This window comes from Lissotriton vulgaris, chromosome 12 (assembly GCF_964263255.1).
Source record: "Lissotriton vulgaris chromosome 12, aLisVul1.2, whole genome shotgun sequence".
In the NCBI taxonomy this organism is placed as follows: Eukaryota; Metazoa; Chordata; class Amphibia; order Caudata; family Salamandridae; genus Lissotriton; species Lissotriton vulgaris.
The window spans coordinates 738,557,133-738,679,028 of NC_141700.1; the positions used below are offsets into that span (position 1 = coordinate 738,557,133).

General features: G+C 43.0%; 1 protein-coding gene across 1 annotated transcript; it reads right to left on the minus strand.

Moving 5' to 3' along the window:
• Positions 1–22,979: 22,979 nt before the first annotated feature.
• Positions 22,980–100,357, minus strand: LOC147678467 (vomeronasal type-2 receptor 1-like). The gene is made up of 9 exons (XM_086945646.1): positions 99,578–100,357; positions 95,404–95,445; positions 95,245–95,305; positions 74,002–74,980; positions 53,544–53,835; positions 51,290–52,126; positions 41,457–41,684; positions 36,688–36,811; positions 22,980–23,930 (listed from the first exon to the last, which is right to left on the minus strand). Exons 1-9 carry the CDS (start codon positions 100,355–100,357, stop codon positions 23,017–23,019), a joined length of 4,257 nt encoding a protein of 1,418 aa, XP_086801772.1. The 3' UTR covers positions 22,980–23,016.
• Between the last annotated feature and the right edge of the window lie 21,539 nt (positions 100,358–121,896).

Here is a 121,896-nt window from a genome sequence, read left to right on the forward strand (position 1 = left end):
TGATATCCAAATCTAAAACGGTGTAAATGCAGTTTTAACATAATAACTGCATGAGTCCAAAAACAGGGTCTACATGTTTCAGCCAAGTGGATATATATATATATATAATCCAGGCCTTCCTCAGGATCTCAATCATATTTGCTACTGCGTGGTGACAAAATGAAAGTAACGAAATTAAGAACTCTAGGTTGGAACACATACAACCTTATAACCTGGTTTCTAGGTCCTTTGTGAATTGCATAGTGCTGATGGCACCTGCAAGAAAAAAGTGATGTTAAAAAAACAGATAAAAAGTCTAGTGCTGATGATGAATGTTAGTATAAAATGTGCTCCAAAAATGACCAGCATTGTAGGTATCTAAATAGTATACAGCTTACTTACATATACTCAATTATGTCTACCTGTAATTCATGAGGAAACAACCCCACCTCACCTGGCACTTGCTCAGGAAATGAGGCCCGCTCTATAAAAAGGAGGAGAAGGCAAGGTATGTTGAAAAGAACATAGAGCTTTGCATGCAACCTATGATGCCCAAAATTTCTCCACATTTAACAATTAGTTCCAAAGTATGTGCAACTCTTGACAGAACACATGGGCGTGACAATAGCAAGAAGATAGAAATAAAACAACCAGACAGTTTCTCAGAAGTAATTCTATCTAGGCAAGCTTGCCCTATCATTACCTTGTAACGAAGGTTAGAACAGCTAACAGAAAGAAAAATGAGAGTCAAGCTAACAAACAAATCTAGCATGTCTGTAGTATGTCAAAACAAATATATGAGGGTCATAATTCACATTGCAGTTTAGATTTTTGAACCTAAAATATACTAAGTATGCAGTATTTATCATGATGATAATGATAATGCTATATGCGTGTTAGCATAATCACACTGGTATAAAATGAATTTGTCATTCTTGATTGGCATTGCATGTGTATGAGAACCCAAATGTTAAAGTGCAGTACATATGTATCACTTAAACATGCGTATTGCAAAGAATGTAATAGATGACAACACAAACGCTTGATGCAAGAATATTTGTCCCTTCTAAATAACAACTTAAAGTTCTACAGCTGGTATAGTGCATTCCAGCTACTCTGACGGATCACTGAATATCTCCCATGTGTTGCAGGGACTCTAATGTGTAACAAAGGGAATCAAATTAATGTAAAGATATGTTCCTTCTTGGCCACCGCTCAGTATTTTTGTACAGCCGGCTTGGTGATCAGAAGGCCTGTTTACTATGCACCGTGGTGCTGAGAACAGTGCAGAATGTGCCCAGTTCATATGGCTGAGATACCCGCCACCCCCTCTCAACACAATCCCCAAAGGAGGGAAACCGGAAACAGTTCTTGAAGTTTTTGGAAGTGGGAGGGAGTGACCCTCCCGGCCGTATTTATTAAAACAAAAAATTATAAACATTTAAACATTAATGTACAATTTCATACCACATTGCGATGTTTGGCTAACCTTAACAGATTCTCTAATACAGAGGTTCTCCTAGCCGAACTATCATCCTACAAAACATTTACTTGAAATATTGAAATTGTACATCCTAACGTTTAAGGGCCAACGGCAAGGTCGTAACCGGTGTCAAGATCCCTAACCAGACATACCCCCCCCACTTGGAGGGGCGACAGCACTGAGGCGTACTCAAGTGCAACTACTACCAATTTCCCTTGACTTGACGGGGGCACTTATCAACTCGACGCCAGTTAAAGGTCGTTCGAAGACTCGTGTGAGGTATCTAGAAGGTATCGTAGACCTCCCCCCAACCCCACACAACTTACCGCATCTGCCGTCGCAGATGTCACTGGCCCCGGGAAATTCCCCAGGAGGGGGCTGTAACCCCTCCTACACAGGAAGGGGCCTTGACCGCCTTTCCTCTTCTTTCGGCGACCCATCCTTAGAAGGGACCGCCTCCCCGTTGAGGGGCCAAAGGCCACCTCCCCCGAGCGCTCCCATCCGTGTTGGGTGACGCCCACTCATAGGGATCTTCCAATTAGTGCTCACCGATCATGACCTTACCGCCCGACCAAAATAAATACGACAAATGCTAACTAAACGAAACTACATTGGCCACTATGACCGAAAAAACCTGTTTATAAATGGACCTTACATCCGAAGTTCTTTAATCGCAAACTTGTAAAATTAGACCAATCTTTATTACACATTTCAACATCAACACAACACTACAATAACCTGTAAACGAAATAGAATAATTGATCAAATTTATTAAAAACCACTGGCTGTCCTCAGGGGCTGGTGGGTGGGTCAAAATTGGCTCTTCGTTCCGTCTCGAGCTCACGTGCAGCGAGGAGGTGCAGCTTCAGAGCACAGGAACAAGAGGATGTCTTCTGGTCTTGCGTCCCTTTTTATCCATCTTCAGGGCGGGCGTAAACCCGCCCCTGCCTGCCCCGAGGGCGTGGCCCGCCGCGTCAGTGTCTAGGCCAGCCCACTCTAGGGCGGGAAAAAGCGCGCCCCGGCTACGCCGCTTCGGGCATACCAGCCGAGACGCGCCTCCCGCCCAAAATGGCTTCCCGGGGGGATCGAGGCACTCTGCCATACGTTCGGGGGGACCGAGTGGTCGCCCCTTTCCATATGGCTGAGATACCCGCCACCCCCTCTCAACACAATCCCCAAAGGAGGGAAACCGGAAACAGTTCTTGAAGTTTTTGGAAGTGGGAGGGAGTGACCCTCCCGGCCGTATTTATTAAAACAAAAAATTATAAACATTTAAACATTAATGTACAATTTCATACCACATTGCGATGTTTGGCTAACCTTAACAGATTCTCTAATACAGAGGTTCTCCTAGCCGAACTATCATCCTACAAAACATTTACTTGAAATATTGAAATTGTACATCCTAACGTTTAAGGGCCAACGGCAAGGTCGTAACCGGTGTCAAGATCCCTAACCAGACATACCCCCCCCACTTGGAGGGGCGACAGCACTGAGGCGTACTCAAGTGCAACTACTACCAATTTCCCTTGACTTGACGGGGGCACTTATCAACTCGACGCCAGTTAAAGGTCGTTCGAAGACTCGTGTGAGGTATCTAGAAGGTATCGTAGACCTCCCCCCAACCCCACACAACTTACCGCATCTGCCGTCGCAGATGTCACTGGCCCCGGGAAATTCCCCAGGAGGGGGCTGTAACCCCTCCTACACAGGAAGGGGCCTTGACCGCCTTTCCTCTTCTTTCGGCGACCCATCCTTAGAAGGGACCGCCTCCCCGTTGAGGGGCCAAAGGCCACCTCCCCCGAGCGCTCCCATCCGTGTTGGGTGACGCCCACTCATAGGGATCTTCCAATTAGTGCTCACCGATCATGACCTTACCGCCACAGGCCGGATAGTTGACCGGCTATCCGGACCCCCCACACAACTCCTACCTAAAGGTCATGTTTCAACGATTTTAACCATGCTAAGAAGTCTCCTAAGAGTAACTCATTCCCCACCCAAGACAAATGCACACCATCCCCCGAATACATACTGTCATCATTAATACAGCTATGAGAAATAGAATGCAATGCCCTGGAACGGAACAACCTACTCATTTTATTGTTAAGCCTTCTAACAGAATGGTTCAAAGCAGGAATAGAGATAGCCCCCCGCCACACCTTTCGTGGAATCAAATGGGACCATGCAATCGTGCACCCCGGAACTCTCCTCGCCAACCAACTTACGGTGGAAAGCATTGCCTCCAGGAGTAGTCGTCTACCGATGGTGACCAAATCATTACCCCCAACATGCACTATAACTATAGACGGCGGTGACCTTGTCCGCCCTAACAAACCCTCGAAAAATGTTTGAAACTGGTCAATACAGAGACCGCCCCTTCCGTAGAAGGACATCCTGTACCCGTATTCCCCAGCTACGTGAATCATGTCACCTGCTTTGAATACGTCTGCGGCACGCCTCACGTATGAGTGGCCCACGACCCACACCTCCTTTTTCACAGCCGGTGATGTCTGACCGCTGGCCCGGTGTAGGGTCGACTGCATAGTCCGCCCCGCCTCGTAGGCTTGCGTAACTGAAAACCAAACAAAAACAAGAAGCGTGAGTACATTATTACAGCTTCACAACATGTGCAACCGCACGTATCTTTTGTAACAATTGGAGGACCAACGCCCCACTCGTTTCACTTGCTCAACATTAAGACCCCTGGCTGTAGCTTCCGTAGCAGCACCTATCCGAAAGGAATGGGTCCCAAATTCGCCCGGGTTCAAGCCCGCAGCGGCAATTGACATCGCAAGCACCCGCTGAAACTGAAATTTCGTCAGTGGGGTGGCGTCAGCGTGTCTTAACAAAGTCCCCCCCCATGATGCCACCCTTCGTGCTAGGTAATCCTCTAAACACTTTACCGGACACATGGAGGACCCAGGAATCCTGCGTATGATGACGCAGTCACCCATCCCATCTTGATCAGTCTTGGATTTTACAAAGGAGACAGTCATTGTTTCTCCCCTGATCTGAACGTGTTCCTGGCACAAACCCCCTGCCACATCCAGTTTGTTCCTTGCAACTAGTTCGCTTACCCGCATTGCTCCGTGAAATGCTAGCGTAAAAGCGGCTCGGAACAGCACCGCCTCAAACTGAGATGAACATTTGGCCGGGAGTGTGGCCAACAACTGGGACAATCTATCCAAACCTATCGGGCGCCTTTCATCTACTCTGCGACCCTCAAGGCGTTGCCACCCACGCAGCGCTTTCTGTACAACGAAAGATGCTGTTGGGTCCTGGATAGCGTGTGCTCTGGCAACAAAGGAAATGGCAGCACGATGCCTCTGGGCCGTAGCCACCGATTTCCCAGCCCTACGTAAGGACATCAGGAAATTCACTACCCCTTCCTCGTGACCCCAAAGTCGCTCTCTATCACTCCCCAAAAAGGCTAAATAGGCCCGAAACGCCCCTTCGTATGCCTTCCTCGTCCTTGGTGCTAGACTCTCTCCCACGAGGTGACGAAGTTCGGGGCACCGAGAGACCAGAGAGCTTCGGGAAAGGGTGCCGGCTCTGGGTCCGCTGAGGGGAGGAAACCCGAAAAAGCCTGCATTTGAAAACGAGACAGTGCGTCAGCCGCCTGATTCATCACCCCTGGAACATGTTTTGCTCTGAATAGCACGTTCAATTGCATACATAGTAAAACAATTTCCTTAAGCAGTCTTAAAACCAGTTTACAACGTGCTGCCTGACTATTGATGCACTCGACCACGGTCATATTGTCAGACCAAAATATGACAGAGTGATCCTTGAACCCATCGGGCCATGTTCTCAAGGCCACCAAGATGGGGAACAGTTCCAGGAAAGCAATATTACTAGTTAGACCATTCTCATGCCACCATGTCGGCCATCTTTGTGCCGACCATTTCGTGCCGAAGATGGCACCAAAACCTATGCTTCCTGCTGAATCTGTCCACAGCCCCAGCTCCTCAGAAGACACGGCTGGTTCATTCCAGACGATTCTACCATTGAAGTCCGCCAGAAATGCTAACCAAATACGCATGTCCTGGCGGATCTCGGCCGATAGTCTCGTGCGATGATGGCACTCTTTAAGGCCGACCATCGCTTGGGCAATTGAACGGGAAAAGGGGCGGGCCATTGGCATTACCCTCAGGGCAAAATTCAACTGTCCCACCAACTGCTGTAATTGTTGCAGCGTAACTTTTGATGCATTTATACACGCTTGCAGCGCAGCCCTGAACTTCAACACTTTCTCAGCTGGCAAACGGAAACACCCTTCAATGGAGTCCAACTCGATCCCCAGAAACTCGAGGCAAGTCGTAGGACCCACTGTTTTACCCGGCGCCAATGGCACACCAAACTGTTTCATTAACACACAAAATTCGGCCAAGGCCCGGCCACATTCAAGATCCCCGGCTGCCCCAAGAAACAGAAAATCATCAAGGTAGTGCATTACATCTTGGAAACCCGTTTTCTTTGTGAAGACCCATTGTAGAAAACTACTGAATTTCTCGAAATAAGCACAGGATATAGAGCACCCCATTGGCATACACCTATCCATGTAATAACAACCCTGAAACATGAATCCTAGGAGACGCTGGTCGTCTGGGTGTACCGGGAGCAATCGGAACGCTGACTCGATATCTGACTTCGCCATCAGCGCCCCGGGCCCCAGGCGATTTAAAATGGCTACGGCCTCATCGAAGGATGCGTACCGCACCGAACACACTGCTGGATCGATTGCATCATTTACGGAAAGACCTCGTGGAGCTGATAAATTATGAATCAGTCGGAACTCACCGGGGTCTTTCTTGGGGACTACCCCTAAGGGAGAACAAACAAAATTCCGGACCGGGGGAACACTAAACGGGCCGGCGACCCGACCTCGAGTCACCTCTTTCCGGATCTTATCCTGTACTACGGTCGTATGCTGCAAGACGGAAAGTTGATTTTTACACTTTTCCACACCATGAAAGTCCCCCACCGGGATGCGGAAACCATACGAAAAACCGTTCCGCAGCACCCCAGCAGAAGTACGATCCGGGTAGTCACTGAGCCAGGGAATCATCGCCAGGGTATCAACTGGGGTAGGTAAAGGCGCCCCTCGGACTATATTAGACCTGTTTGGCACCTCCTCTCCCCCCATTATCACCCGTTCTGGCTCTGCACGAGGACTCAGGATGGGACGACCCACAACCACTACATTCATGTTTGAATTTACACGATCCCTGGGGTCTAGTACATTTACCTCTGTTGTAATTAAAGCAGAAACCCCTTTTCCCGGTATTGCCGGCAGGTTTCGAGTAATCGTCGGCACCCGTACTTGATCGAAAGGGCGTCCCCGCATATTGTCGGGAGGATTCGCAAACATTACTTCCCACCAACGGCATTTTCAACATTCCTGACTCCTTCATTTTATCCCAAGTCAAGGCATCATAACAATCCCAGGTTAAACTTTTATTATGCTCTTTTTCCTTTCTGAACAGATTATCGTAACAGAACCAATGATTACCCTGGTGCGATGTCGAGTACCCCATGATTCGTGATTGATAGATTGGGAACTCGGAAAGCAACTCAGGTCTACGTTCCCCCAAGATTGATGTAAAGATTCCCCAAGCATTGCCCCAATTGCCGATATTCTCATTCACTTTAAAGGCGGCCATTTTTGCGCGCCAAACACTCGGATGCATGAGATCCTTCTGACTCTTTACATGCTCCACCTCATAATGATCAACAAGCAGTGAGAAAATGTTCACATACTCCCCCGCCCAAATCTTTTCCTTAATTGCCAAAGGAACATGTTGCCCCAACTTTTCTCTCCGAGAGGGTGTTGACTCATCCCTCGCGATCGGCAATGGCCGCTTACCTGCACCTGACGCTGCCTCTGTGGTCGCAATCGTCCCTGGTGTCTTGTCCCCTACTGCAGCCGGCACGGGCACCTTGGCTGCTTCCCGTTTCTCACGCAATTGCTTTATCAGCGCCTGCGCATCGACAGCCGTGGCGCCCTCGTTACCTTTTCCCAACCACGCTGCCAATTGTGCTGCCAGCTCGGGCGGCATATCATCCTCGGACACGGGGGTGACCACAACGGGAATTGGATTCCCCTCCTCCGGCACGGGAGTTGGAGCCTCGAGCGGGGCACTGGGACCCGGGATGTCTTCACCCGCTGCCCCCCTCCTGGGCCTCTTGTTTTTTCCTTGCGGGGCTGCTCCCGCCAAAGGACGTTTTGGACCCCCTTCCTCATTCTTGTCCACCCGCTTCTTTAGCTCGGACATCTCCTTCATGAGAACACGCAGCATCTGGTCAGTAGTCATGCGTTTTCCCATCTTCTTCGGCATTCTCCAACAAAGTAACTGTAAAACAAACAAGAACGATTAAAACGCTCAAAATTGGCTCTTCGTTCCGTCTCGAGCTCACGTGCAGCGAGGAGGTGCAGCTTCAGAGCACAGGAACAAGAGGATGTCTTCTGGTCTTGCGTCCCTTTTTATCCATCTTCAGGGCGGGCGTAAACCCGCCCCTGCCTGCCCCGAGGGCGTGGCCCGCCGCGTCAGTGTCTAGGCCAGCCCACTCTAGGGCGGGAAAAAGCGCGCCCCGGCTACGCCGCTTCGGGCATGCCAGCCGAGACGCGCCTCCCGCCCAAAATGGCTTCCCGGGGGGATCGAGGCACTCTGCCATACGTTCGGGGGGACCGAGTGGTCGCCCCTTTCCAAGAAATAAGCATAAACAAATGCGAGGAGAGAAACAGTAGCACTCCAATGGCTGCACACCGAGAACTGTGTTCAAGGAACGGTAGACTACCCTCAACAAAGACTACACTGAGCAAAAGGACTCACCTGTCCTACAGTACCTTGGGCCGCTTCTGAGCCAAGATGAGAGGTAACCGATGGCATGGAAATCCCAGCTTTTATGTTGAGAAAATGCTCTCCAGGTGAAATCAGTTTACAGCGTTGTAACGCTAACTGATGATGTCATCCAAAGGGACCCACTATCTTATAGCACCATGGGAAGTGTGGTTTTCCCAGCGCGAATAGTGCATTTTTTGGTTAAGCTCGATTACAGGAAACCTATGTGAATGATATAACCCTTTGTAGTATATAAACATTAAGTATATCAACATTGGATGTGTGTGGCTTCATCCCAATGAAGAACAAATAGCCTGCAATATGTGTTGTGATAATGTGCTAACCAGTGACATTGCCTTCAAGACAACTACACCAACTCCCATTGCATCTTGGGGAGTGTAGTATTTGCAGCTAAAATAGCGTGTTCCATAGATGTAATGATTTAAGGCAACTAGAGAAGTCGGTATCTATCAGATAGTGATTCATGCTTCTGCATAGTGCAATCTATAATTATGCCCAAACCCTAAAGTATGTCCCGACAGGACAACACTCAGAGTTATTATAAATAACATTAACTAAAATCCTCACCAACAGGTTTTTATATATGGTTCTTATTGCATTCCTGAATTTATTGCCAACCTATTTTGTCCTATGACTGCATGTAAGAAGGGCCAGCTCACTCTATCAAATGCCTTTTAGGCATCTACTGTCGTAATGATTAACGGAAAATCTTTATCTGTGGCCACATATATTGTGCAAACCAAGTCATGAACTAGCACATGTAGTTGTTTATTCATCATGAAAACTTTCTGGGATTTATTAACCAGATCTACCATCACTTTATCTAATCTTTTGGCTACTATATATCTAAAACATTTATAATTGTTATTGAGTAAAGATATGGGCCTGTATGATTCATTTTTTTTTGGGTGGGGGAGTTGTTTGGCGATAAGGCTTCATTCCATGTTACTGGGACAGGGAGTTCATCTATTTATGTTACATTCAGTAAAATGGTCATTATGGGGTAGAGTTCGTCTACCAGGGCTTTGTATAGTTCATTTGGTACACCATCTGGACCTGGGGCCTTCCCTTTATTTAACCCTTTGATGGCATTATATACTTCTGCAAGATTTATCTGTTTTTTAAGATACTCTTGTTTATCCTGCGCTAATTTCAGGAGGGTATCATGTTTTAACCTGTTATTATTTGTTCACCTGTGGCTGTGGTGACATTTGTAAATTTAGAAAACAATGAACAAAAGCTCTCCCAATGTTTAGATCATCCCAACATCATTCACTAGTTTCACCAATTACAAGATCTTTGATTACATTCATAGCATTATCTACCCTTGTTCTCAGGCCAACAGCTTCCCACAACCCTCACCATATTCATAATGTGCCAGTTTGCTAGCATTCCATTCTCTCCGTACCAACTCTTCTTGATGTTCGCTTAGGGAACTCTCAGCTTCTATGATCTGATTTTGAAGTTGTTTCCTTTTAACAGGATCAATAGAGATGGTCAGTTCCTCATATATTTCAACTATTTTCCTTCCTACTTCTTTAACTCTGTTGTTCTTTTCTCTCCTCCTATGTGTTGCATAGCTGATTAGCCTCCCTCTAAAATACTTCTAAATGAATTTATCAAAACATTTTTACAATAATAAATACAGATTAAAACCCACATCCCGCTCCAAAAAATATAAATCAACATTTAAAAAAATATATTTCCTAAAAATAATTAAATAAAAATATAAAATAACTACAAATACCGTCAACAAAATAAACTTCTATATTACACATCAAAAAAGAATTAGTAAAAAATCAATATTATAAACAACTATGGGCCCAATGTAGGAGCCCTAATTTTCCGACCGGTATTAGGGTTTTCTAATGTAGGAGCATGCTTTACAGAATCGGTATTTTACCGAATCTGTATTTACAGATTCGGTAAAATTACCGAATCGGTAAATACAGACTCGGTAAAAATACCGATTCTGTAAAAGCACATGTAGGTAGCACATCTTTGAGTGCCGCAGACCTTTCAGATTCGGTATTTTACCACCCAATCCAATTGGGTGGTAAAATACCCAATCCAGGTGTACATGCACATCTGTGCATGCACACCTGTTCAATGTGACACACAGACATGCTTAGGGCATGTGTGTGTGCCACATGGCACACAAGTCCGGAATTGGGGTGCCAGAGGGTGTCAAAGTGACACCCCCTGCACCCTTGCAAAAATCGGTATTTACCGAATCTGTAAATACCGATTCGGTATTCACCATTGATTCCTATGGGCTTCAAGGCCCTTAGGAATCAATGGGGGATACCGATTCTGTATTTACCGAATGGGTAAATACCGAATCTTACAGATTCGGTATTTACCGATTCTGAAATACCTACATGTGCCCCCTTCTATTTTACCACTTCTTAAATACCGAATCGGTAAAATTCGGTATTTTAGAAGTGGTAAAATAGAATTACCTACATCTAGCCCTATATTTTTAACATAAATATTTTCAAAATCAATATTTCATACTCACACAAATTTTGATATTTTCAACATTGGTATTACTTGCCTCGATATTCTTCTTCCACAACATTCTTGACTAGATATCCATGTCTGTCGACAATTCTGCTTTGATATTCTGTCTCCACACAGTATGAGCATCTTTACCCTTTGATATCTCCTGTTCTTGCTCTTGATCAGTATAAATATATTATTTGCAGTGAGGGTTCAGATCAACCTGCTATTTGTTCTAAGCAAAGATACTCAGTGGCATGTGCCATAGTTATTTATGTTATGTTGGATGGTGTGTTCCAATATCAAACAACTCACACGCAGGCTTTATGAGACTGCACTGCACAGTTGGCTGAACTGAGGCTTTGCTTCTTGCACTTACTGATCTTGAAGTTCCCACTCTTATTGTGTGTGATTCATATTACTGTTTACGATCCTTTTATAATAATAATCAACATTATTGGCAACAAAAGCAAGGGGTAGCAGAATCAAGAATAATCTGCTTTGGTTTAAATTGGCAGACCTTAAAGATAGGTTTTCACAAGCTCATGTAATACATTCTCGGATTCTTCAGGATGTGGGGACTGTAGGAAATTCTCTGGTGAATGAAGCAGCCAATTCTGCAGTCGCCACAGCTACTGTATCACTGTATCAGTAGTTACATGCTCTAAAACTTGCAGAGATAACAATATCTTGGATGCAGTGAATGCAATTAAAAATTGCCATTCCTTTACCAAAAGGCTTTCCATCTAAATACTCTCATCATTTAACTGACCAGAATGTTAATTTTGTAACAAATCCTGGGGTTTGCGATCGTTTGATTCACAGCCAAAAATAAGTTTGGCTGTAGATGCGCACAAAGGTGATGCTTCTGTGTATGCTGGAGTGTCAGCCACAATTTTGCATCTACAGCAATGTTATTGGAGGCAACACCTACACCAGCAGGCCAAAAATATATCCTGTGTTGTGACATTTGTCAATAAATTAAAGGCTGTGGGGTGGCTTGTCCACCCCAAACTCACCTCTTATTTTCCAATAAGCCTTTTGGCTGTATTTATTTAGATCCTTGTGGTCCACTGATTTCAGATACTGTGCTCAAATTAATTTTGGTTGCCGTGCATTCTTGCTCTAGATTACTCTCTGTCTGGCTAAAGCGTTTGGCTGATGCTCGAACTGTAATTAAAGAATTGCAAGTCTTTTTCACTACTTATGCGTGCGGCTTCAGTTTCCGGCTTCCGCTTCTAAAGCATACCGAAATTCAATGACATTCCTGGGTGTACAAGTGCATTATTCTTCTCCATATAGGCCTGAGGGCAATTCTGTTGTAGAAATAATGAACTGTGACTTAAAGCAGTTCTTAACAGCTGAACTATTAGGTACTGTGTGTAATTTGTTCATCCACCTTTATGTAGCCCAACAGGCTCTAAGTAACCTCCTTAAAAGATCGCTGGTGTGGCAGACCCCATGCAAAGTACTTTTTGTATGTTCTAGACCCTAACAGCCCAGATATTCTGGTGGTTGCCGCAACCTTTGACATAAATAAGCACTGTGGTGTCTTACAGGACCTCCAAAATTTCCTTGAAGCTCAATCAAACAAACATTTGCACACGTTTCTCTCTCCAAACGCAAATACAAAGCCTGAAGTTTCTGGCTGGATTCTACAGTTTGGAGATCTCATTTAAGAGAAGGTGATATCTACTGCTGTGTCTTCTAAAGTTGAAGGTGGATTCTACTACTGCGTCTTCTGCAGCTGAAGTCTTTTAAAATGATCCACCGTTTTTTTAACTAATTACCACCGGGAATTACATGGATCATGATGATGTTCTTCTGATATGCATTTGCCTCCAGCATGGATTTTCTTTTTATTTCATGGTTGAAACACATTTATCTATTACCACCTTGTATGTATGTCTGGATAATACTCTACTTGACTTTCTTGTTCATGGGGATTAGACTTGCGACTGTTTTAGTTTCTGTGAATTAATGGCCACTACCTCCCAGAACGTTCTGCTATAGAAATGGTCAATGGGGTTGTGATCCCCCATTCTTCTTTGCATAAGCTGGAAAGAAACTTAACTTATCCCTCGTCAACATTTCCTCCATTCCAGTGTCTGATGGGATTGTTTGGGATAAAGTTCCTTTCAATATATTTGGCCCTACTGAGATCCTGCAGATACCAAATGTGTTTAAAGTTTCTATGGGTGATGTAATAGTACCTGTATTACATTCAGATGATCAGGATGTTGAAACGTAAAAGTCTATGGTTTCAGAGCTGGAATATTATACTGTTTTTGAATCAGAAGACCTACACATGAATTCTACTAACTATGCTGATATGTTCTGTTATCACCATTATGGGCATCATTTTTTACACAGAGCCAATACTCAATGTGCATCTTTTAATTATACACAATGGGAACATTGTCTGACTCCCCCACTAGGGAGTTAAAAAAATCATAAAGAAAGATTCACATATTTCACAGGATATGACACTATAGACCCCACACTTTTGAATTAGTTGCTACCCTACCAAACAATATATGCTTACACATACCAAGTTCAATATACAGATTTGTTTTTCAACCAGTTAGCTTGTAAAGGTTATGATTACTGAAAACATACTACTGATTTGAAATCAATTTGGGAAATGAAATCTTGGCTGGTTCAGGGAATAGAAACCTTATTTCGGGGCTGCTTAATTCCTACACATATGATATTCTTGAATGACACCGTCCAGCAGACTACATGTCTGGGATTGGGAAAAGATAAAGAAATAATGCCCACAAAGTTCCCTTTATTGACCCCTTTGATAATTGGCGAAGTTTCACAAATTACACTAAAGAACAACTCAATAGCATGGTGCAGAATAGTACATTTAAATAATGTGGCCAGTAGTCACTTATAGGTGTCATGCTTGTTTTCTCCAGTTCGTACCTGGGTTCAAATCAAGCAGATCTGATTCCTGATATTCTCAATCACAACATTCTGGTATTGTTACCACCTTTTCAGTGGGACAATTGTGTCAACAACGGTTGGAACATTCCACACTGTCTGCAGTGATACAACATCTTTCCCTCCTGTCATTAGACATGGATTTGTCAGAATTTCTTTTGAGTCCCAAATCATCATGTTCTAAATGATTTATTTATGCTGCAAATAATGAAATTGTAAATTGTCCCAACTGGAAGCTGCCGCAGGATTAAGAAAAATTGACCGGGATAATTTGGTTAAAGTGCGTGCTTTTGTTGCTAATACTATTATTTGCTGTCTTCTCGTATTTATCATTTAAATAACATTGTGTTGTCTGTTATTGATATTATGGAAAGTGACATGTCAACATTGTATCATGTGCAAAGCCAACTTAGATCTATTCTAAATTTTAGCTGGAAACTTCAAACCCCTAAAAATGTGCGCAAACCCTGGCGCTATTTGGAGAAAAGTGTTCTTGCCCTTTAATTTAACACAAAGACGGCAACTAATGGCAATGAAAGATGCATCCTGCACAATGCTACATTTAGAGAAGTTAAAAAAAACTTCAATTCGCTATAGCTGAAACACCCATGGCTGTGTGGTTAATAGAAGGCATTATTTCTTTACCTATTCTGCTATTTCAATTCCCAGCTTGCGTGAAACATTTTCCAGTTGGCTTCATTCATAAGTTATGGCCACTTCCCTTCTCCTATCATTGTGAACATGCTAATAGGGAAGTTTCCATACTGGAGAGGAATACAACTCGTCTGTGAGACATTCACTCATTTTCAAACAATGTTAACAACCATGGTGCATGTAATGCTTCAGCGCATAATCTGGGCTGTTATTTTAAAGGAATACCAGTTCCTGCAATTCTTCCACTTAATATGGTTCTTTAAAATGTGAGTTAAAAAATGCTAATCAATAAATATTGTTGCATTATGGGAGCTGGAGTTCTGTACATGTTGTCGGATTCACAGCTCGTCACTTGTTGTAACAACGTCCTGTTACCCTTTATGCATGGGATTATAGATAGCATGTTGTAGCCTTCATTTCCAATTTTTAAACCAGATTTCAACAAGGTAAACTGACCCAAAGCATTATTGTTTCAAAAGAGGTAGCTCTCACATCTTCTCACTAAACATTTGTATTGCAGGGGGCTAGAACAGCTGGTGAAATACAGTCATTGTTAAATACAAACCAACTCCTACATTTCAGTAAATTACTGCATAACATTTCTAATGCTTCTAACAACACCAAGTCTCACACACTTTTTTTAAGTTGTCAGTTCCAGCCTTGTTGGTTTTATTGTATTTATTCAATTTTTTCCATTGTGTTCTGAGGGTTTCCACTGCTGTTATTCCTCATTTGTGGCATTCTTATGTTCTCATCCTCTTTTTGCTTCTCTGCAATGGATGTTCCTTTTGAAAGCCTTCTGGAACTATAACAACTCTGATACTACCTTGAGCGTATGCTTCAGTATTTTGGAATATTTGTACTACAAGAGCTGGATCTTTATTGGTCATTAATATTACAGCCTGCCTTGTTTATCCTTTTTGGAGGCCCATGACACAATGTATTCATCTGAAGCACCATAATTTGAATATTTTTCTAAATTGACAATTCTTTCTTTAGCTTTCCAAATCTACTTTAACGAATTATGCTTTGAGTTTGTCTTTCAATTATATTTACTTTTGTCAATATTTTATCATGCTCTTATCCTGACCAAAGAGTGGGTATTGTGTGTTTCTTGTATGGCTCATTATCGTTTTCCATTTGTTAGCCTAATTGTGCTCATTGTAGGCAACTTCTATTTTGAGCACATTACTAAATATCATGCTTGCTTTTTTGTTACATTGTATTTTCATATAGAACCATCACATGTGTTTGCATTATATTCTTTTCCTGGGATTGAATCTGGACAACCTAGACAAGGTCAAACAATATTGTCCCTTGTTATTATCTCTGGTCAGACATTAGCACCTAGACATGAATAAAGGAATGCAGCTGCTGTTTTGAATACAGATATCTTGTCATATAACTGAGGACAGGGATTCTGAAAAAAAAATGCACACACAGAGCAAAGGTCCTGAGATAAGAGTGCTGCATCAGCTGCTATGTAGAACATTCAACTCTGTATGCTAAGGTACTGGGACCATCACTAAATTCAGAGATCTATAATATATACCACTAAGCTTTAGTAGTACAAGATGGTTTCAGCAGACCTGTCAGTTACCATGACAGGTCTCTTTATTGTATATGGTTTATTAACCATTCTGATGATGGTATTGGCATGTACTTGCTTTTAATTTGTAGTGCAATTATTGCATATTAGAGCACAATAGTTTAAATAATCATTGTAAACGTCCTTGTGTCGCTTTTTCATCTAACTGTGGACAGGTATGAGTGAGAGAGCGAAAGAGTGTATCCTATTACCGCAATCCCTGAGAGGGTCGGAAGTGTTGTGTTCTGGGGTGCATAATAACTTGACTCTCTAGAAAGGTTAGGAGAGCAATTGAGGCATTGTAGCTAGTCGGGCTTGGGCTCATCGATACTGAGGAGGTATGGTGACTTAGTCCCTACACACTGATGTTCTATAGTCCCAAGCATAGTTCTGTTCCTGAGCAGAATCCCTGCGACACTAAACCTGAAAGTAGAATTCTTAATTGGGCAAAGGCAGAAAAAGTATTGACTGGTGATGGACATTCTCTGGGTCCAAAATTAAATTTTCAAATGCCCGCCAGATGTCCACAACTTCACTGAGACCTCGTCCAGCAGCTACTCTATGACTTGGTACCCTTTTCGGCCACAGCATGCTGCAATGCCCCACTCACGTATAATGACTTTCATTCCATAAACTAAGTCCAAAGGTAAAACTCTGACCTGTGCTTCATCGTGGTCAATCTTAACTTATGCATTAGCACAGTTCAAGTGCAAACAGATGATGGTGTTTGATGCTTAACTATTTTTGGTGCTGTTTTTGAATTTAAATAAAAAGAATCTTTACTCTGGTTTTGCTTATTAGATTTTTGTTGGTTTGGTGTTATGTTATTTATTAAAATCCACTCTATTTTTAATTTGTTTGCAATGTTTCTTTTTTTTGTTTTGACTTGACTATTGTTTTAGTTCTGCATAGATACTTTCCACATTGCCTCTAAATTAAGCCAGTCTGCTCTGTGCCACACGTACCAGGGGGGGATCTCAGGATAGTTTAGTGACTTTAACGGTTTACCCAGACAAGGAGTTGGGGTTAATATTTGAAGTGGGGCTCACAACCCTTAACTAATAGCACCAATGCCTTACACATATACTACATGTTATCATACATGTCTACATGTACCATTACCCTCCTTCACTTGGGAGGTTCATGAGAGGTTATTTAATGTTTTGGTTGCGCTCCTGCTTCATCAAACATGCAGTCCCCACACTCCCTTTAGTGGTAGAGGAAGCACTGACAGACTGCTAATACAGCTTCCACCAGCTTCACTGGCAGTCAGTCAATGGCAGTGGCCTGTGCTACACTGGGCAACTGCCTTTGATTCTTTAGGGGGTTGTGCCATCCATATTGTGGACCTCTTGATGCATATTATTCCTATTTGGGTTAGCCATTGAAGGCATGGTAAAACCAGGTTGTTATAATCAAGAGAGCCCCCAAATTCAGAGAGAAATATATTTGTTTTCTAAAAAACACCCCCCTGATTTGGAGATTTGTTCCTGAAAAACAATAAAACGCTGTTTGGACTTCCCCAACATGGGGACCTGTTTAGTGTTCAGGTCATTGAAAGAGTTTCCACTCCAATGGTAGAACATTTTTAGCAAAATGAACTAGCCTGCAGGCAAGGGTTACTAAAAACATCTTCTTTGAGCATCCTCTGTTTGAAGATAGGCCGCAAAAATAACAACTCAATTTGCGAAAAATAACACTGCAATATGAATCATGTCATTATTTGGAGATACATATTGGAAACATTAATTTGTATGTCACTTTCTAAGCCACTTTTGGATTAAAATGTTTCATAACCTGCAGATAAATTCCCACCATTTTAATGACCTACCTGAATTTTCGTGGAGTTAATTCACCTCGTATGGAATTGCTGAACAAAAAAATAATGCATACTTTTATGCCTTAATTTTGTTACACCTCATTACTACTGGTTAGGTTTTTCCAGGCAGTGATTTACCAAGAGTGGAAGAACCTAAAATGACGTCAGCAGCCAGGGCTCAATCAGGTTTTCTTCATAATGGGGGAAGCACACAATGTTGGAAATACGTTTTCTTCTCTCTCATACTCCACCCACATTCCCTTCCAGACCTGCTTAGAACAAGGGGTACATATGAAATGAATGAAATGGATGATTATTTTGAGAGATGATGACCAGAAATATCAGATCCAATATGGTAATTCTCCATTACTTGGAGTTCACTCATAATTGTATGGTGTTGGGACAATTTTACAAGGTGGAAATGGTATTGATTAAACTAGGCAAAGTCACCCTGTGTGATTCTGCGTGACTTAGTAAATCCAGAGTAACGCAAGGCAACTCAAATCACTGCCTTGCATTATTTTGCGTTGAGGAGATTTTTCATGGGTGGAGTATGGTCATTCAAATGCACCCACCAATGGATTCTGATGGTATACAGTCATAATATCGAGTACAAAATAAAGAATGGGCAAACTATTGAGTTAAAAATATAGAATGGGCAGTATATAGAATGGACGGAATATTGACTACAAAAATATCAAATAGAATAGCAGTAATATCAAATCCAAAATATAGAATGGACAAAAATTCGAATGGACAGAATATAGACAACAAAAATATCGATGGACAGAATATAGACAACAAAAATATCGAATTTTAGGTAAGTAAGTTAATATTTATTTTTTAATAATATGTGTTTTTATGTTAGTATATATGTTAAAAGAGTATTTTTATTTTATACTTTATTTTAATTAATAAATTTTACGGTATTTAATTTTTGGGTAATATAATTCTGGAGCGGGTTATGGGTTTATAGGGGAATAGGGTGGGAAGTAATTTAAATATAATGAATTAAATATTTTAATTTATTTATTGGTATTTACTTTGAATTAATTGTTAATTAATTTTAATTGGTAATTAAATAAAATATAATTGGTAATTAATTTTTATTAATGGATTAATTGATAATTATGTTAATTTTATGTATTTCTTTTCTGTAGCGGGCTGTGGGTTTATAGGGGAATAGGGTGGGAAGTAATTTAAATATAATTAATTAAATATTTTAATGTATTTATTTGTATTTATTTTGAATTATTGTTAAATAATTTTTAATTGGCAATTATTTATAATATAATTGATAATTCATGTTTATTAATTGATTAATTGATAAGTGTGTTAATTGTATTAATTTATTTTCTGTAGCAGGTTATGGGTGTATAGAGGAATAGGGTGGGAAGTAATTGAATTATAATTAATTAAATATTTTAATTTATTTATTGGTACCTATTTTGAATTAATTGTTAATTAATTTTTAATTGGTAATTAATTAAAATATAATTGGTAATTATTTTTTATTAATTGATTAATTGATAATTATGTTCATTTTATTAATTTATTTTCTGTAGCGGGTTGTGGGTTTATAGGGGAATTGGGTGTAATTTAATTGTACTTAATTACATTTTTCAATTTATTAATTGGTATTTATTTTGAATTAATTGTTCATTATTTTTCAATTGTTAATTAATTAATGGTTATTGGTAATCAATTTGTATTAATTGAAAATAATTTTTTAGTAATTCATTTTTTAAATTATTTTTAATTGATTAATGATTATATTATATTAAATTGGTAATTCATATTAATTAATTTGTAATTGGTATTAATATTTAATTTCTTTTTATTTTAATCATATATGAAGTATTTTACGAATTTCGTAGCGCACCCTGCATCGTAAAATGTGATGCAGGGCGCGCTACGAAATTCGTTTTATTTATTAAATTGTTTACTTACCTTCAATTATCCATACTCCGGATTTTAGCACCCCCCACCTTGCCCCTCCCCCGCCCGCCTCTCCGCCCCACCAAAACTCCCTCCACGGGCCGTGGCTGAATCCTACCTGCAAAGCAGGCAGCCTTTCACTGTGGTGCAAAGCTGCCTAAATTGGTGTTAGCCTTCACACAGCGTGGCAGAGCAATGAATATGCAGAAATGCTCTGTATTTTTGAAAATATGGAGCATTTCTGCTGTGTCCCTTTCATGCTTTCCACATAGTAGGAGCTATTTTGTCGAACTCTCCTTTCCTTAGTCTGCAGAAGGGGGACTCCACCAATCAGTCCTGGAAGAAGAAACATGGTGGGAGGATAGCGGGCTAATCAACCAAGCAAGGAGAATGCCTGGCTATACAAACAGTGGTGAACATTTCATATGTTCTAGAATGACACGAGATTAACTGGTAGCCAGGGGAGTGCTCATAGTGCTCATTGTGGTAAATACGCTGGGTCGAGATTCCAGGCTACATAAAGAGAACAGGCAGTGCTGTTATGAATCATTTGTACCTTAACCCCTTCGATGCTGTTGACGGAACGGTTCCGTCATGCACGTCGGTTGAGCTGTGCGGATGACGGAACCGCTCCGTCATGACTCCGCCCGCGCAAGGCGGAGTCAGCATGGGCGGGGAATTTGTGCCGCAGCGATGCGGTTAAGTATAATTCTAGCCCAAAAAAGAGCCTTCCTATGATTTAATCTAGAGCCACAAATTATCCAGTGAGAGTTTATCCTAGAACACTTCAACTTCACAGCTTTCTTAAATTGGGGGTATCTCAAAGGAGTAAGGTTCGCTAGGACCACTGGGCGTACAACAGATGGTACGCTCCCTCTGCTGGGCATGAGACAAACGTTATGCTTGGACCACTGGGAGTGACACAGATGCTTGGACACTGGGAGTGACACAGAGGCATATAAACTAGCCTCCTCTAGATACAATCTCAAGACCAAAGGTGGTAGAGCATTCTCGGTTTTCCTGCCACGGATCTGGAACGACCTACCTGAGTCCTTGCGCAGGGAATCAGCCTTGCTCCCCTTTAGAAAGTTGTTAAAAACCCACCTGTTCAGAGAAACACTGACATCTGTTTAATCCTCTGTCCAGCAGTTATGCAGGGCCCTGCTCCTTCTTTAAGCGCTTAGAGACCAGTGGTAATTTGTGCTATATAAAAATAAAATAACATAACATAACATATCAGATGGCACGCTTGGCTCCTGGGTGTGATACTGGGTATGATTCAGACATTAGGGGAAAAGATTTGTACCTGGGAAACTAGGTGAACTTTGGGTTTGGCCAAGAGTGTTCACTGTGGTTTCAAGTTATTCCTTTTTATGCATCTGTTACTGTTACCTTTGTCCTAGAGCAGATATTTGCAGACTAGCAGGCCCATTTAGTACTTTGTACCGTACATAGCTTCCACTGTCTACAGGATAGTATGCACTAGGATTAGGCTAAAAATCTTTATAAAAGCAATAGATTTTTCTGTCAACCTTTGTTAATTTGGAGTAATGTCCATGTGATGTTATGGTGCTGTTATTCATTGCAAACTGTATTTTGTACAAGAGTTGATTAGAGGCTGTCCCAAATATTATATTTTCTCATCTATGTCTCAATGCTTCATATGAGGGTGCTGTTATTTCTTGCAAACTGTATTTGGCGCAAAAAGTTGATATTGTTCAGATACTGTTTTTGTACAATTGCACTTTTTTACCTATGTTGCAACCCTTCATATGCATTGTTTTTAAATACATTTTTTTAAAATATATCTTTAACATTACAAGATCAGTTTGTATGGTCTTGTGAACATGTATGAGGAGCATCAAAGCATAATAAACATAGATTGAGCAGTTTGGTTGCCTCATATACATATACTTGAATTCAATCATAGTAAATAAACGCCCCATTTCCATACATGTTACTTTATCCCATCCCAACCCCGCAGGTTGTCCTTCATGGTCATATTGTTTGAGTATTAGGGGCAAACCAGTGTCTGTGTAATCCCCCCTCCAACTCCCTCCCACCCTCAACTACAAACACCCCTCCCCCGCCATGTCTGGTCTGTTTCCTTTCATTATAATGTCTTTTAGCCATACAGTCCATGCCCATTCATTGTCCAGTAGGTCCTCAGTGGGCCGTCTCCCTTATCTCCTGCGTACCCTTTGGTTCATTTCCTACATGTGCATTCACACCATCCTCCTTGTGTATTGTCTGCTCTGTCACTTGTCAGCTCTCCCATTCAATCAATCAATCAGCAATTTGTAGAGCGCACTAATCACCCGTGAGGGTCTCAAGGTGCTGAGGGGTGGGGGGGCAGCTACTGCTCTAATAGCCAGGTCTTGAAAAGCCTCCTGAAGGTCAGCAGGTCCTGGGTCTGTTGCAGCTGTGTGGGGAGGGTGTTCAATGTCTTGTCAGTGAGGTAGGAGAAGGATCTGCCGGCGGTGGAGGTCCTGTGGATGCGTGTGACGGTGTCGAGGGCTAGGTCAACGGAGCAAAGCTGGCGGTTCTGGGTGTAGAAGGTGAGACGTTTGTTGATGAATGCTTGTCCGGCATTGTGGGGTGCTTCGTGAGCGTAGGTGAGGAGCTTGAAGGTGATCCTCTTGTTGACGGGGAGCCAGTGCAGGTCTTTCAGGTGGGCAGTGATGTGATTGTGGTGGGGTACCAGTGGTACCAGTGAAAGATCGGCCTTCAGGGCCAAACATAGGGGCCCATTAGGATGGCGGGCGGATTGCCCCCGCCAGGCTGGCGGTAGCCACCGCCGGCCTGGCGGGGGCAATCCGCCCACCATCCGTACTGAAATGACCTCCTGCCACATTAGGATGGCAGGGGGGTCCACGGCGTACTGAAAGACCGTCCGCCGCTTTTCCGCCCCAGTCGCTTTGCGGCAGGGGCGGAAAAGGATGGATATGGTGGCGGTGTCTATTAGACACCGCCAGCCATATTATGATGGACCAAAACAGATGCTTTTCTGTGGTGGCGGCGAGGCATGCGGTCTTCACTTCGGGGGACTGATTAGCTCCACATCCTGCTTAACCAGTAGGCTGCACACCTCCAGTGATATCCAGCATTAGATCACACTTTTTCATTACAGGGTTAGAAACTAAGGCGAACAATTAGCAGATGGGCTGAATTTGAGTTGAACAATTGAAATGCCTGAAAATGAGTGACATTGGGCTGAAGTGCAGTCATCATAGAAGTCTGTCTATGTTTTTGTTCTTTGAATTTTCCTTAACAGATGATCTCTTGTATTCATTTCAGGCCTGAACAATATAATAAAACACTTGGGAAGAAATATACAGATCAGTATTCCTGCACTAGAAGAGATGATTGCAAAGATTTCCATGGCAGTTGTATATTGCCCTTGTGTGCTCAGGTATCCGGGAACGAAAGACACCCACACACTAAGGAAGACAAGCATGCTGAAGGTTATCCATTTGGCCTCATTGAAAGTGTCAGGCAAATTTCGTGATAGAAAGGCCAGAACAAAGCTGCCACCGGCCAACATCCCCATGTAGCTCAGCATGCACCAGAAGGCAGTCTCTGAACATTCATTACACTGCAGAATGATTGTCCCAGTCTTTATTTTCATTTTGTTTTCCGGGAAAGGAGGGCAGAGGAGCAACCAAGTAGTGCAAATAATGACTTGAACAAGTGTGCAACCAGAGACTGTAAAGAGGGAGACCCAAGGACCCAACCACTTCCTCATGTTACTGCCAGGCTTTGTGGCATTAAAGGCAATGACCACCATGATAGTTTTTGACAAAATACAAGAGATACAGGCAGCAAATATAACACCAAAAGCAGGTTGGCGGAGCACACAGGTGATTTTCTCAGGTTTCCCAATGAAGAAAAAGGAGCAGAGAAAACTGAGCATCAGACCACCAAGGAGAATGTAGGTGAGTACTCGGTTGTTCGCTTTAGCGACAGGAGTATCTGCATACTTAATAAAGATAACGAAAATGAACAATGTCTTCAATGAACAAATGATTCCTACTAAGGCCAAAACAATTCCCAAAAGACTGTGATAGGAGAGGAATTCTGTTTGCTTAGAGACACAGGTGTTACGTTTGTCATTGGACCACTGATCTGATGGGCATTGATGGCATCCTCTTGCATCTGAAAGACAAGGTCAACAAATGTAATAGATGGCAAAAAAAAAATAACATTATTCTTCATGACATCTGCTCTGAATGCTTATGCTTCTGGTATGTTAAGTCGCTTAGGGCCAGATGTAGGTACAAAACATTTACCGATTTTAAAATACCGAATTGTACCGATTCGGTATTTCAAAATCGGTAAATGGTATGTAGGTCCCAACATCTGGATTCGTTACCGAATCCTTAACAATTCTTTAATTACCGATTCGGTAAATACCGAATCGGTAATGCCCATTCATTCCTATGGGCTTTGAAGCCCATAGGAATGATTAGGCATTACCGATTCGGTATTTACCGAATCGGTAATTAAAGAATTCACAAGGGTGCAGGGGGTGTCACTTTGACACCCTCTGGCACCCCCAAAACAGGCACAGGTGCCATGTGGCAGGCATACCTGCCCTAAGGGCAGGTCTGCCTGTCACATGACATAGATGTGCATGCACACATGTGCATGCACACCGGAATCGGTATTTTACCATGAAGTTGGATTTCATGGTAAAATACTGATTCGTTAAGGCCTTTGGGACTCAGAAGAGTCCCACCTACATATGGAATTTACAGAATCGGTAAAATTACCGATTCGGTATTTTACCGAATCGGTAATTTTACCGATTCTGTAAATGTAGATTTACCTACATGTGGCCTTGGATTTAGGCCCCTACATACCGATTGGCCATTTACCGGTCGGAAACGGCCGAAATCGGCCGTAACCGGTCGGTAAATGGCCTGAAACGGCCACCTACATCGGGCCCTTAGCATCTCTAGATTCTGTGTAAATTGCAGTTTTCTACATTTTCTTCTTCCATTAACCAGCCACAGACCAAATTATTTATTGGTCATTTCAGAAAATACAGCCACATCCCAGAGTTGTCTAAGTGGCACTAAAGTACTTTAAAAAATCCTCTCTTCTTTATGCACTTTGATGACAAATCAGGTATATCTGAAAAAGATAGCAACAATGAACCATTGGGACTGTGGGCAATTCATCTACTTCAGGCTCTTCTAACAAACAATTGTGTGCTACTGGTAGCTCTCCAGCTACCTGTATGCAGCTCCCGTTTGTCCAGTCTAGCCTACTAAATTATAAGCTTTTCCCTGAATGAATAGACAAAAATGTGTGCATTTTCAGAAAGGATAAGCTGATGCTTAAATTTCCAAAATCTATTTAAAGCTGAAATTTGAGTGATAAATCATGCCGTGTTTGGAAAGCTTTTTGCTAATACTTTTACCTTGGAGCCATGGTAATTTCATGTTACCCCAGTATAGTCAATGCAAACTGACAAAACCTTATTTTATTCTTTTACAATATTACTGGCAGTCCTGTCTGATGCACTGAGGTGATCACTGTAGGTAATTTTACATAGGGTGGCCACTAACGTAATCTCCTATGATGTGATCAATATTACAACACTAATGATATTAGAAGCTGTGCATAAGAGCTCTTATTTTAGAGAAGGTTGGAGACACCTGATCTACTTTATTGTGACAATTCCTTATGAATTGCCCTGCTCATTAACAATTTTCTAATTAGTTACTGGAGACAGAATCTTCTTATAAGAGCTTTTATTCTAAAATAAAACCAAAAAGAATATACCAAACATCTTCATGATGATTTTAATTTGTCAGAGTTTGTCTCACAGTTTCTTTGAATATTGCGCTTGTGGATTGAGTGTGGCTCATCTGCTACTGATGCTATACATGGATTACATCATAAATAGACCAGAACAAATATTCCACAGAGCAGAGGCATATTGTATGGAATGTTGACTGCTAGGGATATGGTCACTTTTAAAGAGGCATGGGTAAGAATGTCAGCAATGTCTGCAAAAAGAGAGTTTGCTAAGTTAATAACTCGCTTGTCTCACCCAATTAAGAATTCCTATGTCTCTCTAGACAAAATGTATTGTGAAAAGTGATTTATCAAAATAGAATTAAAACTCATCTAATTCCTAGTGGAAGCTTGCTTGTTTAATGCTATGCACTTGTTCACAAACCACATTTTGTAGTACTTTAGAATTACCAAATGGCATTAACAATCCTATAAGTGTAAATCTTCACCTCCACATCTCCTATGATTTGCGTGGGGACATCCTCACACATGTAAGTTAACTACTTGTTACTAAATGTGGTTAGACTGACCAGAAAGAAAGGCTGGAAAGGGGCATACCTACTACAATATAGGGGTGTTAGGGAGGAGTAAAGAGGTATTTACGGAGAGGTTGGAGGAAGTTTAGGGAATGAAATGCATCCAACCACAAACGAGTAAGCCAAATGCTATTCACAAAATGCTAAACTTACTACAGCAAAAAAATGATCCACAGCAGTATTAAATTACTCTAGTTCAAAGATGGAATAAGTCCAGCATTACATATGGCCAACCACTGGGACTGCAACACACACTATTGACAATAGTGGAGGTAGGGACTTAAAATAAATCTGTTTAGGAAATTAGGTATATTTTCCCAGGGGCCAAAAAGTTTGGTCCGTAATCTGTCTGAGGGCCGCACTGATGCCAGCAGGCTGGCGGTCAGGCGAGGGGTGGTATACTTTGTGGGCTTTCTGGGAGGCAGTAAGGTGGGTGTAGGGGGAGAGAAGCATATACATATACTGGCCTAATTGCACAACAGAAAACCTGGGATTAATCCTGGCTTCCACTTTCACCAAGTTATGTAATCCTATCCATTTTTTTTATTTCACTTTTCCTCCTTTTTCTTCACTATCACCTGTAAGAGGACCTCAAAATACATGTCTTTAGAATGTGGGCTATACAAAACCTTGTACTGTGTTTGATTTCAAAAACTATAATGTTTGTCATGTATAATTTTAAATTCATGTTTGAAACTATCAGTTTAAAAAAGAGCATTTCTACATACACTGATATCATCTAATGTACTAGGGGTAAAATGTTCTGCTTGTTAATGAAACACACTTTCTGAATTTTAAAGAGACGTTATCATATTTCATACTTTTGCTGCACAATTTCTTTAAAAATGAAGGTGGTCCTAAAGTTAAGCACAATAGAGGGCAACCTAGTTACTTCCGTTCTTTAACTTCAAATAACCTTTAAATAAATGCTTGTCTGATTATTTAAAATCCTTTTATAGTTAGTGTTGATTCGAGTAAACAGCAGACCAGTGCTGCTGTTGTCCAGAGGACCACACATAAAGGACAGAAGAGATGCATGCTGCCCCAAGGCCGTACTTTGATCTTCACTGCTATAGGGAATATTTATAAAATAAATATTTGAAATAGTAGAAAATATTAAAAAAATATAATTCAATGTTTGAAAATATATACATTTAACATGTATTTATCATTTAATGACATTGTAAGGAATGTTTGTTAATGTACAAATTATTGTATTATTACTTTTTAATAAAATGTTATCAAAGTACTTATGCATGAATTTAAATAATTATTAATGCATGATAAAATATGTTTGTACTTTAGGTTGGAACATATGTTTTTATTTAATTCAGTATATTTAAATGAAAACATATTTAATACAAAATTAAGTTATTGTTGCTGAAGTATTGTTTTATTTTGTTTGATATTTGAAATAAATATAAAACGGATTTACGATAATATTTTAATATTACACAATTTTTACAATTTTATTCAGTTAAATAAATGTTTTTTTTCCTTGAACTTTACCGAAGGAAAACGTTTGCGGTAGAGATATCCAACTTTATTATATTGGGGGAAGGAATTTAGCTCAGGGGATACAGACAATTCTTTGTAAAAGGTGGTTTCAGTTTGGCTGAAAGAAGATGATTTTTCTGTATTAGGCTACTTACAGACATAGAACAGGTAGAGGGAAAGCATGAGGAGTGGATAGCTTGACTAATACATTGTTTGAGCCTATTTGCTATTAAATTGGTCTCCTTTGTGAAACACTATTCCATTAAATGGAAATCCTAAATAAAAGAAGTCCTCACAGTAGGAGATCTTCTCAATACATGTTAAAACTCATAGTGATACAAGTAAGAATGCAACAATTGTCAACACATACTAAAAAAGAATTGCCTCAAGTGTGATGATAATTGCAAAATGATCGTAATGGAATATGCAAGTTTTATTTTGGATTTTTACATGTACCCCAAAACTAATTTATGATAGTTTTAATTGGCAGAAAGGGGCCCATTAGGATGTAGAGCGGATCGCCACCACCCGCATGGCGGTGGCAATCCGCCCTACATCTTAGCCTGCCCGCCACCCATTTCCCCAGCCATATTAGTATGGCGGGGGTACCACAGCGGGCGGGAAGACCGTCCACTGCTTTTCTGCCCGGTCGACAAGTTGACCAGGCGGAAAAGTGTTTAATATGGTGGCAGTGTCTGCTAGACACCGCCATCCATATCAGGATGCATGCGGGGACAGCTACGAAAAGGCATGAAGATTTCGAGGTTGGGGCATGTTGCGGGCTCCCAGGATGTTGGGGGGTGGGGGGCACATGGGGTTACCTATGGTACTCCCCTGCATTTGCATGCGCAACATGGCAGGCACCGCGCAGGGCCTGCACGTTGTGCATGCATATCTACAACATGCATTTTTGGCATTGAGGCGGGTGCTGTTGAGACCACCACCCGCCGCAATGTTAAAATTGCAGGATTTGCCCACCAGTGTGGCAGGTGCATCCTAATCTCCCCCATGGGACCCCCGCACATAAGGCGGACGGTCCCTTTATACGTCAGGATGGCGGGCGAACGAAGTCCGCCCGAAATCCTAATGATGCCCTAAGTGTGGTCGAGACTTTGGATTAATTTTGATCTGCTTCTGAATATTGAGGTAATAGTTGTAAAACAGAGATGATTCAGAACCCATTTGAAACAAATTGATGCTTTTACATTCAAAAGCTAAGGAGCTTGAAACATTTTGTATCAAGTCCATTCACCACATTCTTTAAAAGGAGTTAATAATTACCCAGACATTGAGAAAATTGCAGTATACATACATTTACCTTGATTAGAGAAGGTTGGCATGTTAGTAATATTTACTAATTGATACATATTGATACGCTGTCCCATTTCTGCCTAGTAGATAGACTGCACCGGGCTGGTTTGAGGAACACTGCTTTGGCCCTGATGGAGTCCTTTCTCTCTAATAGATCTTACGTTGTGATTTGTGGTTAGATTAGGTCAGGCTCCTTCCAGCTACCTTAAGGGGTGCCAGAGGGTTCCTCACTTAGCCGCTCTTGCTAAATCTATTCAATCCTACGGCATCCAAGTATTATTGCATGTGGAAGATACGAAAATTATGGTATCCATTTCCAACGATGTTCCTTTGGTGGAATAGAGGTTTAAACATAGTATAGTGAACATTAACAAGTGGCTTAAATTAAAGACCAGCAAAACACACAAGGTGATGGACTGAATGTTGCACATTGGCAAAACATTCACACCCAGTCACAGATATGGGTTTAGTCCATCGTTATTTTGCTCACCACGCCACCCCAGTTCAGACATGGCCATATGCAAATCAGTCTTGACCCTGTTCCTCATGGGAAACGTCCAGCCCAAACTGCCAAGCCATGTCTTCCCTGGACCAGAATCAAGCATCCTAGGACCAGTTTCTGGCTATCAGCCGTCATCAGCCGGTATAGCTTGACTCCAGTGGCTTAGTGAGCACGGGATCCACATCTGGGCATACCCTTCCCACATAGGGCGAACAGCAAAACACACAAGGTGATGGACGGAATGTTGCACATTGGCAAAACATTCACCCCCAGTCACAGATCTGGGTTTAATCCATCGTTATTTTGCTCACCACACCACCCCAGTTCAGACATGGCCATATGCAAATCAGCCTTGACTCTGTGCCTCATGGAAACAGTTCAGCCCGAACTGCCAAGCCATGTCTTCCCTGGACCGGAATCAAGCAAAGCATCCTAAGACCAGTTTCTGGCTATCAGCTGTCATCAGCCAGGATAGCTTGACTCCAGTGGGGTAGTGAGCACGGGACCCACATCTGGACATGCCCTCCCCACATAGGGCAAACAGCAAAACACACACGGTGGTGGACGGAATGTTGCACATTGGCAAAACATTCAACCCCAGTCACAGATCTGGCATGGTGAGCAAAAAAACAATGGATTTAGGCCAATATCTCTGTACTGGGGTGAATGTATGACATTGTTCTGCATTCTGTCCATCAATTGCTCTTTTTGCATATGTCAAACCGAGTGGGACGGGTATGCTCAGACATGGGTCCCGTGCTCTCCATGCCACTGGAGTCAAGCTATCCTGGCTGATTTGGGCTGAAAGCCAGAAACCGGTCCTAGGATGCTTGTTTCCAGTCCAGGGAGGACCTGGCCTGGCAGTTCGTGCTGAACTATTCCCATTTGCTGCAGGGTCAAGCCTGATTTGCATATGGCTGGGTCCAAACTGGAATGCATGGTGAGCAAAAAAGCGATGGATTTAGGCCCAGATCTATGTACTGAGGTGAATGTATGACATTGTTCTGCATTCTGTCCATCAATTGTTCTTTTTGCATTTGTCACCTCGAGTGGGACGGGCATGCTCAGACATGAGTCCCGTGCTCTCCATGCCTCTGGAGTCAAGCTATCCTGGCTGATGAGGGCTGAAAGCCCGAAACCGGTCCTAGGATGCTTGTTTCCAGTCCAGGGAGGACCTGGCCTGGCAGTTCGCGCTGTACTGTTCCATTGGGTGCAGGGTCAACACTGATTTGCATATGGCTGGGTCCAAACTGGAATGGCATGGTGAGCAAAAACACTACGTATTTAGGCCCAGATCTCTGTACTGGGGTGAATGCATGACATTGTTCTGCATTCTGTCCATCAATTGTTGTTTTTGCATTTACATTAAATACCAACAAGACTGAAATCTTGTTTTTTGGTGAGCAAAGTTCGTGTGGTCAGAGATGTGGGGGCCAGAGGTCTCCGACCTGCTCCGCCGCCTGTCTCTGAGGCTTCAATATTTGGGTTGATCTTTGGCATTTCCCTTTCCTTTGACACTGGGACTAAGGGAATTGTCAGTTCTTGTTTTTTTACCAATAAAATTTCGAGAAAGGTCTTTCCTTTCATTCCTGTTGAACTTAGAGTTGATGTGGTCAATCCGCACATCTGGTCCTGATTGTCCCTAAATGGCTGTCAATCAGAGAAGGCATCCACTCTTTTCACTAGCTGCCAGTAACAAGTCTTGTGAAGTTTAAAGTGCTTTGTCTAGTTCACACTACTCTCCATTGCCAGTGGCCAATACATTTGAGAATGGCCTTGCAATTGAACAAGTCCAACAGACAGTTGAGGTCTGCCTCTCTTAAAAAAGTAGAGGTACAGAGAGTTCAGAAAAACTATGGAGGGGGGCGCATCCCTTTCCCTTGGCTGCTGCCGGGCTCTGAAACTCCCTTCCCATCTGCATTGGAAGTCTTTCCTCTCATGCTGCTTTTCTTAAGCACTTGAAAACCTGGCTCTTTTCCTGCTGTGATAAATAGGTTTTGCTGTTTTTCTTGTAGGGGTTTCTCTGGTAAACTAGCATTTTGACACCTTTAGGTATAACACACTCTACAAAACAAATATAAATACTACTGAGAGATGTGGTGGCAGAGACTCACTAAGTATAATATTAATTAAAGTTCACAGATTTTCAAATAGTAATATAATTATTTGTAAGTCAAACCAAGCACAATTAAATCTCTAAAATGTATTGTTCATTTATTAGCCCTGGCAATGTTTTTTGAAATAACCGATTTGGAACTATTACTTGTTCAGTCTTTGAAAAAATAACTTAAAAGTATGAGAAGCATATCGACATAAACATTATATGCAGCTTACATGTTTATATTCTTTCATAAAAATCTACAAATACTTCAAAGATACATTTTAATCCGATTCAAAAAAGTATATTATGTGAAGTCATTCCATTTTATAATAAGAGGTTAAGATTTCTGACAAGATAACTTTTTTTATACATCTCTCGCAGTATACTTTGCAAATCTTAAAAAATATGTTTCTCTAGATTAACAACTTATTTTTGCAGTTCAGATAGTTACAGAGGTTGGATCATGTGGTTTACCTTCACGACACAACAGGATATGATGTTTCTCAGAAGAACTATTGTTCAAAAACTTTAATTCTCTTCCAGTCATGTAAAGAGATCCGTTATGTGTACTGCAGATTTGAAAATTTTTGTTAGTCAGTCTTAGAGACAGAACATAGCTCTAGGATGCTGGTTAGTTTCCCTGAAAAATGGATTTTTAAAGAAAAAATGTAGCCAAATTATGACTGTATATGTTTGCTAGTGACATCAACAGTATATTACATTCAGGGGAACATTTACTGGCCAAAAAGGGAAAGAAATTCAATAGACAATTATCTCTGCAGACTATTATCTTAGGTGTGTAAACCTGGAAGTAAAATGCATGCTTTATCAAAGTTTGTAAATTTTATTTTGGGAATCTAGTTTGAGTGATCAAATCATATGATCAAAACAACAAATTATCAACCTCTAAATCTGAACTATAACCATTTCCCCATAAAAAAGTATTCTTATAGGGTGAGGTTTTCTTGAATATACTTTTATGTTTATTCCTTTTCACCAACATTGCCACTGTTACAACTGGAAAGCTGTACAAGGCACAGATTTGTATGTGGCACTAGTGAGCATATCATATGAAATTTGGTCTGGTCTGGTGTCTCTTCCTGCCATCCACAATCCTCCATATTGTGGGTATTAGAAATGTCAGTCTTTGGATTGCCTATGCCTCAAATTTTTGCCTCTCCTTCTCCATTTTGCTAAACTCATTTTAGCTGACCTTAGTTATTCACCATTGCTAACCAGTGCTTATGTTCACTCTCCTAAAAGCCTGAATGGCATTAACGTGTAGGAACCTTCTAGAGTGCTATACGATATACCCGGGGACTGTAAATTAAATGCTACCAGTGGACATGCAGCACGTATTGTGCCGCCTACAGAAGTATCATCTTAAAACATTTCAAGGCCTGCAACTGCAACCGGAATGCAGTTTTACCCCGCCATGTTGACTTGGCTCTAAAACCCCTTGCCAAGACATTAACTCATCTTTTATTACATATGTCACCCCTAAGGAAGGCTCTAGGTAGCCCATGGGGCAGGGTGCTGTGTATTTAAAAGGTTGGACATGTAAGTTTAAGTTTTATACGTCCTGATAGTGTAAGACTCCTGACCTAGTTTCACACTATCCCTTCCATAGGATAACATTGGGGATTCCCTATTACATTAAATAAGCTGTCATTTCAAACTGGGAGTAAGTGGCTATATCATGTTTGGTGTCTTTGGAATTGTAATGAAACAACCAATGTAATGGTTAAGTTGTTTTTTATTACAAGTTTGGCCAATTTTAGAAAGTTAGCATTTTCCTGCGCTTAGCTCTGTTACGCCTGAAGCCTTGCTTGTGTCACATGACTTGAAATAACTGACAGTTAGACATTGTGAATTCTACCCAGACAGTCACACATTAGAGGGATTAGGTATGCATTGCCTGGATAGGCCATATTCTAGCAGGATGGGGCGGGGCTGAGCAGAGCCCTACTTGCATTGAATAGGGAGTGCTCTGCTTTTACAAAAACAACATATCACCTCCACATTGTCACTGCAGCGACAACATATCACCTCCACATTGTCACTGCAGCCAGGTTGAGGAAAGGGTAGGCGGAGTCATGTAATTCCATGTTCTTCAAAGCCACTTTCTAGAAGCTTCTCCACCTTCCAGAAGGAGGGCACCAGGGTATAAAAATACGGCCACCGACATCAGCTCTTTAGTACACTCCTGGACCTGTTGATACTCTGCCAGAAAAAAAGGACTGCTGTGCTGCTGAAAGGAATTCCACTCAGCTGGACAGCTGCCTTGCTGCTGTGCTGCATGGTGCTCTGCTGCCCTCCTGCCTGAGTCCGAGGGATTTAGACCTGCACCTGAGCCCAGGACTCACAAAGTGACTCCAAGGTATAATCTTCCTGTTCTGTGCCACAGGGACATAACAGACTCACAACTACCTGCATACGCACCCAGAAACTGCTGGAGCAGGATCCAGACCCCAAAGTGGTGCCTCTCAGGTCCTGGGCCCTAGGTGTGGCCACCAAAAACCTAAATAGAAGCTTTTAGGCTCTTTTTGATTGCAGATGGGCCTGTTGGCACGTACCATTGACATTCACACAGCCCGGCAAAGCAAACTTCTGTCAGCCTGATCCTTCACACTACAGCATCGATCACATGCTGGGAGAACCACCATAAAGCACTGTCACAACCCTCCGTGATGACAACAGAATCTTTGCGCTACAGCCACAGCTGCTTGTGACACCAGGCCTGCTAATTGCGCTATATCAAAGATGATTCAATGTGCTTTCCTACTCCACGTGGACCCCCTCCACCATGAATTGGACACTTGATCCTTGGTTGAGTACGTCACTCTTTAGCAGGAATTACCTGGTCCCTGTAACCGGCCCACACTCCATCACGGTCACCTAAACTTTGGCCTTTCTCCTGGTCTCACACAACCAGATAGCCACATTTGGTGCTTTTTTACACTTAAATCTTTATAAATTCATAACTCTGGTTCTACTGATTGGAAGTTTGTTGTTTAGGTGGCAAATAAATTTTTTAAATGTACTCTATTTTTCTAAATTGGTGTGGGATTTTTCTTGTGTTGTGTTTTCAATTTATTACTTTTTGAGTACTGCATAAATACTTTATACATTGTGTCTAAGTTAAGCCTGACTGCTTTTTGCGGCAAGCTACCCAGAGTTAAGCCCAGGTTAGCTTCACAACTTTTTGTGGTTCATACTGCATGAGCTTGTGGCTGTTGCTTGACCAGGGCTCACACCCTAGTCGACCAACAACCCAATTTCCCACAGTAGGTTTCCAGGCAGGCAAACCCAAGCTGCCTGTTAGAAGCCAAGCTATTTTATTTTGCGGGGAAAGCATTTTCCTCTGTAAAACAATAATTTCCATTCCCTGCCATCAAATCTGTCACAGCTGAAGGTTTTCTTCCAACATCTTTAAAATAAAAAGGATTGGGGTTGAAGTTTATGAATTTCCATAAATGCACTTGTTTGCAAGCATTAGTAAAGCTTACAAGCACGCATTTGTAGCAGAAAATAATCACAGTGATCAATGCTTTTAGACATGTCAATATCCCATTTGTGAATGCTTGACTGGTGTGTAACTAAGGAGTTTTTGGACAAAAACATACTTGACAGCATACATGGCATTTCATATGCAAATTCTGTTTAGATACCAAGAGTATGACACTGACTACAATTGTTTGGATTAATTCCCAGTCAAACTCCATGAATTTAGCAATTCTTCTGATGATTGTTCAGCTTCTATTTTGAATACTTAACTTCCTGGGATGGTTCTCTAACCTGAAGCCCCCAGTCAATGCTTTGTCTGAAGACATGAAGGGTGATATTACACCACCTAGGACCCTATTTAGAGTTTTATAGCTAGGATACCTCTGCCACAAATGTGACGGATATCCCATTCAGTGTAATAGAAGTACCCAAGAAAATATTACACTTGCAATACAGTGTACAGGATATTGTCCCGTTTGTGATGGAGTATCATATTTGCCAAACTCTAAATTAGCCCTAAAATTTGTTTTCTTCTGCTAAAGACCCAAAGGAATAGATTGAGTCGAGGAAGTGTTAACATCTGTTGTTCTCATGTATTGGCTATTGCCATTTTTGCACCATTTTATGTACATGTATATTTACTCATATAAACATGAAAAAAACAGCTATTTTGTTTTCTCTTGATCAAACCAAAGGCTCTTTTGATATCATTCAATATGCCCCTTTGCACTCCTGCACTTAAGTTGCCACCTCCTTGTCAAATAACAACATCACTATGCCTTTGCTAATGTAGCATATGTTGTCTGTCTTTTTGCTCATGGTCTATTGAGCAAGTTAAAAGGCTGATTTAAACATCTGCTTTTCCTGGACCTTCAAATTTATTTCCCAACAAACAAAATGATCGGGTGAAAGAAACTTATTGAATTGGATTTTACATTAAAAAACTCAAAATTATTGACAATCATTTCAAATAAGTACTGTTTGTTTTTGATTGCACATGCCCAGGTTCCTTCACAAGATTGCAGTATAGACCAATATATTTTTTATCTTTATCTTAGGTTTGCAGGAAATAAAAACTAGTATGGTCACATCCAGTCAAGTCAAGAATAACTTTATTTCAGCTCAAAGAACCATTAAAAGATCTACAGATTAAAAAGTTAAAATACAATGCATAAAAATTCCCAATAAAATATAAAACTTTTACAAAATGACAATGTAGATACCTGACTGTGACCCTAGAAGACTCTATACAGATTTTACTCATATCACTTTCTGATCACAAAGGAACCTCTTACATAATTAAGGGCGAATATTCCTCAGTAATGGGAGCAAAAAACTTGTTCCAATTTATACAATGTTAAAAAAAATACAAAGTGCTTAATGTTCAAATGTTTTGCCTATGCAATTGTTTTGATAGAGTGTTAGTATTATTATTATTAGTAGTAGTAGTAGTATTAGTAGTAGTAGAAGTAATGGTAGTAGCAGTAGTAATATTTATAGTACTGACAGGGGTAGGGTAGTATTAGTATTAGCAGCATGAGTTGTAGTAATATGAACAGTGATAGAAAAATTAGCACTTATAATAATTATAGTAGTAATAATAAAATGATAATGAAAATGTTTTTATCATTATAACTCTTCAGATTTCCATACCTTTCTCATTGGAAATTTCCCCTTCAGAACATTGGATGCAGTCGAAGCAGCATGTGGGCTGTCCATTGCGAGCAGCTTTCCTATACCCAGGGACACAGCTCTCACTGCACACAGAGCGGGGAATCTGAGAATGATAAAGGAAAAAAAAGGGCAATTGTATTTGAAGGACAAGCACATTACACCAGTTAGGATAAGAAAATGGGAATATAATGGAACATATTTACTAAGTCTGGGCGAAATTTATATTCTCAAGCATAATTCAGAATTTTCAGAATGTTACCTTATTCATGTTACGCTAAACTCCTGAAATTACGTCATTATGCCACTTGATGTAATTACACTCCACTGACAGTAAAAATCTATGGGAAATTCTCCATTTGCAGTGAATACACAGGAGTTACAGTACAGGAAACTGCAGTGCTTTAGTTTTTTTGCACAATTTTTTCAGCATGAAGATATTGCGTGAATGACAGATTTATAATTCATAAAAATACCCCTAAAATCTATTTGAAAGTACACAGATGATAATATTCAGTATTTAACATTATGTTTTAATAGCGCTTGTAATGATACTGAAAATAATTATATCTCCAAATACAAAGTAGTCCTCAATATTTTGTCCCTATTACTTTAATCCTATTTGCAATTTAAAGGTATAGGGGGTCAAATGTGTGAGGCAGAAACAGTAGAAGACTCCAGAAATCCTTGCAGGCTAGTAGATCACATCGCGAAGACCCCAACAGGTCCCAAATGAGATTAAAAGTCTCAGAATATTTAATATTTAATATTTCTAGGCAATGTATAATTTTAGGAGAAAAGTCACACTTGAAGTAATACTGAATTTAGTTTGACATTTCTTTGCTTTTTTCAGTGCCATAAACATTTATAGTGGGATGGAAGTGTGTAAAACACAGAAAAGGATAGAAAATGCTATTTTTATCTTTTGTCATTTTTTTCTCCAAACTCTGTGACAGAGTGTCCAGTGGTGTTTAAGACATACATCTAATTTGCTGCTTTCATTTGTATTACTTTGTTTTGAATTTTAGTTTTGTACCAATCAGATGACACTGCACCGGATTAGCAAATTGGCAGGGTGCTTACTGCATTCGATTAATCTAAATGTACTATCTTATCCTGCAGAGAGCTCTAAGTTTAAAGTGCAGAATACATTAGATAGATTTTTAAAGTCAATTAACAATGAGTCAAGGTTTAAGTCTGTTAGCAGTGAGTCAGTTTAACAATGATATATCTCACCAACACTGTTTTATTCAGTTCATTTGTAAAAAACATTATTATGTTTAACATCAGAAGTTAGAAAAGGACCTTTTTAAAGGTCTCAATTTAATCAAATTTAATGTGTTCTTTGAGACTGCATTTGATGATTTGTTGGGTTAATAGTCTTATATGTTCACCTTTAAAATGTAAATCAGAAAAAAACCTAGGGTCTTCCCATGAGTCCATTGTAATAAACTGGAAAGCCTAACCTTAAAAACTTGGTGGAGTTTTGTTCCTATTTATCACAGAAAGGCAAACCTTACTGGAGGCTGGAAGTGGCAGCTTGGTTATTCCACTTTTTAAGAAAGGCTGATAGTTAAATCCCTTTAATCGCAGGCTGTTAACATTAGTAGTTGCCTGTGGTAATGTCTTTTCTATGACTTTGTCTAAAACATTGCACAAATAGGCATCTTTAAACAACATAATCTAATTTTAGCAGTAAGGCTTTATCAGGAATGCATCCACAAGTTATAGTACGGTTGAGATCTGCACCCCCCCTCCCCCGATTCCTGTCCTTTGGTCTGACCATTATTTAATAAACTTTTCTATTTTTCCAGTCATCACTACCTCTCCTAGATCGTTGGAAGGTTCTAGAGGGACTGCTAGGGCTTTTCACCGGGTGTCCTCTGAAACGCTGGTAGCTGCACTCTACTCATACCTTTGTCAACTATCTGGTTGTTTAGAGGAGGATCTGGATCTGCTACACAGGTGGCTAGTAGATAGATTTGTGGAGCTAGCTCCCTTGGCAATCTCTAGTAAATCCTGTAGCCGCGCCTCTGTCCCGTGGTTCACTTCTTTTCTCGGCGAGTTGCGCCGAGAGTCTAAAAAAGCTGAAAGGGCTTGGTGTCGCATGTACGATCCCAATGATAAAAATAAATATAGGGAACTAACTAATCGCTATCACCGCCATATTATGGCTGGGAAAAAGCCTACTTTGATAAAAGAATAGAGGACACGGCAAATATGAGCAAGGAAATATTCCGCAAAAGATTTCATTTCTCCCACCTTGATTTTGCCATCCCACTCCCATACAGAAGCATGGGTTTGTCAACTTGCAATCTTTTTCGCATCAAAAATTAAAGCTATTCAAGATACTTTTTCCCCTTTGAGCCTAGTAACTGTACCTGAGACTAGGCTTTCCTGGTCCCCATCCCTGGCAGTGGACGGCCCTTCTCTTTCTGAGTTTCTATCTTTGTCCCTCCCTGCCTCTCTGGACCTTCTTACCCAGCTTAAATCTGGCTCTCCGCAGGATCCTTGTCCTGTAAAATGCCTTGGAAAAGTAGCTCCTGCCTTAAATTCCCTGCTCAACCCGGTGCTCAATATGTCCTTAAGCACGGGAGTGGTTCCCCAGGCCTGGAAGCATGCCTTGATCTTGCCGCTTGTCAAGAAGCCCAACTTGGACCGTTTGGTCCATGCTAACTATAGGCCGATCTCCCTTCTCCCGGCCTTGGCAAAGGTGGTGGAGAAGCATGTTCACATCTCCCTCTCTAACTTCATCGAGAGTAACGATATTCTACACGACACTCAGTCGGGCTTCCGCACCAACATGAGTCTTCTTGAAGTTACTGATGCCATCAGGGAAGTACTAGATACTGGAGGGAAGGCCACATTAGTTATGCTGGACTTGTCGGTGGCCTTCGACACCATTCCCCACGACTGTCTCCTTTTAAGACTCTGGGAGATCGGATTGCGTGGAGCGGTGTTGAAGTGGTTTGAGTCTTTCCTCGCCGGCCGCCGGCAAACGGTCTGGGTGCCACCTTTCTCCGCCGACATGCCGCCATTGGAGGTGGGGGTGCCTCAGGGCTCCATTCTGAACCCCACCCTCTTTAATATCTACATGGCACCTCTGGCGGCAGTGGCGGAGTCGTTTGGTGCCCAGATCATATCCTTCGCTGATGTCACCCAGCTCCTTTTTACCTGCACTAAGGGCTCTGACTTTGACGGCATGCAGATCAGAGACTGTCTGGGGGCGGTCTTTGACTGGTTTAAACAGCACAGTTTGAAATGTAATTCCGATAAATCGGAATTGCTTTTCTTCGGATGTTCTCCTGATCCGAGATGGAAGGCCTGGTGGCCTCCTGATATGTACCCTCCAGCAGATGTCTCTGCCAAGGCGAAGAACCTTGGTTTCCAGATTGATGATGGCCTTTCCTTTGGGCCTCAGATTCGTGAGCTCACAGGGAAATGTTTTGGCATTTTGAAAATGCTAAGAAAATGTCTTCCTATTTTGTCCCTGGAGCATAGAAAGATTACTGTACATGCTCTGATAGGCTCACGCCTAGATTATGCGAATGTACTCTATCTTGGATTGCCAAAGTTTCTTCTTGAGCGCCTTCAGCAGGTTCAGAATTCCGCCGCAAGGGCCATTTATGGCCTTCAGCGAAGAGTGAGTGCTTCAAAGTTGCTTAAAATGCATCACTGGATTCCTCATTTCAAAACGGATTACTTTTAAGGCATTGACTCTTGCCTTTAAGGCACTCCATCTTGTAGGGGCCAGATACATCAGGAGGCGTCTAGCTTTCTATCTGCCTTCTAGAACTCTGAGATCGGCGTCCTTGGCTATGGTTCGGTTCCTTCCATCAGGCGGGCTAGAATTGGAGGTCGCTCTTTTCGATACTTGGCACCTCGATGTTGGAACTCTTTGCCCGTCTCTCTTAGGAAGATCAGCAACTTACTGGTTTTTAAGAAGGAGCTGAAGACATGGCTTTTCACTCAGTAATTTTCTTTTGCCCTGCATTTGCCCTGGATTTCTTTCTTTCTCGGGTCTTTGTCAAAGCGCCGGGACACTCCTAGGAGTAGCTATGCGCTATAAAAGAGCTGTATTAACATAACATAACATAACATACCATAATGTATCAAAATCACAAAATTAGTCCAAGAAACAAGTAATAAGCAAGAAGCAACCACTTATTTTTTAACATGAATTGACTTATGTATATAAGGCTGTTCTTCAATGTAAATAAAGTCACTGGCTAATTTCCCCCATTTTATTAAAGTGTTGATTGAGTTGTGAGGCAGACCTGGGGTTGCAGGTACTAGTGGGATCTGTAACTGATTATATAAAATGTATCCCCAAACCTATAGTATTTAGACAATGTTTTGGTTAATCTTGCCTTGTTCTTTCTGGCCTCAAGATGTAATGCAAATATTGTTTTATCTCCAACCCAACCTGAACTGATAAAATAATTCAATCCATTTTTCTCAAAACATAGTTTTGAGTAGTTAAAACGGCTACTACTGGCTATTGAATGCTGCCTTTGATATGACAATGTTTTTAGGCCTAAACGTTTCCGGACAAAAGGTCCGTAAGAAGAAATGTTACGTGTTCAATTATCAATTCAGTCATTTAATAAAGTCTCCTAAAATTCCATGTTCATGTTTTAAGGAACAATCTCACCTCTTCTTTGCATTTTTTCAATAACAGTCTTAAACTGCTGTCAAAAAACCACATATTTTAACAATCACTATCTTCAGGATGTAAAAAGGTGCTATACCTCAGTTCCTGCCATGTTCCATTTTATGGCGCTAAAGTTGATGAACATTTCTTGACCCTTGGGTGCCCTGCTGTTAAAACTGCCAACTTTCACATGCAGGATGGTGCCTTCCTGGCTGCTTTGCCAGTTGACAATGTCGTACACAGCAGGAGGGTCTCCATGGCTGTCAAAGGACATCTCCTCCCCAAGCTTGTTCCGAAAGCTAACACTCTTGAGGTAATGTAATATCTGTTGAGGGAGAGCAGAGAGACACACAATTGATCTTATTTTGGCTTTCAAAAGAATGGTAAAATAATCCTGCCACCAATCTGTCTAAAATAGTATTTTCATAGGAGCTGGTCCTTGCACAGTACACTGTAAGTGGTAACAGGAATTTTATTTTTTAGTCAAAACGTCTGCATGCCAGTAGACTTTTCTTTTTCAAAATGGTTCTACATTTTAAAAGATAAAAGTTTTCCTTTTTGGGAACCGTCCTGTGGACAGTAACCAATTGCTAGAGTTCTCTAAATAACTATTCTACAATGAAAAAGTAGGTATTCAAAAAGTGCCATTGCTTTTTGAAAGTTAAATAGACGTTTTTAATTTTAAAAAGCTGTTATTGAAGAAACCAGATTGTTGAACCATGGGGGAGAGAGTCTTCACTTAGGTACATGAGCTTCCACTAAGTGAAAACATATTACGTATACATATTAAGTATACACCTTTCCGTGAACAGGTCTCAGAGATAATTATTACATGATCAACACCCATCCAATATTAGATTTAAAACTCAGTTAGTTAAAGTTTCAGCACTGTGCACTTTTTTACATTTGGGAACGCTTGTACTGAAGTTGTCAACTTGTATACCTTTTGTGAATAAATTGTTACTTTTTGGGAAATATTTCAAAACAATTCTGTGGAGGAATGAGCGTTCTTCTCTAAAAAATAACAATCAACTAATGGTTTGCTGTCTGACGATCAATCTTTTTCTCACTTTGAGAAAAAAAGAAGACCGAAAATATTTTTTGTACCACGTTTGGACCATGCTGGTAAATTTGGCAGTTTATTGTGGTATCTATCTGTGTGTATTATGTGGGTGATATTTATGATATACTCAAGGATGAACCCAAATATTTTTACAAAAATATTTTTGCAAAAAGAGTTTCCTCATAAAAATAAGCCAAAGATTTTCTGAAACTGATAGTAGCAAATTTCCTAACATCTAGTGTTTCCACTGTTCTCTTGTTAAAATCTGTACCTCACATATGAGGGTCGGCCTGTCGAAAGGTCCATCATGCAGCCTTTTGTGGATCCTGTCAGCAAAACTTGACAATGAAACTGAGTGACTGGCAGAAAACTCTTTATGAATAAAGGTCACCACTCACCCCCCCCCCCCCCCACCTTGGGAGTTTACTCCTGCAGAACAATATAGAATGGCAAGTGTGATGTAACAGGCAAATGGTGAAAAGCAACTATTCAGTTTTATGACAATTATGATATACCCGAGGATGAACTCAAACCCAAAGCCAAAGATTTTCTGAAACTGATAGTAGCAAATTTCCTAACATTTAGTGTTTTCACTCTTCTCTTGCAAACAGCTGTGCCTCACAATTGTGGGCAAGCCTGTCAAAAGGTCCATCATGCAGCACTTCAAGGATCCTGTCAGCAAAACTTGACAATGAAACTGAGCAACATGTTGACAAGCAACTATTCAGTTTTATGCCATTTCTTCATCTGGACATACAAAGCACTTTCTGCAAAATATACTCCTACTGGCATGGGTGTCTTTATTGGGCAGGTGGATATCTGCCTGGGAGTGGAGGCCAGCCACCTGTTTTTTTATAAATGTGCTCTTGAATTTCAAAATTGCAGTGGGGTGCCTGCAGTTTTTGTGGCTAGGTTCAGCTGACACCGAAATCAAACCTAGTAATTAGAACATTTATGAAAACTACAGACAGAGAAATCCAGGGAGGAAAGGACTGTATGAATCCCACAACTTTTTCTCACATAGAATTTGTTTGATGCACGAGCGCACGATTCAAGATGGCAGCCCGCTGCTGATCCTCCGGCACACCCTTCCTAACGACGAGGTTTTATATGCCGAATTTACAGGAATATTTTTACTTCCTGTTGTGTACCCTTACCTGATCATAAGGAAGTGCTTTCTGCAGGTTTTTGGTGGGGCGGACGACTTCTGGACTCCTTTGGCTCCCATCTCTCCTTTACCATGGCTTCCCTCAGCTTGGCTCTGGAGATCCTGTTAGGAAGGCGGAGTTCTGTATCTGGAAAGGGTGCAGCTTTGGCCTTGGTATCCTTCCACTGCTGGTTTAGCATATTTATCTGCATTTATATTTGTCATATACCATTTTCCCTATATTTATTTAATTTGATTGATTATGGAAAGCGAAGCATCAACTTCGTCAACACATAAACGTAAACAGATAGTTTCTCCTCCATCTGATAAGTCAAAAGTGGTAGATACATCGGAACCATCCCTTATTACTATTTTGGAGGAATTGCAGGCTGTTAGATCAAATACAGATAATATTGCAATGGAAGGTTGTGGATATTGAGATTAAATTAAAAGATGTTATAACAAAAACAGATAAACTAATGCCTCTTGTTACAAATATTCCTTCCATCAGTACTAGATTGCTTGAGTTAGAAAATAGAAATATGCAATATAACTTGCGCATTGTTAATTTGCCTGAAGATTTAGAAGGGAATGACAGCAGACGCTACCTTAAGAACTTAATGACTAATTTAATAAACTTAAAGTTTTCAGAAAAATTTGAGATTGATAAAGCACATTTTATTCCATCTCATCATAAACCAGTCCAAAACTAAACCTTGTCAAGCCATTTGTAAGGTTCTTCGCCATCACTATGTCATCTTTATCCAGAAATCAGGTAGAGAAATTCTCTCTCTTCTGGTTAATGGCACTAAAATCATCATTCATCAAGCTTTCCAACCCCAGCGCAGGAAACAACGACATCACCCCATCGCAAGACCTCTGCAACCCCCTCGCTTCATACTTCCACAACAAGATCGCGGACATACACAACAGCTTCAACAACCAACCAACGCACACCATGACCGAACAACCACCCCCCACCACCACCCTCCACGCCTGGACCCCGATCAGCACCGAAGACACCATCCGCACGATGAACTTCATCCACTCCGGATCACCGACCGACCCCTGCCCTCACCACGTCTTCAACAAGGCCGACGCTGTCATCGCACCCCACCTGCGAGACATCATCAACACATCCTTCAACACCGCCACCTTCCCTGAGAGCTGGAAGCACGCCAAACTCAGCGCTCTACTCAAGAAACCAACAGCGGACCCCACCGAACTCAAGAACTACCGCCCCATCTCGCTCCTCCCGTTTCCAGCCAAAGTCATCGAGAAGACCGTCAACAAGCAGATGGCCGCCTTCCTCGAGACAAATGGATCCCTCGACCCCTCACAGTCCGGCTTCCGAGCCAATCACAGCACCGAGACCGCCCTCATCGCCGCCACCGATGACATCCGAGCCCTGATGGACAATGGAGAAACAGCGGCCCTCATCCTCCTAGACCTCTCCGCGGCATTCGACACTGTCTGCCACCGCACCCTAGTACAGCGCCTCAGCAACATCGGAATCCAGGACAAGGCGCTGGAATGGATCATCTCCTTCCTCGACGGAAGAACACAGAGAGTCCGCCTACCACCGTACAAGTCAGAGGCCTCCGAAGTCATCTGCGGCGTCCCTCAAGGATCATCTCTGAGCCCCACCCTCTTCAACGTCTACATGAGCCCCCTCGCGGCCATCGCACGCAAACACAACCTCAGCATAATCTCTTACGCCGACGACACCCAGCTGATCCTCTCCCTGACCAACGACCCCGCCTCCGCCAGAGCCAACCTGCATGAAGGGATGAAAGAGGTAGCCGAGTGGATGACGACCAGCCGCCTGAAACTGAACTCTGACAAGACGGAGGTCCTCATCCTCGGCTCTTCACCCTCCGCCTGGGACGACTCCTGGTGGCCTCCCGCCCTGGGCACCGCACCCAAACCGACAGACCATGCACGCAACCTGGGCTTCATCCTGGACTCCTCCCTCTCCATGACCAGGCAAGTCAACAACGTCTCCTCGGCGCGCTTCAACATCCTACGCATGCTACGGAAGATCTTCTGGTGGATCCCCACCGAGACCAGGAAGACCGTCACCCAGGCCCTCGTCACCAGCCGACTGGACTACGGCAACGCCCTCTACGCCGGTACCACCGCCAAGCTCCAGAAGAGACTCCAGCGGATCCAGAACGCCTCAGCCAGACTCATCCTCGACATCCCACGAACCAGCCACATCTCCGGACATCTGAGAGACCTTCACTGGCTCCCCGTCAACAAAAGAATCACCTTCCGCCTCCTCACCCACGCACACAAAGCCCTACACGACCAAGGCCCGAGCTACCTTAACAGCCGGATCAACTTCTACGCTCCCAAACGCCACCTCCGATCAGCCAACCACGCGCTCGCCGCCGTCCCCCGCATCCGAAGAGCGACTATAGGAGGAAGGTCCTTCTCCTACCTGGCCGCCAAGACCTGGAACTCCCTCCCGACCGACCTGCGCCTGACCCAAGACCACCTCTCCTTCAGGAAGAAGCTGAAGACCTGGCTGTTCGAGCAGTAGCGGCACCCCCCCCCCAGCGCCTTGAGACCCTACGGGTATGTAGCGCGCTCTATAAGTGTCATTGATTGATTGATTGATTGATTTTGCTAAGGAGACCATTCCCATACGATGAGATTTTGCAGCTTTGGGATCACGATTGAAAACTCTGGCTTCAAATATAGACTCTTCGATCCATCCACCATGCTTACCTGGAAAGACATTTCCAAATAACTTCACCTTCCGGAAGACCCTCAAGCTTTTCTTGATAACCATTTTCCTCTCTCAATGGATACACATGATTGTTCAATTTGAGAATGTTTAGACTGTATTATAGCTTATTATCTTAATTGCTTAAATGGGAGTTCATATTTGACACACATTTTAGGTCTTTACTATTACTGCTGCTATATTTGATATTCTTTTAAGTACGGGTGTACCTCTCTCTTCTCTTTTCTCTCTTATTATAGGCACGTGTGAGTCTCATTAATATCTATGTATGTTCTTTACTGTTTTATATTTACTTGTATCCTTTGTTTTATGTTTTCTCTGTTTATAAGGCTACTTCTTTGGTCTCTTTTACTGCTTCTTTCAAATCTTATATATCTGTTCATTCTTTTCTTTCTCTATCTTTCATCTTTATTTCATTTCTTAGTATATGAATATTACTCATAAGATTAAAATTGCCTCCTTGAATATTAGGGGTTTAAGACATGCAGTTAAACGTTTTAGATTATTTATATAGGCAAAATTCGGATATTTGTTTATTGAAAGAAACACACATTGATGACAACATCTTAGCGTACATGCAAAGGAAATGGGTTGGTCAGATTATATCCACCCCAGCATTAGTCAAAAAGAATGTTGTGGCTATTAATATTTTTTTTAAATCTTCAATTGCAAATTTTAGATAAACAATCTGATTTTGAGGGCAGATTTCTCTTGGTTAAAGTGAAACTTGGTAATACAATTTTGCATGTAATTAATATTTATGGACCTACGGCAGATGACCCTAATATCTGGTCTTGTATTGCTACTGAAATTCTTCAACTTGTGAAAGTTTTCTTGATTGTGGGTGGAGATTTTAATTTAATTTGTGACCCCCTTTTATATAGATTATCTTCAACTAAATGTACACCTCCCAAATCTTTTCACTCCCTCAAAGCTTTATTTAAAAACACTAAGCTTGTTCAAATGTGAAGACTACATTTCCCCACTCAGAGAGAATTCATCTTTTTCTCTATTCCCCATAACTCTCACTCACGCTTAGACTATTTGTTAGTGTCTAGAGATTTAGTGGTCTATAACTCAACCTTCCATAGAAAACATTGAAATGTCAGACCATGCAGTAATTTCCCTTCATTTACAAGGTATTCATTTTTCTGTCTCTCATGCCCCTTGGCACAGGAATGTAGATGTTGTCCTTCAAAATGTTCATAAAGACACAATTTTAACAGCTATTCAAGAGTATTTCTCACATAATCCTGATGGTGTTACCTCCCCTATTATAAAATGGGATGCTTTTAAGGCATACGTAAGAGGAGTGGTTATTTCTATAATGGCCCATGAAAATAAGTCATTTAACACCAAATTATGACATTTAGAAAAACAGATTGAAAAATGTGAACGATTATTTATATCTTCCCAAAATATTGTTATTTAAACGATGTTGCAAAAACTCAAATATGAATATAATTTAATGCTAACCAAAAGAGCTGGTAATCAAATTGCTAAGCAGAAAGCTAAATTTGCTTTTAATGCAAACAAGTCGGGGAAAGTTTTAGCTAACTCTCTTCGCATCAAAAAAGATAGAACTCAAATTCATGCTAAGCACAAAGATAAAGGTACCATTGCTGTGTTTACTTCAGATATTCTTGATGAATTCCTTAAATTTCATTCCTCATTATACAGTGGCCAAATCTTCTTGATCCTCAAGTCATTGACAATGCTTTAATTTCTGCTCATTTACCCCAACTTTCCCAGTCTGATAAAGCCAAATTAGATAGCCCTACCACTACAGAAGAACTTGTAATTGTTCTTCAATCGCCCAAACCCCAAAGTCCCCTGGTCCTGATGACATTCCTGCAGAATTTTATAACATTTTTGCTGATATTCTCACCCCTCATTTATGTCATTTATTCTCTACATTCACCCAATCTGGATTATTCAGAGGTTCCTTAACGGAAGCTTTATTTATAGTTTTGCCTAAACCAGATAAAGATCACAATAAGGTTTCAAATAATTGTCCTATCTCCCTAATAAATCAGGATTGTAAAAATCCTAGCTACTTGGTTAGCTTGTATTTTGTCTGGTTTTTATGTAAAAAAATGCTCTGTCAATAACACACAATTCCTATTCCATGTTATAGTAAAAGCTTCTACCATACCTCTCCCGTGGGCCTTCTTGCTCTAGATGCGAAGAAAGCATTTGATAAAGTTCATTGGCAATTTCTTTTTCAAATTAAATCTTCTTTTAATTTTGGTAATAATTTTATCAAATTGGTTTCAACATTATATGGCTCCCCTTCTGCTCGTCTTTTTATTAATGGTCAATTTTCAAATCCCTTTTCTCTCTATAAAGGAACCCGACAAGGTTGCCTATTGTCAACTCTTCTTTTTATATTAGCAATTGAACCTTTTCTCTCATTTTCGGAATGCCATTGATATTGTAGGAATAAAGTTAACTAACATTAACCTTAAAATGTCTGCTTATGAGGATGATGTCCTACTATACCATAGTAATCCAGCCACATCTATACATGCAGTTTTAAATGTTATACGTGAATGCTCTATTGTTTCTGGTTACGCCTTGAATACCCATAAAACAGAATTATTTCCCCTAAATGTCCATTGCACACGTTCAATGCTGGATTCTACTGAAATTGTTTGGCAAAAAGAGAAATTTTAATATTTGGTTATACTTTTTGACATTCCTTAAAACATTCCATTACTCTCAATTGTGATATTTGAATTACAATTATCACAAATAATATTTGCCAGTGGTTCCCACTACATTTATCTTGGGGGCGCGGGGGGTACTTGAAACCGTCAAAATGGTTCTAGCCTCAATTAGCTTACAGTTACCGCTCTTATTTTATAGAAAAAATTATAAACTTATTTCCAAAATTGTTTGTAATCATAAACCACCTTCTATTTGTCATACCAACTTTAAACTTTCCAAACTTAATGGAGGATTTGGGCTGCCTGATTTTTTCAAATATCATAAAGCGTTCACTTTGGTTTACTTGTACTGACCCTAGATATACCCCTAAATGGTTACTGATAGAATAAAATTTAGTTTTGCCCATTCCTCTTCCTTCACTTTTGCCTATGTCCAATTCAAAGAAATCTTTTAAAATCCTCCCCCACCATACCATGCTTTAAATTGATTATTACTGACTCTGATGCTTTTTTCTCGTTACATATTTCAGAATTTGCTATGATTGCCCTTTGGAACAATCCTATACAAAAGTTTAATAGCACTATCACATTTTGGAAATTATAGATATTAGCTGGTATTTTCTTCCTTCAGGATATTTATGAAAAAGGGGGATTGTTATCATTCTCTGAATTACAAGCTAAAATCATGCTACTGAATGTCGAAGCTTTTAATTATGAAATTATTTGTAATGTTCTACTTAACACCTTCCCAAATCTGCTACCCCAATTTAAAACCCCTGATTCTGTAACTTGCAATAACGTTTGTTTTAGCCTCCCAACATGCTGTCTTTCGATTTTACAAACAGATAATTTGTACAAGTGTTACCAATCTAACTTTTTTAACCCCTTTTTGGAATGTAGAACTCTCAATGAATTTTTCGTTAAATGAGTGGTGACAAATATGGACCACTGATAAAAAGGTGTTTTTCTGTATAGTTATCTCAAACTAATGCTTTAATTTTATTCAATTGTCTATGGACTCCTTATAAATTATATGAGGCTAAACAAGTTGATTTCCCACTATGTTAGCATTGCAAATGTTATGAGGATACTTTAAAGCATGTTCTTTATAAGTGTGCAGTAATATTTCAATTTTGGAGAAATGTTTGGGATATTATTGTTAAAATTCTTCCTATTTCTGAGGCCCTTACTTACAGCATCCTTATTTGTAAATCACATGTTTTATCGTCTACCTTACTGGACTCCTGTTCTAAACTTTTTGATCTTCTAATTTCTATCTCCTCTTATTGGAAGTCAGCTGAGGCAATTTCAGTTCAGGCTTGGTGGTCTTATGTTACTTTTGTTAGATCTGGTGCTGAATTGTCTTATAAGCAAACTTGTGAAATACATCTTCATTTCAACAGATATGGAGACCAATTGATAATTACATAAACACTAACCTATAAATTATTTAGTAATTCCATTTCTTATTTTATAGACATTGTTGTATGATTATTGCTTTGGGAAGGAGCCTTGTTTGTTTTCTGTTCACTCCTTATAATGTTATTACTTCTATGACAAGTGTTAACTTTTGGTATATTGATGCTGTTATGACAATGTTTTTGACATTAGCATAAATCTGTTATATATACCAACACTGTATTATTCTTTGCTTTGTATTTGTTTGCAAAAACCAATAAAATATTTTGATCGAAAACAGAATTAGTTGTTGTTGCTAAAATCTATCCCTTGAAAACGGCTTAAGGCCTGTGTTGCTATGGTGGGGGTCAGAGGACTTCCATGCCCTATGCAGGTACAGAAACCATAAAAAAAGAAATCTATCCGACCATGAACAGCTTCATTGCACTAATGCAGGGAGTTCTGCAGGGCTCCTCTCTCAGTCCTACCATGTTTAATATATGCATCCAGTCTCTCATCAAACTCATATGTGGGCTTGAAAGGAACCTAATCAATTATGCATATGACATACAACTGACAGTCTTATTTAACCCAGGCTCTATGGGGTCCTAGGAATGTTTTAACCAGTGCATGGAGGGAATAGCCTATTGGCTTAGAAATTACTCACTGCAGTTTAATGCTAGCAAGACGGAGATCATGCTCTGCCAGGTGGAATGGACAGGCGCCAGTCATCTAAATGATTTCTGGCCAACAGAAGATGGATGAATTACTGTATAGGCAGGCTCCGTATGAGATCTGGGGGTAGAACTAGACTCCACCCTCCTGTTAGTACATTACTTACATTATTAACATTAAAAAAACAGTTGACTTCCACTTTTCGCTCTTTATTTGCCAGTCTCACCTTCCATGGTTCAATGTTCCATATGTTGGCACAGGTATTATTCGTAAAAGGTCCCTGTCCTGGTATACAAGACCAAATGTTTTTTAATGTGTGAGCCACAGCATACACTGCATTGTAAATGTTATAACTGATTCTCAAGTCAGAGGCAATGAAGTATCGGTCCGGAATAGCCAGTGGGTTCTCATAGCCAGTGCAAATAGTTTCTGATGTCTTATTTAGATGTGAATCAACCATGATGGCAGTGCCTGGCCATTGACATTGGAATGCATGTTCCCAAAATAGTTTCAAAAATGGATCATGTGGGTAGGACAGAGGATGAAGCTGGAGAAGGAACTCTGTGAACCCAGGCATTTCTCCTTCATGGATGGCAAACCCAATGGTACCACTCAGCATATTTGCAAGTTCTACAGTGGAAACAAAAGGGGAGGTTGACCAACCCTCGGAGGCAATCCAAACTTTCCTTGCACCGTTCAGTCTGGATAGTTTCTCCATTATGGGGCATATATAAGGATCAGAAGAGAAGACGAGGATGGCTGTTGCTGTAGACCTCTGGACCTCCTCCACTATGTGGTTGATCTTGCTGTCTTGAGCAATAAGAGGGACGGTTTTGTGGAATGCAATGCACACTCCAAACTTGGAGAGCTCTGCTTTTAAAATCTGAGAGCCCAGCTGGCCATAATCATTATCAGTTGACAGAAGTCCCACCCAAGTCCACCCGAAGTGGACCACAAGTTGTGCGAGGCCTCTGGCTTGGAAGTCATCACTAGGAATAGTTCGGAAGAAGGACGGGAACTGGACCTTGTCACTTAGCACAGCGCTGCTTGCAAAGTAACTAATCTGTGAATAAAGAGACAGGGCAGGAGCATTGAGCAGAGTTCAGTGTCAATCCATGCCTTGAAAAGACATGCACTTAAATTACGAGATTTAAATTAATTGAGCCAGGATAATGCTGCAATCCCTAATGTTTCAGGACAGAACTCTGAAGCAATTAAGATTATGGGTACAATGTACTATAAGACTTGTCACAGAAATTGCATGCAAATTGCGCATCAACTATTTGTGACCAGTCTTTAAATTTTAAATGTCACCTATGGTCTATTATGTTGCATTGCAAAATCTCCAGTCACCGATTATCACAGAGCAACTCGCCAAATGAATATCAATCAATCAGGTGGCAACTCCCTGTGCTTAGCTACATACACAGAGATTTTGGACGGCAGGGAACACCAAACCACCATTCCTGTGTTTGCGTTCCCAAACAGGAAGCTTTTTTTTTAAAAGCTGTTCCTGTGCTTCAAAGGAACACATGCTGCTTTTTTTTAAACTCCTTCCATGCTCATGACGAGCTGAGCTCGTCATGAGCTCGTCATGAGCAACGGCGCTCCGGTGCTCATGACGAGCTGAGCTCGTCATGAGCCGTGGAACGCTCGCTTGCGGGGATAATTCCCCTGCTGTGCTGAGCGTTCCATGGGAACGGGTGTGTCCATGACGAGCTGAGCTCGTCATGAGCACAGGAGCGCCGTGCCTCATGACGAGCTCAACTGGTCATGAGCATGCGGGCGCCGTGTGCGCCCCCCTCCCCCCCAGCACAGCGGGAAAATAACCCCCGCAGCGAAGGGGTTAAAGCCATTGGTAAAAAACATCAAGCAGGTGGCAGTGGTTTCTTCAACCATTGTCTATTTCACCCCAGGTGACTGACAACATTCACAAAACGGAAGTCGTCCTGAGTAAACCAACCCCTTTGAAAATCAGTTACCACCTCCTTTTAGGTATAGGTAACTGGTCAATGGTTTATGAACACTATTGCAGTTGCAAACCATGCATACATACATTGAAACATGGAACTCCAACTTGCATTTATGAGGGGGCGCCTCTTTAATGTCTCATCAAACTGGGATTTGGAATGGATTGCAAACCACATTTTAGAAGTAAGAAAGACTTTTACAACTTTATAAATGGGTTTAGTATGTAGAAAAAAGGTATCTTGTTGTTGCATATTCCAAACCCCGTGATTTTGCAAATCACGGGGTCTGCTATCGTAAAATGTCTTTGTACATCTGCCCCTCAAGTGTTTAGTCCAAAAAGATTGTCCTAGCTCCTTAGAGTTAAGAGAATTCATATTTATAGAATATGCAATATTTATATATGATTTATTAATTGAAGTGTCTTAATCTGATTAATGTTCTATAACCTATCCTTCAAAACTTCTTTTCTCTTTGTTGCACTCCTAACATGTTTGACTCTCTGACATTACCTGTGGATACCTGTGTAGCCCCAGCCACCTGCCGATGGCAATTGACTTTGTGGTGCCTGAGTCTGCAATGATGACTGCCAGTGGGGGCTTGTCCGGGTAGCGGTAGTTTGGCAGGCCTTTGTCATCCCCTGCCAACAGCTTGGTGAGTCCTCTGAGAGACTTCGTCAAAGACAGACAGACGTCGAAGATCCGCAGACCCAATGTGACATTGGGGAGGAATGTTCTATCTTGATTAATTTCGTGTACAGCAAAGTCTATGGTTCGTGCCCAATGGTAAGAACGGATGTTGAAACTGCATAGGTGGCATGACAAAGAGATGCTGTGTGATTAAGATGGAGAGTTGGCAAACAGCGTAAAAGTGTTGAGCGAAACAGTTCTTTTAACTCATATCCATGTAGAATATCCACACACATAGCATCCTGTGGATTTTCTTCATATAAACAGTGCTCAAAGATCATATATTGTTATATTATGTGCATTTGTAAAGTGCACTATCACCCACAGGGTTATTCTGCTACTATGTGACGGTAAGTATTAACTTTATTTAAACTACCCAAACCTCCATAAGGCATCTCCTTAGCTCATATTTAAGGCTGTCTCAATCTGCACACAATCTTGGAAGGGAATGGGATATATTTAACATAGAGATCTGGAGCAGACCCAGGGTCACAGCTATAGGAACTTGTTTCAAAACCATTGTTTTTCAGATGCCTGGAACAAAATGGCAACACCTCTGCAAAGATGCAATCAAACTTAATTGTGAAAGGTAGTCCCTCTATAATAGCACAAAAAACAGTTATCCGCCCAGACCCTGTAATAATTGGCATTCTGCATATAGACCCCTTTAAGGATTTCTTTGGAGGTGGGCACTGACATGCAGGGCTTTGGGCCTGTGCTCGTGAATAGCCGTCACTGGGACAAGTGTGCAATTCTGTCTGCCCATTCTTGACCTTTCTCCAATGCTTCTTTGTTGTTGGAGGGGCAAAAGCAATACACAGAGTAACATATTGATAAAGTGGTACACTGGGGTAGTGGTCATAATGTGGATAGGTCAATGCATTTTTAGGTATATTGTAATGGCCAGAAGGGTGAAATGGGTGGGGTGACAGCAGAAGTGTGAGCCAGGAGCCTGTGGTGGTAAATAGAGAGTTGATTGGTAATTTAGTCTCCAATTTAGCCCAGCTCTGAATGGGTGGCTCTCAAATCTATGAGCCCCCTTTTAGACTTTTTCTATCCTCCTGTGGTTGGTTGTCCAGCTCCTATCCTGTCACACATACCTGTAATACATGAGCCGCTATGGACCAGTTTGGAGTGTTGAAAGCCAAGAGATTTACAGCCTTAGAATCTCTTGTGGGGGTGGATTGACTCGCCCTGTCTTCATTGGATCCTAGTTTACAGGGTTCCTATGTTGCAGGGAGCTCTTCCTCATTAGACCTGGTTAAGAGGTGAGAAAGTGATAAGGTGGCCAGTTGGAGTATTGCAGGGTTGGCTGGGAAATTATCTGACCCTAAGTGAGTTGAGTAGTAACTAAATTTTAATATTATTATTATTATTATTAATTTTATTAAGCGCACAGCTACCCAAAGGTTTCCCGGCGCTGACCAACAAGGTATGGAAATTACAACAATTACTGGTTGAATAGCCATGTTTTCAAATTCCAGCGGAACTTCAGATAGTTGGGCTCAGTCCGAAGACAGAGCGGAAGAGAGTTCCACAGGGACGGACCTAAAAAGAAAAATGAGCGGCCACCCATTCTTGCTCTCTTGATCCTAGGAATCAGAAGCTTGGATTGGAAGGATGATCTGAGAGTACGGGAAGGGACATAAGAAATGATAAAAGATTTAAGGTATTGTGGGGCATTGCCCGCAATGATTCTGTGTATAAAACACAGAGCCTTAAACTTAACCCGACTCTCAATACGGAGCCAGTGAAGACTACGTAGAAAGGGAGAGATGGGAGACCTGCTAGGGAGTTTGCCAAGAAGGCGAGCTGCCATGTTTTGAACAGTCTGAAGTTTCCGGACAATATCCTTGCCGGCACCCAGAAAAAGAACATTCCCATAGTCCAGGCGGGAGGTGATTAGTGCCTGGACTACGGTTCTCTGGGTGTCAGGAGGGAGCATATCATATATTATCAGGAAACATGGGACATACCTAATGTCCTTTATACTGATGGCTCTACCTCCTTTTTTTCCGGGTACCCCCATCAACTTTTGGAATGTCAAGAGGGGTTCTGGCTACAGAAACGCTCTCAGAAACGGTCGCTCCCTGCTCCTGCTGGTATCGTTAATATTCTCGCTGCTTTGCCTGCAATACTTTTATTTACATCTTGCTACTTGCCTTGTCATTGCATCCACTGAAGCCACAAGCCTGTGCATATTATTTAATTTAAAGCGCTCTGCCGATTGAAGCCACGAGCGTGTGCTTTGTATTCTATTAATAGCGCTCTGCAGATTGAAGCCACGAGCGTGCGCTTTGTATTCTATTTATAGCGCTCTGCCGAGTAAAGCCATAAGCGTGGGTATATTAACCCATTCATAGCGCTCTCCCGATTTCTGCATTTCCCCTGACTCAGATGCGCATACCCAGCTGTTGTGTGCGCCAGCTGCTACTTAACGTAGCGCCTGTGTAAACATTACATTGCCGAGTGCTCCTCATTAATTTTAAAAAAGCATTGGAACCACCATTCACTCGGTGTGCCCCTTCCTGTTGCAATTTGGACTCGGATTCCATTTTGTTTGTTGTTTGTGCCTCAGAGCCCGTCCTGTCCGCTCGATCCCGCCTCCCTGCTGACCCTCCCTCGCCCCTCCCCCCCACCAACCATTTATGACAGATGCTTTCTCGCGCAGCGTTCACGCGCAGCGGCCACGCCCCAGTTGCGCCGAAGGTGCGCCAAAGGTAAGCCCGTCTACGCCTGTCCGCGCCTGGACCGCGCCCAGCGCCAGACCCCCTGCCCCTCGCGCTGCCCAGCCCCCCTGCATTACCTACGATGCCGCCGCCCTCCTAGCCCTTAACCCCGGTCGCGCCCCCAACTGCGTTCAAGCCGCTCCTGGACGCACCCATGGACCTTTCTCATGCTACTCCTGCAAATTCAGCGGCACCGACAACATCTCCGCTACAACCACACATCAGACTCCCGACCCCAACCACTTACAATGCATCCTTCTCAACACCCGATCGGTCCACAGGCACGCCATTGACCTATGGAATCTACTAGACACCATTTCTCCGGACATCGCCTTCCTTACGGAAACATGGATGAACGCTTCCTCCGCACCAGACATCATCATTGCCATCCCTGAAGACTATAAGATCACTCGCAAAGACCGTACCAGCCACACAGGAGGAGGAATCGCTATCGTCCATAAGAAATCCATCCGCATCTCAACCAGCTCTGACGCCAACCTCGCCAACTCCGAACACCTTCACTTCCAGATCCACATCGACCCCAAAACCACACTCCGAGGCACTCTCCTCTACAGACCACCAGGACCCCGCGCAAAATTCAGTGAAGACATCACGGACTTCATCACTCCACACGCGCTCCCCTCCAAAGAATACATCCTTCTGGGAGACCTCAACTTTCACCTTGAAAATATCAACGACCGCAACACCGCCACCCTCGTGGACAACCTCGCCAACCTCGGACTTAAACAACTAGTCACTACCCCCACCCACATCGCAGGTCACACACTCGACCCCATCTTCACATCCAGCAATCATGTCTCCTTCGGCCACACCACGGACCTCCTCTGGACTGACCACAGCTGCGTTCACTTCACCTACAACAAACCAAAACCCAACATCCACCTCCAACCTACCCTGCAAAGAAACTGGAACAAAATCACCACGGACCAAATCTCCGCATCGCTCCTTCAAAACTCCCCAGCCCCCTCTTCTAATGCCAACGAAGCCGCCGCTAACCTCACCCTATGGTTATCCAACACCGCCGACACCTTAGCACCACTGAAAAAACGGCAAAGCAAACCTGGCAGCAAGAAGGCCTCATGGTTCAACGATGATCTCAAGAAGTCCAAGAAACTCTGCCGCTCCCTTGAAAAGGCCTGGAAAAAAGACCCAACCACCAGCACCAAGGACGCCTTCAAAAACGCCACCCGCACTCACCACCAACTGATCCGAAAAGCCAAGAAAACAGCATTCAAGGATCGACTTGACAACAACGCCCACAACAGCAAGGAACTTTTCAACATCGTCAAGGAATTTTCCAATCCCTCGGCCAACTCCAACGACATCACCCCCTCTCAAACCCTCTGCGACTCCCTAGCATCATTTTTCCACAACAAGATTGCAGACATCCACAACAGCTTTGACAACCAACCCGGAAATCAACCCACCCTACCATTTGCTGATCATCTTCCCCCCGTGAACATTCTCAACGACTGGAACCCAATCTCCACTGAGGACACCATCCGCCTGATGAATTCAATCCACTCAGGATCCCCCACAGACCCATGCCCTCACCACATCTTCAACAAAGCAGACTCCGTCATAGCTCCGCACCTCAGAGACGTCATCAACTGCTCCTTCAACTCCGCCACCTTCCCGGAAGACTGGAAACACGCTGAACTCACCGCCCTTCTGAAAAAACCAACAGTGGACCCCACCGAACTCAAAAATTACCGCCCCATCTCGCTTCTCCCATTCCCGGCCAAAGTCATCGAGAAAGCTGTCAACAACCAGCTCGCCACCTTCCTCGAAGCCAACAAATCCCTCGACCCCTCACAATCTGGCTTCCGAGCAAAACACAGCACTGAGACCGCCCTCATCGCAGCAACAGACGACATTCGAACGCTACTAGACAATGGAGACACAGTAGCCCTCATCCTCCTCGACCTCTCCGCAGCCTTTGACACAGTCTGCCACAGCACCCTCCTACAACGCCTCTATAACATCGGAATCCAAGGAAAAGCACTTGAATGGATCACCTTGTTCCTCACCGGAAGAACCCAGAGAGTCCGCCTTCCTCCATTCAAGTCCGAGGCCTCTGAAGTCATCTGCGGCGTACCACAAGGATCCTCACTCAGTCCCACCCTCTTCAACGTATACATGAGCCCCCTCACGGCCATCGCACGCCAACACAACCTCAACATCATCTCTTACGCGGACGACACTCAACTGATCCTCTCTCTCACCAATGACCCCAGCACCGCCAAAACTAACCTACACGAAGGAATGAAAGAAGTTGCCGAATGGATGAAACAAAGCCGTCTGAAACTGAACTCAGACAAAACAGAAGTCCTCATCTTAGGTACATCCCCCTCTGCATGGGACGACTCCTGGTGGCCGGAAGCCCTCGGAAAAGCACCCATCCCGACAGACCACGCACGGAACCTAGGCGTCATCCTGGATTCTTCACTCTCAATGAACAGACAAGTCAGCGCCGTATCCTCTTCCTGCTTCAACATTCTTCGCATGCTCAGAAAAACATTTCGCTGGATCCCCTCCGATACAAGGAAAACAGTCACCCACGCTCTGGTCACGAGCCGACTGGACTACGGAAACACCCTCTACGCGGGTACTGCCGCAAAACTCCAGAAGAAACTCCAACGAATCCAAAACGCCTCAGCCAGGCTCATATTAGACCTCCCACGCAACGAACACATCTCTGGTCACCTTAAAGACCTCCACTGGCTACCCGTCAATAAGAGGATCACTTTCCGACTGCTTACCCACGCACACAAATCACTCTACGACATCGGACCAGACTGCCTCAACTCACGACTGTCCTTCTACACCCCCTCCCGCCAACTACGTTCTTCCAACCAAGCCCTCGCCACTGTACCTCGCATCAACAAGACCACCATGGGAGGCAGATCCTTTTCATACCTTGCTGCTAAAACATGGAACTCACTCCCCGCTTACCTTCGCCTTACCCAGAACCACCTAGCGTTCAGAAAGCAACTTAAAACTTGGATATTTGACAAGTAATCCTCCTCCCCTTCCTAAGCGCCTTGAAACCCTCTGGGTATGTAGTGCGCTATACAAATCCTATGACTTGACTTGACTTGACATGATATAGGCTGTGTTACTAACTCTTGTGATACAGGTTCAGCATACATTTTGAGGGTAAAAGTTAGTGTTCCCTAAATTGAACATCGTTCTACTTTTCAATCTTTATAATCCCAATGCATACACCGAAACATCCACTCAGTTGGTTGTGTTATTACCCTTTTAAAATCATCTGAGAAAGGATTCTAATCTTTTATTCCATTGGGTATTATGGGAATTTAATTTGTACTTATGTGAGGAAAACTGTGGGGTGGAAAGGATTAGACCACATGAGTATGATGGTCACTATTTACATTTTGAGCATAGCTTCTTGGGAGAGAGCTGCTTTTGATGGAGCATTTTAGGGGGCAAGCTACGACTTTAATTCCCTCATTTCCAAGAAGGGGGGTTGATGAGATGATTGATTTTGTCCTACGTTTTGCATCATTAAGCCCAATAAAAACGAACTATGCCATTTTGAGTCAAGTTTGGAGTGATCATAACTCGATTCATATTGCCATCGGCTGGGTTATTGAGAGTGACCCATTTTGCCACATGTTGTTAAATAGCAGTGATGTGGCATTAGCTGCCCAAACAAGAAGGATTTGGTTATAGAATAGGGTTTGTTTTGAGGTTTTTTTAATAGAGCTGATCTGTCATTGTATTAGGGCTGTGGAGACATGTCTATCAAGAGACTTGCCTTTTGAGTGCATGGTGACAGCATTTATGAATATTAGCTCTAGGGTGAAAACTATGCTAACCCAAAAAGGGAATAAAGGGAACAGAACCCAGCCCAGCTGGTTTGATCAGGCTTGCTCAAGAGCTCATGAAGATTTGTTTCAGGCCCTCCAATGCAAATCAAGAGTGGCAGCGGATGTGTCAATTGTAGGCAGACCTATAAATTACCCATTAAAAATATGAAGGATGCTTTGAGGCATGAATCCTGGACTAATTTTTTCAGATGCGTGTTCTCTGAAATGTAGTTCCACATTTTAGAAAATTGTCAACCATCCTGTTGTTTCTAGTAATGATTCACCGATTTGTATGCTCCTAATGCCCCTAAAAAATGGGTGGCCCACTTTAGCTGTATTTATGGATATGTGGCCAATGAGGCAATTCGGTATGAATCTTTCATAGTGCTGGATTACTTTAATCTACAGTTTGATTTGAGGGAAGTTAGAGTGTAATGGTTATGCAGCAATAAAGCTCCCAGCCCTGATGTTTCAAATGCTTTGTTTTAATCTGATGCTACTTTGTGGGCCCCACTGTAAGCTATGTACTTCAATGCAGTGACCAAGACAGACCTTTCTGCGTCATCATCAGACTCTGTTATTATCCCCATCTTTAAAAAGGCTCCGACCCCAAATTACTTACTTGCGTCATCCATTAAGGGTATTGGGAGGGTTATCCTGGCCCGATTTCATGGGCAAAGCAAAACACATGCTCAATATGGCTTTAAGCAAGGTACATGTACCATCCACCAGGCCTTGAACCTATATTTACTCATTAATAATTTTACTGGGGCAAGATTGAGTAGTATTCACTTAGATTTCATGGATCATACATCTGCTTTCGACAGTGTGAACAGGAATACATTATTGCTATTAATAATCTCCCTTGGTGTTGATACTGTCATCATACGGGCAAGATGGCGGCTGAGCACTCGGCTGTGTGAGCTGGTGTTGTTTCTCTCCTGGTTGACTCACCCTCTCTAAGTTCTCAAAGCCACTGGGACGCTAGAATTTCGAAATTCTGGAGCAAGATTTGCAAGCTACTGTGGAACCGCAAGTCATTGACTGTCATGTTTAGGATTGTTTCGTATCTATCGGACACTTTCTTCGGTAATACATTTAGGCTTTTGCTCGGATCGGTCTGACACCGCAGTTGCATATTCCTGCTCTCGCAGCTCTTTGAGACATTGCTGTGGCAACATGGCTTCAAAGATCCCCGGTAAAAATGTTTCAGCAAAGGCTCGATCCACTGCAACTCGAGGTAACAGCCCCACAAATCCTTCTAGCGCGAGCAAGGTACCACAACCAGCCCGCAGAGGAGACGTCACTGCAGCGGGAGAACTGGGCATCAACCAAGCGGGCCCGTTGTGAGTGGTAAGTCAAAACAGACTTTACCCGCTAATTTTCAAAACTCAGGCTGGAAAGGCGAAGACCTTTTCCGATACAGGGACTGGCAAGCGCTAGCATTCGAACGCCACCAAAGCAGTTAACGATGTGCCTTTGCAGTTGGTAGGCGTTGTTCCCATTCTCCCTGACCCTGTGTGTACCTCTGGTGTTTCTGCCCCATGCGGGGGTGATGCTCTGGCTTCCTCGTCTGAGCGTGGTCAATTTCCCCATCAGGGGCTCAGTACGCTTAGCACTGCAGTCGTCAGTGATGGTGATGGCCCAGCAACCAGAGAGCTCCAACCTGCGCTTTGTCTCCCAGTGAATGGGATTATGGGAGCTGTAGTTCAACAAGCTCAGAGTACCTCTATCTCCACTCAGCCTTTAACTGAGATGGTTGTCCAAATTGATGCTGCCGCTGCTGTAAGCATGCCTGAAGAAATGGTTCTTCCTGTCTGTCCTGTTGAAATGAATGAGTCCTCTAGGGAGCTTGAAGGGGGGGACACATTTTATTCTCTATCTGAATATACTGGCTCATCAGCGGATGAGGATGAAGACCAAGATAGAGAATGGACTGATGATGATAGCGACATTGGGGACTGGAAAACTCAATGAAGTTCTTAAGGATGAGGTTTCACCCCATGGCTCTCGCAATGTTCGCAAGGCTATTAGCTCAAAAGATCAATGGGGCCTTAAGCAAGGACTCAGGCTCATCCAGGATCGTTGTCCTGGGACTATTATTTTTCTACGCAGCCTGGCTTAGTGGACAACGCCTCAGCCAAAGGCCCTGTTCCCTCTGCCAATCCCCAGGAGGTGCTCCCTGGAGAAATCACACTCACAGTTACTTACCAGACCATCATGGCTCATCGTGAAGAATCTCGTCAGGAGAGCGTTCGTACGCAGGGGAAGTTGCAGGGTCCAAAATTCAATTCGCAGAGTCACCAAAACATGTTCTGATATTGCTGCCAGAATCAGAGAGGCGGAGGAGAGGATCTCTAATTTAGAAGATGTCCTGGCAACTCAGAAGGGCTTGACCGACACGATTGGCGCACAAAAGGATGATATACTTTGGAAGCTGACTGATCTTGAGAACAGGGCCAGGAGGAACAATCTTAGGATCCTAGGGATCCCGGAAGGCCGCGAGCTGGGAGACGCCAGGCAGTTTGTCATCAAACTCTTTTCTGAGGCTTTCCCAGAAGTAAAGCAGTGGGACTGACAACTTGAGGTTCAACGAGCACATCACTTTCCCTTCAAGGAGAGACAAACATCTGGAACAGCTGGGGATAAGCCCCAGGGAATATTGATTTGTCTTAACAATTTCTTGGCAATGGAGAAGATCGATGATTTAGCCAGACCTGACAGAAAAAGAGTAGGGAAAGATTGCAAGTTCTTTGTGAGGCCAGATTTTTACCCAGCAACAGTTGAGCGGAGGTGGTAGCTTCGCCAGCTAGTTTATCCGTTTCAGGCAAAGGTTGCTCAAGCCTTCCTGCTTTTTCCTTCTAAATTGAAAATAATTTATCAGGGACAGACTAGATTTTTCCTCTCAGAGATTTAGGCGAAGGAGATTCTGAGCTCCATATAGTCAAGAAGGCTTGGGTTTTTTGCTGTTTTTTCTTCTACTTCTTTTCTTCTCTCTCTTCTTTCTCATTATCCCAGAGAGTTACTGGTCTAAAGATGGGGGCATTGTCAATTGCTAGGGGTGTTAACCCCCATTAGCTACCTTTTTTTCTCTCTCTTTTAGGTTGCAATCAATCGGCTCTAACCCTCAGATATCAATTACGATGGGGTGAGGGATCCAGGGGAGAACGGGTGAACTAGCTCATTCCATCACAAGGACCTAGGTCCTGTTGCCGCACAAGGGTGTTGTAGGGGATGGGCGGGCTGGGGGGGATTCCAGGGGTTAAGGTAGTTGTGGGGTTTGGTAGAAGGGATGGGGGGATTACTAAGGTTCTGGATTTATACTATGGTCGTGGTATCAATATTGGTAAATTTTGTTACATTTCAGAGTATGTGATTAAAAAGCTAAAAGGTGCACAGTGGAGATTACATTATTTGTTAAGCTCTGATGGGGCATCGTAAACTTTGCTTAAGCTCATGGAACATATGTGGCTTGGGGGAAGCTGGAGTGTTTGAAATTACCTGGATATGATCTAATTGCTTGCACTAGACAGACCTCTGTAATTAGAGGGGTGGCCATCCTGTTGAAGGGAGGGGTAGGGGTCTGTAATAAGGTACGAGAGGATAGTGCGGGTAGATGGCTCTTAGCTGAAATAGTGGTAGATATCAGACCTTTAACAATCTGTACGATATATAGGTCAAATTTAGATGATCCAGAAGTGCTGAAATATCTAAATGTAGAATTAACAGCCTGGCCATATCCTAAGTTTGTGTGTGGGGACAAGAATATTAATCTGCCTGGGAATTTTAACTTGGCAGGGGATCAACTGTACTCTGGTAGAAAACCTAGAGTCTTTAAGGCTCTTCAGACTCTAGTTCAAGAACATGGTTTGACTGATCTTTGGTTCCGGCACAACAAACATAATGATGGGTTCACATACTATTCTGCCCCCCATATTAAAATGGTCCGTTTGGACTATTTTTTTGTATCTGATCAGGCGGCCGAAGTAGCCTCTATCTCTGCTCCACCAAGAATACTATCAGATCATAATCCGCTGATTGTGGTTTGTCCTTGGTCTCGTTCAGGCAGTGCCTATAGGGCATGGACGTTTGAAAGAAATCTCTTGTTGGACCAGGCCTATCAGACCCATATGTGAAAGTGGCTAACTGAATTTTTAAATATCAATAGGGGGACTGCACCTGACCCTACAGTCTGGGATGCGTTAGAGGCCGCAGTGCGTGGTGAGACCAAGAATCTTGCATCTTTTCGGTGGAAGACAGGGCAGGAGCAGGTGAAGGGCCGCGTTCAGAAGCTTAGGCTCGCAGAGCTGAAACTGATACGACTAATTAAGGACGGCCTTAACATTGATGAGATTCAGCAGACGGTTGCTATAATTAAGTCCAAACTCCTGGAATCTTTTTGGCAGGACCTCGCTGCCAAGTATCTCCAATATCGCACAATGATGTAAATATGGTGAAAACTCGGGCAGAGTATTAGCTAAGAGGCTCCAACAGAAAGGCCTACAGAATCATATCCTTAAAATCCAGGATCAACACGGGGCGGTCCTGGGCACACAGGAGGGAGTTATGGATGTGTTCCAAAAGTTTTATACGGTGCTCTACACCGCAGACAATCGGGACACCCTGACTTAGGCCTTGCTTGAGGACTTTTTTCTGGACATCGATATGTCTAAGATTACAATTGAACAGAATGAGGTTTTATCTGCCCCTATTATGTGGGAGGAGGTTGAGTTGGCAATAAAATCTTTAGCTAACGGAAAGGCTGCTGGTCCAGATGCTATTCCTTTAGAATTTTACAGGACGTTCCTCGCAGAAATTCATCAGGAATTTTTATCTGTCCTCAGGGGTGCACAGGGCGGTCTCGCACCCGATTCATGGCGCCAAACCACAAGTGTTCTGTTAAAAAAAAGGATAAGCCCATGTTAAATCCCTCATCTTTTCGACCAATTTCATTGATAAATAGTGATGGCAAAATATACTCAAACATACTAGCATCTAGGCTCATGGAGGTGATCACCCCACTGGTTTCCCTGCATCAGCACAGGTTTATCCCCCGTAGGGACACCGCGGACCACGTCCGGCGGGTCATTGCCCTATTGGACTGGGCTCAGGTTACTTCCTCCCCCCTCGGTGTGATCCTGTTGGACGCCGAGAAGGCGATGAACAGGGTCTCCTGGGAGTTCTTGTGGGCAGTGCTTTGCTGGAAGGGCTTCAGTATTAAATATATTCAGGCCATTCAAGCACTGTATATCTCCCCAGCTGCAGCATTATGCATCTCTGGTCGGGAGTCAGGGTATTTTAATTTCAGTAGAGTCACCAGGCAGGGGTGCCCCTGCTCACCCTTGCTTTTTGCTCTGTACATCGATCCGTTCTTTAGTAAAATCAAAGGAAATTTGGATATATTACCGTTAAGGATCAATGGTATCGGACCCTGGCCTATGCGGATGATATTGTTGTGTTAACGTCTTATGTTGCTTCTGCCTTCTCTGCCTTAAAGGTCAGTGCTGAACAATTCGGTCGGCTTTCAGGCTACAAGTTGAACGTTGCAAAAACGCAGGTCGTTCAATCAACTAATATGCAACCCTCTGACGCTCCAGTTGTCAGTGAAGCAATCTATCTAGGGGTCAAAAATACTGCCTCTGTCGACACCATTCCGGATCTGAATAACCTTCTGTAGTCCTTATGGTAGCCACTTGTAGGGCTACTTGGACTGTTTATCCTCTTAAACATCAGTGAAGTTGAGAATTTTCTCAAACGTATGCTTACTTTGCCACTGGTATGTTATCCTTTATTGTCCAGGAGAAATTCGGAAAGGGATATATTGTTGATACAATAGACCTTCGACCCTTAAGTAAAAATTTCTTTAAATCTTGTTTAATCCAAATCAGGAGATTGACAGGCTTTTTGAAGGGATAGGCTTTCTTTGTTTCATGCAAAAAAAAGCTTGCCTCAATAATGTCCTAGCAGGATTTTAACCATTTGGTCGTCTGTACTTGTTTTCGAATTCTAAGTCGCTCACAAAACATGATTTAGCCTGGACTAAGGACCTCATTGAGAAAGTCCAAAAGAGAGGTTTTTTAAATGCAAACTGGGTCTGTTTGTGCATATTTTATTCCTAAAGCAACTCTGTATATGGAGCCCTATCTAACTCGTTTAACCGATTATTATCAATGTTATCTTTTAACTAGATTACGTCTCAGGATGTTTGATCATTTATTGGCTGTACCCAAGGGCTGGTCCCCAGTGGAGAAATTTTAACTCTGCAGCTGTGATAAATTTTCAAAACAAGATACCCTTCATTTTATTGTGTTTTGTGATAATTATTTTGATTTGTGTCGCAAATGTATCACTTCCCTTCTCAAAGGTATGAATTTTATAAAAGCAAGTCCTCCTCTAGTGTTCTTACAATCACTATCCTTAGAATGTATCTGTTTTTATATAGCTGGGTTCTTAAAGAGTGCCTTAAAGAAAAGGATGAGTTGGGGTATTTAATTTATAAATGTGTATTATTTCGCTAGAGTTGTTATTTAGGTTTCTATCATTTTATTCTGGATTTTTATATTGCTGATGTGCATGCCATATACTGTGTGTTTTTATGTTTCTGTATATTTTATGGGACTCGTTCTCCAAAATAAACATTTATGATGATGATAACACTATGTTATTTCTATCTCAATATTTCCTGGAACAGGCTCAAGACAAATTTACACAGACTAACCTTAGCCCACTCTAATGCCAACTGTAACAGTTCAGAATGTAAGAACACCTATATTAAATATTGAATCCAATAAGTACAGATACTCAGGGATTCATTATTTATCACATGCAATAAATATGTGCAGGTATAAGTTTTGCCCTCAAAATGAGGCATAATCAGCATGTGATGATAGTTACTGCGCAAAATGGATCTTACCTGTTCCACCCACCAAATCTGAATGGATAGGTTCAGTTCAACGTATCTCAGCTCTTGATCGAGCAAGCAAAAGGGTAAAAAAAACAAAATTCTGGGATCTATGGGATGGTTTATAGTTTTTGCCTCAACCCCTTTGTGCTTATTTAATGTGTATTAATCTATTTATTTTATTCTGGGACCAACACACTTAGAGGTATTTCTTATTGTTATGTGTTTTTTTATTTTTGAATTGTATCTCATGTTTTCTCACTTTTTCTTTATATGGACACACTTGGTTTCAAGAAATACAACCAATATACTTATTGGTCCAATGATTACGAATTGGCTCGCTTGGCCGAAATGATGGGAAACTAGCTAAGGCTAGGTGTGAAAGGCCTATTAAAGTTGAAGAGCCCTGGTTATCCCCGATAAGCCCTGAAGAAAGTAGTGCCTGGGGGTCTAATCCACCCATCCGTCAGTGAGAAGAGACCGAGTTTCTCTTTTCTTTCCTCATTAGGCTGCGGCAATCAGTTAGACCAGCATTATATTCTTGAACTAAGAGCATGCTTTTGTAAAATGAGGACCAAAAAAAATTTGCATTTCCTATTTTTTGCCAGGTCTTTTTTGCCTGGTAATTTTTGGCAGTTTGACCTATTGAGAGGTTTTATGTGAAAAATCCAGCTGTTGGAAATATTTGAAATATTTGTAATTACAAAACCCCGATGAGTGGTTTGGACTAGTGTCCAAAATTAATCAGGCACTCATAAGTAAGGCTTAAAACTTTAACATGACCAACTCATCTTCTACTGACCTACAAAGTTAAAAAACAATATTGCTAATTAAAATACATGAACATTAAAACATCATCACTACCAGCTCAGCATACCCTGATGTTAGACCACCAATATTACTAAACTATTCCAACATAAAAACCCCAAATCCTTCAATCTCAACACACTAACTGAATTAACTAACATTTATCTGTTGTTTTAGAAACGATATGTCCCTTTAAGTAGAGGGTTGGTTATGATCACCTCTGGTGTCACAATTGTCACAGCTTTTTCTCTTTTTATCAGAAATACAAACCTTATGAAATAATTCTTTTGCATTGTATTTGTATAAAAACTTGTGTGATATGATGTGTCTGAAACTAATCAAGAAATGTATTACTCATTTCTGCTAAACTGAGTGTAAATTATCACATCCTTTGGGCTACTTTCTTCTCAGAATAAAATAATCAAAATGTATTGCTGTAATTGATTACAGGTAGATGGACTCTACCTTATCATTAATGCAATACATTTTTTTGTCTGTGACTAAATCACTGCAAAGTAAGAGGTTGTGAAAAAAACGTTTTATTTAAAAATGAGTTCCATGTGTACAATTGTTTTTTTTTTTTTGCAGACTGTCATATAGCAGGAACTTGACCCAAATCGGGTATCAGAGAGCTTTACATAGAACCAGTTACATTAAATGAGGACACACATTCATTTTTGTGAGGCACAGGGAGATTAAGTGATTTGCCCAGAATCACAGGATGTTCAGCGTGATTGCTGAAACTCTAATCCAGTTCCCCAAAATTGTATGCACTGCTTATTCTTTCTTGAATTAGCAGGCACAGGCTCATCCTCGTGCTACAAGTGCTTCCTTGAACGCTCACTCATGGAGGCTTGGGGCAAGGATCTCTTGCAGCAGGTATTCAAAAAGCTTAGAGCAGCTACAGCAAAAAAGTTATGTTATGAGGTTTTATATAGCGCATAGCTACCCCAGCGAAGGGGCGTCACAGCGCTGAATAGCAGACGGGAAGAGAGGCAAGTGATCGAAGGAGGCTCAAATTGAAGGAAAGAGGTGGGCCTTGACAGCGTTACAGAAAGCCAGGTAATTATTGATGCTACAAATGTGTATCGTAAGTGAATTCCAGAGTTTAACTGCCAGTGTGCGGGAAGAGCGCCCACCAGCTCGTACCCTCATTACCCGGGGAACAACCACTAAGTGATGACCTATCCAGCAGAGTTGGCGAGAGGGGGTGTATGATGAGAGCAGATTAACCAAGATGCCAGGAGAGGAAAAATTCAAGATCTTAAACGCAATGAAGAGAGACTTAAACTTCACCCATCTGGCCACTGGCGGCCACTGAAGCCGACGAATAGCGCCGGTGGTGGGGCAGGTTCTAAGAAGATCAAGGAGAGTTCTGGCAGCTGCATTTTGGACCCTCTGCAGCCTCAAAATCTCACACTTGATAGCCCCCAGGTAGAGCGAGCTGGCGAAATCCAGTCTTGACAAAACAGAAGCCTGGACAATAACCTGCCCTATGGATGGATGAAAAATAACGAACAGCGGTTTGAGCGTCTGTAGTATACCAAAACATGTCCCTGCCACCTTCTTAGTTTGGGCCTAGAAGCAGAGAGCTAAGTCGACCCAAACACCTAGATTTTTCACTACCAGTTTAGGGGCGGGTGCACAGCCCAAGAAAGCAGGCCACCAGTATTCACTCCACAGCTGTGTGCCGGAAACTGGCCGGGTGACTGCCGGGGGGCGGTGGGGTTCTCTGGCGAGGAACTGCCCCCCCCCTCTTTCCTACGAAAGACTCCCCTGCGCTCCCGGGTCTGACAAGCATCATTCTGTGGGTCCGCAAGGGTCCCGACGGGGGTGGAAAGGAACCGGCCGTGAGCGGTGGATTACATTCGGCCCCACGGAGGCTACCCAATAAATTACAGCGGGACTACAGCACACGACCCTTGCAGGTATTCTCTTCAATACAAAAGCACCTCCAGTGCACTCATTGATGGATGGCACCGACCATGGGCAGACTCTTGTCCACCATAAGCGTGGAAGGGTATACTCAGATGTGAGTCCCTTGCTCATTGCACCATCAGGATTCAAGCAAGCCGGGCCAAAGAAGGCTGAAATGCCAGAAACCGGTCCCCGGAAGCTTGTTTCCTTCCCAGTATAAGAATTGGCTTGGTAGTTTGGTCTGCCCTGTTCCCATGATGCACTGGGCCAGGGTCAGACTAATTTGCATGTAGCCAGGTTCTGAGCTGGGATGGTGCAGTGAGCTAAAAAACGGTGATGGATCAAGCCCTGATCTTTGGACTGGGTAAGAGTGGTCTGCTTAATTCAGACACTCTGTTCATCACCACCCCCTTTTCTGAATCGTTTTTGTCCACCATAAGCGTGGAATGGTATACTCAGATGTGAGTCCCTTGCTCATTGCACCATCAGGATTGAAGCAAGCCGGGCCGAAGACGGCTGAAATGCCAGAAACCGGTCCCCGGAAGCTTGATTCCTTCCCAGTATAAGAATTGGCTTGGTAGTTTGGTCTGCCCTGTTCCATGATGCACTGGGTCAGGGTCAGACTAATTTGCATGTAGCCAGGTTCTGAGCTGGGATGGTGCAGTGAGCTAAAAAACAGTGATGGATCAAGCCCTGATCTTCGGACTGGGTAAGAGTGGTCTGCTTAATTCAGACACTCTGTTCATCACCACCCCCTTTTCTGAATCGTTTTTGTCCACCATAAGCGTGGAATGGTATACTCAGATGTGAGTCCCTTGCTCATTGCACCATCAGGATTGAAGCAAGCCGGGCCGAAGACGGCTGAAATGCCAGAAACCGGTCCCCGGAAGCTTGATTCCTTCCCAGTATAAGAATTGGCTTGGTAGTTTGGTCTGCCCTGTTCCCATGATGCATTGGGCCAGGGTCAGACTAATTTGCATGTAGCCAGGTTCTGAGCTGGGATGGTGCAGTGAGCTAAAAAACGGTGATGGATCAAGCCCTGATCTTTGGACTGGGTAAGAGTGGTCTGCTTAATTTAGACACTCTGTTCATCACCACCCCCTTATCTGAATCGTTTTTGTCCACCATAAGCGTGGAAGGGTATACTCAGATGTGAGTCCCTTGCTCATTGCACCATCAGGATTCAAGCAAGCCGGGCCGAAGACGGCTGAAATGCCAGAAACCGGTCCCCGGAAGCTTGTTTCCTTCCCAGTATAAGAATTGGCTTGGTAGTTTGGTCTGCCCTGTTCCCATGATGCACTGGGCCAGGGTCAGACTAATTTGCATGTAGCCAGGTTCTGAGCTGGGATGGTGCAGTGAGCTAAAAAACGGTGATGGATCAAGCCCTGATCTTTGGACTGGGTAAGAGTGGTCTGCTTAATTCAGACACTCTGTTCATCACCACCCCCTTTTAAGAATCGTTTTTGTACACCATAAGCGTGGAAGGGTATACTCAGATGTGAGTCCCTTGCTCATTGCACCATCAGAATTCAAGCAAGCCGGGCCGAAGACGGCTGAAATGCCAGAAACCGGTCCCCGGAAGCTTGTTTCCTTCCCAGTATAAGAATTGGCTTGGTAGTTTGGTCTGCCCTGTTCCCATGATGCACTGGGCCAGGGTCAGACTAATTTGCATGTAGCCAGGTTCTGAGCTGGGATGGTGCAGTGAGCTAAAAAACGGTGATGGATCAAGCCCTGATCCTTGGACTGGGTAAGAGTGGTCTGCTTAATTCAGACACTCTGTTCATCACCACCCCCTTTTCTGAATCATGGGCAGACTCTAAGCAAGATACTAACGTGGCGGTGCCACGACTTTGGAGAGCGCTTCACACTCAACAATGCAGCTCTAAATGTGAGTCCCTGCCTTGGAATAAACGGATAAAGCAGCGCATACAGTGTGGAATGCAGTAGCATGCTAGAGTTCTGCTCCTAGCAATAACTGCGATGGCAACAAGAAGTGCACACGCTCAACAGCTAGCCTTGCTTGGCTGTGTAACTGGGGCGGCTGTTCCTAGATTGTCTCTGCAGCTTTGGATCACTGTCTACTGCCCCGATCGGGCGGCCGTGGATGAGTGCCACTGCACTCAACCCCAACAAAGCCTCTGTTGTGAGGCACTTCCTGCTACCTTATCCTCCGGCTGCCTCATCGCGACACCTCTGCTGTGGCACCTGCCGGGACTCTCAGCCTCAAGATGGCCCGGTTGCGCAAGGTGGGGGACTTGTAATCTGGCGCTACTGTGGTGAGCCTGCTCAGAAGTGTGGGAAATGGTGCGACTGTTCCCTGTCGGGATCGGCTACTCAGGAGCCTCTGCCAGCTACACCGATAGTGCGGCTGTTGATGAAGTTGCAGTCTGAGGAGTGCTCCCCACTTTGAAGTGCTGCAAGGGGTTACCGCAGGGCACAGGTGACTCTTGCGTCCTCTCTAACTGAGACGTGCTTGTAGCGTGGGGCCCGCAGTTCTGTGTGCTGGTGATCTGGTTGCGGCGGCTATGATTCCCACACCTGACTATATTGTGGTGGCTCGTGCAGGCCAATTCTGCAGTGATCTGTCCCTGTGGTCCTTGGTGTGCATGAGCGGACCTCCGACTCTTTTACTGCCCTGTTATTAAACCTCAGTGTGGCTGGAGAACTACTGACCCCATAGTCTCTCTCAGTCTCTGGCTTCTGGTCTGTGAAAGGTCCAGGGGTCGGTCACTTGACTCGGAGACACTCAACAGGGGGTGATCCCCTGATAATAGCTTCACCCGCACCTCACCTGTGAAGTGACTGCTAACACCGGGACTTCTTTTGGGCTGAAGTGTGCATTCATGAATGCCCTTTTTGTATGTTTATTGCCTGTTGCTATAATTAGACTACCATTATGTCCTCCTACCACTGACCCCGAAGATGGCACGGTGTGCTTTATGTCCTGGATGGCAAAGGTTCTAGAATGGCCTGTGCTAGGTTGTTTTTCCTTAGTGATGGGGCGAACTCATGGCCACAGAGAGAAAACAGTCCGTCCCCCTAACTGATGCTGTCTGTTCCCATTTAGTACTCTTTCTTTCTTTGTCTACTTCCTCTGCTCCTATCCCCTCTCACCTGAATCTCCTCCCTTGCCCTCTACACCGCATAGCCACCTGTCCGTTTGTGCCCATTGACTAAGCACTCCTTCTCCTCTTGTTGGGGAAAGATCCAATTCTTATACTCTGGAGTCTCAGCGCACCCGCTGAGAGAGTCCACCAGGCCAAGGGAGCCACTCACAGTTGAGGTATGGTTTGGCACACCTTGCCAAAGCACTTTCTCTCCCCTTTTTGGGGAAGTATCCAGTATGTAGGCCTTGGAGTCTCAGAGACCCCTCTGAAGAAGTCCACTGCGCTTAGGGAGCCTCTCGCAACAGAGATGGGGAAATGATACCACTCCCCCGGGATCACAGCTTACTGGACTTTGGACGCAGCTTTTACTCGTCTACCGGTTTGTGTCCCCGCCATCCTCCCCCTCCTCTTTCCATGCTGTGTCTCTAACCCTCCCCTCCTCTTTCCCTCCTCCACTCTCTCTCTTCTTCCCCCTGCTTCCAACCCCCTCCCCTGGATCTCTCCCCTTCCCTGCTTTTCCCCTTACCTATATGCCCTTTTTTGTTTGTCTCGACCTTACATGTAACTATGTTTGCCAAGCTCTAATAATTGTGTAACCTTGTAAAGATGTAACCTGCAACTATATTCTGATACTCATGTAAAGTGCTCTGATACCTCCGGGTCTAGCCAGCGCTATATAAAACCTTTACAATAAATAAATAAATAAATAAAATAAAATATGGCAAGAGCGGTCAACTTCGGAGCTGGGGAACCGGGTTCGAGTCTCGGCAACGACGCTCAACATCCTGGGATTCTGGGCAAATCACTTAATCTCCCCGTGCCTACCAAAAAAAATAATAATCATTCATGTGTTCTTCTGTAATGACACTGGTGCTAATGTAAAGCGCTCTGATACTCAATGTCTTGGGTCTAGTTCGGGCTATATAAAACTCTAATAAAAATTCATTTTAAAAAAAGACCTCAGACTTGCTGGACTTGCTGGCATTGAGCCGGAGGCAGTTGGCAGTCATCCACCCCACGACAGCTGTAAGATCGCTCCGAAACTTATGAGCGACCTGCACACAGTCATCGGAGAGTGAAAATACCAGCTGCGTATCATCTTCATATAATACTTCTGTGAGCCCTCTGCTCCGGGCCCCCGCTGCTAATGGTTGGACATATAGGTTGAAAAGCGTTGGGCTCAGCGCTAAGCCCTGTGGCATGCCCTGTTTAATAGCAAGAAAAGAGGCAAACAAGGCCAGTGCAGTGCCCACAATGCCTGCTTCTTCCAACCTCTGCAGTACGATCTTGTGAGAGACTGTGTCGAACACTGCACTGAGATCCAGTAAAATCAGTGCCGAAGTACGTCCCACATCCAGTGTAACCCTCAGATGTTTGGTCACCGCTAGTAGGGCCGACTCCGTGCTGTGGTCCGGGTGGAAGCCATTCTGAGAGGGGTCAAGTACGTTATTCTCTTCCAGAAAGCCTGTCAAGATGGAGTTTATGTAGGACTCAGAGATCTTAGATGCCCACAGCAGGAGTGAGATAGGACGATAGTTCTCAGGATTGGCTGAATCAAGGGAAGGATATTTTAGCAGGAGGACAACCCTCGCCTGCTTCAAAGTCCTGGGAACAACTAACATAGACACGGACATGTTGTTCACGTGGCCCAGGGGTGTAAAAAGCACAGGTAGCAGTTTCATAAATTGATCTGGCTTCATGGGTTCAGCAGGAGAGCCAGATTTGACCTTGCTGCATAGTGAGCGCATCACATCCTGGAAGATCGGTGGGAAGGCAGCAAGCATGTGAGTGGGATGGGGTATCCCCAAATGGTCAGGGCACATATCCACTTGAGGAAAGGTTTCATAGATTTTTTTCACCTTGTTGACAAAGAAGGTGGCGAGAGCCTCACATTGCACATTCGACATCATAGAGGGCGTTGCAGAGACCCCAGGTGGTTTAAGATCTTTAAGTATGGAGAAAATTATTGGTGGGGTTACTGCTGTTCCTGATCTCGACTGCAAAAAAGGCTGCCCATTCTTTCTGGATAGCCCTGTGAAATTTCTTGGTGGTATCTTGGTAACACCCTTTCAGGGCAGGGTCATAATCTCGTCTCCACGCCCGCTACAACCTCTTACAGGATTTTCGCATTTTAGAGAGCCTGTCATTATACCAAGGAGTAGATTTGGTGTTACGGCACTTAGACCGTTTAACTGGAATAAGTGTGTCCAGAGGGCGGAGGATCCAGAACAATATCGCTTTGTCTGCAGGTGTCAAGGCTGGAAGATATGGCAACAATGAGCACGCGCTCCCATGCCTGGTCAGTAATCAACTACCCGCCCCACCCACCTCCAACCACGGAACTATATTGTCTGCACATACCCACTGTGGATAAAGGCTAGGCTAGTTGCACTTAGACTGGAGGAATGGAATTACCAGGCCCACCTTACAGCATGGCGCCGCTCAGAAACCCACGATGTAATGTGCGTACTCTGCAGATTGGAAAAAGAAACCATCATTCATGTTCTATGCATCTGGCCATTCTTGCTGTAGCAAAGAAAAATCTTCCTTCCCAGTGAATTTATTTGCCTAGGAATTTTGAACTTGCTGCCAGGTGGTAATAACTTGTCCTGTTAATACTATACAGAATGTTAAAACTGTTAAGCTCCTCCGAATGGCCGCAGTTTTTGACATAAGTTTTTACTTTCACGTCCTTTGGTAGGGTGGGCCTTAGCGTGTCCATACCACCGGGGTTTAGTTCACCATAGGTCCTGACGAATGCCAGGTAAATTAACACCAACATTGGCAGAAACATGTTGACCAGCACGTACATCTATAGGAAACAAGCCATTCAATCTATTTGGCTCAGTTTTCCTACACATATTTTAATATGTCTTATTGATCAGGCAATAAAGGACATTTTTGATACAATTAAGACATTTTTAACCTCACCACTTACACTTCCTTTATTCACCTATACAACCACCTAGCCACTCACGACTTCACATTACCCGCTCCGCAGTAAATCTGGCGTTGAAGCACACTGGGGTGGCACTCGGCCACTCCCAGTGGGGCCCAATGATGAAGCATGTCACCGACTAGGTCGGTGAGTGAGGGCTTTCTATAACACCAAATGGGTGTTGTTTTTCTCTTAGTGCTCTGAATCTGGCCTTCCCGATGAGCTACGAACACTCTTTTGTTGTTGTTTTTGATTGGAAAAAGAAATTATCATTCATGTTCTATGCATCTGTCCATTCTTGCTGTAGCAAAGAAAAATCTTCCTTCCCAGTGACTTTATTTGCCTAGGAATTTTGAACTTGCTGCCAGGTGGTAATAACTTGTCCTGTTAATACTATACAGAATGTTAAAACTGTTAAGCTCCTCCGGATGGCCGCAGTTAAACTGGGCTCTGCAAATTGTACTTTTTCTACAAAAACGTGTCCTCAAAAATCTCATTATTCCAGCCACTGTATAACATCCGAAGCACTTCCCGGGTTCCATTTAACCCCTCTTCATATTTGCCAGTCCCCAAGTAGTTTCTGAGTGGCAAATGTTTGTAGCAGCTGCCACTTGACCTTAGGATAATCTGCATTTCGCACAAGCACTTTAAGCACTTTCTGTGTGAACTGCTGCTCTATTCTCAGAGGCAATACACCAGTAACTTTGGGACTTTCTGTGTATCTGCCTTTCAATCCTGAGGCAAGCGCCTGGCCAGCACCAGCCATGCTCGCCTGTATTCTGAAAAGATATTCTTGTGGATGTTCCAAGGCTATACCAGAAGCGATCATAAGACATTGCCTTTCTTTCTCTGCACACTGCCCTTCGTTTAATGCTTAGAGAGCTCAGCCGAGGCAGTCCTGGGATCCGCCTACTTTTTTGCTCATTTTCACAATGCAGTTCTTTCCTTGTGCACCTAAATGACTGCTGTAATGCTCCTGTTAATCTGGAAAGGGGCGACCATTCGGTCCCCCCGAACGTATGGTGGAGTACCACGATCCCCCCGGGAAGCCATCTTGGGCGGGAGGCGAGCCTCGGCTGGTATGCCCGAAGCGGCATAGCCGGGGCGCGCCTTTTTCCCGCCCTGGAGTGGGCTGGCCTAGACACTGACGCGGCCGGCCACGCCCTTTGGGGCAGGCAGGGGCGGGTGTACGCCCGCCCTGAAGACGGATAAAAGGAGCAACAAGCCAAGAAAGCATCCTCTTGTTCCTGTGCTCTGAAGCTGCACCTCCTCGCTGCACGTGAGCTCGAGACGGAACGAAGAGCCAATTTTGAGCGTTATAATCTTCTTGTTTGTTTTGCAGATACTCTGTCGGAGAATGCCTAAGAAGGTGGGAAAACGATTGACTACCGAACAGATGCTGCGAGTTCTAATGAAAGAGGTAACCGACCTAAAGAAGCGAATGGCGGAGAAAGACGAGGAAGGGGGGCCGAAACGTCCTCTGGCGGGAACAGCTCCAGGGGGAAAAGGCAAGAGGCCCAGGAGGGGAACAGCGGGGGGAGACGTCCCAGTTCCCTGTACTCCGCTCGAAGCACCCACTCCGGTCCCGGGGGAAGGAAATCCGATTCCCGTAGTGGTCACCCCCGTGTCCGGGGAGGATATGCCGCCCGAGCTGGCGGCACAATTAGCAGCGTGGTTGGGTGAAGGTAGCAAGGGCGCCACGGCTGATGACGCGCAGGTGTTGATGAAACAGCTGCGGGAAACAAGGGAAGCGACGAAGGCACCATCGCCGGCTGCGGCAGTTGAGAAACCATCTGGATCAGGTCCAGTCGCAGATACAGCTTCCGGTTCAGGTAAGCGGCCATTGCCGATTGCGAGGGATGAGTCGGCACCCTCTCGAAGGGAAAGGTTGGGTCAACATGTCCCTTTGGCTATCAAGGAGAAGATATGGGCAGGGGAGTATATAAACATTTTCTCGTTGCTTACCAATCATTATGAGATGGAGCATGTTAAGAGTCAAAAGGAGCTCATGCATCCGAGTGTTTGGCGCGCAAAGATGGCCGCCTTTAAGGTAAAGGAAAACATTGGTAATTGGGGCAAAGCATGGGGGGTTTTTTACATCCATCTTAGGTGAACGTAGGCCCGAATTGCTGCCCGAATTGCCGATTTATCAGTCACGGATCATGGGGTATTCAGTGTCTCATGAGGGCAACCATTGGTTTTGTTACGACAATGTTTTCAGAAAAGCAAAAGAGCACGATAAAAACTTAACTTGGGATTGTTATGATTCTGTGTCCTGGTCCAAAATGGAGGATTCTGGTATGTTGAAGGTGCCATTGGTAGGGAGTTACGTGGGTGAATCCCCCCGCCAATATGCGGGGACGCCCTTTCGATCGGGTACGAGTAACGACAATCACTCGAGGCCGACCGGCAACGCAGGTAAAAGGGGGGTTTGTTGGAACTTTAACAGGGGGAAATGTACTAGGCCCCAGGGGTCATGCAAATTTAGGCACGAATGTGGGGGGTGCGGGCAATCATCCCATCCTGAGTCCATGTGCAGAGCCAAAACGGGTGATAACGGGGGTAGAGGAGGCGCCAAACAGGTCTGACATAGTCCGAGGGGCGCCTTTACCTACTCCGATTGATACCATGGCAATGATTCCCTGGCTCAGTGAATACCCGGATCACGCTTCCGCTGGGGTGTTACGGGACGGATTTTCGTATAGTTTCCGCATCCCAGTGAGGGAGTTCCGGGGTATAGCAAAATGTAAAAACCAGATATCGGTCTTACAGCATACGACCGTGGTACAGGAAAAGATCGGGAAAGAGGTGGCTCGAGGTCGAGTCGCCGGTCCATTTAATGTGCCACCAGTTGCTAACTTTGTTTGTTCCCCTTTAGGGGTGGTCCCCAAGAAGGACCCGGGTGAGTTTCGGCTGATACATAACTTATCAGCCCCACGTGGTCTTTCCGTAAACGAGGCAATAGACCCGGAAGTGTGTTCGGTGCGGTACGCATCCTTCGATGAGGCCGTAGCCATATTGAATCGCCTGGGGCCCGGAGCGCTGATGGCAAAATGTGATATCGAGTCAGCGTTCCGGTTGCTCCCGGTACATCCAGACGATCAGCGTCTCCTTGGTTTCATGTTTCAGGGTCACTACTACATGGATAGGTGCATGCCGATGGGGTGCTCTATATCGTGTGCCTATTTCGAAAAGTTCAGTTGCTTCCTGCAATGGGTCTTCACAAGGAAGACGGGGTTTAAACATGTTATGCATTATCTCGATGACTTTTTGTTTCTGGGGGCAGCCGGTGATCCAGAATGTGGACAGGCTTTGACTGCATTTAGTGTCTTGATGAATCAATTTGGCGTGCCATTGGCACCAGGTAAGACTGTGGGTCCCTCGACTTGCCTTGAGTTTCTGGGGATCGAGCTCGATTCCAAAGAAGGTTGTTTTCGTTTACCAGATGACAAAGTGTTAAGATTCAGGGCATCCTTGCAGATGTGTATAAGTGAGTCTAAGGTGAAGCTACATCAATTACAGCAATTGGTGGGACAGTTGAATTTTGCCCTGAGAGTTATACCGATGGCCCGCCCCTTTTCTCGCTCGATCGCTCAAGCCATGGTCGGCTTGAGGGAGGGTCATCATCGCACAAGGCTCTCGGCAGAGGTTCGCCAGGACATGCGCATTTGGCTGGCATTTCTGGCGGATTTCAATGGTCGAATTGTCTGGAACAAAACGGCCGTGTCCTCTGAGGAGCTAGGGCTGTGGACGGATTCGGCAGGGAGCATTGGTTTTGGTGCCATATTCGGCACACAGTGGTCGGCACAAAAATGGCCGTCATGGTGGCATGATAGTGGTCTGACGAGCAATATTGCTTTCCTAGAACTTTTTCCCATACTGGTGGCCTTGAGAACTTGGCCTGAGGGGTTCAGAGATCACTCGGTGGTATTCTGGTCTGATAACATGACCGTTGTTGAGTGTATCAATAGCCAGGCAGCACGATGCAAATGGATTCTGAGATTGCTCAAAGAAATTGTGTTATTGTGTATGCAATTGAATGTACTATTTAGGGCACGACATGTCCCGGGGGTGATGAACCAAGCGGCTGATGCGCTTTCTCGTTTTCATATGCAGGCCTTCTGGGGTTTTCTGCCCACAGCGGACCCGGTGGCAGCACCCTTTCCCGAAGCTCTCTGGTCTCTCGGTGCCCAGAACTACAGGACCTCGTGGGAGAGAGTTTAGCACCCAGGACGAGGAAGGCATATGAAGGGGCGTTCCGTTCCTATTGGGCCTTTTTGGGGGCGGCTAGAGGGGAGCTTTGGGGTCAGGAGGAGTTGGTAGTGAAATTCCTGCTGTCGTTACGTCACGCAGGCAAATCAGTGGCTACGGCCCAGAGGCATCGGGCCGCCATTTCCTTTGTGGCTAGGGCTCATGGGATCCAGGACCCGACAGCGTCTTTCGTTGTACAAAAAGCGCTACGTGGGTGGCAACGCCTTGAGGGTCGCAGAGTAGATGAAAGGCGCCCGATAGGTTTGGATAGGTTGGCCCTGTTATTATCTAAACTCCCTGCAACATGTTCATCCCAGTATGAAACGGTGTTATTTCGAGCCGCTTTTACGCTGGCATTGCATGGGGCTATGCGAGTAAGCGAACTAGTGGCAAGGAACAAGCAGGATGTGATGGGGGGACTGTGCCGAGAGCACGTTCAGATCGGAGGGGGGACGATGACTCTCTCGTTCGTCAGGTCCAAGACCGATCAGGGTGCAAGGGGTGATTGCATAATCATACAAAGGATACCTGGGTCCTCCATGTGCCCGGTGAGTTGTGTAGAGGAATATTTGGCACACAGAGTGGCATCATGGGGGGGGACCTTGTTGAGACACGCTGACACCACCCCACTGACGAGGTTTCAGTTTCAGCGGGTGCTTGCGATGTCGATTACTGCTGCGGGCTTGAACCCGGGCGAGTTTGGGACCCATTCCTTTCGGATAGGGGCTGCTACAGAGGCTACAGCCAGGGGTCTGAATGTCGAACAAGTTAAACGTGTGGGGCGTTGGTCCTCCAATTGTTATAAGAGGTATGTGCGGTTGCACATGTTGTGAAGCTGTAATGATGTACTCACGCTTCTTGTTTTTGTTTGGTTTCAGTTGCGCAAGCCTACGAGGCGGGCCGACTATGCAGTCGACCCAACACCGGGCCAGCGGTCAGACATCACCGGCTGTGAAAGAGGAGGTGTGGGTCGTGGGCCACTCATACGTGAGGCGTGCCGCGGACGTATTCAAAGCAGGTGATATGATTCACGTGGCTGGGGAATACGGGTACAGGGTGTCCTTCTACGGAAGGGGCGGACTCTGTATTGACCAGTTTCAATCATTTTTCGAGGGTTTGCTAGGGCGGACGAGGTCACCGCCGTCTATAGTCATAGTACATCTTGGGGGTAATGATTTGGTCACCACTGGTAGACGACTTCTTCTTGAGGCGATGCTTTCCACTGTAAGTTGGTTGGCGAGGAGAGTTCCAGAGTGCACGATTGCATGGTCCCATATGATCCCACGAAAAGTATGGCGGGGGGCTATTTCTGTTTCTGCTCTGAATCATTCAGTAAGAAAAATCAATAACAAAGTGAGTAGATTGTTCCGTTCCAATACACTGCATTCGATTTCGCATGGTTGTATTACTGGTGACAGTATGTATTTGGGGGATGGTGTTCACTTGTCCCGGGTGGGGAACGAGTTACTCATAGGAGACGTGGTAGCTTGGCTAAAGACTTTAAGACATGACCTTTAGGTAGGAGTTTTGTGGGGGGTCCGGATAGCCGGTCAACTATCCGGCCTGTGGCGGTAAGGTCATGATCGGTGAGCACTAATTGGTAGATCCCTATGAGTGGGCGTCACCCATTACGGATGGGAGCGCTCGAGGGAGGTGGCCATTGGCCCCTCAACGGGGAGGCGGTTCCTTCTAAGGATGGGCCGCCGAAAGGAAAGGAAAGGCGGTCAAGGCCCCTTCCTGGGTAGGAGGGGTTACAGCCCCCTCCTGGAGAATTTCCCGGGGCCAGGTCATCTGCGACGGCAGATGTGGTAAGTTGTGTGGGGTTTGGGAGGGGGGTCTACGCTACCTTCTAGATACCTCACACGAGTCCTCGAACGACCTTTAAGTGGCGTCGAGTTTAATGGGGCCCCCGTCAAGTCAAGGGAAATTGGTAGTGGCACTTGAGGTACGCCTCTGTGCGGTCGCCCCTCACAAGTGAGGGGGTCATTTCTGGTTTAGGGATCTTGACACCGGTTACGACCTTGCCGTTGGCCCTTAAACGTTAGGATGTACAATTTCAAATTACAAGTTAATATTTTGTAGGATGTTAGTTCGGCTAGGAGAACCTTTGTATTAGAGCATATGTTAAGGTTAGCCAAACATCGCAAATGTGGAAATGAAATTGTACATAATATGAAACTGTTATTTTCATGTTTTTAATTTTGTTTCATATTTTAATAAATACGGCCGGGAGGGTCACTCCCTCCCGTCTTCCAAAAGTTCAGAACTGTTTCCGGTTTCCCATCCTTGGGGATTGTGTTGCGAGGGGGTGGCGGGTATCTCGGCCATATGGAAAGGGGCGACCATTCGGTCCCCCCGAACGTATGGTGGAGTACCACGATCCCCCCGGGAAGCCATCTTGGGCGGGAGGCGAGCCTCGGCTGGTATGCCCGAAGCGGCGTAGCCGGGGCGCGCCTTTTTCCCGCCCTGGAGTGGGCTGGCCTAGACACTGACGCGGCCGGCCACGCCCTTTGGGGCAGGCAGGGGCGGGTGTACGCCCGCCCTGAAGACGGATAAAAGGAGCAACAAGCCAAGAAAGCATCCTCTTGTTCCTGTGCTCTGAAGCTGCACCTCCTCGCTGCACGTGAGCTCGAGACGGAACGAAGAGCCAATTTTGACCCACCCACCAGCCCCTGAGGACAGCTACTTGTTGTGAATAAAGTTTTGATGTGGTGACTCTATTTTCTTTCAGGTTGTGACGACTGTCGTGATATTTTGAATCTGCAATAAAGATGGTCATGTATTGGATATTTTCAAATAAAGTATTTGCACTAGTGTTGATCAATAATCATGCTTATAATATATAATTCTTTAGTAAGTTAGTTTTAGATAGTTTGTCGTATTTATTGTCGGGCGGTAAGGGCATGATCGGTGAGCACTAATTGGTAGATCCCTATGAGTGGGCGTCACCCATTACGGATGGGAGCGCTCGAGGGAGGTGGCCATTGGCCCCTCAACGGGGAGGCGGTTCCTTCTAAGGATGGGCCGCCGAAAGGAAAGGAAAGGCGGTCAAGGCCCCTTCCTGGGTAGGACGGGTTACAGCCCCCTCCTGGAGAATTTCCCGGGGCCAGGTCATCTGCGACGGCAGATGTGGTAAGTTGTGTGGGGTTTGGGAGGGGGGTCTACGCTACCTTCTAGATACCTCACACGAGTCCTCGAACGACCTTTAAGTGGCGTCGAGTTTAATGGGGCCCCCGTCAAGTCAAGGGAAATTGGTAGTGGCACTTGAGGTACGCCTCTGTGCGGTCGCCCCTCACAAGTGAGGGGGTCATTTCTGGTTTAGGGATCTTGACACCGGTTACGACCTTGCCGTTGGCCCTTAAACGTTAGGATGTACAATTTCAAATTACAAGTTAATATTTTGTAGGATGTTAGTTCGGCTAGGAGAACCTTTGTATTAGAGCATATGTTAAGGTTAGCCAAACATCGCAAATGTGGAAATGAAATTGTACATAATATGAAACTGTTATTTTCATGTTTTTAATTTTGTTTCATATTTTAATAAATACGGCCGGGAGGGTCACTCCCTCCCGTCTTCCAAAAGTTCAGAACTGTTTCCGGTTTCCCATCCTTGGGGATTGTGTTGCGAGGGGGTGGCGGGTATCTCGGCCATAATGTTATGCGCTGTAACTAGGGGTTATTCCTTTATTGTTTTTTGCACATTGCACTTTCCTTTTAGCACATTACAAGTGCATGTCAGAATATTTCTGGCATACATGTCATGTTATGTGTCTGTTACATTGGGACTCTCCATGCTTGATTGTAGTCCGATGGCAGGTGGCAGGCTGGGGTTGGACACGGAGGGGTTGCGGGGGGGGGGGGGTAGCTGAGGGTGTCACGGCAGTGGGGGTGCGCAACATAAAAGAAATAAATAAACGTATATGGCCGCCGGGTCCCTTGTCTGTGCTCCTGCTCTCCTCATTGAACTAGTGGAAAAGGAAGCACAGCCAGGCCCCACTGACCAATCACAATGCTGCAATGCAGCGTTGTGATTGGTAAGCATCCAGGCTCACCTGACCAATCACAACACTGCAGTGCAACATTGTGATTGGTAAGCATGCAGGCTCCCCTGACCAATCACAACACTACAGTGCAACGTTGTGATTGTAATGCAGCTTGCATGGAGAAAAGGGGAAAGTGCGCATGACTGTTTTGGGTGGCCCGAGAGAGCAAACCACTCTTCCTCTGCCCTGCTTTGAAAGCACAGCAGCCCCTCCCACCTGTCCGCCAACCCGCAATGCAGCACAAGCATAAAATGTTAATAACTGAAAGTTATTATCATTTTATGGTTCCACTTCGCACTGCATAAAAGCAGACTGTTCTGCAGTCCTTTTCCATGTCATTCCATACCATAACATAACATGGTATAACATAACGTAACATAACATAACATAACATAACATAACATAACATAACATAACATAACATAACATAACATAACATAACATACCATAACATAGCATGACATGACATGACATAACATAATTTATAACATAACATGACCTACCACTCTATACCTTAGCCTAGCATATCATACATTTACATAGACTAACATTAAATAAAATAGCATTTTATAGCACAACGTACCATAACTTAACACAATGTAACATACCATATACCGAGGCTAGAACATTAACATAGTAGCACATTGTAACATGCCAGCATTACCTAATAAAAAAGAAATAGAGGGTAGGACACATGCAGTTCTGGATGAACTCATTACATGGCTACACAAAGATGTGTTGGACGGTATGTGTTTCCTTGATATTCTGACTCTAGTACAGGTGTGTTCACATGCTTTCCGACCGCGGATCAGCCCCAATGTCTTCCAGAAGCCCCAGCGTCACGTTCTGCACGTGGAATGGCACTGTGGTGCTATCCACAAACATGTGTGCGGCTTCCTCTGCTGTGGTGAGTTCAGGCTGGGAAGGATCAATGCACACTGTCCGATGGCAGGTGGCAGGCTGGGGTTGGACACGGAGGGGTTGCAGGGGGGTAGCTGAGGGTGTCACGGCAGTGTCACACATGGGGGTGCGCAACATAAAAGAAATAAATAAACGTATATGGCCGCCGGGTCCCTTGTCTGTGCTCCTGCTCTCCTCATTGAACTAGTGGAAAAGGAAGCACAGCCAGGCCCCACTGACCAATCACAATGCTGCAATGCAGCGTTGTGATTGGTAAGCATCCAGGCTCACCTGACCAATCACAACACTGCAGTGCAACATTGTGATTGGTAAGCATGCAGGCTCCCCTGACCAATCACAACACTACAGTGCAACGTTGTGATTGTAATGCAGCCTGCATGGAGAAAAGGGGAAAGTGCGCATGACTGTTTTGGGTGGCCCGAGAGAGCAAACCACTCTTCCTCTGCCCTGCTCTGAAAGCACAGCAGCCCCTCCCACCTGTCCGCCAACCCGCAATGCAGCACAAGCATAAAATGTTAATAACTGAAAGTTATTATCATTTTATGGTTCCACTTCGCACTGCATAAAAGCAGTGGGGCGGTGCTCCTCCGCCATCGCAGAGGAACCAAACTGTTGTAGTCCCTAAAAATATATTTTGCTGAGTATTTTGTGACAGCCTTTGAACAATTTTGAAAAGATATCTATTTTTGGTACTGTATACTCTACTTTGTGTTACGACAGGAGTCAGTTTCTGAGGTAGCCTTGGGCTATCCAGCCATTCCTCTTCTCTTTTTTGGCGCTAAAATGAGTGTTATGAAATACTTGTTATAAAAAAATGCTACTCTGCTCCCGGCACTTTCTACTGTGTGATTAAGTTTTTAGTTAATTGTACAATATAAATACAATGTAATACCGCACTCAAATAGTAAAACCCCACCAATGCCAATGCACTGCCTTCTGATAACAGTTTAATCATACCCAAGCTACAAACTTCCCGCAGTTACCACAACAAGAGGAGTTACACGAAACATACTAACATTAGCACGCGAACAGCAATAAATAAAATGTGCAATTAAAACACCAACATTTATCTGCGCCGTGCAGAGACCAGTCAGAAAGAGAAAACACAAACTGATGAGTGGAAGAAACTCACTGTCATAGATTCAGGCTGGGTATTGCACTAACTAGTCCGAGTGGGAGCAGCCCCCCCCTCCTCCTCCCACCCCTTGGGCTACCTCTCTCCAGGCTACCATCATTCAAACAACTTCAGGGTGCCCTTGGAAACTGTCAAGGCAGCCCTACATATACATTTAGCAGAATGACATAGTGTAAAATAACATAGCATACTGTACAGTACTACACCATATAGGTTATACAGGGCCATACCAAACAAATTCATGCCATGGCATAACATAACATAACTATTCCATGTCATTCCATAACATCACATAACACTCTGTACTGTTATGTAGTACTATTCCATGTAATTCCATAACATAACATATCACTCCGTACTGTTCTGCAGTCCTTTTCCATGTCATTCCATACCATAACATAACATGGTATAACATAACGTAACATAACATAACATAACATAACATAACATAACATAACATAACATACCATAACATAGCATGACATGACATGACATAATTTATAACATAACATGACCTACCACTCTATACCTTAGCTTAGCATATCATACATTTACATAGACTAACATAAAATAAAATAGCATTTTATAGCACAACGTACCATAACTTAACACAATGTAACATACCATATACCGAGGCTAGAACATTAACATAGTAGCACATTGTAACATGCCAGCATTACCTAATAAAAAAGAAATAGAGGGTAGGACACATGCAGTTCTGGATGAACTCATTACATGGCTACACAAAGATGTGTTGGACGGTATGTGTTTCCTTGATATTCTGACTCTAGTACAGGTGTGTTCACATGCTTTCCGACCGCGGATCAGCCCCAATGTCTTCCAGAAGCCCCAGCGTCACGTTCTGCACGTGGAATGGCACTGTGGTGCTATCCACAAACATGTGTGCGGCTTCCTCTGCTGTGGTGAGTTCAGGCTGGGAAGGATCAATGCACACTGTCCGATGGCAGGTGGCAGGCTGGGGTTGGACACGGAGGGGTTGCAGGGGGGTAGCTGAGGGTGTCACGGCAGTGTCACACATGGGGGTGCGCAACATAAAAGAAATAAATAAACGTATATGGCCGCCGGGTCCCTTGTCTGTGCTCCTGCTCTCCTCATTGAACTAGTGGAAAAGGAAGCACAGCCAGGCCCCACTGACCAATCACAATGCTGTAATGCAGTGTTGTGATTGGTAAGCATCCAGGCTCACCTGACCAATCACAACACTGCAGTGCAACATTGTGATTGGTAAGCATGCAGGCTCCCCTGACCAATCACAACACTACAGTGCAACGTTGTGATTGTAATGCAGCCTGCATGGAGAAAAGGGGAAAGTGCGCATGACTGTTTTGGGTGGCCCGAGAGAGCAAACCACTCTTCCTCTGCCCTGCTCTGAAAGCACAGCAGCCCCTCCCACCTGTCCGCCAACCCGCAATGCAGCACAAGCATAAAATGTTAATAACTGAAAGTTATTATCATTTTATGGTTCCACTTCGCACTGCATAAAAGCAGTGGGGCGGTGCTCCTCCGCCATCGCAGAGGAACCAAACTGTTGTAGTCCCTAAAAATATATTTTGCTGAGTATTTTGTGACAGCCTTTGAACAATTTTGAAAATATATCTATTTTTGGTACTGTATACTCTACTTTGTGTTACGACAGGAGACAGTTTCTGAGGTAGCCTTGGGCTATCCAGCCATTCCTCTTCTCTTTTTTGGCGCTAAAATGAGTGTTATGAAATACTTGTTATAAAAAAATGCTACTCTGCTCCCGGCACTTTCTACTGTGTGATTAAGTTTTTAGTTAATTGTACAATATAAATACAATGTAATACCGCACTCAAATAGTAAAACCCCACCAATGCCAGCGCACTGCCTTCTGATACCAGTTTAATCATACCCAAGCTACAAACTTCCCGCAGTTACCACAACAAGAGGAGTTACACGAAACATACTAACATTAGCACGCGAACAGCAATAAATAAAATGTGCAATTAAAACACCAACATTTATCTGCGCCGTGCAGAGACCAGTCAGAAAGAGAAAACACAAACTGATGAGTGGAAGAAACTCACTGTCATAGATTCAGGCTGGGTATTGCACTAACTAGTCCGAGTGGGAGCAGCCCCCCCCTCCTCCTCCCACCCCTTGGGCTACCTCTCTCCAGGCTACCATCATTCAAACAACTTCAGGGTGCTCTTGGAAACTGTCAAGGCAGCCCTACATATACATTTAGCAGAATGACATAGTGTAAAATAACATAGCATACTGTACAGTACTACACCATATAGGTTATACAGGGCCATACCAAACTAATTCATGCCATGGCATAACATAACAGAACTATTCCATGTCATTCCATAACATCACATAACACTCTGTACTGTTATGTAGTACTATTCCATGTAATTCCATAACATAACATATCACTCCGTACTGTTCTGCAGTCCTTTTCCATGTCATTCCATACCATAACATAACATGGTACAACATAACATAACATAACATAACATAACATAACATAAAATAACATAACATAACATAACATAGCATGACATGACATAACATAACATAACATAACATAACATAACATAACGTAACATAACATAACATAACATAACATAACATAACATAACATAACATAACATAGCATGACATAACATAACATAACATATAACATAACATGACCTACCACTCTATACCTTAGCCTAGCATATCATACATTTACATAGATTAACATAAAATAAAATAGCATTTTATAGCACAACGTACCATAACTTAACACAATGTAACATACCATATACCGAGGCTAGAACATTAACATAGTAGCACATTGTAACATGCCAGCATTACCTAATAAAAAAGAAATAGAGGGTAGGACACATGCAGTTCTGGATGAACTCATTACATGGCTACACAAAGATGTGTTGGACGTTATGTGTTTCCTTGATATTCTGACTCTAGTACAGGTGTGTTCACAGGCTTTCCGACCGCGGATCAGCCCCAATGTCTTCCAGAAGCCCCAGCGTCACGTTCTGCACGTGGAATGGCACTGTGGTGCTATCCACAAACATGTGTGCAGCTTCCTTTGCTGTGGTGAGTTCAGGCTGAGAAGGATCAATTCACACTGGGAAAAGATGAACAAACTATCATGGGGTGGAAGGCTCAAAAAGTTGGGCTTATGCTCTCTGAACCTGCATGGGGTCTACATTCATGAATTGCCGTAATTCACAAAAAATCCCAAGGGCCTCATTTATGAGGCTGTGTGTCACTTTTACGCCGCCGGTGCTTTACTTTTTGTGACACACCAGTGGCATAACAAAATGCACCTTGTTGCCCCATATTTACAAAGTGACACATCTAAGTAGATGGGTCACTTTGTAAACCCCTGCGCCACATTATACCTGTGCCAGATATCATGTATGCAAGGGGGGCGTTCTGACGCAAGAAAGGGTCATGGAAGTGACGCAGTGAAATCTATAAGATTTCAATTTGCCACTTCTAGGACACAAATGCGTCAATTTCTTACGCCTGCCTCACAGCAGGCGTAAGACTGACGCAGGCCCTTTCACATGGGGCTTGCCCCATGTGAAAGGACACATTGCTGGAGTTGCGTCACTTTTGTGACTCACTCAAGCAATGTGTCACTTTTGCGTCATACAGATACGTCAGAAATACTGATGTATCTGTAACTCCTTGCGCCATGATGCGTCATACTGTAAATATGACGCATCATTGTTGTCGCAAGGAGGGCGCAGTGAAAAGTGACGCATCGCTGTTTTCATGCAGCGATGCGTCACTTTTCATAAATGAGGCCCCAGGAGTTCCCCCAGAAATGTGTGACATTCAAGGGGTTGCCAGCAATACTCTTGAAATTGTTTTATTAATTATGACTACGCAAGGGATTTATGTGCGTGTAACTGCACATCATGTGCCGCGGTATGTGGGGAAATGCCATCACCCATGCACAGTGGCATCTTTTTTTTATAGTGTCTCCTTTGGGGAAATATTCTTCCCATTGAGAAACCCCTTCCCTTATATTCCCACCAATAGCGGGTGAGTTCTGATCCTTCTGCCATCCCAAAAAGGGAATCTGTCCCTTAGTGATTTTTATGACCATATCCAAATTGGTGATTGGTGCAAAACAAGTTTGAGAAAGTCCACAATTCAAAAGGACCTACCCATCTTCGAAGGAGCACACTCCACTCCTGCAGTAGGATTTACTTTTTATCAATATTACACCGTTATGGAATAATATTGCACACTAGTAAATGTATTTACAAATGAAAGTAGGTCTTGTGTAAAAACCCTATGCTTGTAATTTTGTGTGTAGGTTGAACTTCGACTCTCAAATGGATTTGGGAATGGGGCTCATATAATCTGCAGAAAAAGATGGAGAGACGGTGTTATGGAGCAAGGTACAAAATAAAGGTCCAGCCAGAGATGGAGAGCGGTGTTATGGAACAAGGTATAAAATAAAGGTGCAACCTGAGATAGAAAGGGGTTTTATGGAGCAAGGTATAAAATAAAAGTACAACCAGAGATGAAGAGGGGTGTTATGGAGCAAGGTATACAATGAAGGTACAACCAGAGATGAAGAAGGGTGTTATGGAGCAAGGTATAAAATAAATGTACAACCAGAGACAGAGAGACAGTGTTATGAAGCAAGATATGGAATAAAGGTACAACCAGAGATAGAAAGGGGTGTTATGAGGTAAGGTATAAAATAAAGGTACAACCAGAGATTGAAAGGGGTGTTATGGAGCAAGGTATAAAATGAAGGTACAGCCAGAGATTGAAAGGGGTGTTATGGAGCAAGGTATAAAATGAAGGTACAACCAGAGATTGAAAGGGGTGTTATGGAGCAAGGTATAAAATGAAGGTACAACCAGAGATCGAGAGAAGTGTTATGGAGCAAGGTATAAAATAAAGGTACAACCAGAGATAGAAATGGGTGTTATGGAGCAAGGTATAAAATGAAGGTACAACCAGAGATAGAGAGACGGTGTTATGAAGCAAAGTATAAAATAACGTTACAACCAGAGATAGAGAGGGGTGTTACGGCACTGATTGTAAAAAAAAGGTGAAACAAGAGGCGGTATTTAGGTAGTGGTGTACTCAGGTGAAGAGGGGGTCAGAAAAAGAGGCTAGAGATCTCGGGACAGGGGGTGGGATTACATTTCCTACAACATATTTTCACACAAATGGATTGGTAAGAAGACAAGCAGGGAGTGAAGAGAACGTGCCAGAGCCAAAAACGAGGAACCGGTGAGAGGCAATAATGAAATGAAATCCAGAACGGATATCAGTTCCATTTTTCTGTTTGTTAAGTATTGCACATTTTTAGTAAGGGTGTCTAGCTTAGAGATACAACTGTAGGCTTGCAACGCTGAGAGAAAAATGAAACATCCTAATTAGGCTGCACCATATGTAAAGTATTAGCCTAACAATATAGAAGACTCTACTCTTACTCGCGACAGAGGATAGGCGTAGGGGCGTCCGTGAATGTAGCTTCGGGGTCCTTCGAATCCCAATGCACCGGGATTATCCCTCCAATCAGGATGTCTCCGGCCTGCTCGTGACCAGTCTCCTTCTGGTTGTCAAGTGAGCACCCAGCACGGCAAGAGCAGCAGGAAGGAAGAGACATGGTAAGCAGCCCCATGGTCAGCAGTGCACTCCAGTGCATTTCTGTCCAGTTCAGAGGGCATGATGTCACCATAAAACTTCCACATTTGTGTGAGAACACTGAGTGCCTGAACATTCTCACACGCAGAGATATTAGGGAATACATAGCTGTATCTTCCACAGTACAACAGCCTCCCACACACCAGTTATCATTCTGCCAGCAGCCTCTGGTATCTTGCAGCCTTTATGCGTGATTTAAACTAAAAATAGATGTCACCAGATGTTGACATTTTTTCTGCAGATAATGAAACCCTCTTGGAAATATAATTTTTGTTCCTTTGGGAAATGGCATTGAAAGTTCTAAACCTGTTCTACGGTCGCAATCTAATGGTTCTTTTTCGCAGCATGAAAGTGTAAAGGGGAGAAAAGTAATTATGGAAAAAAAATAATTAACCAATAATTCTACTTGATACGTATTAACCGACAGACAACTGTTAAGAGTTAGTTAGGTTTATTACAAAGCCAAAAATAACTGAACATAAAGACACCTCAATACAAGGGTGAAGAAATTAACATGAAGCCAAATATGCGTATCCAGTTTAGTTGGTTAAGCATAAACAACACAATTAGTTCAAGAAGTAGGATACAGAAAATCAGGAAGCATGAGTACAAAATGTCCCTGCAACGACGGTTGATGAGTGAAAAGCATTAAATCTATCCCTACTCTAATACTAAGGGGACATACCTACAAAAGCATTCAAATATGTCAGTGTGTGGAGTCTTCCTAAGATGTCTCTCCACCATCAAGTGGTTGAGTAGCATAAAGCTACCATCGTAAAATCAGAGCTCGCTCTAGGATGCTCTCTCTCAAGGCAAGAAAGTAGTGGCGCACTATCCCTAATTCCAACACCCAATTATCGATAGGTAGTACTGCAATGGTGCAATGTAAGTCATGCCATCCACTCTGGGTACAGTCCTGAAGGTATTTTTGCATGATGTTGACCGTGTACCTCGCTCTCAACAGTTTGTCCTTGGTTCCCATTCTTTCTCCTGTGTGAAGCGTCATTTATCGACTCTAGCCACACAATTTTGAATTCTCTCCTTGCCTAGCTAGTAAAACAAAGATGTTATTCTACCTAAAAGAGCGCTTCTTCACCTGCAAAAACAAAACGTGAGAAAGATTAGATTTCACAGCACACCTGAAATTCAACCGGTTAATTCTAAAGCGAGAGTTTTCATGGACTTGCATTTCAGGCCTATGAGTTCTAGCTAACATAAGGAAGCATCATGGAAGCTCTATGAATTCACATAACATTAATACAATTTCAACTAATACATTTACCTACGTATGAAATAACATAATTATTAAAAACATTTAACACTTGAATGTTTGTCAGTGCACAACACAAGTTCTTCATGTTAATGTTTGCTGCTAGTTATATTCATTTTCTACATTAATTCTCCATGCTACTCCTTAATGGCCTATATACATCATGTATTCATGTTATTACATTTTCATAATTCTAACGATTATATGTGGGTACGCTCTACATATGTTTCAGCTGTACCTCTACAAATGAAATAAGATCTCAACTTTATCGGTTACCCCCTTTGTTGATGTTAAGTCATCACAAAACACTCCAAAACAGCCCTGTAGAGTAGAATAATCTAAACCGATTTAGCTAATCTCCTCCGTCTGAACTCCTCCTGTTGCTTCAAATGTTCATGACTGTCCTGCAATCTTTCCACCCTTCACTCTTCCTCTTAAGGAGTTCTCCACTCGTCTCGCTTTGCGCCACTTATGTGCCCTTGTCATCCCTACTAGGATAATAACCAGATCACAACAATTATTATCGGCTTCAAGATGCATCCAAATATTCCACTTCCTAAATTTGCAAACCAACTTCCAGCTGTGAAAAATACTTTTCCAATGTTGTCCCAAACTCCTTCAGCTGCCAGATCTTGCATCACATGATATTTATCAGTGGTCCTGTTAATATATTCTCTCAGCTCTTTACTTCTATCAGGAAAATAAGTGCAACACAGTTGGATCTTAAGCATCTGACAGACTCCATCTTTTTTTGACAGTAGCACATATAAAGTAAGCCTGGGTGGAGTTTGGTGAGTTCTGCACGCACTTGCCTCACATACTCCCCGTTTCTTATCAGAGAACCTGATGATGTTAGGAACCCTCTCTGCCACCATAGGTGTCTAAAGTCGTGAACCACACCAACACCATACTTGCTATTGGTATAGATTTTGACTGGGATCTGTTCAGAAACTGAATATGCACGGGTCAAGGCAACAATTTCAGCCACTTGTGCAGCATATACTCCCTGTAAGCAAGAAGCTTCCCCCACTACAGAAAGGGTGCAGACAGCAAACGCTGTTCTCTTCTGTCCTTCAGTGTTTCTTAAGCATGAACCATCAACAAAAAGAACTTGATCGGGATCAAACAGTGGCTCATCAACAATGTCAGGTCTCTGCTTTGTGCAAAGCTCAGTGACATTGAGACATTCATGGTCTTCACATCCATCTCCATCAGCATTTGCAGCAGGCAACAAAGTAGTAGCATTTAATACCGAACACTGCTTCCGAGTGACATTTTCAGTGGCAAGCAACACTTGCTCATACCTTGTCAGTCTGTTCTTTAACAAATGCTGTATTTTGGTTCTCGTCATCAGGAGCTCAACTGAATGTGGTAGATATACTATAAGAGGATGACCCATCACAATGCTTTTACATTGTTCAATACTGACACCTGTTGCTGCAACCGATTTGAGACATCCAGGCAGAGCTGAAGCTACAGGATCCAAGGTAGCTGAGAAATAGGTCACTTGTCTATGGGCACCTCTATGCGTCTAGGTGAGTACAGATAGAGCACAACATTCTCGTTTATGGCAGAATGGTGAGAATGCTTTGTTGTAATCAGGCATTCCTAAAGTTGGAACGTGACAAAGTGTCAGGAATCGTGGCAAAATGCTAAAAGACACCTACCAAGTTGTTGGTGAGGTGGTTCAGGGAAACAAGAAGAAAGGTTCCAGGTTCAACTGGCATGGGGAAGAGTGCATGGATTTATCCTGGACTACATTAGTTAGATGGCGAACTTCCAAGATGGCCATCAACCATATTTTAGGGTCAGTGCTCCAGTCTTCCCTCCTGAAGCACAAGAGCTGCAGAGCAGTGTGAAGTGCGTGTGCATCCTCTTCAAAGGCGCACTTCACTGAAGATTTTCTGGTGACTGGTGGCATTTTTTGGATTCAGCATTTTCAGGAGATTAGAGTAGTGCTTAGGGATAGTACCATTGTGCATTCTGATGGTAGAGTTAGTGTCCGTGTCTCGTTCTGTGTCCTCGCTTAATGCCTTAATGGAAAGCATAGAGAAAACAAAAGAAAAGGAGAGTTTCTAATCTGTGCATCATACTTTTCATGAGAGAAAAATTGCTGAAGGACATATCTTACCTTTCTCCTCAGCAACTTAATCTTTCCAGCATACGTAAGTACCTAAGGGAAAAACAGGAAAATTGTTAACAACCCTATGAATTTAATACCAGTCCTGTGTATGTTTATGTTTTCATTAATAACTAATTAAGAAGACTTTTCTAATGAGTGTAAATAGTTGCTGAATCCTTGGTGGGAGACTTATCTAAAGAAGAAAAGAAAAGTCTTTTTAACAAAGAATGATAAAAGAAAAGTAAATAAATTCGAAAAGGAACAGATAGATAGAAGAGGAGCAAAATCCTGTTTTAAAAGGGGTATGTTAATTATAAGAGAAAATGAACTAAAACACATGAGAAGTTTTCTTAGTCATGAAGTGAGAAGTAATGTGTCTATTTGTCTTGCAGTGTTCTAAATAAACAGCTAAGACATAGGAGAAGTAGAAGTGGAATCTGTGAACACCATTTTAAGAAAAAGACAAAGCAGTCTTTTCTCTTGCCCCCAATCTCCTTTCGCCTCTAAAGAATTCTTCATCTCCCCTTTTATATTCAATGGGGGTGTGGAGAGGATTCTAGAGGGGCATTGGGTTAGAGCATCATTCTGCTCCTGTGAAGGACGGGAATTTCAAAGAGTGACTCTTGACACACAGGCACTCTCTCAACTCAAGGAAGACAAGCAGACAGTTGTTATCCCAAGGTACTGGATCACACACATCCTTGTGGGTCAGCATTTGTAAAGGCTTCGCCATCAAGGAGAAATTAGGAATCCACTGTCGGCAGTAGCCAACCATTTCCAAGTACATTCTGACCTGCTTCTGGGTACTGGGCAGATTCATTTTCCTGATTGCCTCGACTCTTTCTGGTGACACCTTCTTTTTGCCTTTTTGATTCAATGATCCAAATATTGTACTTCATTTAGACAGTACCGAAGCTTACTCAGAGACACGTTATGCCCATTGTCAGCCAGATGGTTCAGTAAGGCAATTGTATCATCCCTGCAAGCCTCTTGCTTTCAGACATGATGAGGAGGTCATCAATATACTGGACTAACACTGAGTTTCGAGGCAGAGTCAAGCTCTTAAGGTTTTTCTTAAAGTTCTTCAAGACCTGTTTGCATATGGATGGGATTTGAGTGTACCCTTGAGGGATACAACACCACGTTAAGACATGATTCTCCAGATGGAAAGCAAATAAAATATGGCTCTTCTCATGCAACAGGATAGAGAAAATTGCTTGGCAGAGGTCGATCACAGTGAACCACACAGTTTCGCATGTCATCTGAAATAGAATCACAGATTGATTCGGTTCCATGGGACAACATTGAATCACTATGTTATTGACCTTTCTAAGGTCCTGGACAATGCAATATTTCCCACTTGGCTTTTACAATCCCATTAGAGGAGAATTTGCACATACTTCCCATGATATCCTTTAGGATGCCCTGCGCAATCATAGACTCAATTTCAGGTGTAATTCCTGCCACTGTTTCTGGGGTCAGGTTCTACTGAGGCCTTCTCTGAAGCTCTGCATTTAGCTTGACTTGTATGTGGACTGGCTCGAAGTCTCAAATCAGTCCGATCTCCTGCCCAGAAAAGTCCCATACCACTGGAGAGACTGTATCTCTCAGATCCAATGGCAAGTCAGTAAAGGGAACATAGTTGTATAATGATTCTGATTAGCCAATTTGAATGCAATGTCCTCATCATTTGTCTGCAATTCGATTCCATTTGGTGTGCAGAAGATGGTACTATTCCATTTGCAGAAAAGGTCACGTCCTAGCAAACAGACAGGACCCGAATCATACACCATGAACTGATGGTGATCCTGAAAGATTTTGATCTTCACCGGCACCTCTTCTGTCAAAGGATTTGGTATTCTTTTGTTAGACACTCCTACAACTTGTACCGATTTTCCTGAGAGAGGCAGGGCTGGGGCAACTGCAGATCTCTCGATAAAAAGGGTAGCACCAGTATCAATCAAGAATGTAATGGAATGACCATCTACGTCTGTTTCTACATATGGTCCAGTATTCTCTACATCTAAGACTGAGCTAAGTGTACAGTCTTCCTCCCCCCTCAGGCACCGTCATAAGCATGGATCCAGATCAAATCCATCCAGAGCTTTCATTAAGGGCATCTGATGATAAGTTTGGTTGCCCTGTGAGATTCTCAGAGGCTGTAGCACTTGCACTAACTGGTTCTGATTCCCTCCTGCGTTCAGATATCGTGCCCTAGTCTCTGTCGGTAATTGATTTAGACTATCTGCCATCTGCACAAGTTCTATTTCCTGCACTTGATTCGCAGGATTAAGGTGACATTCACACTTCCAGTGCCCGCTCTTGTGACAATAATGACAGGCAGTGGGTTTCTTCAGAGTTGCAATATCTATCCCTGCCTTTGGATATATGAGGACATCTCTTCCTCTTCCTTGTCCTGTGGACCCTGCGACTGATACCACTTAGACACCTCTGTGGATATTTGCTTGGCCATGAGCTACAGTTCCCATCATTACCTGCAAAAAGTAACAGACGCTAACTTCTCCAAATTATTCAGAACAAAGGCACATAGTTGCAATATTTAACAACCATAGATCAGACCAATTCGATGCATAGTTTATTTTCCATCAATATATTTGTATTTATTGTTTACATTAAGAATTTTTTTTTACAAATATGTACATGAATTGTGTGAGCTCAACACAAGTGCAGAACATGAATAGAGAAAAAAGACAAAGAAAACACTACAACACAGCATAATATGTCAGAAACAATCACACCCAGTCATACTCGACAAAAACATACAAATTAAACACTAAACATATCTCAGTGTAATATAAGTTGTTACATTTTATCATAGAAAATCTAAAAAGAATTTGCTGTATGCAGATCTTTTTATGTCCTTTTTTCGTCTGTGAGACAGAATACAAGTGAACAGAATTCCGCTGACGTGTGTAAATAGCAAACACTTGAAGAAAATTTTGCAACCTTAATCGGGGTGCTGTCTGAACCCTATAAATAGTGGCCAATGACATCCATTCTGAACTTTAAAAAAAAATGGAGAGAGCTCACTTTAGATCTCATACCCGGTACAGAATTATTACAGTTGGCTTGTCTCCTTGGGGCAGTCATCCTATGAGTAAAGTATTCTAGGCATGGAAGTTTCCTTCGGAAGATCCCAATAGAGGGCAAAGTATTTTAGTTGAATCTCATAACGGATCCAAATGGAACAGAGCACAGATACCAATATAAATGCAGCAGAGTCACACAGGAATAGATGTATATGCTATATATTTGATAAATTCAGATATGGGTCCTAACATACCCAAAATGGAAGGGCCTTGGGCAGTATAAGTAACCACACTCCGTCTTTAATGATGTCAAGTGGATCATTATCTGCACTGAGCATTTTGCATTTGAACCAGCATCAGTTTCTCCTTTATCCTACTATGTTTAGAATCCACCTCATCACTGCAGTACCTCATGTACTGTAGGATTTCATCTAAGGATGTGTTTTGGCAACAAATTAGGTGCTGTTGGATCATGAGGCTGATCTCTGGCCGCAATCCGGTCACAAAGTTGACCCAAATTGTCCCATGTCTTTAGGGTCGAGCGTATAGTGTATCAAATCCGCTGTATGCTTCAAGGCTTGCAACAGCCTCTTATAGTAATCATGTTTTGACTCTTAGGTTCCTGGGTGATTCGATCTATCTTAACCCAATCAATGTCTTGTGGGGCTATTTTGGACTGCATCCATGTGATCACCTGATTGTTCCTCTTCATAACCAATGGCAAAAACCATGAGTTACTGGTTCCCTCTCTGTCTCCCAGGTTCAGCAGTAGGCCATTCAATAAATATTTTACAAGCACACCATAGGCCACTAGGAGCCACAATTTCGAAAAAGGTGTTTAAATCAATCCACAACTCTTTTGAGATCTTAACAAAGTGGTTGACTTGCTTATACCACTCAGCAGGCTTCTCCCTCAACATGGGGAAATCATTTGTGAGCTTGGCAAGGTAACCCAGACTCCAGGGAACATGCGCATGACCTCCACTAGTCACCTCCCATAATGGATATGCCTCTTCACCCTGCGTTCACCATCCTGAAGGTGGTGTCTCTCCGGTCACCTTTCCTCCGCTCTTCTTCTTTGACCAGCTCTTCTCCTACTTATCTAACACACTCCAGGCCCTTTTTCCAATTACCAACTCTCGGATGCATGTCTTCAACCCCTTCACTCTCTTTTCCTCTAGTTCTTGGTCACTGTAATTTAGCCTATGATTTCCCTGTAAGGTCTTCCTTCGAGATACATCCACTCCATACCTCTGAGCCAACTCTGGCAACTTGTCATGTGCTTGTCTTGTGCTTCGGATGACATCCTTAGCTACAAACAATAGATTATCTGGCTCATAAGTCTCTATTCTATCTAAAGATAGGTTCCCACTGATGATTTCATCTACCTCTGCCTTCAGTCTCACCACATCCACTAACTTTGCCTTTATTGCAGCTTTGATGGTACTCTGACCCATCATACTACTCTGACTGTCCTTACTAGTATTATGGTCTCCCAACCAGGACTCCAAGTCCGTAACAAATAGGACATGCTGATTTCCGGAGGTTCTCTGACTGGTGCTTGCTTCTAAAGTCGCACCACTTGCTCCTCTCACAGGAGCTTCCCGCATCTGCAGATCTGAACTAGTGCTTACCATGGGTATAGACCGCATTGTATTGTAGACAAAGCATGCTCCATAAGGGTTAGCAGTAGTCACTAAAGGGATACTAGCTTCCACAGTGACTAAGAAAGAGCAGTTCCCAATGGGGCTCCGTATTCTTCCCACTCCGGTCCCTACAGCATGTATTGACTGGCTCTGACTAAAGCTTCCCAGTGAGCTTGGGTCATACACAGGAACAACAGGATCAATGGTAACTGGTACTGTAAGAGCTTTCGGCAACCGTGAAGCGGCATTAACTGCATTCTGTTCCATAACTCCCAAGGTAGACACTCCTATCCCACCTACGCCTGCTGAAATCCTTCCCAGGACGCCTGGATCTGAACCCACTTCAGCTGCTATACCTCCCCCATTTTCTCCACGTCCTGAGTCTCATCCCCCTTTCCCTGATTGTGGATTGTAAGGTGGAGGACGCTCTGCTAACAAACTATCCAACAAGCTGTGTTTGTCGTCTATAATGACACTCACATTTGGCCTTCCGCACCTATCCTGTGATCCTTTATCTCCTACCAGCACATAGTACATCCTTTTTCCCTCATTGGTATCCACCCTCCATCGCTTAAGGTTTGCATCCCACTGTGCATCCTGATATGCCCTCACTGTTTTCCTTATTCTCCCTAGATATTTCACCCTCTGCTTCGCATAAGGTGCACGCATCCTAGCATGTAACGCTTTAAACTGTGTTGGTCTAGGCAAAGGTTGCAGCGCAAACATTGCTCCTCTAAGCTAATCCAATGCATCTACCAAAATGAACCAAAGAGTGGAAATAACAATTCATCCTTCTTCTTATGCCAATTTTGAAGCCAAATTATAGTGTGAAGCCCAACCTTTGTCACCATATAATGTGCTGGAGTATCCTCGGGTGACTCCACTTCACCCACTCGATTATCAACCACTTTATAACCCCTAAAAAGATCCTGCAACGCCCTAAAACATAGCATGATTCCGAATTGCAATTTGTTGTTCACCATGTTATGATAGAACAGTCTTTTTCAACCACAACTTCCAGATGACTACCATCCAATCCCAGAGCAGTGTTAAACCAACCATCCTATCGCAGCGCAACACTCTATGACGTCACTCTCATTCCTCGCAGTGGCTCACCCTCCTTCACAATGTCTTCATATGCATTCACTCACACAGTCATCTTAAATCCGTAATTAGCTGCCATCTAAAAGGATCAATAAACGTTTACCACTCAAGAACATTCATGCACGTAGACCCTTGACCAACATGGATCACACAAATCTGTATAATGAACCCCAGTACACAAGGTCCTCTAGATGATTCCAATTCACAAAAATGTCCCTGTCTTAAGTAGAACTGCCCATGACGTCTCACAACAACTCAATTCGTCAGTGAAACAATCACAATCTCAGTGTCTTCTACACCTTTTAATATAGCCTGGGATCTTAGGCCACTTTGGGACCTTCAACTCAGGTCACAATCCATGGACCACGTACAGCCCAAAACCAGACTCAATGGATCTCACTCCCAACTCTTCAAAATATAACACCATCAAATCATTCCTGCCATCTAACAAACTACATATACCCTGTTATTACTCACTTCTCCTTCCACCGCTGATCTCTCTGCACCATCAAGCTTCATCAGTTTCCACCAGATTCCATTGTCTTTCATTCTTGATCATTGGGCTCTTGTTCGGGGCTTTGGGGTTTTAAGTTCCACCTATGCTAGATTACTTCTAGATTCTCCTCATACTTCATATGCAAACCATCCTTCTCTACTACCAACTGAAAAGGCCATGCAGTTCCAGACGTGTTCTGCACTCACAATCTGATGGTCCTTTTTCACAGCATGAAAGTGTAAAGGGGAAAAAAGTAATTATGGAAACAATCAATTAGCCAATAATGCCCCTCTGTACATAATAACTACGGCTCCCGGTTTTATGGTATTTTTTTTTAATATTTCCATCTGTATTTATCCATATTTATTTTAGATTAATTTTATCTGTATTTATCCACACTCATTTTTGTCGCAAGCAAAAGACGAAGCTGCAGTTAGTATTTTTTCACATTTATTTAAATGCACACTGCGCACTTGCACTCAGGTGTTATAGGTTTAGATATATTTATAAATATGCCAAATTAGGCAAACACAATACATTCATCTGAAAACTTTGCCAAAATAATTTTATCTGAACATAGGCCTAACCAGAACTTGAGTAACTTGCATTAAGAAATATTTACTGTGAGTAAGTAAATAATTAAAACCAAAGGTATTTCGCGCTCTCAAGAATCTGTTTTGCACATGGGCTTGTGGACAGCTGGCAGACTTCCAACACTAATAGCAGTGATTTAGGCTACACTTATTAATCCACACCGTACACACGCCAGAATAGATTATATCTTTCTGTCAAACACACTTATTAAGGACTGTCAAATCATGAAAATGCCCCGTGTACTATCTGACCATAATCCCCTTTTCTGTACGCTAACTACTAGTTTGGTTAAAAAAGAACCAACACTTTGGACATTTGAAAAAGCACTACTGAATGACTCCCAATATTGTCTTAATATGGGGGGACATTCAACCACTCACCGGGCGCCGAGGAGCGCATAGCCTTCCTGTTGCCTGTCACCAGCTGCTCCTACTGCCTGACATCGCGGCGGACGGACCGGGGACTACATCCCCCAGCGGCCCTTGCCTTGCCGCAGGAAGCCACGCACGCCCAGTCCTGACCCCGGAGGTGCACTTAAACCACAGAGAGCACCGGGGGAGCGGGGGACATTCAACCACTCACCCGGTGCCGAGGAGCGCATAGCCTTCCTGTTGCCTGTCACCAGCTGCTCCTACTGCCTGACATCGCGGCGGATGGACAGGACAGGGGACTACATCCCCCAGCGGCCCTTGCCTTGCCGGAGGAAGCCACGCACGCCCAGTCCCGACCCCGGAGGTGCACTTAAACCACAGAGAGCACCGGGGGAGCGGGGACATTCAACCACCCCCGGGCGCTAGGAGCGCATAGCCTTCCTGTTGCCTGTCACCAGCTGCTCCTACTGCCTGACATCGCGGCGGACGGACCGGGGACTACATCCCCCAGCGGCCCTTGCTTTGCCACAGGAAGCCACGCACGCCCAGTCCCGACCCCGGAGGTGCACTTAAACCACAGAGAGCACCGGGGGAGCGGGGGACATTCAACCACTCACCGGGCGCCGAGGAGCGCATAGCCTTCTTGTTGCCTGTCACCAGTTGCTCCTACTGCCTGGCATCGCGGCGGACGGACCGGGGACTACATCCCCCAGCGGCCCTTGCCTTGCCGCAGGAAGCCACGCATGCCCAGTCCAGACCCCGGAGGTGCACTTAAACCACAGAGAGCACCGGGGGAGCGGGGGACATTCAACCACTCACCGGGCGCCGAGGAGCGCATAGCCTTCCTGTTGCCTGTCACCAGCTGCTCCTACTGCCTGACATCGCGGCGGACGGACCGGGGACTACATCCCCTAGCGGCCCTTGCCTTGCCGCAGGAAGCCACGCACGCCCAGTCCCGACCCCGGAGGTGCACTTAAACCACAGAGAGCACCCGCGTCAGGGGACGCGCGCGGGACAGCCCCGGGCTTAGCCCGGGCAAAGGGCGGGCCGTTTGTGGCCGTTAGGTGCCGGACAAGGCCGGGCCTGGCCCCCCCTCTTGCATCCAGCAACAAAAGGTACTGTACATATTCTACCCGACTAGTTGTCTGTGGCCCGATAGGATTGGAACTATGGTGAAAAGAAAAATGTTGGAGGACCCCATAGACTCTGTTGGAGGGGCAGCCAAGGGGGAAAACGTGCTAAGAGACAGAAATGTAAGCCTGTAAAAAAACGCCAGCCTAATGCGGGAGACAATTGTGTCTTGGACCAGATTGACAGAATTGATGAACTGATTACAGACTGTACTGACTTGCTAACAGCCACCCCCGTTCTAGAGGGAGAAGCTGGTGATAAAGCCAGCCCTGGGGGAACAAAGGGTGCTAAGAGCAAAGAGAAGGGGCCAACAGTCATTCCCAGAATGTTTTTGGGTAAATCTCCTGTAGAGGCTAATTTACCAGCACCCAAGGTTGCTGAGGATAATCCTGATGCATGTGTACTAGATGTAGAACAGATCACTGAAAGTATTTTTAACTTACCTTGTACTAATAAGTTCACGGTTTTAGCTCACATTGAAAACCTTTATCCGGACGGTGGGCTAGACTCGACTGGATCTGTTCTAAGCACAACTGAGATCCCCACCGAGGTATTTCCAAAGGTGGACGATCATCATGACAAACCTCTGCTTAGCTTAGTAACACACTTATGTGCCCTAATTAAGGGAATGCAAGTGAAAATTGACACTTTAACCATTGCTGTAAATAGCCTAAAGACGGAGAAAAACAAAGCTGTAGTAATACCAAAAGCTCCGAGTAACATTCAGGCAAAGGCACTAACTCATGTAGGAAATGTCACCTCTTCGGCAACTAAAAAACCAAGCCTAAATTCAGTTGCTCCCAAACATCCTAGAACAACTGAGCATGTTAGATCAGGGAATATAGTGCCCTTGGAGCATCGTCTATATCATGGACATAATTTGCCCTCAACAAGGGGTGCATGAAGGCAATCTGCAGATAATCGATCATCTAGGCCGACTCAGGCTGGCCATAACCCCCGACTTAGCCGACAGCAAATGGGCTATGTAGTATCAAATCTAGGCCCCATTACACCAAATCTTAATCCCGCCAAAGCCCCTCAAGTATACTTGATCAACATACCCAAGCTCCCTATAGGTAGGGGACGTGAATTTCCAGATTCACTGACGAACAAAGCTATCCATTGGATTAGGTATGTAAGGGGATGTAGATCTGTTATCCGGGAGGATATCCTGAGCGCAAGTAGGCTAAATTTCCAGGGTGATGCCTACGATTGTATAGAATTGATTCTAAGAAATCCTACGGTAGCTGGAGAATTACTAAACCTAGAATTTAGATCCTGTTCCCCAGACCACTCAAGGATTCAGATGAGAGCAACCCCCGTCACTCCTGGAAGTCTATGGAAGGGAATCAGGATGTTAGTTTAGCTGGGGAAAGTTCTAGATTAGACCAGAACAATTGACTCCCAATATTGTCTTAATATGAAAGATTAGATTCCCAAATTTTTAGCAGAGAACATTAACAGCACCTCAATAGAAATTGTGTGGGACGCTTTAAAAGCCGGGATTCGGGGTGAGACCATGCTATTTTCACTTAGATTGAATAAGCAAGAGAAGGAGAAGATACGGAAGGTACAGGATGCACTCATAATAGCAGAAGTAGGTCTTGTTAGCGTCACCAGTAAGGAGGACTTAAATGGGAATATTTCGGACATCTTAGCCCAAGATGCAGTTGCTAAAGCAGAAATTAATAATATTTTCACAGATAAAGCAATACGGAAAGCCACTGCACAAAAGGAATTAATTTATGAAGTTAGTGAATTAGTGGGTCACCAACTGGCGGTGCTAATGCGGCAACAGACTAATGTTAACCTAATTAGGGAGATTATAGATCCAGTGGCAGGACAATTAAAAGATCCAGAATCAATCAAGGAAGCCTTTTGGAGGTTTTATACAGAACTATACTCAGAAGATGGCAGTGGGGATATAGCAGAAATGGAAAGGTATCTAAAGAACCGTGATGGTGGTAGCTTTGAGGATAACGAGCAGCAGGCGTTGGAGGAAACTCCGAGTATGGAGGAGATGCTAACGGCGGTTAAGAGCCTCCCGAAAGGGAAGGCAACAGGACTTGATAGTATCCCCTCAGAGTTTTAAAGTACATTTTTAGATCAAATCAAGCATATATTAAATTACTTGATTACTCATATTTTCTCTGGTGGTCAACCACCTAGCTCCTGGTCCAGGGCCAAAATCGTGATCTTTGCCAAAAAAGGGAAGCCTCCTGAACTCTTGGGGTCATACTGCCCCATAACTCCTTTAAACGTCGACTCCAAAATATACTCAAAAATATACTCAAAAATGTTGGCAAACCGAGTAGCACCAATAATGCATAAAGTAGTTGCCAGTAGTCAACATGGTTTTGTCCCTGGGAGGTAGATCATATCCAGAGGGTTATCGTGCTTTTTGATGGAACAGGAACTGCAGGAGACCCTATGGCCCTAATTCTTCTGGATGCGGAGAAGGCTTTTGATAGGGTCTCCTGGCAGTTTCTCTGGAAAGCGATGGCAAAGATTGGATTCCGAACAGGGTTTATACAGGCTACACAAAAGATGTATGTTAATCCTAGGGCCGTAGTGTCCGTTAATGGAAGTTTAACTAAGGAAATCCCCATATCCAGAGGAACTCGCCAGGGCTGCCCTTGCTCACCAACGCTCTTTGCAATATATATAGATTTGTTTATTCGTTACTTGGGAAAAAACGACAACATATCACCTATTATACTACAGGGGCACGCTACAAAAACATTAGCATATGCTGACGATGTTGCTATAGTTACCCCAGATCCGGCAGGTGCAATATTGACCATTGAGGCCGAGGCAACTAAATTTGGACTGGTCTCTGGTTATGCACTTAATCAGGGGAAGACACAAATTGTTTTAAATCAAAAAATTGTGATGAATGATCCTAGAGTGGTGAAGGGAGCAACATACCTGGGGGTCACCATTTCCTCAAACTTGGAGGAAGATGTGGATATTAATGTTAAGCCAATGTTGAACGCAATGCATAAGGATTTACGACGCCTAGATATTCTTCATCTATCCATCATTGGGAGGGCAAACGCAATTAAAATGGTGTTTTTTCCAAAAATATTATATCTATTCAGGGCAATTTGCCTGGAATTTTCTAATCAGTGGCTTACCGCAATGGAACGTACATTTTCAAGCTTTATATGGGCGTATGCACAACCTCGACGGGCATATAAATATCTCACCCTTCCTAAAAATAGAGGCGGGCTAGCTCTTCCTAATCTAAGAAGATACTACTGGTCATGTGTATTACTGTATAGTAAGGAATTACTACAAGAGGGGGATAACACAGAGGAACATACAGTATCGATTTTCCAGTTGCTTGTGGGAAATTCTAGCTATGGCTATCTATGGAGGCATACGTATGACAGCTATCAAAAGAAGGTCAAATTTAAGACTCTCTATAGTTGTTTTAAGGTATGGAAGGCCGTAAGGAAAACATTTGGAATAGTACAAATTACACAGTACACTCCAATATTGAATAATCCAATTCTTCCACCAATGGTCTTCAAAGATAGTTGTGTAAATAAATGGCACAGATTAGGAATAACACAATTAGGGGATATGTTTACAATACAGGGGATTAAATCTTTTGAAGCTCTGAGGTATGAATACAGTTTAGACTGGCGGGCTTTCTTTAAATATCTCCAAATCAGGGATTTTTTAACTCATAAGCCGGGGGCTTGGACATTGGGGGAAGAATCTACCCTAGTAGAGATGATCATACACTCTAAAAATCACACTATAGGAGGAGTTTACGTGCTATTGCTGGTCATATTCCCGGATGACCTAGTTAAAACATCATTAAAATGGCAAAGCAAACTTGTGATTTCAAACGAAGGCTTTTTATATACATGCCAGTTAGCTCAGACAATCCTTATTTCCACTAAACTTCAAGCACAATTTTATAAAAATCTGTTTCTTTCTCTACTACACACCTGACAAAATTGCAAAATGGGGAACCGGCAAAGGGACCTGCTGCCCGAGATGTAACCGATTTTAAGCCGATTCCATACATATCTTTGCCTCATGCCATGGGTTAATTCCCTTAATACAAGACATAGAGAGGTTCTTATTAGCTGTTCTCCATAGAGAGGTTACTCTGTCAAATGAGGCAATGGTACTTGGGGCAGACGATCTTGACAACCTTGGAATTGGCCACAAGTTCATATTTGTAGCGATGGCTGTCTTTTGGCTATGCCTAGACTCCGCTTGGCTCGATCCGTTAGCACCCTATTTCCAACAGTGGCTAGATAGGCTATTAGCGGTGCATAATATCGAGATAGCCATTTACAAACGGAAAGGCAGACAGTGTCGCAACAGGGGTATGAAAATTTGGAACCCTTTTACACAATGGCGGGACTCACAAAGTTAATTTAAAATATACTAGCAAGGCTGCAATGTATATAGGGTTTTGTTATTAGTTTGGCTTATGTATTGTTGTGTTAAACAAAAAGGAATAACAATGCTCATGATGTTAATGTGCGTATGTTTATATATTTATCTGTCTGCCATGTATGTTTGGGGGGTTGTGGGGGGGAAATGAATGTGAAACTGTAAATAAAAATGTATTAAAAAAAAAGAAATCTTTACTGTGGGGCTGTACACCCCAGGCACCAGAGAGGAGGCTATAACTCCCTTTTTGTAAACAGGCTTTTAAATCCTTTCCTTATCTAGTCACATTTTCTGTACATTCAAAGACATAGGTCAAATGCCAAGCTGTGTCTTCCAGGGAGCAAACCATTCTGTTTTTCTCATTGCAGAAGAACTTCTTTCTTATATATTTTTTTAAACGGAGGAGATCATTATTTTCCATCATACACTATGATAAATCTTTGTTTATAAATTGCTAAAACTTAAGTTGAGTTTTCATATTTTCGAGGGGAGGAGGAGGGTGCGATATGTATTATCCACCCCCCCCCCGTCCCCAGAGCGAACGCACAGAACAATGGAACTAGACCCAACCGTCTTGGAGCCCTTTACCTGAGAGCTAGCTGAATTCCATCTGGTCATTTGCATTGTTTAGCAGCAAGGGGAAATGAAGTGATATGCTGAGAATCACATGATGCTTTGCCGATGCAGCAACCTCAATCTAAATGTTGGTGTGCTTTTTAGTGGCTATGAAAACCATTCCTGAAACTGCCATCCACCCTCATCCTGATGGCCATCAAAGTCACAGCAGCAGCACCACTACATCGTGCACACCAATTAAAGTTAACGTGCAGCAGATGGTATAGCATCGGCTGCCCAGTCTTGTAACTAAATTCAAATTCTGTAGCAGTCTGTTTTAACAGAGACATTAACGCTCCCGCCCCTCCCCCTCCCCCGCCCCTGGACCGGAAGAACAATGGGGCTGCGAAAATGCACACCCTATAAAGCAATGCACTCCCCACAGAGAGAGCACGCCGGATGAGAATGACTACACCAGGCTCCCCACAGGGTTCCACTCCTGATGAATGGCATGCAATGAGAGAGTGCCAAATGCAGCGCTTAGAGTCTGCCCCATTAGTAAGGGGTCTTTCATGCGCCGAGGGCAGCTGCATTCCTCTATGCACCAGATTAGGCAACCTAGGCAGGAGTGGTTTGTCAGTATTTTTCAGTTTATATTTATAAATGCAGACAAAGGAAAAAAAGTTTTCTTTCTACATTTATATGTAAATATCCATTTAAACGGAGTACCGGGCACCTTAATAATAACCCATGAACAACTACTTAGGTTAGGTTTATTACAAAGCCAAAAATAACTGAACATAAAGACACCTCAATACAAGAGTATATAAATGCAAAGGAATTAACATGAAGCCTAATCGGTGCATCCAGTTCAGATGGTGCAGCATAAACAACACAATTAGTTCAAGAAGTAGGATACAGAAAATCCGGAAGCACTAGTCCAAAGTTCCCTGCATCGAGAGTTGGTGAGTGAAAAACATTGAATCGATCCCTACTCTACCACTAAGATGACATCCCTAAATAGGAATTGTCCTGAGGAAGGATTAAAAGGTGTCAGTCAATGGAGTCATCCTAAGATGTCTCTCCACCATCACGTGGTTGAGTAGCATAAAGTTACCATCGTAAAATCAGAGCCTCGCTCTAATTTGCTCTCCCTCTCAAGGCAAGAAAGAAGTGGCACACTATCCCTAATTCCAACACCAAATTATTTACAGGTAGCACTCCCATGATACATTTTAAGTCATAAAAAATATTAAAAAGAAAAAAGTCCCTGAGCTTAAGGATATCCCTTATGTCGTTGTATACCCAGCCTAAATTAATAAGGTGAGGCAGTCCCCGACCCAAAGAACAACCTTATGGTCAAGTTACAACTATAATACTAAGCTAAACAATAGCTGAACATCAGTTTTGTTGGGTACTCAGTGTCACATAGAATTCTGCAGCATTACAAACAAACTAATATACATAAGTGATAAAAACAGTAGTTTATTTAAAAAAAAAAATTCTTTACAGTACATAATTTCAATATTTCATAATCGTACAACAAAATTACAGTAAAAACTAACTCGGCGTTTCGGTGTCTTGTATGAATAGGTACACCTTCTTCAGGACGGTTTTTTAAAAATCACTAAAAAGAAAATGCCACAATTAGAGCGCACCTTCTTTCTGGGAAAATTCCGGCCCGGCTGTGCCCATTGCCTTCTATTCTGGTATTCATCCTGTGTTTTTTCATAGTGGTCTTTTTGCAGATATGGATAAACTCTTTCTATGTTGTATTGAGCCACATCTTTTCTGAATTTATTAGCCTTTTTGTTGATCATATATTCCCGGTACCCTGATATATCAGCTTGTATTTCTTCTAACTTTCGTTTAGCCTCGTCAAGAGCATCACAGTCTCTTAATTTAGTTTCTAATTCTTCTATCTCTGCTCTTTCTATAATTAAAACTTCCTGGGCTGTTTCTATTATAAGAAGCATCCAGTCTCGGCTGCATCTGTTAGCTATCAGGGTCCAGTTGTCTATAAATTTTTTGACTTTAACAAAGACTCCAGGTTCATTTGTTATCTGCAGTCACTAACCACAGTAGTATCAATAACAAGATCAAAAATATAGTAAACCGTAATTGGCATGTTGTGGCAAATCAAAATGGTACCATTTTACCCAAACCAATGTTCTCATATAGACGGAATAAAACTATCAGAAACAGCCTGGTAAAAACATATAGAGAAGTGAATCATCTCAGCCAACCCACGATAGACAGAAACCCACTCCCTAAAGGTACCTTTTCCTGCAGCGGTTGTGGTAACTGTAAAGATATCATTAAAGGTCCAAAAATCATTGTAAATGAGAAGATACACAAAGTCCAAGATTTCTTTAACTGTAGATCAAAGAACCAAATCTATTTGATAAAGTGTCCCTGTGACTCAATATACATAGGTGAAACAGCAAGAGAAATTAGGATAAGATTAAATGAGCATAGGTCTGCAATCAGAACCCACAAGAACACAGCACCCTTAGTAGAGCATTGGAATACTGCAAAACACACCAACCAAGATCTCAAGTGGTATGTGTTGGAGTCTATTAAAATGAACAAGAGAGGAGGAGATATTGCCACAAAACGTAAAAAGAGAGAACAATTTTATATATCTAAATGTAATTCTGTTCGTAAAGGCTTGAACAGTAAAGAGGATTGGGAAAGGATATTATGAATATCATCCCTTCCCCTTGTGTTCTGCATTAATCGGATGAGATAGATTGTATTACCTCTGCCTTTGCGCAAGATAAACAGTTAGAACACTGAAATAATATGAGAACAGCTTGCAGGAAAGACACTTTAATATCATATTAGGGTGATAATTTTGGTTAATAAGAGTGGGAGTGTGGCCAATCGGTCGACACTTAAATAACCATACTGAACAGTATCATCTCATCGGTAAATAAAATAACCTTCTGTCAGTTCGCTTAATATATCAGATAGAATAGATAAAACAAAATGGAGATTTATTACTGAAAGTAGCAGGACTTTAATTTAGTCTTTAGTGTCAATCGGTCGACACTCAAATAGCCATACTGAATAGTATCATCACACCGGTAAATAAAATAATCTGCTGTCAGTTAGCTTAACATATCAGATAGAATAGATAGAACATAATGGAGATTGATTACTGAAAATAGCAGGACTTTAATTTAGTCTTTAGTGTCTAATCAGAATATAAAATGCAACTAAGCTCAACGTTTCCGAAAACATACACACAAGGTATAGAACACATATTGGATATAAAACGATAATTATATGTAGTGCCTCTTAGACCTTTAAAGATGGCGGACAAACATGATAGTCCCTCGCTAATTGTATGTAGCGGAGGCTATATCCTTCCCAATTGAGATATTGCTTAAAGAAACTGAGACATAACGAGCAATAAGGGAATAGCAACGGAGGCAGAGTTAGGAAATAAAAACAAAATTAGACTTAAGATAATAATATTGAATATCGTCTAGTACCTTTATCCAATTCAAAGATGGCGGACAAAGGTGATACTTGATTACCAAACAAACGGAGGTGAAAACATACCAGTTAATAAAAGATATAATTTAAAAATCGATATACAGAAATAATAAATTAATAAGAGCAAGGCAGAGACAATCTAAGCAAAAAGATAAAAAGATTAAACATAAACATTTGGTAATGGTGAAGCTGGTATATCCAGAACATTTCCCGTCCAAAGATGGCCGACACGTATCACGTGCTCGGATAACTGAGTGCAAAAAACTTTTGACCTTTGACCACGAGGGCGCAATATAAACGGCGTTACCAGAATCACCCTATACATCGAAAACGCTGTACCAGGACTCGGTGACAGGAGGCCGCTGTTTTTTAATAAGGTATGTAAAGCGCTAAACGATCGCCGCTGTAGGACTATTATCGCGAAAAACTAGCATGAAACTATAAATACGTTAATATATAAATAGTTGCAATGATCGCTTTTGTAAGTATCGCTAACCCCGATGAATGACTTTTTTTAAAGATACTTTGGTCTATAACATAAGGAGAGGGGAATAGTAAAGTTAGAGCCATGAGTCACTAAACAACGTAGAGTCCCGTTTGATCACTCGGAGAGATACATGGGGAAACGGGAATAGGCTCAACTAAAAGGGTACTGTCCGAAAAAAAGTAGATGTTTGATATTGAATATGTAAATAAATAGAATAGTAAGTACATTATGGGTTGTTTCACTCAGAGAACCACATCAAGAAAAGATACAAATTCATTAATAAAACCGAAAGGATATTATGGGTAAAAGATAGAAAGGGTTAAGAAAATCGCACACACGAGTCTTTGTGCCGAAAAATAAAATATAAAGGTTATAGAGAGCATGTAGCTAATACGGAAATCCTTTCAATTTAGCCTACAAAAACCGAAATTCGGATGATAGAAGGAAGCAAGTATCAAGACGCTTTCAGCTATCACAAGGGGAACAGATATATGACTCCTCCGGACTCCATGATGGAACCATAATCAACTTTTTTTAAAGGTATTAAACTCTTTTTTGACTCAAACAAAAAGACTCTTATCCAGCAAAAAAGTAGAGCAATATGCTAATAGTTCGTGTATTTCTGTCTATCTCTACTGAATGTGTATGAAATTGTATTACCCACACAGTGGTCACCCCTGGTACAGCAAACATATCCATTTCATGTAAACACTTGGATTCAGGTATGAAGCATTGTCACGTAGTGATTTTTTAGCTTACTGACAAATAAGAACTGTAAACAAATTATGATATAATATTTACTCCTTAGGTGGAAAAATGTTTGAAAAAAATCCACTTGCCAGAGAATACGCAACAAAAAGAATAAGAAGTTGTGTCGTAAAAGTAGTTCTTAGTAACCAGATTCGCTCAAATCTTGAGGTATGTTACTAGATTGAATTTTGAAAGTGAATTAATTGATGTATAAGTAACAATCTGTGATGTGTGCATATTTTTGCACAAAAAATGTGATCCAGTAGGAGAATTCAGTGTGATAAATTAGAGTGTACTCTGCAAAGTCAGTAGAAAAGTTTAATTGGTTTTTGTAACGTCAGGATACATTGGGACTCTGTTATAAGTCATTTTTAATCTCTAATTGTGGCATTTTCTTTTTAGTGATTTTTAAAAAACCGTCCTGAAGAAGGTGTACCTATTCATACAAGACACCGAAACGCCGCGTCGACGTTTGGTTTTTACTGTAATTTTGTTGTACGATTATGAAATATTGAAATTATGTACTGTAAAGAATTTTAAAAAAAATAAACTACTGTTTTTATCACTTATGTATATTAGTTTGTTTGTAATGCTGAAGAATTCTATGTGACACTGAGTACCCAACAAAACTGACGTTCAGCTATTGTTTAGCTTAGTATTATAGTTGTAACTTTACCATAAGGTTGTTCTTTGGGTCGGGGACTGCCTCACCTTATTAATTTAGGCTGGGTGTACGACGTCATAAGGGATATCCTTAAGTTCAGGGACTTTTTTCTTTTTAATACTTATTTACCCTGTCCCATATTGGTTCATAGGGTACCTCCCTTTTTTGTGTTTTGATACATTTTAAGTCATGCCATCCACTATGGGTATAGTCCTGAAGATAGTTTTCCATGATGTTGACTGTGTACCCCGCAACCAACAGTTTGTTCTTGGTTCCCAGGCTTTCTCCTGTGTCATTTATCAACTCAAGCCACATGATTGTAAATTCTCCTCATCTTGCCTAACTAGTAAAACAAAGACATTATTCTACCTAAAAGAGCGCTTCTTCACCTGAAACACAAAATGTGAGAAAGAACAGATTTCACGGCACACATGAAATTTAAACTCTAAATTCTAAAGCAAGAGTTTTCCGGGACTAACATTTCAGGCCACAAATTCTAGCTAACATAAGGAATCCTCGTGTAAGCTTTACAAATTCACATATCATTAATGCAATTTTAACTAACACATTTACCTACATATGAAATAACATGATTAATAAACATATTTAATACTTAAACATTCATCAATTCACAACGCAAATTCTTCATGTTAATGTTTTCTGCAATTTAATTTAATTTTCTACGTTAATTCTCCAAGCTACTCATCAATGGCCTAGATACGTCACATATTCGTGTTATTACATTTTCATAATTCTAACATTTCACGTTAATATAGCAAATGATTATATGCAGGTAGGCTCTACATGTGATTATGATGAACCCTACAAATTAAAAAGGATTTCCACTCTATCAGCATCATCACTACTGTAATAGAGGTCTACACTATCAAACATCTGGGAATCTTCAGATCAAAATGACATATTGTAAGTGGACTCTAATTTCATACTATGCTTTGTGTCATGCGAATTTAGTGGTGAAACTGAATCTCATCATGTGTGAAGAGCATGTTTATTACAAGCGGCAGGACTGCAGTTGTCCTTACCCGAAGGATATCGCGCAGCACACGCAGCAGCACTGCAAGCTTCAGTCACATAATGCAGATGCAGTGTAAGCTCTTACCACAGAGAACCGATTTATCAAAGACGTGAGCAATGTGGGCTTCCACCGCAAAGAACATGTGCAGTAGAATTAGAAATCGAGTTAAGGTCATACAGAGTACACAGGGAATCCATATTGCACATGTAATGGTTCCACTAATGAAGACATGATATAGGCTTCAGCAAATCTCCTCTATTCTGCCAAAGTGACCTCCTGTATGATGTTGGAGGGCCCATCTTCCTTGTTCACTTCATCTCCATTGGAGAAGCAATACCAAGGGCCATATTGAGCGATTTCTCAGGAAGCACAGTACAGAAGTCATGAATGCTGCACTAGGTGAGAAGGAGAGAGAAGGAGAGCACCATATTTACTGAAATATGCCACATTCCGGAGCCGGTGCTGAAATTAGCTGCTGGGTTCCAGGCAGACACCTTTGCTCCTTAGTGTAAGGGTGTGCCAGTGAGTTAAGCTTAGGTTTTGTAATAGAAGGATACCCTTCGAGTACAAAATACTATGCTCAGTCTCATTTTAAACTAATTTTAAACATTTTTCCACTTTCTAGCTTGCTGCAGCGCACAAGCGTAGTCGTAAAATAAAGGAGAAAAAAAGCATTTCTCCTACATAATCCCTGGTTGAAGGGTGTGCTATTTTCAGACGCTAAACCTCGGCCAACTTTATATAGTAAATTGAGTTTAGCATCAGAACCCTTGGATAGTTGCATAGGAATGCCCATGCACCACTAATGGTACGTACCCTTGGCCTCTAATTTTGCACTGATTTGCTTCACGTTTGTGATGCAAAAAGAGCATAAAACCTTGGGAAATATGCCCCCAAGAGTTGTCCTGATACTCAGGCCATACTTTTCTTCTGTTCCATTCAAGGGGGTTAATAGATGGACAGGCCACACACAGCACAAGCCCAGCCTGTCCCTCCTCATCTCACCTCAAATTTCCCAAACTTCTAGGTGAGAGGGCACATGGAAACAGCAAGTCTCCTGGCTGCAGCCTGAAGCAGTATGTACCCTGGCTTCATTAGCGGTGTAAGTTTCAGTTGATTTTCCAGCTTCTAGCACGTTCCTGACACTCTGGTTGGCAATGCGAAATAAACCACCTCTTGAGACCTATAATGCAGGCTCTCAAGTCGAGAGGAGGCTATTCAGTAGTTTAAAAACTTTAGCGAGAGCAAGCGACTCTGACGTACAGCAAAAGCATTCATATAAAATAAACTAGGACCTGACGGGAGAATCACACCAGGTGAAGTTCTACATTCACTTCAAAGAAAGGAGGGGGAGCTTGCAGAGTAGATGTAGTTGTAGGCACCTGTCCTTGTTAAGTACCTGCTGTCAGTTACCCTCGAGACACAGGCACTGGATAAGAGTCATTTGACAGGGGCTCTAACTTCATGCAGAAGGAGCCTTTACTGTGGAAAGACCTGCTTCTGAGTTTGAGTGGTACGTTGTCCTCAGCTTGGTGCTATCTGCCTTGCAAATATTGGAGAATGTCAGGCTGTCTTAGACGGTGGTTGGGTGGCCACCACGGCAAAAGTCTTCAAACCTCAGGCTACAGGCTGTGTTCTTCCACAACCAACCTGAATCAGGTATTGCTCAAGTTCCCTGAACAAACCACAATGAAACATACTTATGGTGTTTGAAGGTGGTTTTCTTGTAAGGGCAATAGGTATCTACACTTAGGAATACACCACAACCATAATGTAAGTCCCAATCAGGTCTCAATAAATAAACCCTTGCTCAACCCTTTGTAGCTGGACTCAAGCAGACAGGCTTAACTTAGGGGATATGTGTGTAAAACATGTACTGCCAAAAATGCATCGAATAAGTACGACACAACACACAATAAAAATCCCACAGCAAATTATCAAAATGGGAAATTGACTAAAACGACAAAAATCCAACATAGGGGACCAGAGATAAGATTAAATGTGTTTTATAGCGCCAAAAAGCAAAATGCGTCAACCATGGCTCTCTGGTTGCAGTCAAAGTTTCAGGCCGACTGCGAAGTAATACTTTTACACTTACTTCTTGATACAGGAGAGTGGTGCCCAACACAAATCCAAGTTTCCAGAATCTCTGTGTTGCTACTGGGGATGTTGGGACTGTAATTCTCACACTGCACCTGGCCAAATCCTTAAAAGTCCAGTTGAATGTGGTCTGCTGGCTTCTTCTTGGCTGAGATGATGCAGGTGGAGCTCTTTTAACCTGTTGCTTTCACTGAATCCACTCCTCAAACTTTCTGAGTCAGACACAATCCTTGTTTTAGTGAAGCCCCAGTGTACAGCAGGTGAGTACAATTCTCTAGTTGCAGGCCAGGGATTCAGCAGGGCAGTCCTTCTTCTCTTTGTAGTTCCCATGCAAGGATCTGAGTTGCTGGGCGGCTCTCCGATATTTATCTAGTATTTTGGTCTGAGAAGCATGAGCACCCCTGACGAATATTGTACATGGAGCCACCACTAGGTATGACAACTTCTTCCGATGTGTGGCGACATTTTGTCCCAGAAAGCACTGTTTGTCAAAATCCAAAATGGAGAACATGTTTACTGGAGATTCAGGTCCGGCTAACCCAACCAACTATCCCTAACACTCCCCTTCCAGCCCCTGTCCTAATTCAATCACAGGGGCTCCATTCTGGCTGGGGGTGTAGGAAGTGTGGGTGAGCCTGTGCCCTTTCTTTAGTTTTCATCTCCCTTTGAAGCCCAGTTAGGCTACCACTCCCCCAACCTGTCCTGTGCTTGGCAGCAGCAGTGCTCCCACCAAATGTTTGCTCTGTCACAATGCAGGCCACTTCACACCTCATCAGAGCAGTTGGCTCAGCCTGTCAAGGCTGGACAATCTGGAGAGGCTGCCAGAAGGCTGGATTTTGGCACAACAGAAAAGGAAGTTCTATAACTTATTTTCTGTAATAGTTGTAATACATCTAACCTTGTCAAGTTGTTGGATTTATCACAACTATTCTTTTAACACTTTTAATTCTAGTTTGAGCTCACTCCTGTCAATAGTTATGCTTATCTGAGCTTTACCATGTGAGCCTATGCAGCTTATGTGCTACAATTGGGAAAAATAAAATTGCCAGTGTTCCCTCTCCAGGGCATATAGAACATCTTTCAAAATGTCCCTGCTTATGATTACATTGCTCCCTACCCTGGTGGTACCTAGGGTAGATCTTAGAGGTTAGATTATATGTAAGAATAAGGCAGTTTAAGACTTTGGGAGTAGCTTTAATCCTAAAGTCAAAATTGGGCATAGTTTTATTTTAAAAGCAGTCTTGATGAATAATAAAGATTGTGTCAAGTGGCAGTTGTTTCTAAATCTGAGAAAGGTATTCACGATCTTTATAGTATTGTTGTTAACAAACTGGAAGTGTTTGAGTTACAGATCTTGACTCCATCTCTGACACGAGTCTCCATAATACTCTCTTTGACAAATTGGTAATATATTTACAAAAGACTGTAAAAAGAGTAGGGCCCTTTATCAAACAAGTGCAATCTAATAGTCTGATGAGTCATGTAAGATCGTCAAGAAGGCTCTGATTCAAGCCTTGAGGAGTAATCAAGGTACAGAGATTGTGGTAAAGAGACAGGGATACGGCAAGACTATTAGAGCTAGCAAAGCCCGGTGGGAGGCTAGTATCTGGGAGGAATTGCTGTCTGCTACTAAACAGAGGGATAACAAATGCCTTTGGCATCTGGTAGTGAACAATGGATGTAGACAGCCTTTGCACCCTGATTGCCATCTTGTGCCAGAAGATTGGGTTAAAAACTTTTCAATTTTATATCCAGATGATAGCACTGATCAAGCTATAGCAATTATTCCATACCAGGGATGTAGTTACCCCCTGGAAGATGTGGTTAGGGCCCTTTACTTTAAAGGAAACTATTGTTACCATACATCCCAAAGATTAGGGAAGGTGCCTGAGTTAGATAGTACCGGCTGGTTTATTGTGATCTAAACTAGAGATTTGTTGACCAAATGCAAACTCCTTGTCAAATGCTTTATTGGTTGTGGTCCCAGTTCCGAGGTCCTTGAAAGGAGCTGTAATAATTCCCATACATAAAAAGAGAGCTAGACCTTTCCCAGGGAATTATAGGCCATTAAACTAATTGACAACATTCAGAAAGTTTGTAGCAGGCAGATTCTGAACAGGTTTTGGGAATGGATTTCCACGAAGAGGATGAAACTGTTGTATAAAACAATGAAGATTCTAAAAGACAAAAGTAAGAAGGAACTTTTGTAAAATCTTCAGTGGTAAATGGAAACATACGTCTAATAGTGAGCCTTTATTTAATGAAGAGAGTTACTTTCAAGAAAATAGTTTACCATTTGCAGTTGATACTGTAGGTCGTTGCTATGAAGTTAAGAATGGTTGTCCTGTTCCAAAAGAAGAAATGGTTAGTATTAGTGCAGAACAGTTAATAGATGAAGAAGTGCCCAAAAAACGCAACAGGCTCCTGTATATAAGTGGGATTGTAGCAGTATTTGTAGTATTCGACAGGAATCTATTGACATATTGCGAATTTGCTACGAGAATATGCACAGAAAAGTGTTAAGCACTGGCTGTCAGTTACCCTCGAAAGGGCACTGGATAAGAGTCATTTGACAGTGACTCTAATTTCATGCAGAAGGAGCCTTTACAGTGGAAAGACCTGCTTCTGAGTTTGAGTGGTACGTTGTCCTCAGCTTGGTGCTATCTGCCTGGCAAATTATTATTATTATTGGAGAATGTCAGGCTGTCTTAGACGGTGGTTGGGTGGCCACCACAGCAAAAGTCTTCAAACCTCAGGCTACAGGCTGTGTTCTTCCACAACCAACCTGAATCAGGTATTGCTACAGTTCCCTGAACAAACCACAATGAAACATACTTATGGTGTTTGAAGGTGGTTTTTGTGTAAGGGCAATATGTATCTACAGTTAGGAATACACCACAACCATAATGTAAGTCCCAGTCAGGTATCAATAAATCAACCCTTGCTCAACCCTTTGTAGCTGGACTCAAGCAGACAGGCTTAACTTAGGGGATATGTGTGTAAAACATGTAATGCCAAAAATGCATCGAATAAGTACGACACAACACACAATAAAAATCCCACACCAAATCATAAAAATGGGAAATTGACTAAAACGACAAAAATCCAACATAGGGGACCAGAGATAAGATTAAATGTGTTTTATAGCGCCAAAAAGCTAAATGCGTCAAGCATGGCTCTCTGGTTGCAGTCAAAGTTTCAGGCCAACTGCAAAGTAATACTTTTACACTTACTTCTTGATACAGGAGAGTGGTGCACAACACCAATCCAAGTTTCCAGAATCTCTGTGTTGCTACTGGGGATGTTGGGACTGTAATTCTCACACTGCACTTGGCCAAATCCTTAAAAGTCCAGTTGAATGTGGTCTGCTGGCTTCTTCCTGGCTCAGATGATGCAGGTGGAGCTCTTTTAACCTGTTGCTTTCAGTGAATCCACTCCTCAAACTTTCAGAGTCAGACAAAATCCTTCTTTTAGTGAAGCCCCAGTGTACAGCAGGTGAGTACAATTCTCTAGTTGCAGGCCAGGGGTTCAGCAGGGCAGTCCTTCTTCTCTTTGTAGTTCCCATGCAAGGATCTGAGTTGCTGGGTGGCTCTCCGATATTTATCTAGTATTTTGGTCGGAGAAGCAGGAGCAGCCCTGACAAATATTGTACATGTAGCCACCACTAGTTATGACAACTTCTTCCGATGTGTGGCAAATATTTGTCCCAGAAAGCACTGTTTGTCAAAATCCAAAATGGCGAAAATGTTTACTGGAGATTCAGGTCCGGCTAACCCAACTAACTTTCCCTAACACTCCCCTTCCAGCCCCTGTCCTAATTCAATCACAGGGGCTCCATTCTGGCTGGGGGTGTAGGAAGTGTGGGTGAGCCTGTCCCCTTTCTTTAGTTTCCTTCTCCCTTTGAAGCCCAGTTAGGCTACCACTCCCCCAACCTGTCCTGTGCTTGGAAGTAGCAGTGCTCCCACCAAATGTTTGCTCTGTCACAATGCAGGCCACTTCACACCTCATCAGAGCAGTTGGCTCAGCCTGTCAAAGGCTGGACAATCTGGAGAGGCTACCAGAAGGCTGGATTTTGGCACAACAGAAAAGAAAGTTCTATAACTTATTTTCTGTAATAGTTGTAATACATCTAACCTTGTCAAGTTGTTGGATTTATAACAACTATTCTTTAAACAATTTTAATTCTAGTTTGAGCTCACTCCTGTCAATAGTTATGCTTTATCTGAGTTTAAAAAAAGCTTTACCTCGTTAGCCTATGCAGCTTATGTGCTACAATTGGGAAAAATAAAATTGCCAGTTTTCCCTCTCCAGGGCATATAGAACATCTTTTAAAATGTTCCTGCTTATGATTACATTGCTCCCTACCCTGGTGGTACCTAGGATAGATCTTAGAGGTTAGATTATATGTAAGAATAAGGCAGTTTAAGACTTTGGGAGTAGCTTTAATCCTAAAGTCAAAATTGGGCATAGTTTTATTTTAAAAGCAGTCTTGATGAATAATAAAGATTATGTCAAGTGGCGGTTGTTTCTAAATCTGAGAAAGGTATTCACAATCTTTATAGTATTGTTGTTAACAAATTGGAAGTGTTTGAGTT

Excerpts from the sequence above, each read along its gene's own strand:
- LOC147678467 (XM_086945646.1), bottom strand. The coding sequence starts at position 100,357 with ATGGAACAGAATGCAGTTAATGCCGCTTCACGGTTGCCGAAAGCTCTT. Across the intron at positions 95,306-95,403 it reads TTAAGTTGCTGAGGAGAAAG|GCATTAAGCGAGGACACAGA; the intron begins GTAAGATATGTC and ends CTTTCCATTAAG. Across the intron at positions 41,685-51,289 it reads GGAACATTGAACCATGGAAG|ATATTACATTACCTCAAGAG; the intron begins GTGAGACTGGCA and ends CTCCCTCAACAG.